This window comes from Lissotriton helveticus, chromosome 8 (genome assembly GCF_964261635.1).
Source record: "Lissotriton helveticus chromosome 8, aLisHel1.1, whole genome shotgun sequence".
Lineage (NCBI taxonomy): Eukaryota > Metazoa > Chordata > Amphibia > Caudata > Salamandridae > Lissotriton > Lissotriton helveticus.
The window spans coordinates 972,713,596-972,857,774 of record NC_136069.1 but is presented as its reverse complement, the minus strand read 5'-3'; positions in this window follow the sequence as shown (position 1 = coordinate 972,857,774).

Here is a 144,179-nt window from a genome sequence, read left to right as displayed (position 1 = left end):
CTGAGCATACCCAGCCCACAAGGGGTGAAAACTGCAAAAAACACAGTTGATGGACAGAATGTAGAACAATGTCATACATTCACCCCAGTACAAGAATCTGGGCCTAAATCCATAGTTTTTTTGCACTCCGCACCACCCTGGGTTAGACACTGGCTATATGCAAATCAGCTGTGACCCTGTGCCTCATGGAAACAGTCCAGTCCGAACTACCAAGCCATGTCTTTCCCAGACCGAAATCTAGCATCCAAGGACCGGTTTCTGGCTATCAGCCTTCATCAGCCTGGATAGCTTGACTCCAGTGGTGTGGAGAGCCTGGGACTCACGTCTGAGCATACCCAGCCCACTCGGGGTGAAAATTGCAAAAAACACAGATGATGGACAGAAAGTAAAACAATGTCATACATTCACCCCAGTACAAGGATCTGGGCCTAAATCCATCGTTTTTTTAAACTCCACACCACCCTGGGTTAGACACTGGCTATATGCAAATCAGCTCTGACCCTGTGCCTCATGGGAACAGTCCAGTTCGAACTATCAAGCCATGTCTTTCCCAGACCGGACTCAAGCATCCAAGGACCGGTTTCTGGCTATCAGCCTTCATCAGCCTGGATAGCTTGACTCCAGTGGTGTGGAGAGCCTGGGACTCACGTCTGAGCATACCCAGCCCACTCGGGGTGAAAATTGCAAAAAACACAGTTGATGGACAGAATGTAGAACAATGTCTTACATTCACCCCAGTACAAGGATCTGGGCCTAAATCCATCGTTTTTTCGAACTCCACACCACCCTGGGTTAGACACTGGCTATATGCAAATCAGCTCTGACCCTGTGCCTCATGGGAACAGTCCAGTCCGAACTATCAAGCCATGTCTTTCCCAGACCGGAATCAAGCATCCAAGGACCGGTTTCTGGCTATCAGCCTTCATCAGCCTGGATAGCTTGACTCCAGTGGTGTGGAGAGTCTGGGACTCACGTCTGAGCATACCCAGCCCACTCGGGGTGAAAATTTCAAAAAACACAGTTGATGGACAGAATGTAGAACAATGTCATACATTCACACCAGTACAAGGATCTACGCCTAAATCCATTGTTTGTTTACACTCCACACCACCCTGGGTTAGACACTGGCTATATGCAAACCAGCTCTGACCCTGTGCCTCATGGGAACAGTCCAGTCCGAACTACCAAGCCATGTCTTTCCCAGACCGGAATCAAGCATCCAAGGACCGGTTTCTGGCTATCAGCCTTCATCAGCCTGGATAGCTTGACTCCAGTGGTGTGGAGAGTCTGGGACTCACGTCTGAGCATACCCAGCCCACTCGGGGTGAAAATTGCAAAAAACACAGTTGATGGACAGATTGTAGAACAATGTCATACATTCACCCCAGTACAAGGATCTGGGCCTAAATCCATCGTTATTTTGCACTCCACACCACCCTGGGTTAGACACTGGCTATATGCAAATGAGCTCTGACCCTGTGCCTCATGGGAACATTCCAGTCCGAACTACCAAGCCATGTCTTTCCCAGACCGGAATCAAGCATCCAAGGACCGGTTTCTGGCTATCAGCCTTCATCAGCCTGGATAGCTTGACTCCAGTGGTGTGGAGAGCCTGGGACTCACGTCCGAGCATACCCAGCCCACTCGGGGTGAAAATTGCAAAAAACACATATGATGGACAGAATGTAGAACAATGTCATACATTCACCCCAGTACAAGAATCTGGGCCTAAATCCATCGTTTTTTTGCACTCCGCACCACCCTGGGTTAGACAATGGCTATATGCAAATCAGCTCTGACCCTGTGCCTCATGGGAACAGTCCAGTCCGAACTACCAAGCCATGTCTTTCCGAGACCGGAATCAAGCATCCAAGGACCGGTTTCTGGCTATCTGCCTTCATCAGTCTAGATAGCTTGACTCCAGTGGTGTGGAGAGCCTGGGACTCACGTCTGAGCATACCCAACCCACAAGGGGTGAAAACTGCAAAAAACACAGTTGATGGACAGAATGTAGAACAATGTCATACATTCACCCCAGTACAAGAATCTGGGCCTGAATCCATCGGTTTTTTGCACTCCGCACCACCCTGGGTTAGACACTGGCTATATGCAAATCAGCTCTGACCCTGTGCCTCATGGGAACAGTCCAGTCCGAACTACCAAGCCATGTCTTTCCCAGACCGGAATCAAGCATCCAAGGACCGGTTTCTGGCTATCTGCCTTCATCAGTCTAGATAGCTTGACTCCAGTGGTTTGGAGAGCCTGGGACTCACGTCTGAGCATACCCAGCCCACAAGGGGTGAAAACTGCAAAAAACACAGTTGATGGACAGAATGTAGAACAATGTCATACATTCACCCCAGTACAAGAATCTGGGCCTAAATCCATCGTTTTTTTGCACTCCGCACCACCCTGGGTTAGACACTGGCTATATGCAAATCAGCTCTGACCCTGTGCCTCATGGGAACAGTCCAGTCCGAACTACCAAGCCATGTCTTTCCCAGACCGGAATCAAGCGTCCAAGGACCGGTTTCTGGCTATCTGCCTTCATCAGTCTGGATAGCTTGACTCCAGTGGTGTGGAGAGCCAGGGACTCACGTCTGAGCATACCCAGCCCACTCGGGGTGAAAATTGCAAAAAACACAGTTGATGGACAGATTGTAGAACAATGTCATACATTCACCCCAGTACAAGGATCTGGGCCTAAATCCATCGTTATTTTGCACTCCACACCACCCTGGGTTAGACACTGGCTATATGCAAATCAGCTCTGACCCTCTGCCTCATGGGAACAGTCCAGTCCGAACTACCAAGCCATGTCTTTCCCAGACCGGAATCAAGCATCCAAGGACCGGTTTCTGGCTATCAGCCTTCATCAGCCTGGATAGCTTGACTCCAGTGGTGTGGAGAGCCTGGGACTCACGTCTGAGCATACCCAGCCCACTCGGGGTGAAAATTGCAAAAAACACAGATGATGGACAGAAAGTAGAACAATGTCATACATTCACCCCAGTACAAGGATCTAGGCCTAAATCCATCGTTTGTTTGCACTCCACACCACCCTGGGTTAGACACTGGCTATATGCAAATCAGCTCTGACCCTGTGCCTCATGGGAACAGTCCAGTCCGAACTACCAAGCCATGTCTTTCCCAGACCGGATCAAGCATCCAAAGACCGGTTTCTGGCTATCAGCCTTCATCAGCCTCGATAGCTTGACTCCAGTGGTGTGGAGAGCCTGGGACTCACGTCTGAGCATACCCAGCCCACTCGGGGTGAAAATTGCAAAAAACACAGTTGATGGACAGATTGTAGAACAATGTCATACATTCACCCCAGTACAATGATCTGGGCCTAAATCCATCATTATTTTGCACTCTACACCACCCTGGGTTAGACACTGGCTATATGCAAATGAGCTCTGACCCTGTGCCTCATGGGAACATTCCAGTCCGAACTACCAAGCCATGTCTTTCCCAGACCGGAATCAAGCATCCAAGGACCGGTTTCTGGCTATCAACCTTCATCAGTCTGGATAGCTTGACTCCAGTGGTGTGGAGAGCCTGGGACTCACGTCTGAGCATACCCAGCCCACTCGGGGTGGAAATTGCAAAAAACACAGTTGATGGACAGAATGTAGAACAATGTCATACATTCACCCCAGTACAAGGATCTGGGCCTAAATCCATCGTTTTTTTGCACTCCACACCACCCAGGGTTAGACACTGGCTATATGCAAATCAGCTCTGACCCTGTGCCTCATGGGAACAGTCCAGTCCGAACTATCAAGCCATGTCTTTCCCAGACCGGACTCAAGCATCCAAGGACCGGTTTCTGGCTATCAGCCTTCATCAGCCTGGATAGCTTGACTCCAGTGGTGTGGAGAGCCTGGGACTCACGTCTGAGCATACCCAGCCCACTCGGGGTGAAAATTGCAAAAAACACAGTTGATGGACAGAATGTAGAACAATGTCATACATTCACCCCAGTGCAAGAATCTGGGCCTAAATCCATCATTTTTTTGCACTCCGCACCACCCTGGGTTAGACACTGGCTATATGCAAATGAGCTCTGACCCTGTGCCTCATGGGAACAGTCCAGTCCGAACTACCAAGCCATGTCTTTCCCCGACCGGAATCAAGCATCCAAGGACCGGTTTCTGGCTATCTGCCTTCATCAGTCTAGATAGCTTGACTCCAGTGGTGTGGAGAGCCTGGGACTCACGTCTGAGCATACCCAGCCCACAAGGGGTGAAAACTGCAAAAAACACAGTTGGTGGACAGAATGTAGAACAATGTCATACATTCACCCCAGTACAAGAATCTGGGCCTAAATCCATCGTTTTTTTGCACTCCGCACCACCCTGGGTTAGACACTGGCTATATGCAAATCAGCTCTGACCCTTTGCCTCATGGGAACATTCCAGTCCGAACTACCAAGCCATGTCTTTCCCAGACCGGAATCAAGCATCCAAGGACCGGTTTCTGGCTATCAGCCTTCATCAGCCTGGATAGCTTGACTCCAGTGGTGTGGAGAGCCTGGGACTCACGTCCGAGCATACCCAGCCCACTCGGGGTGAAAATTGCAAAAAACACATATGATGGACAGAATGTAGAACAATGTCATACATTCACCCCAGTACAAGGATCTGGGCCTAAATCCATCGTTTTTTTGCACTCCACACCACCCAGGGTTAGACACTGGCTATATGCAAATCAGCTCTGACCCTGTGCCTCATGGGAACAGTCCAGTTCGAACTATCAAGCCATGTCTTTCCCAGACCGGACTCAAGCATCCAAGGACCGGTTTCTGGCTATCAGCCTTCATCAGCCTGGATAGCTTGACTCCAGTGGTGTGGAGAGCCTGGGACTCACGTCTGAGCATACCCAGCCCACTCGGGGTGAAAATTGCAAAAAACACAGTTGAGGGACAGAATGTAGAACAATGTCATACATTCACCCCAGTACAAGGATCTGGGCCTAAATCCATCGTTTTTTTGCACTCCACACCACCCAGGGTTAGACACTGGCTATATGCAAATCAGCTCTGACCCTGTGCCTCATGGAAACAGTCCAGTCCGAACTACCAAGCCATGTCTTTCCCAGACCGGAATCTAGCATCCAAGGACCGGTTTCTGGCTATCAGCCTTCATCAGCCTGGATAGCTTGACTCCAGTAAAGTAAAAGTCCACATTTGTAAAGCGCACAATCACCCGTTAGGGTCTCTAGGCGCTGGGGGCCGTCGGGAAGATTAAGCGAGCTATTGCCTAGAGTCACATGGTGCTGGGCTGACCTGCCGCCGGAGCCGGGGATCGAACCGTGGTCCCCAGATTCCAGCGTCAGTCGCCCTGGCCGCGGCGCCACACCTCTTCCTCCCACTATCAAGCCATGTCTTTCCCAGACCGGACTCAAGCATCCAAGGACCGGTTTCTGGCTATCAGCCTTCATCAGCCTGGATAGCTTGACTCCAGTGGTGTGGAGAGCCTGGGACTCACGTCTGAGCATACCCAGCCCACTCGGGGTGAAAATTGCAAAAAACACAGTTGATGGACAGAATGTAGAACAATGTCATACATTCACCCCAGTACAAGAATCTGGGCCTAAATCCATCGTTTTTTTGCACTCCGCACCACCCTGGGTTAGACACTGGCTATATGCAAATCAGCTCTGACCCTGTGCCTCATGGGAACAGTCCAGTCCGAACTACCAAGCCATGTCTTTCCCAGACCGGAATCAAGCATCCAAGGATCGGTTTCTGGCTATCTGTCTTCATCAGTCTAGATAGCTTGACTCCAGTGGTGTGAAGAGCCTGGGACTCACGTCTGAGCATACCCAGCCAACAAGGGGTGAAAACTGCAAAAAACACAGTTGATGGACAGAATGTAGAACAATGTCATACATTCACCCCAGTACAAGAATCTGGGCCTAAATCCATCGTTTTTTTGCACTCCGCACCACCCTGGGTTAGACACTGGCTATATGCAAATCAGCTCTGACCCTGTGCCTCATGGGAACAGTCCAGTCCGAACTACCAAGCCATGTCTTTCCCAGACCGGAATCAAGCATCCAAGGACCGGTTTCTGGCTATCTGTCTTCATCAGTCTAGATAGCTTGACTCCAGTGGTGTGAAGAGCCTGGGACTCACGTCTGAGCATACCCAGCCCACAAGGGGTGAAAACTGCAAAAAACACAGTTGATGGACAGAATGTAGAACAATGTCATACATTCACCCCAGTACAAGAATCTGGGCCTAAATCCATAGTTTTTTTGCACTCCGCACCACCCTGGGTTAGACACTGGCTATATGCAAATCAGCTGTGACCCTGTGCCTCATGGAAACAGTCCAGTCCGAACTACCAAGCCATGTCTTTCCCAGACCGAAATCTAGCATCCAAGGACCGGTTTCTGGCTATCAGCCTTCATCAGCCTGGATAGCTTGACTCCAGTGGTGTGGAGAGCCTGGGACTCACGTCTGAGCATACCCAGCCCACTCGGGGTGAAAATTGCAAAAAACACAGATGATGGACAGAAAGTAAAACAATGTCATACATTCACCCCAGTACAAGGATCTGGGCCTAAATCCATCGTTTTTTTAAACTCCACACCACCCTGGGTTAGACACTGGCTATATGCAAATCAGCTCTGACCCTGTGCCTCATGGGAACAGTCCAGTTCGAACTATCAAGCCATGTCTTTCCCAGACCGGACTCAAGCATCCAAGGACCGGTTTCTGGCTATCAGCCTTCATCAGCCTGGATAGCTTGACTCCAGTGGTGTGGAGAGCCTGGGACTCACGTCTGAGCATACCCAGCCCACTCGGGGTGAAAATTGCAAAAAACACAGTTGATGGACAGAATGTAGAACAATGTCTTACATTCACCCCAGTACAAGGATCTGGGCCTAAATCCATCGTTTTTTCGAACTCCACACCACCCTGGGTTAGACACTGGCTATATGCAAATCAGCTCTGACCCTGTGCCTCATGGGAACAGTCCAGTCCGAACTATCAAGCCATGTCTTTCCCAGACCGGAATCAAGCATCCAAGGACCGGTTTCTGGCTATCAGCCTTCATCAGCCTGGATAGCTTGACTCCAGTGGTGTGGAGAGTCTGGGACTCACGTCTGAGCATACCCAGCCCACTCGGGGTGAAAATTTCAAAAAACACAGTTGATGGACAGAATGTAGAACAATGTCATACATTCACACCAGTACAAGGATCTACGCCTAAATCCATTGTTTGTTTACACTCCACACCACCCTGGGTTAGACACTGGCTATATGCAAACCAGCTCTGACCCTGTGCCTCATGGGAACAGTCCAGTCCGAACTACCAAGCCATGTCTTTCCCAGACCGGAATCAAGCATCCAAGGACCGGTTTCTGGCTATCAGCCTTCATCAGCCTGGATAGCTTGACTCCAGTGGTGTGGAGAGTCTGGGACTCACGTCTGAGCATACCCAGCCCACTCGGGGTGAAAATTGCAAAAAACACAGTTGATGGACAGATTGTAGAACAATGTCATACATTCACCCCAGTACAAGGATCTGGGCCTAAATCCATCGTTATTTTGCACTCCACACCACCCTGGGTTAGACACTGGCTATATGCAAATGAGCTCTGACCCTGTGCCTCATGGGAACATTCCAGTCCGAACTACCAAGCCATGTCTTTCCCAGACCGGAATCAAGCATCCAAGGACCGGTTTCTGGCTATCAGCCTTCATCAGCCTGGATAGCTTGACTCCAGTGGTGTGGAGAGCCTGGGACTCACGTCCGAGCATACCCAGCCCACTCGGGGTGAAAATTGAAAAAAAACACAGTTGATGGACAGAATGTAGAACAATGTCATACATTCACCCCAGTACAAGGATCTGGGCCTAAATCCATCGTTTTTTTGCACTCCACACCACCCAGGGTTAGACACTGGCTATATGCAAATCAGCTCTGACCCTGTGCCTCATGGGAACAGTCCAGTTCGAACTATCAAGCCATGTCTTTCCCAGACCAGACTCAAGCATCCAAGGACCGGTTTCTGGCTATCAGCCTTCATCAGCCTGGATAGCTTGACTCCAGTGGTGTGGAGAGCCTGGGACTCACGTCTGAGCATACCCAGCCCACTCGGGGTGAAAATTGCAAAAAACACAGTTGATGGACAGAATGTAGAACAATGTCATACATTCACCCCAGTACAAGGATCTGGGCCTAAATCCATCGTTTTTTTGCACTCCACACCACCCAGGGTTAGACACTGGCTATATGCAAATCAGCTCTGACCCTGTGCCTCATGGAAACAGTCCAGTCCGAACTACCAAGCCATTTCTTTCCCAGACCGGAATCTAGCATCCAAGGACCGGTTTCTGGCTATCAGCCTTCATCAGCCTGGATAGCTTGACTCCAGTGGTGTGGAGAGCCTGGGACTCACGTCTGAGCATACCCAGCCCACTCGGGGTGAAAATTGCAAAAAACACAGATGATGGACAGAAAGTAAAACAATGTCATACATTCACCCCAGTACAAGGATCTGGGCCTAAATCCATCGTTTTTTCAAACTCCACACCACCCTGGGTTAGACACTGGCTATATGCAAATCAGCTCTGACCCTGTGCCTCATGGGAACAGTCCAGTTCGAACTATCAAGCCATGTCTTTCCCAGACCGGACTCAAGCATCCAAGGACCGGTTTCTGGCTATCAGCCTTCATCAGCCTGGATAGCTTGACTCCAGTGGTGTGGAGAGCCTGGGACTCACGTCTGAGCATACCCAGCCCACTCGGGGTGAAAATTGCAAAAAACACAGTTGATGGACAGAATGTAGAACAATGTCATACATTCACCCCAGTACAAGAATCTGGGCCTAAATCCATCGTTTTTTTGCTCTCCGCACCACCCTGGGTTAGACACTGGCTATATGCAAATCAGCTCTGACCCTGTGCCTCATGGGAACAGTCCAGTCCGAACTACCAAGCCATGTCTTTCCCAGACCGGAATCAAGCATCCAAGGACCGGTTTCTGGCTATCTGTCTTCATCAGTCTAGATAGCTTGACTCCAGTGGTGTGAAGAGCCTGGGACCCATGTCTGAGCATACCCAGCCCACAAGGGGTGAAAACTGCAAAAAACACAGTTGATGGACAGAATGTAGAACAATGTCATACATTCACCCCAGTACAAGAATCTGGGCCTAAATCCATCGTTTTTTTGCTCTCCGCACCACCCTGGGTTAGACACTGGCTATATGCAAATCAGCTCTGACCCTGTGCCTCATGGGAACAGTCCTGTCCGAACTACCAAGCCATGTCTTTCCCAGACCGGAATCAAGCGTCCAAGGACCGGTTTCTGGCTATCTGCCTTCATCAGTCTGGATAGCTTGACTCCAGTGGTGTGGAGAGCCTGGGACTCACGTCTGAGCATACCCAGCCCACTCGGGGTGAAAATTGCAAAAAACACAGTTGATGGACAGATTGTAGAACAATGTCATACATTCACCCCAGTACAAGGATCTGGGCCTAAATCCATCATTATTTTGCACTCCACACCACCCTGGGTTAGACACTGGCTATATGCAAATCAGCTCTGACCCTGTACCTCATGGGAACAGTCCAGTTCGAACTATCAAGCCATGTCTTTCCCAGACCGGAATCTAGCATTCAAGGACCGGTTTCTGGCTATCAGCCTTCATCAGCCTGGATAGCTTGACTCCAATGGTGTGGAGAGCCTGGGACTCACGTCTGAGCATACCAAGCCCACTCGGGGTGAAAATTGCAAAAAACACAGATGATGGACAGAAAGTAGAACAATGTCTTACATTCACCCGAGTACAAGGATCTGGGCCTAAATCCATCATTTTTTCGAACTCCACACCACCCTGGGTTAGACACTGGCTATATGCAAATCAGCTCTGACCCTGTGCCTCATGGGAACAGTCCAGTCCGAACTATCAAGCCATGTCTTTCCCAGACCGGAATCAAGCATCCAAGGACCGGTTTCTGGCTATCAGCCTTCATCAGCCTGGATAGCTTGACTCCAGTGGTGTGGAGAGTCTGGGACTCACGTCTGAGCATACCCCGCCCACTCGGGGTGAAAATTGCAAAAAACACAGTTGATGGACAGAATGTAGAACAATGTCATACATTCACACCAGTACAAGGATCTAGGCCTAAATCCATTGTTTGTTTGCACTTCACACCACCCTGGGTTAGACACTGGCTATATGCAAATCAGCTCTGACCCTGTGCCTCATGGGAACAGTCCAGTCCGAACTACCAAGCCATGTCTTTAGCAGACCGGAATCAAGCATCCAAGGACCGGTTTCTGGCTATCAGCCTTCATCAGCCTGGATAGCTTGACTCCAGTGGTGTGGAGAGCCTGGGACTCACGTCTGAGCATACCCAGCCCACTCGGGGTGAAAATTGCAAAAAACACAGTTGATGGACAGAATGTAGAACAATGTCATACATTCACCCCAGTAGAAGGATCTGGGCCTAAATCCATCGTTTTTTTGCACTCCACACCACCCTGGGTTAGACACTGGCTATATGCAAACCAGCTCTGACCCTTTGCCTCATGGGAACAGTCCAGTCCGAACTACCAAGCCATGTCTTTCCTAGACCGGAATCAAGCATCCAAGGACCGGTTTCTGGCTATCAGCCTTCATCAGCCTGGATAGCTTGACTCCAGTGGTGTGGAGAGTCTGGGACTCACGTCTGAGCATACCCAGCCCACTCGGGGTGAAAATTGCAAAAAACACAGTTGATGGACAGATTGTAGAACAATGTCATACATTCACCCCAGTACAAGGATCTGGGCCTAAATCCATCGTTATTTTGCACTCCACACCACCCTGGGTTAGACACTGGCTATATGCAAATGAGCTCTGACCCTGTGCCTCATGGGAACATTCCAGTCCGAACTACCAAGCCATGTCTTTCCCAGACCGGAATCAAGCATCCAAGGACCGGTTTCTGGCTATCAGCCTTCATCAGCCTGGATAGCTTGACTCCAGTGGTGTGGAGAGCCTGGGACTCACGTCCGAGCATACCCAGCCCACTCGGGGTGAAAATTGCAAAAAACACATATGATGGACAGAATGTAGAACAATGTCATACATTCACCCCAGTACAAGGATCTGGGCCTAAATCCATCGTTTTTTTGCACTCCACACCACCCAGGGTTAGACACTGGCTATATGCAAATCAGCTCTGACCCTGTGCCTCATGGGAACAGTCCAGTTCGAACTATCAAGCCATGTCTTTCCCAGACCGGACTCAAGCATCCAAGGACCGGTTTCTGGCTATCAGCCTTCATCAGCCTGGATAGCTTGACTCCAGTGGTGTGGAGAGCCTGGGACTCACGTCTGAGCATACCCAGCCCACTCGGGGTGAAAATTGCAAAAAACACAGTTGATGGACAGAATGTAGAACAATGTCATACATTCACCCCAGTACAAGGATCTGGGCCTAAATCCATCGTTTTTTTGCACTCCACACCACCCAGGGTTAGACACTGGCTATATGCAAATCAGCTCTGACCCTGTGCCTCATGGAAACAGTCCAGTCCGAACTACCAAGCCATGTCTTTCCCAGACCGGAATCTAGCATCCAAGGACCGGTTTCTGGCTATCAGCCTTCATCAGCCTGGATAGCTTGACTCCAGTGGTGTGGAGAGCCTGGGACTCACGTCTGAGCATACCCAGCCCACTCGGGGTGAAAATTGCAAAAAACACAGATGATGGACAGAAAGTAAAACAATGTCATACATTCACCCCAGTACAAGGATCTGGGCCTAAATCCATCGTTTTTTCAAACTCCACACCACCCTGGGTTAGACACTGGCTATATGCAAATCAGCTCTGACCCTGTGCCTCATGGGAACAGTCCAGTTCGAACTATCAAGCCATGTCTTTCCCAGACCGGACTCAAGCATCCAAGGACCGGTTTCTGGCTATCAGCCTTCATCAGCCTGGATAGCTTGACTCCAGTGGTGTGGAGAGCCTGGGACTCACGTCTGAGCATACCCAGCCCACTCGGGGTGAAAATTGCAAAAAACACAGTTGATGGACAGAATGTAGAACAATGTCATACATTCACCCCAGTACAAGAATCTGGGCCTAAATCCATCGTTTTTTTGCACTCCGCACCACCCTGGGTTAGACACTGGCTATATGCAAATCAGCTCTGACCCTGTGCCTCATGGGAACAGTCCAGTCCGAACTACCAAGCCATGTCTTTCCCAGACCGGAATCAAGCATCCAAGCACCGGTTTCTGGCTATCTGTCTTCATCAGTCTAGATAGCTTGACTCCAGTGGTGTGAAGAGCCTGGGACTCACGTCTGAGCATACCCAGCCCACAAGGGGTGAAAACTGCAAAAAACACAGTTGATGGACAGAATGTAGAACAATGTCATACATTCACCCCAGTACAAGAATCTGGGCCTAAATCCATCGTTTTTTTGCACTCCGCACCACCCTGGGTTAGACACTGGCTATATGCAAATCAGCTCTGACCCTGTGCCTCATGGGAAAAGTCCTGTCCGAACTACCAAGCCATGTCTTTCCCAGACCGGAATCAAGCGTCCAAGGACCGGTTTCTGGCTATCTGCCTTCATCAGTCTGGATAGCTTGACTCCAGTGGTGTGGAGAGCCTGGGACTCACGTCTGAGCATACCCAGCCCACTCGGGGTGAAAATTGCAAAAAACACAGTTGATGGACAGATTGTAGAACAATGTCATACATTCACCCCAGTACAAGGATCTGGGCCTAAATCCATCGTTATTTTGCACTCCACGCCACCCTGGGTTAGACACTGGCTATATGCAAATCAGCTCTGACCCTCTGCCTCATGGGAACAGTCCAGTCCGAACTACCAAGCCAAGTCTTTCCCAGACCGGACTCAAGCATCCAAGGACCGGTTTCTGGCTATCAGCCTTCATCAGCCTGGATAGCTTGACTCCAGTGGTGTGGAGAGCCTGGGACTCACGTCTGAGCATACCCAGCCCACTCGGGGTGAAAATTGCAAAAAACACAGATGATGGAAAGAAAGTAGAACAATGTCATACATTCACCCCAGTACAAGGATCTGGGCCTAAATCCATCGTTTTTTCGCACTCCACACCACCCTGGGTTAGACACTGGCTATATGCAAATCAGCTCTGACCCTTTGCCTCATGGGAACAGTCCAGTCCGAACTACCAAGCCATGTCTTTCCCAGACCGGAATCAAGCATCCAACTACCAGTTTCTGGCTATCAGCCTTCATCAGCCTGGATAGCTTGACTCCAGTGGTGTGGAGAGCCTGGGACTCACGTCTGAGCATACCCAGACCACTCGGGGTGAAAATTGCAAAAAACACGGTTGATGGACAGAATGTAGAACAATGTCATACATTCACCCCAGTACAAGGATCTAGGCCTAAATCCATTGTTTGTTTGCACTCCACACCACCCTGGGTTAGACACTGGCTATATGCAAATCAGCTCTGACCCTGTGCCTCATGGGAACAGTCCAGTCCGAAATACCAAGCCATGTCTTTCCCAGACCGGAATCAAGCATCCAAGGACCGGTTTCTGGCTATCAGCCTTCATCAGCCTGGATAGCTTGACTCCAGTGGTTTGGAGAGCCTGGTACTCACGTCTGAGCATACCCAGCCCACTCGGGGTGAAAATTGCAAAAAACACAGATGATGGACAGAAAGTAGAACAATGTCATACATTCACCCCAGTACAAGGATCTGGGCCTAAATCCATCGTTTTTTCGCACTCCACACCACCCTGGGTTATACACTGGCTATATGCAAATCAGCTCTGACCCTGTGCCTCATGGGAACAGTCCAGTCCGAACTACCAAGCCATGTCTTTCCCAGACCGGAATCAAGCATCCAAGGACCGGTTTCTGGCTATCAGCCTTCATCAGCCTGGATAGCTTGACTCCAGTGGTGTGGAGAGCCTGGGACTCACGTCTGAGCATACCCAGCCCACTCGGGGTGAAAATTGCAAAAAACACAGTTGATGGACAGATTGTAGAACAATGTTATACATTCACCCCAGTACAATGATCTGGGCCTAAATCCATCATTATTTTGCACTCCACACCACCCTGGGTTAGACACTGGCTATATGCAAATGAGCTCTGACCCTGTGCCTCATGGGAACATTCCAGTCCGAACTACCGAGCCATGTCTTTCCCAGACCGGAATCAAGCATCCAAGGACCGGTTTCTGGCTATCAGCCTTCATCAGTCTGGATAGCTTGACTCCAGTGGTGTGGAGAGCCTGGGACTCACGTCTGAGCATACCCAGCCCACTCGGGGTGAAAATTGCAAACAACACAGTTGATGGACAGAATGTAGAACAATGTCATACATTCACCCCAGTACAAGGATCTGGGCCTAAATCCATCGTTTTTTTGCACTCCACACCACCCAGGGTTAGACACTGGCTATATGCAAATCAGCTCTGACCCTGTGCCTCATGGGAACAGTCCAGTCCGAACTATCAAGCCATGTCTTTCCCAGACCGGACTCAAGCATCCAAGGACCGGTTTCTGGCTATCGGCCTTCATCAGCCTGGATAGCTTGACTCCAGTGGTGTGGAGAGCCTGGGACTCACGTCTGAGCATACCCAGCCCACTCGGGGTGAAAATTGCAAAAAACACAGTTGATGGACAGAATGTAGAACAATGTCATACATTCACCCCAGTACAAGAATCTGGGCCTAAATCCATTGTTTTTTTGCACTCCGCACCACCCTGGGTTAGACAATGGCTATATGCAAATCAGCTCTGACCCTGTGCCTCATGGGAACAGTCCAGTCCGAACTACCAAGCCATGTCTTTCCCCGACCGGAATCAAGCATCCAAGGACCGGTTTCTGGCTATCTGCCTTCATCAGTCTAGATAGCTTGACTCCAGTGGTGTGGAGAGCCTGGGACTCACGTCTGAGCATACCCAGCCCACAAGGGGTGAAAACTGCAAAAAACACAGTTGATGGACAGAATGTAGAACAATGTCATACATTCACCCCAGAACAAGAATCTGGGCCTAAATCCATCGTTTTTTTGCACTCCGCACCACCCTGGGTTATACACTGGCTATATGCAAATCAGCTCTGACCCTGTGCCTCATGGGAACAGTCCAGTCCGAACTACCAAGCCATGTCTTTCCCAGACCGGAATCAAGCGTCCAAGGACCGGTTTCTGGCTATCTGCCTTCATCAGTCTGGATAGCTTGACTCCAGTGGTGTGGAGAGCCTGGGACTCACGTCTGAGCATACCCAGCCCACTCAGGGTGAAAATTGCAAAAAACACAGTTGATGGACAGAATGTAGAACAAGGTCATACGTTCACCCCAGTACAAGGATCTGGGCCTTAATCCATCGTTTTTTTGCACTCCACACCACCCTGGGTTAGACACTGGCTATATGCAAATCAGCTCTGACCCTGTGCCTCATGGGAACAGTCCAGTCCGAACTACCAAGCCATGTCTTTCCCAGACCGGAATCAAGCATCCAAGGACCGGTTTCTGGCTATCAGCCTTCATCAGCCTGGATAGCTTGACTCCAGTGGTGTGGAGAGCCTGCGACTCACGTCTGAGCATACCCAGCCCACTCGGGGTGAAAATTGCAAAAAACACAGTTGATGGACAGATTGTAGAACAATGTCATACATTCACCCCAGTACAAGGATCTGGGCCTAAATCCATCGTTATTTTGCACTCCACACCACCCTGGGTTAGACACTGGCTAAATGCAAATCAGCTCTGACCCTCTGCCTCATGGGAACAGTCCAGTCCGAACTACCAAGCCATGTCTTTCCCAGACCGGAATCAAGCATCCAAGGACCGGTTTCTGGCTATCAGCCTTCATCAGCCTGGATAGCTTGACTCCAGTGGTGTGGAGAGCCTGGGACTCACGTCTGAGCATACCCAGCCCACTCGGGGTGAAAATTGCAAAAAACACAGATGATGGACAGAAAGTAGTACAATGTCATACATTCACCCCAGTACAAGGATCTGGGCCTAAATCCATTGTTTTTTCGCACTCCACACCACCCTGGGTTAGACACTGGCTATATGCAAATCAGCTCTGACCCTGTGCCTCATGGGAACAGTCCAGTCCAAACTATCAAGCCATGTCTTTCCCAAACCGGACTCAAGCATCCAAGGACCGGTTTCTGGCTATCAGCCTTCATCAGCCTGGATAGCTTGACTCCAGTGGTGTGGAGAGCCTGGGACTCACGTCTGAGCATACCCAGCCCACTCGGGGTGAAAATTGCAAAAAACACAGTTGATGGACAGAATGTAGAACAATGTCATACATTCACCCCAGTAGAAGGATCTGGGCCTAAATCCATCGTTTTTTTGCACTCCACACCACCCTGGGTTAGACACTGGCTATATGCAAACCAGCTCTGACCCTTTGCCTCATGGGAACAGTCCAGTCCGAACTACCAAGCCATGTCTTTCCCAGACCGGAATCAAGCATCCAAGGACCGGTTTCTGGCTATCAGCCTTCATCAGCCTGGATAGCTTGACTCCAGTGGTGTGGAGAGTCTGGGACTCACGTCTGAGCATACCCAGCCCACTCGGGGTGAAAATTGCAAAAAACACAGTTGATGGACAGAATGTAGAACAATGTCATACATTCACCCCAGTACAAGGATCTGGGCCTAAATCCATCGTTTTTTCGCACTCCACACCACCCTGGGTTAGACACTGGCTATATGCAAATCAGCTCTGACCCTTTGCCTCATGGGAACAGTCCAGTCCGAACTACCAAGCCATGTCTTTCCCAGACCGGAATCAAGCATCCAACTACCAGTTTCTGGCTATCAGCCTTCATCAGCCTGGATAGCTTGACTCCAGTGGTGTGGAGAGCCTGGGACTCACGTCCGAGCATACCCAGCCCACTCGGGGTGAAAATTGCAAAAAACACATATGATGGACAGAATGTAGAACAATGTCATACATTCACCCCAGTACAAGGATCTGGGCCTAAATCCATCGTTTTTTTGCACTCCACACCACCCAGGGTTAGACACTGGCTATATGCAAATCAGCTCTGACCCTGTGCCTCATGGGAACAGTCCAGTTCGAACTATCAAGCCATGTCTTTCCCAGACCGGACTCAAGCATCCAAGGACCGGTTTCTGGCTATCAGCCTTCATCAGCCTGGATAGCTTGACTCCAGTGGTGTGGAGAGTCTGGGACTCACGTCTGAGCATACCCAGCCCACTCGGGGTGAAAATTGCAAAAAACACAGTTGATGGACAGATTGTAGAACAATGTCATACATTCACCCCAGTACAAGGATCTGGGCCTAAATCCATCGTTATTTTGCACTCCACACCACCCTGGGTTAGACACTGGCTATATGCAAATGAGCTCTGACCCTGTGCCTCATGGGAACATTCCAGTCCGAACTACCAAGCCATGTCTTTCCCAGACCGGAATCAAGCATCCAAGGACCGGTTTCTGGCTATCAGCCTTCATCAGCCTGGATAGCTTGACTCCAGTGGTGTGGAGAGCCTGGGACTCACGTCCGAGCATACCCAGCCCACTCGGGGTGAAAATTGCAAAAAACACATATGATGGACAGAATGTAGAACAATGTCATACATTCACCCCAGTACAAGGATCTGGGCCTAAATCCATCGTTTTTTTGCACTCCACACCACCCAGGGTTAGACACTGGCTATATGCAAATCAGCTCTGACCCTGTGCCTCATGGGAACAGTCCAGTTCGAACTATCAAGCCATGTCTTTCCCAGACCGGACTCAAGCATCCAAGGACCGGTTTCTGGCTATCAGCCTTCATCAGCCTGGATAGCTTGACTCCAGTGGTGTGGAGAGCCTGGGACTCACGTCTGAGCATACCCAGCCCACTCGGGGTGAAAATTGCAAAAAACACAGTTGATGGACAGAATGTAGAACAATGTCATACATTCACCCCAGTACAAGGATCTGGGCCTAAATCCATCGTTTTTTTGCACTCCACACCACCCAGGGTTAGACACTGGCTATATGCAAATCAGCTCTGACCCTGTGCCTCATGGAAACAGTCCAGTCCGAACTACCAAGCCATGTCTTTCCCAGACCGGAATCTAGCATCCAAGGACCGGTTTCTGGCTATCAGCCTTCATCAGCCTGGATAGCTTGACTCCAGTGGTGTGGAGAGCCTGGGACTCACGTCTGAGCATACCCAGCCCACTCGGGGTGAAAATTGCAAAAAACACAGATGATGGACAGAAAGTAAAACAATGTCATACATTCACCCCAGTACAAGGATCTGGGCCTAAATCCATCGTTTTTTCAAACTTCACACCACCCTGGGTTAGACACTGGCTATATGCAAATCAGCTCTGACCCTGTGCCTCATGGGAACAGTCCAGTTCGAACTATCAAGCCATGTCTTTCCCAGACCGGACTCAAGCATCCAAGGACCGGTTTCTGGCTATCAGCCTTTATCAGCCTGGATAGCTTGACTCCAGTGGTGTGGAGAGCCTGGGACTCACGTCTGAGCATACCCAGCCCACTCGGGGTGAAAATTGCAAAAAACACAGTTGATGGACAGAATGTAGAACAATGTCATACATTCACCCCAGTACAAGAATCTGGGCCTAAATCCATCGTTTTTTTGCACTCCGCACCACCCTGGGTTAGACACTGGCTATATGCAAATCAGCTCTGACCCTGTGCCTCATGGGAACAGTCCAGTCCGAACTACCAAGCCATGTCTTTCCCAGACCGGAATCAAGCATCCAAGCACCGGTTTCTGGCTATCTGTCTTCATCAGTCTAGATAGCTTGACTCCAGTGGTGTGAAGAGCCTGGGACTCACGTCTGAGCATACCCAGCCCACAAGGGGTGAAAACTGCAAAAAACACAGTTGATGGACAGAATGTAGAACAATGTCATACATTCACCCCAGTACAAGAATCTGGGCCTAAATCCATCGTTTTTTTGCACTCCGCACCACCCTGGGTTAGACACTGGCTATATGCAAATCAGCTCTGACCCTGTGCCTCATGGGAACAGTCCTGTCCGAACTACCAAGCCATGTCTTTCCCAGACCGGAATCAAGCGTCCAAGGACCGGTTTCTGGCTATCTGCCTTCATCAGTCTGGATAGCTTGACTCCAGTGGTGTGGAGAGCCTGGGACTCACGTCTGAGCATACCCAGCCCACTCGGGGTGAAAATTGCAAAAAACACAGTTGATGGACAGATTGTAGAACAATGTCATACATTCACCCCAGTACAAGGATCTGGGCCTAAATCCATCGTTATTTTGCACTCCACACCACCCTGGGTTAGACACTGGCTATATGCAAATCAGCTCTGACCCTCTGCCTCATGGGAACAGTCCAGTCCGAACTACCAAGCCAAGTCTTTCCCAGACCGGACTCAAGCATCCAAGGACCGGTTTCTGGCTATCAGCCTTCATCAGCCTGGATAGCTTGACTCCAGTGGTGTGGAGAGCCTGGGACTCACGTCTGAGCATACCCAGCCCACTCGGGGTGAAAATTGCAAAAAACACAGATGATGGAAAGAAAGTAGAACAATGTCATACATTCACCCCAGTACAAGGATCTGGGCCTAAATCCATCGTTTTTTCGCACTCCACACCACCCTGGGTTAGACACTGGCTATATGCAAATCAGCTCTGACCCTTTGCCTCATGGGAACAGTCCAGTCCGAACTACCAAGCCATGTCTTTCCCAGACCGGAATCAAGCATCCAACTACCAGTTTCTGGCTATCAGCCTTCATCAGCCTGGATAGCTTGACTCCAGTGGTGTGGAGAGCCTGGGACTCACGTCTGAGCATACCCAGACCACTCGGGGTGAAAATTGCAAAAAACACGGTTGATGGACAGAATGTAGAACAATGTCATACATTCACCCCAGTACAAGGATCTAGGCCTAAATCCATCGTTTGTTTGCACTCCACACCACCCTGGGTTAGACACTGGCTATATGCAAATCAGCTCTGACCCTGTGCCTCATGGGAACAGTCCAGTCCGAAATACCAAGCCATGTCTTTCCCAGACCGGAATCAAGCATCCAAGGACCGGTTTCTGGCTATCAGCCTTCATCAGCCTGGATAGCTTGACTCCAGTGGTTTGGAGAGCCTGGTACTCACGTCTGAGCATACCCAGCCCACTCGGGGTGAAAATTGCAAAAAACACAGATGATGGACAGAAAGTAGAACAATGTCATACATTCACCCCAGTACAAGGATCTGGGCCTAAATCCATCGTTTTTTCGCACTCCACACCACCCTGGGTTAGACACTGGCTATATGCAAATCAGCTCTGACCCTGTGCCTCATGGGAACAGTCCAGTCCGAACTACCAAGCCATGTCTTTCCCAGACCGGAATCAAGCATCCAAGGACCGGTTTCTGGCTATCAGCCTTCATCAGCCTGGATAGCTTGACTCCAGTGGTGTGGAGAGCCTGGGACTCACGTCTGAGCATACCCAGCCCACTCGGGGTGAAAATTGCAAAAAACACAGTTGATGGACAGATTGTAGAACAATGTTATACATTCACCCCAGTACAATGATCTGGGCCTAAATCCATCATTATTTTGCACTCCACACCACCCTGGGTTAGACACTGGCTATATGCAAATGAGCTCTGACCCTGTGCCTCATGGGAACATTCCAGTCCGAACTACCGAGCCATGTCTTTCCCAGACCGGAATCAAGCATCCAAGGACCGGTTTCTGGCTATCAGCCTTCATCAGTCTGGATAGCTTGACTCCAGTGGTGTGGAGAGCCTGGGACTCACGTCTGAGCATACCCAGCCCACTCGGGGTGAAAATTGCAAACAACACAGTTGATGGACAGAATGTAGAACAATGTCATACATTCACCCCAGTACAAGAATCTGGGCCTAAATCCATTGTTTTTTTGCACTCCGCACCACCCTGGGTTAGACAATGGCTATATGCAAATCAGCTCTGACCCTGTGCCTCATGGGAACAGTCCAGTCCGAACTACCAAGCCATGTCTTTCCCCGACCGGAATCAAGCATCCAAGGACCGGTTTCTGGCTATCTGCCTTCATCAGTCTAGATAGCTTGACTCCAGTGGTGTGGAGAGCCTGGGACTCACGTCTGAGCATACCCAGCCCACAAGGGGTGAAAACTGCAAAAAACACAGTTGATGGACAGAATGTAGAACAATGTCATACATTCACCCCAGAACAAGAATCTGGGCCTAAATCCATCGTTTTTTTGCACTCCGCACCACCCTGGGTTATACACTGGCTATATGCAAATCAGCTCTGACCCTGTGCCTCATGGGAACAGTCCAGTCCGAACTACCAAGCCATGTCTTTCCCAGACCGGAATCAAGCGTCCAAGGACCGGTTTCTGGCTATCTGCCTTCATCAGTCTGGATAGCTTGACTCCAGTGGTGTGGAGAGCCTGGGACTCACGTCTGAGCATACCCAGCCCACTCAGGGTGAAAATTGCAAAAAACACAGTTGATGGACAGAATGTAGAACAAGGTCATACGTTCACCCCAGTACAAGGATCTGGGCCTTAATCCATCGTTTTTTTGCAGTCCACACCACCCTGGGTTAGACACTGGCTATATGCAAATCAGCTCTGACCCTGTGCCTCATGGGAACAGTCCAGTCCGAACTACCAAGCCATGTCTTTCCCAGACCGGAATCAAGCATCCAAGGACCGGTTTCTGGCTATCAGCCTTCATCAGCCTGGATAGCTTGACTCCAGTGGTGTGGAGAGCCTGCGACTCACGTCTGAGCATACCCAGCCCACTCGGGGTGAAAATTGCAAAAAACACAGTTGATGGACAGATTGTAGAACAATGTCATACATTCACCCCAGTACAAGGATCTGGGCCTAAATCCATCGTTATTTTGCACTCCACACCACCCTGGGTTAGACACTGGCTAAATGCAAATCAGCTCTGACCCTCTGCCTCATGGGAACAGTCCAGTCCGAACTACCAAGCCATGTCTTTCCCAGACCGGAATCAAGCATCCAAGGACCGGTTTCTGGCTATCAGCCTTCATCAGCCTGGATAGCTTGACTCCAGTGGTGTGGAGAGCCTGGGACTCACGTCTGAGCATACCCAGCCCACTCGGGGTGAAAATTGCAAAAAACACAGATGATGGACAGAAAGTAGTACAATGTCATACATTCACCCCAGTACAAGGATCTGGGCCTAAATCCATTGTTTTTTCGCACTCCACACCACCCTGGGTTAGACACTGGCTATATGCAAATCAGCTCTGACCCTGTGCCTCATGGGAACAGTCCAGTCCGAACTATCAAGCCATGTCTTTCCCAGACCGGACTCAAGCATCCAAGGACCGGTTTCTGGCTATCAGCCTTCATCAGCCTGGATAGCTTGACTCCAGTGGTGTGGAGAGCCTGGGACTCACGTCTGAGCATACCCAGCCCACTCGGGGTGAAAATTGCAAAAAACACAGTTGATGGACAGAATGTAGAACAATGTCATACATTCACCCCAGTACAAGAATCTGGGCCTAAATCCATCGTTTTTTTGCACTCCGCACCACCCTGGGTTAGACACTGGCTATATGCAAATCAGCTCTGACCCTGTGCCTCATGGGAACAGTCCAGTCCGAACTACCAAGCCATGTCTTTCCCCGACCGGAATCAAGCATCCAAGGACCGGTTTCTGGTTATCTGCCTTCATCAGTCTAGATAGCTTGACTCCAGTGGTGTGGAGAGCCTGGGACTCACGTCTGAGCATACCCAGCCCACAAGGGGTGAAAACTGCAAAAAACACAGTTGATGGACAGAATGTAGAACAATGTCATACATTCACCCCAGAACAAGAATCTGGGCCTAAATCCATCGTTTTTTTGCACTCCGCACCACCCTGGGTTAGACACTGGCTATATGCAAATCAGCTCTGACCCTGTGCCTCATGGGAACAGTCCAGTCCGAACTACCAAGCCATGTCTTTCCCAGACCGGAATCAAGCGTCCAAGGACCGGTTTCTGGCTATCTGCCTTCATCAGTCTGGGTAACTTGACTCCAGTGGTGTGGAGAGCCTGGGACTCACGTCTGAGCATACCCAGCCCACTCAGGGTGAAAATTGCAAAAAACACAGTTGATGGACAGAATGTAGAACAAGGTCATACGTTCACCCCAGTACAAGGATCTGGGCCTTAATCCATCGTTTTTTTGCACTCCACACCACCCTGGGTTAGACACTGGCTATATGCAAATCAGCTCTGACCCTGTGCCTCATGGGAACAGTCCAGTCCGAACTACCAAGCCATGTCTTTCCCAGACCGGAATCAAGCATCCAAGGACCGGTTTCTGGCTATCAGCCTTCATCAGCCTGGATAGCTTGACTCCAGTGGTGTGGAGAGCCTGGGACTCACGTCTGAGCATACCCAGCCCACTCGGGGTGAAAATTGCAAAAAACACAGTTGATGGACAGATTGTAGAACAATGTCATACATTCACCCCAGTACAAGGATCTGGGCCTAAATCCATCGTTATTTTACACTCCACACCACCCTGGGTTAGACACTGGCTATATGCAAATCAGCTCTGACCCTCTGCCTCATGGGAACAGTCCAGTCCGAACTACCAAGCCATGTCTTTCCCAGACCGGAATCAAGCATCCAAGGACCGGTTTCTGGCTATCAGCCTTCATCAGCCTGGATAGCTTGACTCCAGTGGTGTGGAGAGCCTGGGACTCACGTCTGAGCATACCCAGCCCACTCGGGGTGAAAATTGCAAAAAACACAGATGATGGACAGAAAGTAGTACAATGTCATACATTCACCCCAGTACAAGGATCTGGGCCTAAATCCATTGTTTTTTCGCACTCCACACCACCCTGGGTTAGACACTGGCTATATGCAAATCAGCTCTGACCCTTTGCCTCATGGGAACAGTCCAGTCCGAAGTACCAAGCCATGTCTTTCCCAGACCGGAATCAAGCATCCAACTACCAGTTTCAAGCTATCAGCCTTCATCAGCCTGGATAGCTTGACTCCAGTGGTGTGGAGAGCCTGGGACTCACGTCTGAGCATACCCAGCCCACTCGGGGTGAAAATTGCAAAAAACACGGTTGATGGACAGAATGTAGAACAATGTCATACATTCACCCCAGTACAAGGATCTAGGCCTAAATCCATCGTTTGTTTGCACTCCACACCACCCTGGGTTAGACACTGGCTATATGCAAAGCAGCTCTGACCCTGTGCCTCATGGGAACAGTCCAGTCCGAACTACCAAGCCATGTCTTTCCCAGACCGGAATCAAGCATCCAAGGACCGGTTTCTGGCTATCAGCCTTCATCAGCCTGGATAGCTTGACTCCAGTGGTGTGGAGAGCCTGGGACTCACGTCTGAGCATACCCAGCCCACAAGGGGTGAAAACTGCAAAAAACACAGTTGATGGACAGAATGTAGAACAATGTCATACATTCACCCCAGTACAAGAATCTGGGCCTAAATCCATCGTTTTTTTGCACTCCGCACCACCCTGGGTTAGACACTGGCTATATGCAAATCAGCTCTGACCCTGTGCCTCATGGGAACAGTCCAGTCCGAACTACCAAGCCATGTCTTTCCCAGACCGGAATCAAGCATCCAAGGACCGGTTTCTGGCTATCTGCCTTCATCAGTCTAGATAGCTTGACTCCAGTGGTGTGGAGAGCCTGGGACTCACGTCTGAGCATACCCAGCCCACAAGGGGTGAAAACTGCAAAAAACACAGTTGATGGACAGAATGTAGAACAATGTCATACATTCACCCCAGTACAAGAATCTGGGCCTGAATCCATCGGTTTTTTGCATTCCGCACCACCCTGGGTTAGACACTGGCTATATGCAAATCAGCTCTGACCCTGTGCCTCATGGGAACAGTCCAGTCCGAACTACCAAGCCATGTCTTTCCCAGACCGGAATCAAGCGTCCAAGGACCGGTTTCTGGCTATCTGCCTTCATCAGTCTGGATAACTTGACTCCAGTGGTGTGGAGAGCCTGGGACTCACGTCTGAGCATACCCAGCCCACTCAGGGTGAAAATTGCAAAAAACACAGTTGATGGACAGAATGTAGAACAAGGTCATACGTTCACCCCAGTACAAGGATCTGGGCCTTAATCCATCGTTTTTTTGCACTCCACACCACCCTGGGTTAGACACTGGCTATATGCAAATCAGCTCTGACCCTGTGCCTCATGGGAACAGTCCAGTCCGAACTACCAAGCCATGTCTTTCCCAGACCGGAATCAAGCATCCAAGGACCGGTTTCTGGCTATCAGCCTTCATCAGCCTGGATAGCTTGACTCCAGTGGTGTGGAGAGCCTGGGACTCACGTCTGAGCATACCCAGCCCACTCGGGGTGAAAATTGCAAAAAACACAGTTGATGGACAGATTGTAGAACAATGTCATACATTCACCCCAGTACAAGGATCTGGGCCTAAATCCATCGTTATTTTACACTCCACACCACCCTGGGTTAGACACTGGCTATATGCAAATCAGCTCTGACCCTCTGCCTCATGGGAACAGTCCAGTCCGAACTACCAAGCCATGTCTTTCCCAGACCGGAATCAAGCATCCAAGGACCGGTTTCTGGCTATCAGCCTTCATCAGCCTGGATAGCTTGACTCCAGTGGTGTGGAGAGCCTGGGACTCACGTCTGAGCATACCCAGCCCACTCGGGGTGAAAATTGCAAAAAACACAGATGATGGACAGAAAGTAGTACAATGTCATACATTCACCCCAGTACAAGGATCTGGGCCTAAATCCATTGTTTTTTCGCACTCCACACCACTCTGGGTTAGACACTGGCTATATGCAAATCAGCTCCGACCCTTTGCCTTATGGGAACAGTCCAGTCCGAACTACCAAGCCATGTCTTTCCCAGACCGGAATCAAGCATCCAACTACCAGTTTCAAGCTATCAGCCTTCATCAGCCTGGATAGCTTGACTCCAGTGGTGTGGAGAGCCTGGGACTCACGTCTGAGCATACCCAGCCCACTCGGGGTGAAAATTGCAAAAAACACGGTTGATGGACAGAATGTAGAACAATGTCATACATTCACCCCAGTACAAGGATCTAGGCCTAAATCCATCGTTTGTTTGCACTCCACACCACCCTGGGTTAGACACTGGCTATATGCAAAGCAGCTCTGACCCTGTGCCTCATGGGAACAGTCCAGTCCGAACTACCAAGCCATGTCTTTCCCAGACCGGAATCAAGCATCCAAGGACCGGTTTCTGGCTATCAGCCTTCATCAGCCTGGATAGCTTGACTCCAGTGGTGTGGAGAGCCTGGGACTCACGTCTGAGCATACCCAGCCCACAAGGGGTGAAAACTGCAAAAAACACAGTTGATGGACAGAATGTAGAACAATGTCATACATTCACCCCAGTACAAGAATCTGGGCCTAAATCCATCATTTTTTTGCACTCCGCACCACCATGGGTTAGACACTGGCTATATGCAAATCAGCTCTGACCCTGTGCCTCATGGGAACAGTCCAGTCCGAACTACCAAGCCATGTCTTTCCCAGACCGGAATCAAGCATCCAAGGACCGGTTTCTGGCTATCTGCCTTCATCAGTCTAGATAGCTTGACTCCAGTGGTGTGGAGAGCCTGGGACTCACGTCTGAGCATACCCAGCCCACAAGGGGTGAAAACTGCAAAAAACACAGTTGATGGACAGAATGTAGAACAATGTCATACATTCACCCCAGTACAAGAATCTGGGCCTGAATCCATCGGTTTTTTGCATTCCGCACCACCCTGGGTTAGACACTGTCTATATGCAAATCAGCTCTGACCCTGTGCCTCATGGGAACAGTCCAGTCCGAACTACCAAGCCATGTCTTTCCCAGACCGGAATCAAGCATCCAAGGACCGGTTTCTGGCTATCTGCCTTCATCAGTCTAGATAGCTTGACTCCAGTGGTTTGGAGAGCCTGGGACTCACGTCTGAGCATACCCCGCCCACAAGGGGTGAAAACTGCAAAAAACACAGTTGATGGACAGAATGTAGAACAATGTCATACATTCACCCCAGTACAAGAATCTGGGCCTAAATCCATCGTTTTTTTGCACTCCGCACCACCCTGGGTTAGACACTGGCTATATGCAAATCAGCTCTGACCCTGTGCCTCATGGGAACAGTCCAGTCCGAACTACCAAGCCATGTCTTTCCCAGACCGGAATCAAGCGTCCAAGGACCGGTTTCTGGCTATCTGCCTTCATCAGTCTGGATAGCTTGACTCCAGTGGTGTGGAGAGCCAGGGACTCACGTCTGAGCATACCCAGCCCACTCGGGGTGAAAATTGCAAAAAACACAGTTGATGGACAGATTGTAGAACAATGTCATACATTCACCCCAGTACAAGGATCTGGGCCTAAATCCATCGTTATTTTGCACTCCACACCACCCTGGGTTAGACACTGGCTATATGCAAATCAGCTCTGACCCTCTGCCTCATGGGAACAGTCCAGTCCGAACTACCAAGCCATGTCTTTCCCAGACCGGAATCAAGCATCCAAGGACCGGTTTCTGGCTATCAGCCTTCATCAGCCTGGATAGCTTGACTCCAGTGGTGTGGAGAGCCTGGGACTCACGTCTGAGCATACCCAGCCCACTCGGGGTGAAAATTGCAAAAAACACAGATGATGGACAGAAAGTAGAACAATGTCATACATTCACCCCAGTACAAGGATCTGGGCCTAAATCCATCGTTTTTTCGCACTCCACACCACCCTGGGTTAGACACTGGCTATATGCAAATCAGCTCTGACCCTTTGCCTCATGGGAACAGTCCAGTCCGAACTACCAAGCCATGTCTTTCCCAGACCGGAATCAAGCATCCAACTACCAGTTTCTGGCTATCAGCCTTCATCAGCCTGGATAGCTTGACTCCAGTGGTGTGGAGAGCCTGGGACTCACGTCTGAGCATACCCAGCCCACTCGGGGTGAAAATTGCAAAAAACACGGTTAATGGACAGAATGTAGAACAATGTCATACATTCACCCCAGTACAAGGATCTAGGCCTAAATCCATCGTTTGTTTGCACTCCACACCACCCTGGGTTAGACACTGGCTATATGCAAATCAGCTCTGACCCTGTGCCTCATGGGAACAGTCCAGTCCGAACTACCAAGCCATGTCTTTCCCAGACCGGAATCAAGCATCCAAGGACCGGTTTCTGGCTATCAGCCTTCATCAGCCTGGATAGCTTGACTACAGTGGTTTGGAGAGCCTGGTACTCATGTCTGAGCATACCCAGCCCACTCGGGGTGAAAATTGCAAAAAACACAGATGATGGACAGAAAGTAGAACAATGTCATACATTCACCCCAGTACAAGGATCTGGGCCTAAATCCATCATTTTTTCGCACTCCACACCACCCTGGGTTAGACACTGGCTATATGCAAATCAGCTCTGACCCTGTGCCTCATGGGAACAGTCCAGTCCGAACTACCAAGCCATGTCTTTCCCAGACCGGAATCAAGCATCCAAAGACCGGTTTCTGGCTATCAGCCTTCATCAGCCTCGATAGCTTGACTCCAGTGGTGTGGAGAGCCTGGGACTCACGTCTGAGCATACCCAGCCCACTCGGGGTGAAAATTGCAAAAAACACAGTTGATGGACAGATTGTAGAACAATGTCATACATTCACCCCAGTACAATGATCTGGGCCTAAATCCATCATTATTTTGCACTCCACACCACCCTGGGTTAGACACTGGCTATATGCAAATGAGCTCTGACCCTGTGCCTCATGGGAACATTCCAGTCCGAACTACCAAGCCATGTCTTTCCCAGACCGGAATCAAGCATCCAAGGACCGGTTTCTGGCTATCAGCCTTCATCAGTCTGGATAGCTTGACTCCAGTGGTGTGGAGAGCCTGGGACTCACGTCTGAGCATACCCAGCCCACTCGGGGTGGAAATTGCAAAAAACACAGTTGATGGACAGAATGTAGAACAATGTCATACATTCACCCCAGTACAAGGATCTGGGCCTAAATCCATCGTTTTTTTGCACTCCACACCACCCAGGGTTAGACACTGGCTATATGCAAATCAGCTCTGACCCTGTGCCTCATGGGAACAGTCCAGTCCGAACTATCAAGCCATGTCTTTCCCAGACCGGACTCAAGCATCCAAGGACCGGTTTCTGGCTATCAGCCTTCATCAGCCTGGATAGCTTGACTCCAGTGGTGTGGAGAGCCTGGGACTCACGTCTGAGCATACCCAGCCCACTCGGGGTGAAAATTGCAAAAAACACAGTTGATGGACAGAATGTAGAACAATGTCATACATTCACCCCAGTACAAGAATCTGGGCCTAAATCCATCGTTTTTTTGCACTCCGCACCACCCTGGGTTAGACACTGGCTATATGCAAATGAGCTCTGACCCTGTGCCTCATGGGAACAGTCCAGTCCGAACTACCAAGCCATGTCTTTCCCCGACCGGAATCAAGCATCCAAGGACCGGTTTCTGGCTATCTGCCTTCATCAGTCTAGATAGCTTGACTCCAGTGGTGTGGAGAGCCTGGGACTCACGTCTGAGCATACCCAGCCCACAAGGGGTGAAAACTGCAAAAAACACAGTTGATGGACAGAATGTAGAACAATGTCATACATTCACCCCAGTACAAGAATCTGGGCCTAAATCCATCGTTTTTTTGCACTCCGCACCACCCTGGGTTAGACACTGGCTATATGCAAATCAGCTCTGACCCTGTGCCTCATGGGAACAGTCCAGTCCGAACTACCAAGCCATGTCTTTCCCAGACCGGAATCAAGCGTCCAAGGACCGGTTTCTGGCTATCTGCCTTCATCAGTCTGGATAGCTTGACTCCAGTGGTGTGGAGAGCCTGGGACTCACGTCTGAGCATACCCAGCCCACTCAGGGTGAAAATTGCAAAAAACACAGTTGATGGACAGAATGTAGAACAAGGTCATACGTTCACCCCAGTACAAGGATCTGGGCCTAAATCCATCGTTATTTTGCACTCCACACCACCCTGGGTTAGACACTGGCTATATGCAAATCAGCTCTGACCCTCTGCCTCATGGGAACAGTCCAGTCCGAAGTACCAAGCCATGTCTTTCCCAGACCGGAATCAAGCATCCAAGGACCGGTTTCTGGCTATCAGCCTTCATCAGCCTGGATAGCTTGACTCCAGTGGTGTGGAGAGCCTGGGACTCACGTCTGAGCATACCCATCCCACTCGGGGTGAAAATTGCAAAAAACACAGATGATGGACAGAAAGTAGTACAATGTCATACATTCACCCCAGTACAAGGATCTGGGCCTAAATCCATTGTTTTTTCGCACTCCACACCACCCTGGGTTAGACACTGGCTATATGCAAATCAGCTCTGACCCTTTGCCTCATGGGAACAGTCCAGTCCGAACTACCAAGCCATGTCTTTCCCAGACCGGAATCAAGCATCCAACTACCAGTTTCTGGCTATCAGCCTTCATCAGCCTGGATAGCTTGACTCCAGTGGTGTGGAGAGCCTGGGACTCACGTCTGAGCATACCCAGCCCACTCGGGGTGAAAATTGCAAAAAACACGGTTGATGGACAGAATGTAGAACAATGTCATACATTCACCCCAGTACAAGGATCTAGGCCTAAATCCATCGTTTGTTTGCACTCCACACCACCCTGGGTTAGACACTGGCTATATGCAAATCAGCTCTGACTCTGTGCCTCATGGGAACAGTCCAGTCCGAACTACCAAGCCATGTCTTTCCCAGACCGGAATCAAGCATCCAAGGACCGGTTTCTGGCTATCAGCCTTCATCAGCCTGGATAGCTTGACTCCAGTGGTTTGGAGAGCCTGGTACTCACGTCTGAGCATACCCAGCCCACTCGGGGTGAAAATTGCAAAAAACACAGATGATGGACAGAAAGTAGAACAATGTCATACATTCACCCCAGTACAAGGATCTGGGCCTAAATCCATCGTTTTTTCGCACTCCACACCACCCTGGGTTAGACACTGGCTATATGCAAATCAGCTCTGACCCTGTGCCTCATGGGAACAGTCCAGTCCGAACTACCAAGCCATGTCTTTCCCAGACCGGAATCAAGCATCCAAGGACCGGTTTCTGGCTATCAGCCTTCATCAGCCTGGATAGCTTGACTCCAGTGGTTTGGAGAGCCTGGGACTCACGTCTGAGCATACCCAGCCCACTTGGGGTGAAAATTGCAAAAAACACAGATGATGGACAGAAAGTAGAACAATGTCATACATTCACCCCAGTACAAGGATCTGGGCCTAAATCCATCGTTTTTTCGCACTCCACACCACCCTGGGTTAGACACTGGCTATATGCAAATCAGCTCTGACCCTGTGCCTCATGGGAACAGTCCAGTCCGAACTACCAAGCCATGTCTTTCCCAGACCGGAATCAAGCATCCAAGGACCGGTTTCTGGCTATCAGCCTTCATCAGCCTGGATAGCTTGTCTCCAGTGGTGTGGAGAGCCTGGGACTCACGTCTGACCATACCCAGCCCACTCGGGGTGAAAATTGCAAAAATCACAGTTGATGGACAGAATGTAGAACAATGTCATACATTCACACCAGTACAAGGATCTAGGCCTAAATCCATTGTTTGTTTGCACTCCACACCACCCTGGGTTAGACACTGGCTATATGCAAATCAGCTCTGACCCTGTGCCTCATGGGAACAGTCCAGTTCGAACTACCAAGCCATGTCTTTCCCAGACCGGAATCAAGCATCTAAGGACCGGTTTCTGGCTATTAGCCTTCATCAGCCTGGATAGCTTGACTCCAGTGGTGTGGAGAGCCTGGGACTCACGTCTGAGCATACCCAGCCCACTTGGTGTGAAAAATGCAAAAGACACAGTGGTTGGACAGAAAGTAGAACAATGTCATACATTCACCCCAGTACAAGGATCTGGGCCTAAATCCATTGTTTTTTTTGCACTCCACAACACCCTGGGTTAGACACTGGCTATATGCAAATCAGCTCTGACCCGGTGCCTCATGGGAGCAGTCCAGTCCGAACTACCAAGCCATGTCTTTCCCAGACCGGAATCAAGCATCCAAGGACCGGTTTCTGGTTATCAGCCTTCATCAGCCTGGATAGCTTGACTCCAGTGGTGTGGAGAGCCTGGGACTCACGTCTGAGCATACCCAGCCCACTCGGGGTGAAAATTGCAAAAAACACAGTTGATGGACAGAATGCAGAACAATGTCATACATTCACCCCAGTACAAGGATCTAGGCCTAAATCCATCATTTGTTTGCACTCTACACCACCCTGGGTAAGACACTGGCTATATGCAAATCAGCTGTGACCCTGTGCCTCATGGGAACAGTCCAGTCCGAACTACCAAGCCATGTCTTTCCCAGACCGGAATCAAGCATCCAAGGACCGGTTTCTGGCTATCAGCCTTCATCAGCCTGGATAGCTTGACTCCAGTGGTGTGGAGAGCCTGGGACTCACGTCTGAGCATACCCAGCCCACTCGGGGTGAAAATTGCAAAAAACACAGTTGACGGATAGAATGTAGAACAATGTCATACATTCACCGCAGTACAAGAATCTGGGCCTAAATCTATCGTTTTTTTGCACTCCACACCACCCTGGGTTAGACACTGGCTATATGCAAATCAGCTCTGACCCTGTGCCTCATGGGAACAGTCCAGTCCGAACTACCAAGCCATGTCTTTCCCAGACCGGAATCAAGCATCCAAGGACCGGTTTCTTGCTATCAGCCTTCATCTGCCTGGATAGCTTGACTCCAGTGGTGTGGAGAGCCTGGGACTCACGTCTGAGCATACCCAGCCCACTCGGGGTGAAAATTGCAAAAAACACAGTGGTTGGACAGAATGTAGAACAATGTCATACATTCACCCCAGTACAAGGATTTGGGCCTAAATCCATTTTTTTTGCACTCCACACCACCCTGGGTTAGACACTGGCTATATGCAAATCAGCTCTGACCCTGTGCCTCATGGGAACAGTCCAGACCGAACTACCAAGCCATGTCTTTCCCAGACCGGAATCAAGCATCTAAGGACCGGTTTCTGGCTATTAGCCTTCATCAGCCTGGATAGCTTGACTCCAGTGGTGTGGAGAGCCTGGGACTCACGTCTGAGCATACCCAGCCCACTTGGGGTGAAAATTGCAAAAAACACAGTGGTTGGACAGAAAGTAGAACAATGTCATACATTCACCCCAGTACAAGGATCTGGGCCTAAATCCATTGTTTTTTTGCACTCCACAACACCCTGGGTTAGACACTGGCTATATGCAAATCAGCTCTGACCCGGTGCCTCATGGGAGCAGTCCAGTCCGAACTACCAAGCCATGTCTTTCCCAGACCGGAATCAAGCATCCAAGGACCGGTTTCTGGCTATCAGCCTTCATCTGCCTGGATAGCTTGACACAAGTGGTGTGGAGAGCCTGGGACTCACGTCTGAGCATACCCAGCCCACTCGGGGTGAAAATTGCAAAAAACACAGTTGATGGACAGAATGCAGAACAATGTCATACATTCACCCCAGTACAAGGATCTAGGCCTAAATCCATCGTTGATTTGCACTCCACACCACCCTGGGTAAGACACTGGCTATATGCAAATCAGCTGTGACCCTGTGCCTCATGGGAACAGTCCAGTCCGAACTACCAAGCCATGTCTTTCCCAGACCGGAATCAAGCATCCAAGGACCGGTTTCTGGCTATCAGCCTTCATCAGCCTGGATAGCTTGACTCCAGTGGTGTGGAGAGCCTGGGACTCACGTCTGAGCATACCCAGCCCACTCGGGGTGAAAATTGCAAAAAACACAGTTGATGGATAGAATGTAGAACAATGTCATACATTCACCGCAGTACAAGAATCTGGGCCTAAATCTATCGTTTTTTTGCACTCCACACCACCCTGGGTTAGACACTGGCTATATGCAAATCAGCTCTGACCCTGTGCCTCATGGGAACAGTCCAGTCCGAACTACCAAGCCATGTCTTTCCCAGACCGGAATCAAGCATCCAAGGACCGGTTTCTGGCTATCAGCCTTCATCTGCCTGGATAGCTTGACTCCAGTGGTGTGGAGAGCCTGGGACTCACGTCTGAGCATATACAGCCCACTCGGGGTGAAAATTGCAAAAAACACAGTGGTTGGACAGAATGTAGAACAATGTCATACATTCACCCCAGTACAAGGATTTGGGCCTAAATCCATTTTTTTTTGCACTCCACACCACCCTGGGTTAGACACTGGCTATATGCAAATCAGCTCTGACCCTGTGCCTCATGGAAACAGTCCAGACCGAACTACCAAGCCATGTCTTTACCAGACCGAAATCAAGCATCCAAGGACCGGTTTCTGGCTATCTGCCTTCATCAGTCTGGATATCTTGACTCCAGTGGTGTGGAGAGCCTGGGACTCACGTCTGAGCATACCCAGCCCACTCGGGGTGAAAATTGAAAAAAAAAACAGTTGATGGACAGAATGCAGAACAATGTCATACATTCACCCCAGTACAAGGATCTGGGCCTAAATCCATCGTTTTTTTGCACTCCACACCACCTTGGGTTAGACACTGGCTATATGCAAATCAGCTCTGACCCTGTGCCTCATTGGAACAGTCCAGTCCGAACTACCAGCCATGTCTTTCCCAGACCGGAATCAAGCATCCAAGCACCGGTTTCTGGCTATCAGCCTTCATCAGCCTGGATAGCTTGACTCCTGTGGTGTGGAGATCCTGGGACTCACATCTGAGCAAACCCAGCCCACTCGGGGTGAAAATTGCAAAAAACACAGTTGATGGACAGAATGTAGAACAATGTCATACATTCGCCCCAGTACAAGGATCTGGGCCTAAATCCATCGTTTTTTGCACTCCATACCACCCTCGGTTAGACACTGGCTATATGCAAATCAGCTCTGACCCTGTGCCTCATGGAAACAGTCCAGTCCGAACTACCAAGCCATGTCTTTCCCAGACCGGAATCAAGCATCCAAGGACCGGTTTCTGGCTATCAGCCTTCATCAGCCTGGATAGCTTGACTCCAGTGGTGTGGAGAGCCTGGGACTCACGTCTGAGCATACCCAGCCCACTCGGGGTGAAAATTGCAAAAAACACAGATGATGGACAGAAAGTAGTACAATGTCATACATTCACCCCAGTACAAGGATCTGGGCCTAAATCCATTGTTTTTTCGCACTCCACACCACCCTGGGTTAGACACTGGCTATATGCAAATCAGCTCTGACCCTTTGCCTCATGGGAACAGTCCAGTCCGAACTACCAAGCCATGTCTTTCCCAGACCGGAATCAAGCATCCAACTACCAGTTTCAGGCTATCAGCCTTCATCAGCCTGGATAGCTTGACTCCAGTGGTGTGGAGAGCCTGGGACTCACGTCTGAGCATACCCAGCCCACTCGGGGTGAAAATTGCAAAAAACACGGTTGATGGACAGAATGTAGAACAATGTCATACATTCACCCCAGTACAAGGATCTAGGCCTAAATCCATCGTTTGTTTGCACTCCACACCACCCTGGGTTAGACACTGGCTATATGCAAATCAGCTCTGACCCTGTGCCTCATGGGAACAGTCCAGTCCGAACTACCAAGCCATGTCTTTCCCAGACCGGAATCAAGCATCCAAGGACCGGTTTCTGGCTATCAGCCTTCATCAGCCTGGATAGCTTGACTCCAGTGGTGTGGAGAGCCTGGGACTCACGTCTGAGCATACCCAGCCCACAAGGGGTGAAAACTGCAAAAAACACAGTTGATGGACAGAATGTAGAACAATGTCATACATTCACCCCAGTACAAGAATCTGGGCCTAAATCCATCGTTTTTTTGCACTCCGCACCACCCTGGGTTAGACACTGGCTATATGCAAATCAGCTCTGACCCTGTGCCTCATGGGAACAGTCCAGTCCGAACTACCAAGCCATGTCTTTCCCAGACCGGAATCAAGCATCCAAGGACCGGTTTCTGGCTATCTGCCTTCATCAGTCTAGATAGCTTGACTCCAGTGGTGTGGAGAGCCTGGGACTCACGTCTGAGCATACCCAGCCCACAAGGGGTGAAAACTGCAAAAAACACAGTTGATGGACAGAATGTAGAACAATGTCATACATTCACCCCAGTACAAGAATCTGGGCCTGAATCCATCGGTTTTTTGCACTCCGCACCACCCTGGGTTAGACACTGGCTATATGCAAATCAGCTCTGACCCTGTGCCTCATGGGAACAGTCCAGTCCGAACTACCAAGCCATGTCTTTCCCAGACCGGAATCAAGCATCCAAGGACCGGTTTCTGGCTATCTGCCTTCATCAGTCTAGATAGCTTGACTCCAGTGGTTTGGAGAGCCTGGGACTCACGTCTGAGCATACCCAGCCCACAAGGGGTGAAAACTGCAAAAAACACAGTTGATGGACAGAATGTAGAACAATGTCATACATTCACCCCAGTACAAGAATCTGGGCCTAAATCCATCGTTTTTTTGCACTCCGCACCACCCTGGGTTAGACACTGGCTATATGCAAATCAGCTCTGACCCTGTGCCTCATGGGAACAGTCCAGTCCGAACTACCAAGCCATGTCTTTCCCAGACCGGAATCAAGCGTCCAAGGACCGGTTTCTGGCTATCTGCCTTCATCAGTCTGGATAGCTTGACTCCAGTGGTGTGGAGAGCCAGGGACTCACGTCTGAGCATACCCAGCCCACTCGGGGTGAAAATTGCAAAAAACACAGTTGATGGACAGATTGTAGAACAATGTCATACATTCACCCCAGTACAAGGATCTGGGCCTAAATCCATCGTTATTTTGCACTCCACACCACCCTGGGTTAGACACTGGCTATATGCAAATCAGCTCTGACCCTCTGCCTCATGGGAACAGTCCAGTCCGAACTACCAAGCCATGTCTTTCCCAGACCGGAATCAAGCATCCAAGGACCGGTTTCTGGCTATCAGCCTTCATCAGCCTGGATAGCTTGACTCCAGTGGTGTGGAGAGCCTGGGACTCACGTCTGAGCATACCCAGCCCACTCGGGGTGAAAATTGCAAAAAACACAAATGATGGACAGAAAGTAGAACAATGTCATACATTCACCCCAGTACAAGGATCTGGGCCTAAATCCATCGTTTTTTCGCACTCCACACCACCCTGGGTTAGACACTGGCTATATGCAAATCAGCTCTGACCCTTTGCCTCATGGGAACAGTCCAGTCCGAACTACCAAGCCATGTCTTTCCCAGACCGGAATCAAGCATCCAACTACCAGTTTCTGGCTATCAGCCTTCATCAGCCTGGATAGCTTGACTCCAGTGGTGTGGAGAGCCTGGGACTCACGTCTGAGCATACCCAGCCCACTCGGGGTGAAAATTGCAAAAAACACGGTTAATGGACAGAATGTAGAACAATGTCATACATTCACCCCAGTACAAGGATCTAGGCCTAAATCCATCGTTTGTTTGCACTCCACACCACCCTGGGTTAGACACTGGCTATATGCAAATCAGCTCTGACCCTGTGCCTCATGGGAACAGTCCAGTCCGAACTACCAAGCCATGTCTTTCCCAGACCGGAATCAAGCATCCAAGGACCGGTTTCTGGCTATCAGCCTTCATCAGCCTGGATAGCTTGACTCCAGTGGTTTGGAGAGCCTGGTACTCATGTCTGAGCATACCCAGCCCACTCGGGGTGAAAATTGCAAAAAACACAGATGATGGACAGAAAGTAGAACAATGTCATACATTCACCCCAGTACAAGGATCTGGGCCTAAATCCATCATTATTTTGCACTCCACACCACCCTGGGTTAGACACTGGCTATATGCAAATGAGCTCTGACCCTGTGCCTCATGGGAACATTCCAGTCCGAACTACCAAGCCATGTCTTTCCCAGACCGGAATCAAGCATCCAAGGACCGGTTTCTGGCTATCAGCCTTCATCAGTCTGGATAGCTTGACTCCAGTGGTGTGGAGAGCCTGGGACTCACGTCTGAGCATACCCAGCCCACTCGGGGTGGAAATTGCAAAAAACACAGTTGATGGACAGAATGTAGAACAATGTCATACATTCACCCCAGTACAAGGATCTGGGCCTAAATCCATCGTTTTTTTGCACTCCACACCACCCAGGGTTAGACACTGGCTATATGCAAATCAGCTCTGACCCTGTGCCTCATGGGAACAGTCCAGTCCGAACTATCAAGCCATGTCTTTCCCAGACCGGACTCAAGCATCCAAGGACCGGTTTCTGGCTATCAGCCTTCATCAGCCTGGATAGCTTGACTCCAGTGGTGTGGAGAGCCTGGGACTCACGTCTGAGCATACCCAGCCCACTCGGGGTGAAAATTGCAAAAAACACAGTTGATGGACAGAATGTAGAACAATGTCATACATTCACCCCAGTACAAGAATCTGGGCCTAAATCCATCGTTTTTTTGCACTCCGCACCACCCTGGGTTAGACACTGGCTATATGCAAATGAGCTCTGACCCTGTGCCTCATGGGAACAGTCCAGTCCGAACTACCAAGCCATGTCTTTCCCCGACCGGAATCAAGCATCCAAGGACCGGTTTCTGGCTATCTGCCTTCATCAGTCTAGATAGCTTGACTCCAGTGGTGTGGAGAGCCTGGGACTCACGTCTGAGCATACCCAGCCCACAAGGGGTGAAAACTGCAAAAAACACAGTTGATGGACAGAATGTAGAACAATGTCATACATTCACCCCAGTACAAGATTCTGGGCCTAAATCCATCGTTTTTTTGCACTCCGCACCACCCTGGGTTAGACACTGGCTATATGCAAATCAGCTCTGACCCTGTGCCTCATGGGAACAGTCCAGTCCGAACTACCAAGCCATGTCTTTCCCAGACCGGAATCAAGTGTCCAAGGACCGGTTTCTGGCTATCTGCCTTCATCAGTCTGGATAGCTTGACTCCAGTGGTGTGGAGAGCCTGGGACTCACGTCTGAGCATACCCAGCCCACTCAGGGTGAAAATTGCAAAAAACACAGTTGATGGACAGAATGTAGAACAAGGTCATACGTTCACCCCAGTACAAGGATCTGGGCCTAAATCCATCGTTATTTTGCACTCCACACCACCCTGGGTTAGACACTGGCTATATGCAAATCAGCTCTGACCCTCTGCCTCATGGGAACAGTCCAGTCCGAAGTACCAAGCCATGTCTTTCCCAGACCGGAATCAAGCATCCAAGGACCGGTTTCTGGCTATCAGCCTTCATCAGCCTGGATAGCTTGACTCCAGTGGTGTGGAGAGCCTGGGACTCACGTCTGAGCATACCCAGCCCACTCGGGGTGAAAATTGCAAAAAACACGGTTGATGGACAGAATGTAGAACAATGTCATACATTCACCCCAGTACAAGGATCTAGGCCTAAATCCATCGTTTGTTTGCACTCCACACCACCCTGGGTTAGACACTGGCTATATGCAAATCAGCTCTGACTCTGTGCCTCATGGGAACAGTCCAGTCCGAACTACCAAGCCATGTCTTTCCCAGACCGGAATCAAGCATCCAAGGACCGGTTTCTGGCTATCAGCCTTCATCAGCCTGGATAGCTTGACTCCAGTGGTTTGGAGAGCCTGGTACTCACGTCTGAGCATACCCAGCCCACTCGGGGTGAAAATTGCAAAAAACACAGATGATGGACAGAAAGTAGAACAATGTCATACATTCACCCCAGTACAAGGATCTGGGCCTAAATCCATCCTTTTTTCGCACTCCACACCACCCTGGGTTAGACACTGGCTATATGCAAATCAGCTCTGACCCTGTGCCTCATGGGAACAGTCCAGTCCGAACTACCAAGCCATGTCTTTCCCAGACCGGAATCAAGCATCCAAGGACCGGTTTCTGGCTATCAGCCTTCATCAGCCTGGATAGCTTGTCTCCAGTGGTGTGGAGAGCCTGGGACTCACGTCTGAGCATACCCAGCCCACTCGGGGTGAAAATTGCAAAAAACACAGTTGATGGACAGAATGTAGAACAATGTCATACATTCACACCAGTACAAGGATCTAGGCCTAAATCCATTGTTTGTTTGCACTCCACACCACCCTGGGTTAGACACTGGCTATATATGCAAATCAGCTCTGACCCTGTGCCTCATGGGAACAGTCCAGTTCGAACTACCAAGCCATGTCTTTCCCAGACCGGAATCAAGCATCTAAGGACCGGTTTCTGGCTATTAGCCTTCATCAGCCTGGATAGCTTGACTCCAGTGGTGTGGAGAGCCTGGGACTCACGTCTGAGCATACCCAGCCCACTTGGTGTGAAAAATGCAAAAAACACAGTGGTTGGACAGAAAGTAGAACAATGTCATACATTCACCCCAGTACAAGGATCTGGGCCTAAATCCATTGTTTTTTTTGCACTCCACAACACCCTGGGTTAGACACTGGCTATATGCAAATCAGCTCTGACCCGGTGCCTCATGGGAGCAGTCCAGTCCGAACTACCAAGCCATGTCTTTCCCAGACCGGAATCAAGCATCCAAGGACCGGTTTCTGGTTATCAGCCTTCATCAGCCTGGATAGCTTGACTCCAGTGGTGTGGAGAGCCTGGGACTCACGTCTGAGCATACCCAGCCCACTCGGGGTGAAAATTGCAAAAAACACAGTTGATGGACAGAATGCAGAACAATGTCATACATTCACCCCAGTACAAGGATCTAGGCCTACATCCATCATTTGTTTGCACTCTACACCACCCTGGGTAAGACACTGGCTATATGCAAATCAGCTGTGACCCTGTGCCTCATGGGAACAGTCCAGTCCGAACTACCAAGCCATGTCTTTCCCAGACCGGAATCAAGCATCCAAGGACCGGTTTCTGGCTATCAGCCTTCATCAGCCTGGATAGCTTGACTCCAGTGGTGTGGAGAGCCTGGGACTCACGTCTGAGCATACCCAGCCCACTCGGGGTGAAAATTGCAAAAAACACAGTTGACGGATAGAATGTAGAACAATGTCATACATTCACCGCAGTACAAGAATCTGGGCCTAAATCTATCGTTTTTTTGCACTCCACACCACCCTGGGTTAGACACTGGCTATATGCAAATCAGCTCTGACCCTGTGCCTCATGGGAACAGTCCAATCCGAACTACCAAGCCATGTCTTTCCCAGACCGGAATCAAGCATCCAAGGACCGGTTTCTTGCTATCAGCCTTCATCTGCCTGGATAGCTTGACTCCAGTGGTGTGGAGAGCCTGGGACTCACGTCTGAGCATACCCAGCCCACTCGGGGTGAAAATTGCAAAAAACACAGATGATGGACAGAAAGTAGTACAATGTCATACATTCACCCCAGTACAAGGATCTGGGCCTAAATCCATTGTTTTTTCGCACTCCACACCACCCTGGGTTAGACACTGGCTATATGCAAATCAGCTCTGACCCTTTGCCTCATGGGAACAGTCCAGTCCGAACTACCAAGCCATGTCTTTCCCAGACCGGAATCAAGCATCCAACTACCAGTTTCAGGCTATCAGCCTTCATCAGCCTGGATAGCTTGACTCCAGTGGTGTGGAGAGCCTGGGACTCACGTCTGAGCATACCCAGCCCACTCGGGGTGAAAATTGAAAAAAAAAACAGTTGATGGACAGAATGCAGAACAATGTCATACATTCACCCCAGTACAAGGATCTGGGCCTAAATCCATCGTTTTTTTGCACTCCACACCACCTTGGGTTAGACACTGGCTATATGCAAATCAGCTCTGACCCTGTGCCTCATTGGAACAGTCCAGTCCGAACTACCAGCCATGTCTTTCCCAGACCGGAATCAAGCATCCAAGCACCGGTTTCTGGCTATCAGCCTTCATCAGCCTGGATAGCTTGACTCCTGTGGTGTGGAGATCCTGGGACTCACATCTGAGCAAACCCAGCCCACTCGGGGTGAAAATTGCAAAAAACACAGTTGATGGACAGAATGTAGAACAATGTCATACATTCGCCCCAGTACAAGGATCTGGGCCTAAATCCATCGTTTTTTGCACTCCATACCACCCTCGGTTAGACACTGGCTATATGCAAATCAGCTCTGACCCTGTGCCTCATGGAAACAGTCCAGTCCGAACTACCAAGCCATGTCTTTCCCAGACCGAAATCAAGCATCCAAGGACCGGTTTCTGGCTATCTGCCTTCATCAGTCTGGATATCTTGACTCCAGTGGTGTGGAGAGCCTGGGACTCACGTCTGAGCATACCCAGCCCACTCGGGGTGAAAATTGAAAAAAAAAACAGTTGATGGACAGAATGCAGAACAATGTCATACATTCACCCCAGTACAAGGATCTGGGCCTAAATCCATCGTTTTTTTGCACTCCACACCACCTTGGGTTAGACACTGGCTATATGCAAATCAGCTCTGACCCTGTGCCTCATTGGAACAGTCCAGTCCGAACTACCAGCCATGTCTTTCCCAGACCGGAATCAAGCATCCAAGCACCGGTTTCTGGCTATCAGCCTTCATCAGCCTGGATAGCTTGACTCCTGTGGTGTGGAGATCCTGGGACTCACATCTGAGCAAACCCATCCCACTCGGGGTGAAAATTGCAAAAAACACAGTTGATGGACAGAATGTAGAACAATGTCATACATTCGCCCCAGTACAAGGATCTGGGCCTAAATCCATCGTTTTTTGCACTCCATACCACCCTCGGTTAGACACTGGCTATATGCAAATCAGCTCTGACCCTGTGCCTCATGGAAACAGTCCAGTCCGAACTACCAAGCCATGTCTTTCCCAGACCGGAATCAAGCATCCAAGGACCGGTTTCTGGCTATCAGCCTTCATCAGCCTGGATAGCTTGACTCCAGTGGTGTGGAGAGCCTGGGACTCACGTCTGAGCATACCCAGCCCACTCGGGGTGAAAATTGCAAAAAACACAGATGATGGACAGAAAGTAGTACAATGTCATACATTCACCCCAGTACAAGGATCTGGGCCTAAATCCATTGTTTTTTCGCACTCCACACCACCCTGGGTTAGACACTGGCTATATGCAAATCAGCTCTGACCCTTTGCCTCATGGGAACAGTCCAGTCCGAACTACCAAGCCATGTCTTTCCCAGACCGGAATCAAGCATCCAACTACCAGTTTCAGGCTATCAGCCTTAATCAGCCTGGATAGCTTGACTCCAGTGGTGTGGAGAGCCTGGGACTCACGTCTGAGCATACCCAGCCCACTCGGGGTGAAAATTGCAAAAAACACGGTTGATGGACAGAATGTAGAACAATGTCATACATTCACCCCAGTACAAGGATCTAGGCCTAAATCCATCGTTTGTTTGCACTCCACACCACCCTGGGTTAGACACTGGCTATATGCAAATCAGCTCTGACCCTGTGCCTCATGGGAACAGTCCAGTCCGAACTACCAAGCCATGTCTTTCCCAGACCGGAATCAAGCATCCAAGGACCGGTTTCTGGCTATCAGCCTTCATCAGCCTGGATAGCTTGACTCCAGTGGTGTGGAGAGCCTGGGACTCACGTCTGAGCATACCCAGCCCACAAGGGGTGAAAACTGCAAAAAACACAGTTGATGGACAGAATGTAGAACAATGTCATACATTCACCCCAGTACAAGAATCTGGGCCTAAATCCATCGTTTTTTTGCACTCCGCACCACCCTGGGTTAGACACTGGCTATATGCAAATCAGCTCTGACCCTGTGCCTCATGGGAACAGTCCAGTCCGAACTACCAAGCCATGTCTTTCCCAGACCGGAATCAAGCATCCAAGGACCGGTTTCTGGCTATCTGCCTTCATCAGTCTAGATAGCTTGACTCCAGTGGTGTGGAGAGCCTGGGACTCACGTCTGAGCATACCCAGCCCACAAGGGGTGAAAACTGCAAAAAACACAGTTGATGGACAGAATGTAGAACAATGTCATACATTCACCCCAGTACAAGAATCTGGGCCTGAATCCATCGGTTTTTTGCACTCCGCACCACCCTGGGTTAGACACTGGCTATATGCAAATCAGCTCTGACCCTGTGCCTCATGGGAACAGTCCAGTCCGAACTACCAAGCCATGTCTTTCCCAGACCGGAATCAAGCATCCAAGGACCGGTTTCTGGCTATCTGCCTTCATCAGTCTAGATAGCTTGACTCCAGTGGTTTGGAGAGCCTGGGACTCACGTCTGAGCATACCCAGCCCACAAGGGGTGAAAACTGCAAAAAACACAGTTGATGGACAGAATGTAGAACAATGTCATACATTCACCCCAGTACAAGAATCTGGGCCTAAATCCATCGTTTTTTTGCACTCCGCACCACCCTGGGTTAGACACTGGCTATATGCAAATCAGCTCTGACCCTGTGCCTCATGGGAACAGTCCAGTCCGAACTACCAAGCCATGTCTTTCCCAGACCGGAATCAAGCGTCCAAGGACCGGTTTCTGGCTATCTGCCTTCATCAGTCTGGATAGCTTGACTCCAGTGGTGTGGAGAGCCAGGGACTCACGTCTGAGCATACCCAGCCCACTCGGGGTGAAAATTGCAAAAAACACAGTTGATGGACAGATTGTAGAACAATGTCATACATTCACCCCAGTACAAGGATCTGGGCCTAAATCCATCGTTATTTTGCACTCCACACCACCCTGGGTTAGACACTGGCTATATGCAAATCAGCTCTGACCCTCTGCCTCATGGGAACAGTCCAGTCCGAACTACCAAGCCATGTCTTTCTCAGACCGGAATCAAGCATCCAAGGACCGGTTTCTGGCTATCAGCCTTCATCAGCCTGGATAGCTTGACTCCAGTGGTGTGGAGAGCCTGGGACTCACGTCTGAGCATACCCAGCCCACTCGGGGTGAAAATTGCAAAAAACACAGATGATGGACAGAAAGTAGAACAATGTCATACATTCACCCCAGTACAAGGATCTGGGCCTAAATCCATCGTTTTTTCGCACTCCACACCACCCTGGGTTAGACACTGGCTATATGCAAATCAGCTCTGACCCTTTGCCTCATGGGAACAGTCCAGTCCGAACTACCAAGCCATGTCTTTCCCAGACCGGAATCAAGCATCCAACTACCAGTTTCTGGCTATCAGCCTTCATCAGCCTGGATAGCTTGACTCCAGTGGTGTGGAGAGCCTGGGACTCACGTCTGAGCATACCCAGCCCACTCGGGGTGAAAATTGCAAAAAACACGGTTAATGGACAGAATGTAGAACAATGTCATACATTCACCCCAGTACAAGGATCTAGGCCTAAATCCATCGTTTGTTTGCACTCCACACCACCCTGGGTTAGACACTGGCTATATGCAAATCAGCTCTGACCCTGTGCCTCATGGGAACAGTCCAGTCCGAACTACCAAGCCATGTCTTTCCCAGACCGGAATCAAGCATCCAAGGACCGGTTTCTGGCTATCAGCCTTCATCAGCCTGGATAGCTTGACTCCAGTGGTTTGGAGAGCCTGGTACTCATGTCTGAGCATACCCAGCCCACTCGGGGTGAAAATTGCAAAAAACACAGTTGATGGACAGATTGTAGAACAATGTCATACATTCACCCCAGTACAAGGATCTGGGTCTAAATCCATCGTTATTTTGCACTCCACACCACCCTGGGTTAGACACTGGCTATATGCAAATCAGCTCTGACCCTCTGCCTCATGGGAACAGTCCAGTCCGAACTACCAAGCCATGTCTTTCTCAGACCGGAATCAAGCATCCAAGGACCGGTTTCTGGCTATCAGCCTTCATCAGCCTGGATAGCTTGACTCCAGTGGTGTGGAGAGCCTGGGACTCACGTCTGAGCATACCCAGCCCACTCGGGGTGAAAATTGCAAAAAACACAGATGATGGACAGAAAGTAGAACAATGTCATACATTCACCCCAGTACAAGGATCTGGGCCTAAATCCATCGTTTTTTCGCACTCCACACCACCCTGGGTTAGACACTGGCTATATGCAAATCAGCTCTGACCCTTTGCCTCATGGGAACAGTCCAGTCCGAACTACCAAGCCATGTCTTTCCCAGACCGGAATCAAGCATCCAACTACCAGTTTCTGGCTATCAGCCTTCATCAGCCTGGATAGCTTGACTCCAGTGGTGTGGAGAGCCTGGGACTCACGTCTGAGCATACCCAGCCCACTCGGGGTGAAAATTGCAAAAAACACGGTTAATGGACAGAATGTAGAACAATGTCATACATTCACCCCAGTACAAGGATCTAGGCCTAAATCCATCGTTTGTTTGCACTCCACACCACCCTGGGTTAGACACTGGCTATATGCAAATCAGCTCTGACCCTGTGCCTCATGGGAACAGTCCAGTCCGAACTACCAAGCCATGTCTTTCCCAGACCGGAATCAAGCATCCAAGGACCGGTTTCTGGCTATCAGCCTTCATCAGCCTGGATAGCTTGACTCCAGTGGTTTGGAGAGCCTGGTACTCATGTCTGAGCATACCCAGCCCACTCGGGGTGAAAATTGCAAAAAACACAGATGATGGACAGAAAGTAGAACAATGTCATACATTCACCCCAGTACAAGGATCTGGGCCTAAATCCATCATTATTTTGCACTCCACACCACCCTGGGTTAGACACTGGCTATATGCAAATGAGCTCTGACCCTGTGCCTAATGGGAACATTCCAGTCCGAACTACCAAGCCATGTCTTTCCCAGACCGGAATCAAGCATCCAAGGACCGGTTTCTGGCTATCAGCCTTCATCAGTCTGGATAGCTTGACTCCAGTGGTGTGGAGAGCCTGGGACTCACGTCTGAGCATACCCAGCCCACTCGGGGTGGAAATTGCAAAAAACACAGTTGATGGACAGAATGTAGAACAATGTCATACATTCACCCCAGTACAAGGATCTGGGCCTAAATCCATCGTTTTTTTGCACTCCACACCACCCAGGGTTAGACACTGGCTATATGCAAATCAGCTCTGACCCTGTGCCTCATGGGAACAGTCCAGTCCGAACTATCAAGCCATGTCTTTCCCAGACCGGACTCAAGCATCCAAGGACCGGTTTCTGGCTATCAGCCTTCATCAGCCTGGATAGCTTGACTCCAGTGGTGTGGAGAGCCTGGGACTCACGTCTGAGCATACCCAGCCCACTCGGGGTGAAAATTGCAAAAAACACAGTTGATGGACAGAATGTAGAACAATGTCATACATTCACCCCAGTACAAGAATCTGGGCCTAAATCCATCGTTTTTTTGCACTCCGCACCACCCTGGGTTAGACACTGGCTATATGCAAATGAGCTCTGACCCTGTGCCTCATGGGAACAGTCCAGTCCGAACTACCAAGCCATGTCTTTCCCCGACCGGAATCAAGCATCCAAGGACCGGTTTCTGGCTATCTGCCTTCATCAGTCTAGATAGCTTGACTCCAGTGGTGTGGAGAGCCTGGGACTCACGTCTGAGCATACCCAGCCCACAAGGGGTGAAAACTGCAAAAAACACAGTTGATGGACAGAATGTAGAACAATGTCATACATTCACCCCAGTACAAGAATCTGGGCCTAAATCCATCGTTTTTTTGCACTCCGCACCGCCCTGGGTTAGACACTGGCTATATGCAAATCAGCTCTGACCCTGTGCCTCATGGGAACAGTCCAGTCCGAACTACCAAGCCATGTCTTTCCCAGACCGGAATCAAGTGTCCAAGGACCGGTTTCTGGCTATCTGCCTTCATCAGTCTGGATAGCTTGACTCCAGTGGTGTGGAGAGCCTGGGACTCACGTCTGAGCATACCCAGCCCACTCAGGGTGAAAATTGCAAAAAACACAGTTGATGGACAGAATGTAGAACAAGGTCATACGTTCACCCCAGTACAAGGATCTGGGCCTAAATCCATCGTTATTTTGCACTCCACACCACCCTGGGTTAGACACTGGCTATATGCAAATCAGCTCTGACCCTCTGCCTCATGGGAACAGTCCAGTCCGAAGTACCAAGCCATGTCTTTCCCAGACCGGAATCAAGCATCCAAGGACCGGTTTCTGGCTATCAGCCTTCATCAGCCTGGATAGCTTGACTCCAGTGGTGTGGAGAGCCTGGGACTCACGTCTGAGCATACCCAGCCCACTCGGGGTGAAAATTGCAAAAAACACGGTTGATGGACAGAATGTAGAACAATGTCATACATTCACCCCAGTACAAGGATCTAGGCCTAAATCCATCGTTTGTTTGCACTCCACACCACCCTGGGTTAGACACTGGCTATATGCAAATCAGCTCTGACTCTGTGCCTCATGGGAACAGTCCAGTCCGAACTACCAAGCCATGTCTTTCCCAGACCTGAATCAAGCATCCAAGGACCGGTTTCTGGCTATCAGCCTTCATCAGCCTGGATAGCTTGACTCCAGTGGTTTGGAGAGCCTGGTACTCACGTCTGAGCATACCCAGCCCACTCGGGGTGAAAATTGCAAAAAACACAGATGATGGACAGAAAGTAGAACAATGTCATACATTCACCCCAGTACAAGGATCTGGGCCTAAATCCATCGTTTTTTCGCACTCCACACCACCCTGGGTTAGACACTGGCTATATGCAAATCAGCTCTGACCCTGTGCCTCATGGGAACAGTCCAGTCCGAACTACCAAGCCATGTCTTTCCCAGACCGGAATCAAGCATCCAAGGACCGGTTTCTGGCTATCAGCCTTCATCAGCCTGGATAGCTTGACTCCAGTGGTTTGGAGAGCCTGGGACTCACGTCTGAGCATACCCAGCCCACTCGGGGTGAAAATTGCAAAAAACACAGATGATGGACAGAAAGTAGAACAATGTCATACATTCACCCCAGTACAAGGATCTGGGCCTAAATCCATCGTTTTTTCGCACTCCACACCACCCTGGGTTAGACACTGGCTATATGCAAATCAGCTCTGACCCTGTGCCTCATGGGAACAGTCCAGTCCGAACTACCAAGCCATGTCTTTCCCAGACCGGAATCAAGCATCCAAGGACCGGTTTCTGGCTATCAGCCTTCATCAGCCTGGATAGCTTGTCTCCAGTGGTGTGGAGAGCCTGGGACTCACGTCTGAGCATACCCAGCCCACTCGGGGTGAAAATTGCAAAAAACACAGTTGATGGACAGAATGTAGAACAATGTCATACATTCACACCAGTACAAGGATCTAGGCCTAAATCCATTGTTTGTTTGCACTCCACACCACCCTGGGTTAGACACTGGCTATATGCAAATCAGCTCTGACCCTGTGCCTCATGGGAACAGTCCAGTTCGAACTACCAAGCCATGTCTTTCCCAGACCGGAATCAAGCATCTAAGGACCGGTTTCTGGCTATTAGCCTTCATCAGCCTGGATAGCTTGACTCCAGTGGTGTGGAGAGCCTGGGACTCACGTCTGAGCATACCCAGCCCACTTGGTGTGAAAAATGCAAAAAACACAGTGGTTGGACAGAAAGTAGAACAATGTCATACATTCACCCCAGTACAAGGATCTGGGCCTAAATCCATTGTTTTTTTTGCACTCCACAACACCCTGGGTTAGACACTGGCTATATGCAAATCAGCTCTGACCCGGTGCCTCATGGGAGCAGTCCAGTCCGAACTACCAAGCCATGTCTTTCCCAGACCGGAATCAAGCATCCAAGGACCGGTTTCTGGTTATCAGCCTTCATCAGCCTGGATAGCTTGACTCCAGTGGTGTGGAGAGCCTGGGACTCACGTCTGAGCATACCCAGCCCACTCGGGGTGAAAATTGCAAAAAACACAGTTGATGGACAGAATGCAGAACAATGTCATACATTCACCCAAGTACAAGGATCTAGGCCTAAATCCATCATTTGTTTGCACTCTACACCACCCTGGGTAAGACACTGGCTATATGCAAATCAGCTGTGACCCTGTGCCTCATGGGAACAGTCCAGTCCGAACTACCAAGCCATGTCTTTCCCAGACCGGAATCAAGCATCCAAGGACCGGTTTCTGGCTATCAGCCTTCATCAGCCTGGATAGCTTGACTCCAGTGGTGTGGAGAGCCTGGGACTCACGTCTGAGCATACCCAGCCCACTCGGGGTGAAAATTGCAAAAAACACAGTTGACGGATAGAATGTAGAACAATGTCATACATTCACCGCAGTACAAGAATCTGGGCCTAAATCTATCGGTTTTTTGCACTCCACACCACCCTGGGTTAGACACTGGCTATATGCAAATCAGCTCTGACCCTGTGCCTCATGGGAACAGTCCAGTCCGAACTACCAAGCCATGTCTTTCCCAGACCGGAATCAAGCATCCAAGGACCGGTTTCTTGCTATCAGCCTTCATCTGCCTGGATAGCTTGACTCCAGTGGTGTGGAGAGCCTGGGACTCACGTCTGAGCATACCCAGCCCACTCGGGGTGAAAATTGCAAAAAACACAGTGGTTGGACAGAATGTAGAACAATGTCATACATTCACCCCAGTACAAGGATTTGGGCCTAAATCCATTTTTTTTGCACTCCACACCACCCTGGGTTAGACACTGGCTATATGCAAATCAGCTCTGACCCTGTGCCTCATGGGAACAGTCCAGACCGAACTACCAAGCCATGTCTTTCCCAGACCGGAATCAAGCATCTAAGGACCGGTTTCTGGCTATTAGCCTTCATAAGCCTGGATAGCTTGACTCCAGTGGTGTGGAGAGCCTGGGACTCACGTCTGAGCATACCCAGCCCACTTGGGGTGAAAATTGCAAAAAACACAGTGGTTGGACAGAAAGTAGAACAATGTCATACATTCACCCCAGTACAAGGATCTGGGCCTAAATCCATTGTTTTTTTGCACTCCACAACACCCTGGGTTAGACACTGGCTATATGCAAATCAGCTCTGACCCGGTGCCTCATGGGAGCAGTCCAGTCCGAACTACCAAGCCATGTCTTTCCCAGACTGGAATCAAGCATCCAAGGACCGGTTTCTGGCTATCAGCCTTCATCAGCCTGGATAGCTTGACACAAGTGGTGTGGAGAGCCTGGGACTCACGTCTGAGCATACCCAGCCCACTCGGGGTGAAAATTGCAAAAAACACAGTTGATGGACAGAATGCAGAACAATGTCATACATTCACCCCAGTACAAGGATCTAGGCCTAAATCCATCGTTGATTTGCACTCCACACCACCCTGGGTAAGACACTGGCTATATGCAAATCAGCTGTGACCCTGTGCCTCATGGGAACAGTCCAGTCCGAACTACCAAGCCATGTCTTTCCCAGACCGGAATCAAGCATCCAAGGACCGGTTTCTGGCTATCAGCCTTCATCAGCCTGGATAGCTTGACTCCAGTGGTGTGGAGAGCCTGGGACTCACGTCTGAGCATACCCAGCCCACTCGGGGTGAAAATTGCAAAAAACACAGTTGATGGATAGAATGTAGAACAATGTCATACATTCACCGCAGTACAAGAATCTGGGCCTAAATCTATCGTTTTTTTGCACTCCACACCACCCTGGGTTAGACACTGGCTATATGCAAATCAGCTCTGACCCTGTGCCTCATGGGAACAGTCCAGTCCGAACTACCAAGCCATGTCTTTCCCAGACCGGAATCAAGCATCCAAGGACCGGTTTCTGGCTATCAGCCTTCATCTGCCTGAATAGCTTGACTCCAGTGGTGTGGAGAGCCTGGGACTCACGTCTGAGCATATACAGCCCACTCGGGGTGAAAATTGCAAAAAACACAGTGTTTGGACAGAATGTAGAACAATGTCATACATTTACCCCAGTACAAGGATCTGGGCCTAAATCCATCGTTTTTTTGCACTCCACACCACCCTGGGTTAGACACTGGCTATATGCAAACCAGCTCTGACCCTGTGCCTCATGGGAACAGTCCAGTCCGAACTACTAAGCCATGTGTTTCCCAGACCGGAATCAAGCATCCAAGGACCAGTTTCTGACTATCAGCCTTCATCAGCCTGGATAGTTTGACTCCAGTGGCGTGGAGAGCCTGGGACTCACGTCTGAGCAAACCCAGCCCACTCGGGGTGAAAATTGCAAAAAACACAGTTGATGGACAGAATGTAGAACAATGTCATACATTCGCCCCAGTACAAGGATCTGGGCCTAAATCCATCGTTTTTTGCACTCCACACCACCCTGGGTTAGACACTGGCTATATGCAAATCAGCTCTGACCCTGTGCCTCATGGGAACAGTCCAGTCCGAACTACCAAACCATGTCTTTCCCAGACCGGAATCAAGCATCCAAGGACCGGTTTCTGGCTATCAGCCTTTATCAGCCTGGATAGCTTGACTCCAGTGGTGTGGAGAGCCTGGGACTCACGTCTGAGCATACCCAGGTACCTCGGGGTGAAAATTGCAAAAAACACAGTTGATGGACAGAATGTAGAACAATGTCATACATTCACCCCAGTACAAGGATCTGGGCCTAAATCCGTCGTTTTTTTGCACTCCACACCACCCTGGGTTAGACACTGGCTATATGCAAATCAGCTCTGACCCTGTGCCTCTTGGGAACAGTCTAGTCCGAACTACCAAGCCATGTCTTTCCCAGTCCGGAATCAAGCATCCAAGGACCGGTTTCTAGCTATCAGCCTTCATCAGCCTGGATAGCTTGACTCCAGTGGTGTGGAGAGCCTGGGACTCACGTCTGAGCATACCCAGCCCACTCGGGGTGAAAATTGCAAAAAACACAGTTGATGGACAGAATGTAGAACGATGTCATACATTCACCCCAGTACAAGAATCTGGGCCTAAATCCATCTTTTTTTGCACTTCACACCACCCTGGGTTAGACACTGGCTATATGCAAATCAGCTCTGACCCTGTGCCTCTTGGGAACAGTCCAGTCCGAACTACCAAGCCATGTCTTTCCCAGACCGGAATCAAGCATCCAAGGACCGGTTTCTGGCTATCAGCCTTCATCAGCCTGGATAGCTTGACTCCAGTGGTGTGGGGAGCCTGGGACTCACGTCTGAGCATACCCAGCCCACTCAGGGTGAAAATTGCAAAAAACACAGTTGATGGACAGAATGTAGAACGATGTCATACATTCACCCCAGTACAAGAATCTGGGCCTAAATCCATCGTTTTTTTGCACTTCACACCACCCTGAGTTAGACACTGGCTATATGCAAATCAGCTCTGACCCTGTGCCTCATGGGAACAGTCCAGTCCGAACTACCAAGCCATGTCTTTCCCAGACCGAAATCAAGCATCCAAGGACCGGTTTCTGGCTATCAGCCTTCATCAGCCTGAAAAGCTTGACTCCAATGGTGTAGAGAGCCTGGGACTCACGTCTGAGCATACCCAGCCCACTCGGGGTGAAAATTGCAAAAAACACAGTGTTTGGACAGAATGTAGAACAATGTCATACATTTACCCCAGTACAAGGATCTGGGCCTAAATCCATCGTTTTTTTGCACTCCACACCACCCTGGGTTAGACACTGGCTATATGCAAATCAGCTCTGACCCTGTGCCTCATGGGAACAGTCCAGTCCGAACTACCAAGCCATGTCTTTCCCAGACCGTAATCAAGCATCCAAGGACCGGTTTCTGGCTATCAGCCTTTATCAGCCTGGATAGCTTGACTCCAGTGGTGTGGAGAGCCTGGGACTCATGTTTGAGCATACCCAGCCCACTCAGGGTGAAAATTGCAAAAAACACAGTGGTTGGACAGAATGTAGAACAATGTCATACATTCACCCCAGTACAAGGATCCGGGCCTATAATCCATCGTTTTTTTGCACTCCACACCACCCTGGGTTAGACACTGGCTATATGCAAATCAGCTCTGACCCTGTGCCTCATGGGAACAGTCCAGTCCTAACTACCGAGCCATGTCTTTCCCAGACCGGAATCATGCATCCAAGGACCGGTTTCTGGCTATCAGCCTTCATCAGCCTGGATAGCTTGACTCCAGTGGTGTGGAGAGCTTGGGACTCACGTCTGAGCATACCCAGCCCACTCGGGGTGAAAGTTGCAAAAAACACAGTTGATGAACAGAATGTAGAACAATGTCATACATTCACCCCAGTACAAGGATCTGGGCCTAAATCCATCGTTTTTTGCACTCCACACCACCCTGGGTTAGACACTGGCTATATGCAAATCATCTCTCACCCTGTGCCTCATTGGAACAGTCCAGTCCGAACTACCAAGCCATGTCTTTCCCAGACCGGAATCAAGCATCCAAGGACCGGTTTCTGGCTATCAGCCTTCATCAGCCTGGATAGCTTGACTTCAGTGGTGTGGAGAGCCTGGGACTCACGTCTGAGCAAACCCTGCCCACTCGGGGTGAAAATTGCAAAAAACACAGTTGATGGACAGAATGTAGAACAATGTCATACATTCGCCCCAGTACAAGGATCTGGGCCTAAATCCATCGTTTTTTTGCACTCCACACCACCCTGGGTTAGACACTGGCTATATGCAAACCAGCTCTGACCCTGTGCCTCATGGGAACAGTCCTGTCCGAACTACCAAGCCATGTCTTTCCCAGACCGGAATCAAGCATCCAAGGACCGGTTTCTGACTATCAGCCTTCATCAGCCTGGATAGTTTGACTCCAGTGGCGTGGAGAGCCTGGGACTCACGTCTGAGCATACCCAGCCCACTCGGGGTGAAAATTGCAAAAAACACAGTTGATGGACAGAATGTAGAACAATGTCATACATTCACCCCAGTACAAGGATTTGGGCCTAAATCCATCGTTTTTTTGCACTTCACACCACCCTGGGTTAGACACTGGCTATATGCAAATCAGCTCTGACCCTGTGCCTCATTGGAACAGTCCAGTCCGAACTACCAGCCATGTCTTTCCCAGACCGGAATCAAGCATCCAAGCACCGGTTTCTGGCTATCAGCCTTCATCAGCCTGGATAGCTTGACTCCTGTGGTGTGGAGATCCTGGGACTCACATCTGAGCAAACCCAGCCCACTCGGGGTGAAAATTGCAAAAAACACAGTTGATGGACAGAATGTAGAACAATGTCATACATTCGCCCCAGTACAAGGATCTGGGCCTAAATCCATCGTTTTTTGCACTCCATACCACCCTCGGTTAGACACTGGCTATATGCAAATCAGCTCTGACCCTATGCCTCATGGAAACAGTCCAGTCCGAACTACCAAACCATGTCTTTCCCAGACCGGAATCAAGCATCCAAGGACCGGTTTCTGGCTATCAGCCTTCATCAGCCTAGATAGCATGACTCCAGTGGTATGGAGAGCCTGGGACTCACGTCTGAGCATACCCAGCCCACTCGGGGTGAAAATTGCAAAAAACACAGTTGATGGACAGAATGCAGAACAATGTCATACATTCACCCCAGTACAAGGATCTAGGCCTAAATCCATTGTTTGTTTGCTCTCCACACCACCCTGGGTAAGACACTGGCTATATGCAAATCAGCTGTGACCCTGTGCCTCATGGGAATAGTCCAGTCCGAACTACCAAGCCATGTCTTTCCCAGACCGGAATCAAGCATCCAAGGACCGGTTTCTAGCTATCAGCCTTCATCAGCCTGGATAGCTTGACTCCAGTGGTGTGGAGAGCCTGGGACTCACGTCTGAGCATACCCAGCCCACTCGGGGTAAAAATTGCAAAAAACACAGTTGATGGATAGAATGTAGAACAATGTCATACATTCACCGCAGTACAAGAATCTGGGCCTAAATCTATCGTTTTTTTGCACTCCACACCACCCTGGGTTAGACACTGGCTATATGCAAATCAGCTCTGACCCTGTGCCTCATGGGAACAGTCCAGTCTGAACTACCAAGCCATGTCTTTCCCAGACCGGAATCAAGCATCCAAGGACCGGTTTCTGGCTATCAGCCTTCATCTGCCTGGATAGCTTGACTCCAGTGGTGTGGAGAGCCTGGGACTCACGTCTGAGCATACCCAGCCCACTCGGGGTGAAAATTGCAAAAAACACAGTGGTTGGACAGAATGTAGAACAATGTCATACATTCACCCCAGTACAAGGATTTGGGCCTAAATCCATTTCTTTTGCACTCCACACCACCCTGGGTTAGACACTGGCTATATGCAAATCAGCTCTGACCCTGTGCCTCATGGGAACAGTCCAGACCGAACTACCAAGCCATGTCTTTACCAGACCGAAATCAAGCATCCAAGGACCGGTTTCTGGCTATCTGCCTTCATCAGTCTGGATAGCTTGACTCCAGTGGTGTGGAGAGCCTGGGACTCACGTCTGAGCATACCCAGCCCACTCGGGGTGAAAATTGCAAAAAACACAGTTGATGGACAGAATGCAGAACAATGTCATACATTCACCCCAGTACAAGGATCTGGGCCTAAATCCATCGTTTTTTTGCACTCCACACCACCCTGGGTTAGACACTGGCTATATGCAAATCAGCTCTGACCCTGTGCCTCATTGGAACAGTCCAGTCCGAACTACCAAGCCATGTCTTTCCCAGACCGGAATCAAGCATCCAAGGACCGGTTTCTGACTATCAGCCTTCATCAGCCTGGATAGTTTGACTCCAGTGGCGTGGAGAGCCTGGGACTCACGTCTGAGCATACCCAGCCCACTCGGGGTGAAAATTGCAAAAAACACAGTTGATGGACAGAATGTAGAACAATGTCATACATTCACCCCAGTACAAGGATTTGGGCCTAAATCCATCGTTTTTTTGCACTTCACACCACCCTGGGTTAGACACTGGCTATATGCAAATCAGCTCTGACCCTGTGCCTCATTGGAACAGTCCAGTCCGAACTACCAGCCATGTCTTTCCCAGACCGGAATCAAGCATCCAAGCACCGGTTTCTGGCTATCAGCCTTCATCAGCCTGGATAGCTTGACTCCTGTGGTGTGGAGATCCTGGGACTCACATCTGAGCAAACCCAGCCCACTCGGGGTGAAAATTGCTAAAAACACAGTTGATGGACAGAATGTAGAACAATGTCATACATTCGCCCCAGTACAAGGATCTGGGCCTAAATCCATCGTTTTTTGCACTCCATACCACCCTCGGTTAGACACTGGCTATATGCAAATCAGCTCTGACCCTATGCCTCATGGAAACAGTCCAGTCCGAACTACCAAACCATGTCTTTCCCAGACCGGAATCAAGCATCCAAGGACCGGTTTCTGGCTATCAGCCTTCATCAGCCTAGATAGCATGACTCCAGTGGTATGGAGAGCCTGGGACTCACGTCTGAGCATACCCAGCCCACTCGGGGTGAAAATTGCAAAAAACACAGTTGATGGACAGAATGCAGAACAATGTCATACATTCACCCCAGTACAAGGATCTAGGCCTAAATCCATTGTTTGTTTGCTCTCCACACCACCCTGGGTAAGACACTGGCTATATGCAAATCAGCTGTGACCCTGTGCCTCATGGGAATAGTCCAGTCCGAACTACCAAGCCATGTCTTTCACAGACCGGAATCAAGCATCCAAGGACCGGTTTCTAGCTATCAGCCTTCATCAGCCTGGATAGCTTGACTCCAGTGGTGTGGAGAGCCTGGGACTCACGTCTGAGCATACCCAGCCCACTCGGGGTAAAAATTGCAAAAAACACAGTTGATGGATAGAATGTAGAACAATGTCATACATTCACCTCAGTACAAGAATCTGGGCCTAAATCTATCGTTTTTTTGCACTCCACACCACCCTGGGTTAGACACTGGCTATATGCAAATCAGCTCTGACCCTGTGCCTCATGGGAACAGTCCAGTCTGAACTACCAAGCCATGTCTTTCCCAGACCGGAATCAAGCATCCAAGGACCGGTTTCTGGCTATCAGCCTTCATCTGCCTGGATAGCTTGACTCCAGTGGTGTGGAGAGCCTGGGACTCACGTCTGAGCATACCCAGCCCACTCGGGGTGAAAATTGCAAAAAACACAGTGGTTGGACAGAATGTAGAACAATGTCATACATTCACCCCAGTACAAGGATTTGGGCCTAAATCCATTTCTTTTGCACTCCACACCACCCTGGGTTAGACACTGGCTATATGCAAATCAGCTCTGACCCTGTGCCTCATGGGAACAGTCCAGACCGAACTACCAAGCCATGTCTTTACCAGACCGAAATCAAGCATCCAAGGACCGGTTTCTGGCTATCTGCCTTCATCAGTCTGGATAGCTTGACTCCAGTGGTGTGGAGAGCCTGGGACTCACGTCTGAGCATACCCAGCCCACTCGGGGTGAAAATTGCAAAAAACACAGTTGATGGACAGAATGCAGAACAATGTCATACATTCACCCCAGTACAAGGATCTGGGCCTAACTCCATCGTTTTTTTGCACTCCACACCACCCTGGGTTAGACACTGGCTATATGCAAATCAGCTCTGACCCTGTGCCTCATTGGAACAGTCCAGTCCGAACTACCAAGCCATGTCTTTCCCAGACCGGAATCAAGCATCCAAGGACCGGTTCCTGGCTATCAGCCTTCATCAGCCTGGATAGCTTGACTCCAGTGGTGTGGAGAGCCTGGGACTCACGTCTGAGCATACCCAGCCCACTCGGGTGAAAAATGCAAAAAACACAGTTGATGGACAGAATGTAAAACAATGTCATACATTCACCCGAGTACAAGGATCTAGGCCTAAATCCATCGTTTGTTTGCACTCCACACCACCCTGGGTTAGACACTGGCTATATGCAAATCAGCTCTGACCCTGTGCCTCATGGGAACAGTCCAGTCCGAACTACCAAGCCATGTCTTTCCCAGACCGGAATCAAGCATCCAAGGACCGGTTTCTGGCTATCAACCTTCATCAGCCTGGATAGCTTGACTCCAATGGTGTGGAGAGCCTGGGACTCACGTCTGAGCATACCCAGCCCACTCGGGGTGAAAATTGCAAAAAACACAGTTGATGGACAGAATGTAGAACAATGTCATACATTCACCCCAGTACAAGGATCTGGGCCTAAATCCATCGTTTTTTTGCACTCCACACCACCCTGGGTTAGACACTGGCTATATGCAAATCAGCTCTGACCCTGTGCCTCATGGGAATAGTCCAGGCCGAACTACCAAGCCATGTCTTTCCCAGACCGGAATCAAGCATCCAAGGACCGGTTTCTGGCTATCAGCCTTCATCAGCCTGGATAGCTTGACTCCAGTGGTGTGGAGAGCCTGGGACTCACGTCTGAGCATACCCAGCCCACTCGGGGTGAAAATTGCAAAAAACACAGTGGTTGGACAGAATGTAGAACAATGTCATATATTCACCCCAGTACAAGGATTTGGGCCTAAATCCATTGTTTTTTTGCACCCCACACCACCCTGGGTTAGACACTGGCTATATGCAAATGAGCTCTGACCCTGTACCTCATGGGAACATTCCAGTCCGAACTACCAAGCCATGTCTTTCCCAGACCGGAATCAAGCATCCAAGGACCGGTTTCTGGCTATCAGCCTTCATCAGCCTGGATAGCTTGACTCCAGTGGTGTGGAGAGCCTGGGACTCACGTCTGAGCATACCCAGCCCACTCGGGGTGAAAATTGCAAAAAACACAGTTGATGGACAGAATGTAGAACAATGTCATACATTCACCCCAGTACAAGGATCTGGGCCTAAATCCATCGTTTTTTTGCACTCCACACCACCCAGGGTTAGACACTGGCTATATGCAAATCAGCTCTGACCCTGTGCCTCATGGAAACAGTCCAGTCCGAACTACCAAGCCATGTCTTTCCCAGACCGGAATCTAGCATCCAAGGACCGGTTTCTGGCTATCAGCCTTCATCAGCCTGGATAGCTTGACTCCAGTGGTGTGGAGAGCCTGGGACTCACGTCTGAGCATACCAAGCCCACTCGGGGTGAAAATTGCAAAAAACACAGATGATGGACAGAAAGTAGAACAATGTCATACATTCACCCCAGTACAAGGATCTGGGCCTAAATCCATCGTTTTTTCGACCTCCACACCACCCTGGGTTAGACACTGGCTATATGCAAATCAGCTCTGACCCTGTGCCTCATGGGAACAGTCCAGTCCGAACTATCAAGCCATGTCTTTCCCAGACCGGAATCAAGCATCCAAGGACCAGTGTCTGGCTATCAGCCTTCATCAGCCTGGATAGCTTGACTCCAGTGGTGTGGAGAGCCTGGTACTCACGTCTGAGCATACCCAGCCCACTCGGGGTGAAAATTGCAAAAAACACAGTTGATGGACAGAAAGTAGAACAATGTCATACATTCACCCCAGTACAAGGATCTGGGCCTAAATCCATCGTTTTTTCGACCTCCACACCACCCTGGGTTAGACACTGGCTATATGCAAATCAGCTCTGACCCTGTGCCTCATGGGAACAGTCCAGTCCGAACTATCAAGCCATGTCTTTCCCAGACCGGAATCAAGCATCCAAGGACCGGTTTCTGGCTATCAGCCTTCATCAGCCTGGATAGCTTGACTCCAGTGGTGTGGAGAGCCTGGTACTCACGTCTGAGCATACCCAGCCCACTCGGGGGTGAAAATTGCAAAAAACACAGTTGATGGATAGAATGTAGAACAATGTCATACATTCACCGCAGTACAAGAATCTGGGCCTAAATCTATCGTTTTTTTGCACTCCACACCACCCTGGGTTAGACACTGGCTATATGCAAATCAGCTCTGACCCCGTGCCTCATGGGAACAGTCCAGTCCGAACTACCAAGCCATGTCTTTCCCAGACCGGAATCAAGCATCCAAGGACCGGTTTCTGGCTATCAGCCTTCATCTGCCTGGATAGCTTGACTCCAGTGGTGTGGAGAGCCTGGGACTCACGTCTGAGCATACCCAGCCCACTCGGGGTGAAAATTGCAAAAAACACAGTGGTTGGACAGAATGTAGAACAATGTCATACATTCACCCCAGTACAAGGATTTGGGCCTAAATCCATTTTTTTTTGCACTCCACACCACCCTGGGTTAGACACTGGCTATATGCAAATCAGCTCTGACCCTGTGCCTCATGGGAACAGTCCAGACCGAACTACCAAGCCATGTCTTTACCAGACCGAAATCAAGCATCCAAGGACCGGTTTCTGGCTATCTGCCTTCATCAGTCTGGATATCTTGACTCCAGTGGTGTGGAGAGCCTGGGACTCACGTCTGAGCATACCCAGCCCACTCGGGGTGAAAATTGCAAAAAAAAACAGTTGATGGACAGAATGCAGAACAATGTCATACATTCACCCCAGTACAAGGATCTGGGCCTAAATCCATCGGTTTTTTGCACTCCACACCACCCTGGGTTAGACACTGGCTATATGCAAATCAGCTCTGACCCTGTGCCTCATTGGAACAGTCCAGTCCGAACTACCAAGCCATGTCTTTCCCAGACCGGAATCAAGCATCCAAGGACCGGTTTCTGGCTATCAGCCTTCATCATCCTGGATAGCTTGACTCCTGTGGTGTGGAGATCCTGGGACTCACGTCTAAGCAAACCCAGCCCACTCTGGGTGAAAATTGCAAAAAACACAGTTGATGGACAGAATGTAGAACAATGTCATACATTCGCCCCAGTACAAGGATCTGGGCCTAAATCCATCGTTTTTTGCACTCCATACCACCCTGGGTTAGACACTGGCTATATGCAAATCAGCTCTGACCCTGTGCCTCATGGGAACAGTCCAGTCCGAACTACCAAACCATGTCTTTCCCAGACCGGAATCAAGCATCCAAGGACCGGTTTCTGGCTATCAGCCTTCATCAGCCTAGATAGCATGACTCCAGTGGTGTGGAGAGCCTGGGACTCACGTCTGAGCATACCCAGCCCACTCGGGGTGAAAATTGCAAAAAACACAGTTGATGGACAGAATGCAGAACAATGTCATACATTCACCCCAGTACAAGGATCTAGGCCTAAATCCATCGTTTGTTTGCTCTCCACACCACCCTGGGTAAGACACTGGCTATATGCAAATCAGCTGTGACCCTGTGCCTCATGGGAATAGTCCAGTCCGAACTACCAAGCCATGTCTTTCCCAGACCGGAATCAAGCATCCAAGGACCGGTTTCTGGCTATCAGCCTTCATCAGCCTGGATAGCTTGACTCCAGTGGTGTGGAGAGCCTGGGACTCACGTCTGAGCATACCCAGCCCACTCGGGGTGAAAATTGCAAAAAACACAGTTGATGGATAGAATGTAGAACAATGTCATACATTCACCGCAGTACAAGAATCTGGGCCTAAATCTATCGTTTTTTTGCACTCCACACCACCCTGGGTTAGACACTGGCTATATGCAAATCAGCTCTGACCCTGTGCCTCATGGGAACAGTCCAGTCTGAACTACCAAGCCATGTCTTTCCCAGACCGGAATCAAGCATCCAAGGACCGGTTTCTGGCTATCAGCCTTCATCTGCCTGGATAGCTTGACTCCAGTGGTGTGGAGAGCCTGGGACTCACGTCTGAGCATACCCAGCCCACTCGGGGTGAAAATTGCAAAAAACACAGTGGTTGGACAGAATGTAGAACAATGTCATACATTCACCCCAGTACAAGGATTTGGGCCTAAATCCATTTCTTTTGCACTCCACACCACCCTGGGTTAGACACTGGCTATATGCAAATCAGCTCTGATCCTGTGCCTCATGGGAACAGTCCAGACCGAACTACCAAGCCATGTCTTTACCAGACCGAAATCAAGCATCCAAGGACCGGTTTCTGGCTATCTGCCTTCATCAGTCTGGATAGCTTGACTCCAGTGGTGTGGAGAGCCTGGGACTCACGTCTGAGCATACCCAGCCCACTCGGGGTGAAAATTGCAAAAAACACAGTTGATGGACAGAATGCAGAACAATGTCATACATTCACCCCAGTACAAGGATCTGGGCCTAAATCCATCGTTTTTTTGCACTCCACACCACCCTGGGTTAGACACTGGCTATATGCAAATCAGCTCTGACCCTGTGCCTCATGGGAACAGTCCAGTCCGAACTACCAAGCCATGTCTTTCCCAGACCGGAATCAAGCATCCAAGGACCGGTTTCTGGCTATCAACCTTCATCAGCCTGGATAGCTTGACTCCAATGGTGTGGAGAGCCTGGGACTCACGTCTGAGCATACCCAGCCCACTCGGGGTGAAAATTGCAAAAAACACAGTTGATGGACAGAATGTAGAACAATGTCATACATTCACCCCAGTACAAGGATCTGGGCCTAAATCCATCGTTTTTTTGCACTCCACACCACCCTGGGTTAGACACTGGCTATATGCAAATCAGCTCTGACCCTGTGCCTCATGGGAATAGTCCAGGCCGAACTACCAAGCCATGTCTTTCTCAGACCGGAATCAAGCATCCAAGGACCGGTTTCTGGCTATCAGCCTTCATCAGCCTGGATAGCTTGACTCCAGTGGTGTGGAGAGCCTGGGACTCACGTCTGAGCATACCAAGCCCACTCGGGGTGAAAATTGCAAAAAACACAGATGATGGACAGAAAGTAGAACAATGTCATACATTCACCCCAGTACAAGGATCTGGGCCTAAATCCATCGTTTTTTCGACCTCCACACCACCCTGGGTTAGACACTGGCTATATGCAAATCAGCTCTGACCCTGTGCCTCATGGGAACAGTCCAGTCCGAACTATCAAGCCATGTCTTTCCCAGACCGGAATCAAGCATCCAAGGACCAGTGTCTGGCTATCAGCCTTCATCAGCCTGGATAGCTTGACTCCAGTGGTGTGGAGAGCCTGGTACTCACGTCTGAGCATACCCAGCCCACTCGGGGTGAAAATTGCAAAAAACACAGTTGATGGACAGAAAGTAGAACAATGTCATACATTCACCCCAGTACAAGGATCTGGGCCTAAATCCATCGTTTTTTCGACCTCCACACCACCCTGGGTTAGACACTGGCTATATGCAAATCAGCTCTGACCCTGTGCCTCATGGGAACAGTCCAGTCCGAACTATCAAGCCATGTCTTTCCCAGACCGGAATCAAGCATCCAAGGACCGGTTTCTGGCTATCAGCCTTCATCAGCCTGGATAGCTTGACTCCAGTGGTGTGGAGAGCCTGGTACTCACGTCTGAGCATACCCAGCCCACTCGGGGTGAAAATTGCAAAAAACACAGTTGATGGATAGAATGTAGAACAATGTCATACATTCACCGCAGTACAAGAATCTGGGCCTAAATCTATCGTTTTTTTGCACTCCACACCACCCTGGGTTAGACACTGGCTATATGCAAATCAGCTCTGACCCTGTGCCTCATGGGAACAGTCCAGTCCGAACTACCAAGCCATGTCTTTCCCAGACCGGAATCAAGCATCCAAGGACCGGTTTCTGGCTATCAGCCTTCATCTGCCTGGATAGCTTGACTCCAGTGGTGTGGAGAGCCTGGGACTCACGTCTGAGCATACCCAGCCCACTCGGGGTGAAAATTGCAAAAAACACAGTGGTTGGACAGAATGTAGAACAATGTCATACATTCACCCCAGTACAAGGATTTGGGCCTAAATCCATTTTTTTTTGCACTCCACACCACCCTGGGTTAGACACTGGCTATATGCAAATCAGCTCTGACCCTGTGCCTCATGGGAACAGTCCAGACCGAACTACCAAGCCATGTCTTTACCAGACCGAAATCAAGCATCCAAGGACCGGTTTCTGGCTATCTGCCTTCATCAGTCTGGATATCTTGACTCCAGTGGTGTGGAGAGCCTGGGACTCACGTCTGAGCATACCCAGCCCACTCGGGGTGAAAATTGCAAAAAAAACCAGTTGATGGACAGAATGCAGAACAATGTCATACATTCACCCCAGTACAAGGATCTGGGCCTAAATCCATCGTTTTTTTGCACTCCACACCACCCTGGGTTAGACACTGGCTATATGCAAATCAGCTCTGACCCTGTGCCTCATTGGAACAGTCCAGTCCGAACTACCAAGCCATGTCTTTCCCAGACCGGAATCAAGCATCCAAGGACCGGTTTCTGGCTATCAGCCTTCATCATCCTGGATAGCTTGACTCCTGTGGTGTGGAGATCCTGGGACTCACGTCTGAGCAAACCCAGCCCACTCGGGGTGAAAATTGCAAAAAACACAGTTGATGGACAGAATGTAGAACAATGTCATACATTCGCCCCAGTACAAGGATCTGGGCCTAAATCCATCGTTTTTTGCACTCCATACCACCCTGGGTTAGACACTGGCTATATGCAAATCAGCTCTGACCCTGTGCCTCATGGGAACAGTCCAGTCCGCACTACCAAACCATGTCTTTCCCAGACCGGAATCAAGCATCCAAGGACCGGTTTCTGGCTATCAGCCTTCATCAGCCTAGATAGCATGACTCCAGTGGTGTGGAGAGCCTGGGACTCACGTCTGAGCATACCCAGCCCACTCGGGGTGAAAATTGCAAAAAACACAGTTGATGGACAGAATGCAGAACAATGTCATACATTCACCCCAGTACAAGGATCTAGGCCTAAATCCATCGTTTGTTTGCTCTCCACACCACCCTGGGTAAGACACTGGCTATATGCAAATCAGCTGTGACCCTGTGCCTCATGGGAATAGTCCAGTCCGAACTACCAAGCCATGTCTTTCCCAGACCGGAATCAAGCATCCAAGGACCGGTTTCTGGCTATCAGCCTTCATCAGCCTGGATAGCTTGACTCCAGTGGTGTGGAGAGCCTGGGACTCACGTCTGAGCATACCCAGCCCACTCGGGGTGAAAATTGCAAAAAACACAGTTGATGGATAGAATGTAGAACAATGTCATACATTCACCGCAGTACAAGAATCTGGGCCTAAATCTATCATTTTTTTGCACTCCACACCACCCTGGGTTAGACACTGGCTATATGCAAATCAGCTCTGACCCTGTGCCTCATGGGAACAGTCCAGTCTGAACTACCAAGCCATGTCTTTCCCAGACCGGAATCAAGCATCCAAGGACCGGTTTCTGGCTATCAGCCTTCATCTGCCTGGATAGCTTGACTCCAGTGGTGTGGAGAGCCTGGGACTCACGTCTGAGCATACCCAGCCCACTCGGGGTGAAAATTGCAAAAAACACAGTGGTTGGACAGAATGTAGAACAATGTCATACATTCACCCCAGTACAAGGATTTGGGCCTAAATCCATTTCTTTTGCACTCCACACCACCCTGGGTTAGACACTGGCTATATGCAAATCAGCTCTGACCCTGTGCCTCATGGGAACAGTCCAGACCGAACTACCAAGCCATGTCTTTACCAGACCGAAATCAAGCATCCAAGGACCGGTTTCTGGCTATCTGCCTTCATCAGTCTGGATAGCTTGACTCCAGTGGTGTGGAGAGCCTGGGACTCACGTCTGAGCATACCCAGCCCACTCGGGGTGAAAATTGCAAAAAACACAGTTGATGGACAGAATGCAGAACAATGTCATACATTCACCCCAGTACAAGGATCTGGGCCTAAATCCATCGTTTTTTTGCACTCCACACCACCCTGGGTTAGACACTGGCTATATGCAAATCAGCTCTGACCCTGTGCCTCATTGGAACAGTCTAGTCCGAACTACCAAGCCATGTCTTTCCCAGACCGGAATCAAGCATCCAAGGACCGGTTTCTGGCTATCAGCCTTCATCAGCCTGGATAGCTTGACTCCTGTGGTGTGGAGATCCTGGGACTCACGTCTGAGCAAACCCAGCCCACTCGGGGTGAAAATTGCAAAAAACACAGTTGATGGACAGAATGTAGAACAATGTCATACATTCGCCCCAGTACAAGGATCTGGGCCTAAATCCATCGTTTTTTGCACTCCACACCACCCTGGGTTAGACACTGGCTATATGCAAATCAGCTCTGACCCTGTGCCTCATGGGAACAGTCCAGTCCGAACTACCAAACCATGTCTTTCCCAGACCGGAATCAAGCATCCAAGGACCGGTTTCTGGCTATCAGCCTTCATCAGCCTGGATAGCTTGACTCCAGTGGTGTGGAGAGCCTGGGACTCACGTCTGAGCATACCCAGCCCACTCGGGTGAAAAATGCAAAAAACACAGTTGATGGACAGAATGTAAAACAATGTCATACATTCACCCGAGTACAAGGATCTAGGCCTAAATCCATCGTTTGTTTGCACTCCACACCACCCTGGGTTAGACACTGGCTATATGCAAATCAGCTCTGACCCTGTGCCTCATGGGAACAGTCCAGTCCGAACTACCAAGCCATGTCTTTCCCAGACCGGAATCAAGCATCCAAGGACCGGTTTCTGGCTATCAGCCTTCATCAGCCTGGATAGCTTGACTCCAATGGTGTGGAGAGCCTGGGACTCACGTCTGAGCATACCCAGCCCACTCGGGGTGAAAATTGCAAAAAACACAGTTGATGGACAGAATGTAGAACAATGTAATACATTCACCCCAGTACAAGTATCTGGGCCTAAATCCATCATTTTTTTGCACTCCACACCACCCTGGGTTAGACACTGGCTATATGCAAATCAGCTCTGACCCTGTGCCTCATGGGAACAGTCCAGGCCGAACTACCAAGCCATGTCTTTCCCAGACCGGAATCAAGCATCCAAGGACCGGTTTCTGGCTATCAGCCTTCATCAGCCTGGATAGCTTGACTCCAGTGGTGTGGAGAGCCTGGGACTCACATCTGAGCATGCCCAGTCCACTCGGGGTGAAAATTGCAAAAAACACAGTGGTTGGACAGAATGTAGAACAATGTCATATATTCACCCCAGTACAAGGATTTGGGCCTAAATCCATTGTTTTTTTGCACCCCACACCACCCTGGGTTAGACACTGGCTATATGCAAATGAGCTCTGACCCTGTACCTCATGGGAACATTCCAGTCCGAACTACCAAGCCATGTCTTTCCCAGACCGGAATCAAGCATCCAAGGACTGGTTTCTGGCTATCAGCCTTCATCAGCCTGGATAGCTTGACTCCAGTGGTGTGGAGAGCCTGGGACTCACGTCTGAGCATACCCAGCCCACTCGGGGTGAAAATTGCAAAAAACATAGTTGATGGACAGAATGTAGAACAATGTCATACATTCACCCCAGTACAAGGATCTGGGCCTAAATCCATCGTTTTTTTGCACTCCACACCACCCAGGGTTAGACACTGGCTATATGCAAATCAGCTCTGACCCTGTGCCTCATGGAAACAGTCCAGTCCGAACTACCAAGCCATGTCTTTCCCAGACCGGAATCTAGCATCCAAGGACCGGTTTCTGGCTATCAGCCTTCATCAGCCTGGATAGCTTGACTCCAGTGGTGTGGAGAGCCTGGGACTCACGTCTGAGCATACCAAGCCCACTCGGGGTGAAAATTGCAAAAAACACAGATGATGGACAGAAAGTAGAACAATGTCATACATTCACCCCAGTACAAGGATCTGGGCCTAAATCCATCATTTTTTCGACCTCCACACCACCCTGGGTTAGACACTGGCTATATGCAAATCAGCTCTGACCCTGTGCCTCATGGGAACAGTCCAGACCGAACTACCAAGCCATGTCTTTACCAGACCGAAATCAAGCATCCAAGGACCGGTTTCTGGCTATCAGCCTTCATCAGCCTGGATAGCTTGACTCCAGTGGTGTGGAGAGCCTGGGACTCACGTCTGAGCATACCCAGCCCACTCGGGGTGAAAATTGCAAAAAACACAGTTGATGGACAGAATGCAGAACAATGTCATACATTCACCCCAGTACAAGGATCTGGGCCTAAATCCATCGTTTTTTTGCACTCCACACCACCCTGGGTTAGACACTGGCTATATGCAAATCAGCTCTGACCCTGTGCCTCATGGGAACAGTCCAGGCCGAACTACCAAGCCATGTCTTTCCCAGACCGGAATCTAGCATCCAAGGACCGGTTTCTGGCTATCAGCCTTCATCAGCCTGGATAGCTTGACTCCAGTGGTGTGGAGAGCCTGGGACTCACGTCTGAGCATACCAAGCCCACTCGGGGTGAATATTGCAAAAAACACAGATGATGGACAGAAAGTAGAACAATGTCATACATTCACCCCAGTACAAGGATCTGGGCCTAAATCCATCGTTTTTTTCGACCTCCACACCACCCTGGGTTAGACACTGGATATATGCAAATCAGCTCTGACCCTGTGCCTCATGGGAACAGTCCAGTCCGAACTATCAAGCCATGTCTTTCCCAGACCGGAATCAAGCATCCAAGGACCGGTTTCTGGCTATCAGCCTTCATCAGCCTGGATAGCTTGACTCCAGTGGTGTGGAGAGCCTGGTACTCACGTCTGAGCATACCCAGCCCACTCGGGGTGAAAATTGCAAAAAACACAGTTGATGGACAGAAAGTAGAACAATGTCATACATTCACCCCAGTACAAGGATCTGGGCCTAAATCCATCGTTTTTTCGACCTCCACACCACCCTGGGTTAGACACTGGCTATATGCAAATCAGCTCTGACCCTGTGCCTCATGGGAACAGTCCAGTCCGAACTATCAAGCCATGTCTTTCCCAGACCGGAATCAAGCATCCAAGGACCGGTTTCTGGCTATCAGCCTTCATCAGCCTGGATAGCTTGACTCCAGTGGTGTGGAGAGCCTGGTACTCACGTCTGAGCATACCCAGCCCACTCGGGGTGAAAATTGCAAAAAACACAGTTGATGGATAGAATGTAGAACAATGTCATACATTCACCCCAGTACAAGGATTTGGGCCTAAATCCATTTTTTTTGCACTCCACACCACCCTGGGTTAGACACTGGCTATATGCAAATCAGCTCTGACCCTGTGCCTCATGGGAACAGTCCAGACCGAACTACCAAGCCATGTCTTTACCAGACCGAAATCAAGCATCTAAGGACCGGTTTCTGGCTATCTGCCTTCATCAGTCTGGATATCTTGACTCCAGTGGTGTGGAGAGCCTGGGACTCACGTCTGAGCATACCCAGCCCACTCGGGGTGAAAATTGCAAAAAAACATTCACCCCAGTACAAGGATCTGGGCCTAAATCCATCGTTATTTTGCACTCCACACCACCCTGGGTTAGACACTGGCTATATGCAAATGAGCTCTGACCCTGTGCCTCATGGGAACATTCCAGTCCGAACTACCAAGCCATGTCTTTCCCAGACCGGAATCAAGCATCCAAGGACCGGTTTCTGGCTATCAGCCTTCATCAGCCTGGATAGCTTGACTCCAGTGGTGTGGAGAGCCTGGGACTCACGTCTGAGCATACCCAGCCCACTCGGCGAGAAAATTGCAAAAAACACAGTTGATGGACCGATTGTAGAACAATCTCATACATTCACCCCAGTACAAGGATCTGGGCCTAAATCCATCGTTTTTTTGCACTCCACACCACCCAGGGTTAGACACTGGCTATATGCAAATCAGCTCTGACCCTGTGCCTCATGGGAACAGTCCAGTCCGAACTATCAAGCCATGTCTTTCCCAGACCGGACTCAAGCATCCAAGGACCGGTTTCTGGCTATCAGCCTTCATCAGCCTGGATAGCTTGACTCCAGTGGTGTGGAGAGCCTGGGACTCACGTCTGAGCATACCCAGCCCACTCGGGGTGAAAATTGCAAAAAACACAGTTGATGGACAGAATGTAGAACAATCTCATACATTCACCCCAGTACAAGGATCTGGGCCTAAATCCATCGTTTTTTTGCACTCCACACCACCCAGGATTAGACACTGGCTATATGCAAATCAGCTCTGACCCTGTGCCTCATGGGAACAGTCCAGTCCGAACTATCAAGCCATGTCTTTCCCAGACCGGACTCAAGCATCCAAGGACCGGTTTCTGGCTATCAGCCTTCATCAGCCTGGATAGCTTGACTCCAGTGGTGTGGAGAGCCTGGGACTCACGTCTGAGCATACCCAGCCCACTCGGGGTGAAAATTGCAAAAAACACCGTTGATGGACAGAATGTAGAACAATGTCATACATTCACCCCAGTACAAGAATCTAGGCCTAAATCCATCGTTTTTTTGCACTCCGCACCACCCTGGGTTAGACACTGGCTATATGAAAATCAGCTCTGACCCTGTGCCTCATGGGAACAGTCCAGTCCGAACTATCAAGCCATGTCTTTCCCAGACCGGACTCAAGCATCCAAGGACCGGTTTCTGGCTATCAGCCTTCATCAGCCTGGATAGCTTGACTCCAGTGGTGTGGAGAGCCTGGGACTCACGTCTGAGCATACCCAGCCCACTCGGGGTGAAAATTGCAAAAAACACAGTTGATGGACAGAATGTAGAACAATCTCATACATTCACCCCAGTACAAGGATCTGGGCCTAAATCCATCGTTTTTTTGCACTCCACACCACCCAGGATTAGACACTGGCTATATGCAAATCAGCTCTGACCCTGTGCCTCATGGGAACAGTCCAGTCCGAACTATCAAGCCATGTCTTTCCCAGACCGGACTCAAGCATCCAAGGACCGGTTTCTGGCTATCAGCCTTCATCAGCCTGGATAGCTTGACTCCAGTGGTGTGGAGAGCCTGGGACTCACCTCTGAGCATACCCAGCCCACTCGGGATGAAAATTGCAAAAAACACAGTTGATGGACAGAATGTAGAACAATGTCATACATTCACCCCAGTACAAGAATCTAGGCCTAAATCCATCGTTTTTTTGCACTCCGCACCACCCTGGGTTAGACACTGGCTATATGCAAATCAGCTCTGACCCTGTGCCTCATGGGAACAGTCCAGTCCGAACTACCAAGCCATGTCTTTCCCAGACCGGAATCAAGCATCCAAGGACCGGTTTCTGGCTATCTGCCTTCATCAGTCTAGATAGCTTGACTCCAGTGGTGTGGAGAGCCTGGGACTCACGTCTGAGCATACCCAGCCCACTCAGGGTGAAAATTGCAAAAAACACAGTTGATGGACAGAATGTAGAACAAGGTCATACGTTCACCCCAGTACAAGGATCTGGGCCTAAATCCATCGTTTTTTTGCACTCCACACCACCCTGGGTTAGACACTGGCTATATACAAATCAGCTCTGACCCTGTGCCTCATGGGAACAGTCCAGTCCGAACTACCAAGCCATGTCTTTCCCAGACCGGAATCAAGCATCCAAGGACCGGTTTCTGGCTATCAGCCTTCATCAGCCTGGATAGCTTGACTCCAGTGGTGTGGAGCCTGGGACTCACGTCTGAGCATACCCAGCCCACTCGGAGTGAAAATTGCAAAAAACACAGTTGATGGACAGATTGTAGAACAATGTCATACATTCACCCCAGTACAAGGATCTGGGCCTAAATCCATCGTTATTTTGCACTCCACACCACCCTGGGTTAGACACTGGCTATATGCAAATCAGCTCTGACCCTCTGCCTCATGGGAACAGTCCAGTCCGAACTACCAAGCCATGTCTTTCCCAGACTGGAATCAAGCATCCAAGGACCGGTTTCTGGCTATCAGCCTTCATCAGCCTGGATAGCTTGACTTCAGTGGTGTGGAGACCCTGGGACTCACGTCTGAGCATACCCAGCCCACTCGGGGTGAAAATTGCAAAAAACACAGATGATGGACAGAAAGTAGAACAATGTCATACATTCACCCCAGTACAAGGATCTGGGCCTAAATCCATAGTTTTTTTGCACTCCACACCACCCTGGGTTAGACACTGGCTATATGCAAATCAGCTCTGACCCTGTGCCTCATGGGAACAGTCCAGGCCGAACTACCAAGCCATGTCTTTCCCAGACCGGAATCAAGCATCCAAGGACCGGTTTCTGGCTATCAGCCTTCATCAGCCTGGATAGCTTGACTCCAGTGGTGTGGAGAGCCTGGGACTCACGTCTGAGCATACCCAGCCCACTCGGGGTGAAAATTGCAAAAAACACAGTGGTTGGACAGAATGTAGAACAATGTCATATATTCACCCCAGTACAAGGATTTGGGCCTAAATCCATTGTTTTTTTGCACCCCACACAATCCCTGGGTTAGACACTGGCTATATGCTAATGAGCTCTGACCCTGTACCTCATGGGAACATTCCAGTCCGAACTACCAAGCCATGTCTTTCCCAGACCGGAATCAAGCATCCAAGGACCGGTTTCTGGCTATCAGCCTTCATCAGCCTGGATAGCTTGACTCCAGTGGTGTGGAGAGCCTGGGACTCACGTCTGAGCATACCCAGCCCACTCGGGGTGAAAATTGCAAAAAACACAGTTGATGGACAGAATGTAGAACAATGTCATACATTCACCCCAGTACAAGGATCTGGGCCTAAATCCATCGTTTTTTTGCACTCCACACCACCCAGGGTTAGACACTGGCTATATGCAAATCAGCTCTGACCCTGTACCTCATGGGAACAGTCCAGTCCGAACTACCAAGCCATGTCTTTCCCAGACCGGAATCAAGCATCCAAGGACCGGTTTCTGGCTATCAGCCTTCATCAGCCTGAATAGCTTGACTCCAATGGTGTGGAGAGCCTGGGACTCACGTCTGAGCATACCCAGCCCACTCGGGGTGAAAATTGCAAAAAACACAGTTGATGGACAGAATGTAGAACAATGTCATACATTCACCCCAGTACAAGGATCTGGGCCTAAATCCATCGTTTTTTTGCACTCCACACCACCCTGGGTTAGACACTGGCTATATGCAAATCAGCTCTGACCCTGTGCCTCATGGGAGCAGTCCAGGCCGAACTACCAAGCCATGTCTTTCCCAGACCGGAATCAAGCATCCAAGGACCGGTTTCTGGCTATCAGCCTTCATCAGCCTGGATAGCTTGACTCCAGTGGTGTGGAGAGCCTGGGACTCACGTCTGAGCATACCCAGCCCACTCGGGGTGAAAATTGCAAAAAACACAGTGGTTGGACAGAATGTAGAACAATGTCATATATTCACCCCAGTACAAGGATTTGGGCCTAAATCCATTGTTTTTTTGCACCCCACACCACCCTGGGTTAGACACTGGCTATATGCAAATGAGCTCTGACCCTGTACCTCATGGGAACATTCCAGTCCGAACTACCAAGCCATGTCTTTCCCAGACCGGAATCAAGCATCCAAGGACCGGTTTCTGGCTATCAGCCTTCATCAGCCTGGATAGCTTGACTCCAGTGGTGTGGAGAGCCTGGGACTCACGTCTGAGCATACCCAGCCCACTCGGGGTGAAAATTGCAAAAAACACAGTTGATGGACAGAATGTAGAACAATGTCATACATTCACCCCAGTACAAGGATCTGGGTCTAAATCCATCGTTTTTTTGCACTCCACACCACCCAGGGTTAGACACTGGCTATATGCAAATCAGCTCTGACCCTGTGCCTCATGGAAACAGTCCAGTCCGAACTACCAAGCCATGTCTTTCCCAGACCGGAATCTAGCATCCAAGGACCGGTTTCTGGCTATCAGCCTTCATCAGCCTGGATAGCTTGACTCCAGTGGTGTGGAGAGCCTGGGACTCACGTCTGAGCATACCAAGCCCACTCGGGGTGAAAATTGCAAAAAACACAGATGATGGACAGAAAGTAGAACAATGTCATACATTCACCCCAGTACAAGGATCTGGGCCTAAATCCATCGTTTTTTCGAACTCCACACCACCCTGGGTTAGACACTGGCTATATGCAAATCAGCTCTGACCCTGTGCCTCATGGGAACAGTCCAGTCCGAACTATCAAGCCATGTCTTTCCCAGACCGGAATCAAGCATCCAAGGACCGGTTTCTGGCTATCAGCCTTCATCAGCCTGGATAGCTTGACTCCAGTGGTGTGGAGAGCCTGGTACTCACGTCTGAGCATACCCAGCCCACTCGGGGTGAAAATTGCAAAAAACACAGTTGATGGACAGAATGTAGAACAATGTCATACATTCACACCAGTACAAGGATTTGGGCCTAAATCCATTGTTTTTTGCACCCCACACCACCCTGGGTTAGACACTGGCTATATGCAAATGAGCTCTGACCCTGTACCTCATGGGAACATTCCAGTCCGAACTACCAAGCCATGTCTTTCCCAGACCGGAATCAAGCATCCAAGGACCGGTTTCTGGCTATCAGCCTTCATCAGCCTGGATAGCTTGACTCCAGTGGTGTGGAGAGCCTGGGACTCACGTCTGAGCATACCCAGCCCACTCGGGGTGAAAATTGCAAAAAACACAGTTGATGGACAGAATGTAGAACAATGTCATACATTCACCCCAGTACAAGAATCTAGGCCTAAATCCATCGTTTTTTTGCACTCCGCACCACCCTGGGTTAGACACTGGCTATATGCAAATCAGCTCTGACCCTGTGCCTCATGGGAACAGTCCAGTCCGAACTACCAAGCCATGTCTTTCCCAGACCGGAATCAAGCATCCAAGGACCGGTTTCTGGCTATCTGCCTTCATCAGTCTAGATAGCTTGACTCCAGTGGTGTGGAGAGCCTGGGACTCACGTCTGAGCATACCCAGCCCACTCAGGGGGAAAATTGCAAAAAACACAGTTGATGGACAGAATGTAGAACAAGGTCATACGTTCACCCCAGTACAAGGATCTGGGCCTAAATCCATCGATTTTTTGCACTCCACACAACCCTGGGTTAGACACTGGCTATATACAAATCAGCTCTGACCCTGTGCCTCATGGGAACAGTCCAGTCCGAACTACCAAGCCATGTCTTTCCCAGACCGGAATCAAGCATCCAAGGACCGGTTTCTGGCTATCAGCCTTCATCAGCCTGGATAGCTTGACTCCAGTGGTGTGGAGCCTGGGACTCACGTCTGAGCATACCCAGCCCACTCGGAGTGAAAATTGCAAAAAACACAGTTGATGGACAGATTGTAGAACAATGTCATACATTCACCCCAGTACAAGGATCTGGGCCTAAATCCATCGTTATTTTGCACTCCACACCACCCTGGGTTAGACACTGGCTATATGCAAATCAGCTCTGACCCTCTGCCTCATGGGAACAGTCCAGTCCGAACTACCAAGCCATGTCTTTCCCAGACTGGAATCAAGCATCCAAGGACCGGTTTCTGGCTATCAGCCTTCATCAGCCTGGATAGCTTGACTTCAGTGGTGTGGAGACCCTGGGACTCACGTCTGAGCATACCCAGCCCACTCGGGGTGAAAATTGCAAAAAACACAGATGATGGACAGAAAGTAGAACAATGTCATACATTCACCCCAGTACAAGGATCTGGGCCTAAATCCATAGTTTTTTTGCACTCCACACCACCCTGGGTTAGACACTGGCTATATGCAAATCAGCTCTGACCCTGTGCCTCATGGGAACAGTCCAGGCCGAACTACCAAGCCATGTCTTTCCCAGACCGGAATCAAGCATCCAAGGACCGGTTTCTGGCTATCAGCCTTCATCAGCCTGGATAGCTTGACTCCAGTGGTGTGGAGAGCCTGGGACTCACGTCTGAGCATACCCAGCCCACTCGGGGTGAAAATTGCAAAAAACACAGTGGTTGGACAGAATGTAGAACAATGTCATATATTCACCCCAGTACAAGGATTTGGGCCTAAATCCATTGTTTTTTTGCACCCCACACAATCCCTGGGTTAGACACTGGCTATATGCAAATGAGCTCTGACCCTGTACCTCATGGGAACATTCCAGTCCGAACTACCAAGCCATGTCTTTCCCAGACCGGAATCAAGCATCCAAGGACCGGTTTCTGGCTATCAGCCTTCATCAGCCTGGATAGCTTGACTCCAGTGGTGTGGAGAGCCTGGGACTCACGTCTGAGCATACCCAGCCCACTCGGGGTGAAAATTGCAAAAAACACAGTTGATGGACAGAATGTAGAACAATGTCATACATTCACCCCAGTACAAGGATCTGGGCCTAAATCCATCGTTTTTTTGCACTCCACACCACCCAGGGTTAGACACTGGCTATATGCAAATCAGCTCTGACCCTGTACCTCATGGGAACAGTCCAGTCCGAACTACCAAGCCATGTCTTTCCCAGACCGGAATCAAGCGTCCAAGGACCGGTTTCTGGCTATCAGCCTTCATCAGCCTGAATAGCTTGACTCCAATGGTGTGGAGAGCCTGGGACTCACGTCTGAGCATACCCAGCCCACTCGGGGTGAAAATTGCAAAAAACACAGTTGATGGACAGAATGTAGAACAATGTCATACATTCACCCCAGTACAAGGATCTGGGCCTAAATCCATCGTTTTTTTGCACTCCACACCACCCTGGGTTAGACACTGGCTATATGCAAATCAGCTCTGACCCTGTGCCTCATGGGAACAGTCCAGGCCGAACTACCAAGCCATGTCTTTCCCAGACCGGAATCAAGCATCCAAGGACCGGTTTCTGGCTATCAGCCTTCATCAGCCTGGATAGCTTGACTCCAGTGGTGTGGAGAGCCTGGGACTCACGTCTGAGCATACCCAGCCCACTCAGGGTGAAAATTGCAAAAAACACAGTGGTTGGACAGAATGTAGAACAATGTCATATATTCACCCCAGTACAAGGATTTGGGCCTAAATCCATTGTTTTTTTGCACCCCACACCACCCTGGGTTAGACACTGGCTATATGCAAATGAGCTCTGACCCTGTACCTCATGGGAACATTCCAGTCCGAACTACCAAGCCATGTCTTTCCCAGACCGGAATCAAGCATCCAAGGACCGGTTTCTGGCTATCAGCCTTCATCAGCCTGGATAGCTTGACTCCAGTGGTGTGGAGAGCCTGGGACTCACGTCTGAGCATACCCAGCCCACTCGGGGTGAAAATTGCAAAAAACACAGTTGATGGACAGAATGTAGAACAATGTCATACATTCACCCCAGTACAAGGATCTGGGTCTAAATCCATCGTTTTTTTGCACTCCACACCACCCAGGGTTAGACACTGGCTATATGCAAATCAGCTCTGACCCTGTGCCTCATGGAAACAGTCCAGTCCGAACTACCAAGCCATGTCTTTCCCAGACCGGAATCTAGCATCCAAGGACCGGTTTCTGGCTATCAGCCTTCATCAGCCTGGATAGCTTGACTCCAGTGGTGTGGAGAGCCTGGGACTCACGTCTGAGCATACCAAGCCCACTCGGGGTGAAAATTGCAAAAAACACAGATGATGGACAGAAAGTAGAACAATGTCATACATTCACCCCAGTACAAGGATCTGGGCCTAAATCCATCGTTTTTTCGAACTCCACACCACCCTGGGTTAGACACTGGCTATATGCAAATCAGCTCTGACCCTGTGCCTCATGGGAACAGTCCAGTCCGAACTATCAAGCCATGTCTTTCCCAGACCGGAATCAAGCATCCAAGGACCGGTTTCTGGCTATCAGCCTTCATCAGCCTGGATAGCTTGACTCCAGTGGTGTGGAGAGCCTGGTACTCACGTCTGAGCATACCCAGCCCACTCGGGGTGAAAATTGCAAAAAACACAGTTGATGGACAGAATGTAGAACAATGTCATACATTCACACCAGTACAAGGATCTAGGCCTAAATCCATTGTTTTTTTGCACCCCACACCACCCTGGGTTAGACACTGGCTATATGCAAATGAGCTCTGACCCTGTACCTCATGGGAACATTCCAGTCCGAACTACCAAGCCATGTCTTTCCCAGACCGGAATCAAGCATCCAAGGACCGGTTTCTGGCTATCAGCCTTCATCAGCCTGGATAGCTTGACTCCAGTGGTGTGGAGAGCCTGGGACTCACGTCTGAGCATACCCAGCCCACTCGGGGTGAAAATTGCAAAAAACACAGTTGATGGACAGAATGTAGAACAATGTCATACATTCACCCCAGTACAAGGATCTGGGTCTAAATCCATCGTTTTTTTGCACTCCACACCACCCAGGGTTAGACACTGGCTATATGCAAATCAGCTCTGACCCTGTGCCTCATGGAAACAGTCCAGTCCGAACTACCAAGCCATGTCTTTCCCAGACCGGAATCTAGCATCCAAGGACCGGTTTCTGGCTATCAGCCTTCATCAGCCTGGATAGCTTGACTCCAGTGGTGTGGAGAGCCTGGTACTCACGTCTGAGCATACCCAGCCCACTCGGGGTGAAAATTGCAAAAAACACAGTTGATGGACAGAATGTAGAACAATGTCATACATTCACACCAGTACAAGGATCTATGCCTAAATCCATTGTTTGTTTGCACTCCACACCACCCTGGGTTAGACACTGGCTATATGCAAATCAGCTCTGACCCTGTGCCTCATGGGAACAGTCCAGTCCGAACTACCAAGCCATGTCTTTCCCAGACCGGAATCAAGCATCCAAGGACCGGTTTCTGGCTATCAGCCTTCATCAGCCTGGATAGCTTGACTCCAGTGGTGTGGAGAGCCTGGGACTCACGTCTGAGCATACCCAGCCCACTCGGGGTGAAAATTGCAAAAAACACAGTGGTTGGACAGAATGTAGAACAATGTCATATATTCACCCCAGTACAAGGATTTGGGCCTAAATCCATTGTTTTTTTGCACCCCACACCACCCTGGGTTAGACACTGGCTATATGCAAATCAGCTCTGACCCTGTGCCTCATGGGAACAGTCCAGTCCGAACTATCAAGCCATGTCTTTCCCAGACCGGAATCAAGCATCCAAGGACCGGTTTCTGGCTATCAGCCTTCATCAGCCTGGATAGCTTGACTCCAGTGGTGTGGAGAGCCTGGGACTCACGTCTGAGCATACCCAGCCCACTCGGGGTGAAAATTGCAAAAAACACAGTTGATGGACAGAATGTAGAACAATGTCATACATTCACCCCAGTACAAGGATCTGGGCCTAAATCCATTGTTTTTTTGCACTCCACACCACCCTGGATTAGACACTGGCTATATGCAAACCAGCTCTGACCCTGTGCCTCATGGGAACAGTCCAGTCCGAACTACCAAGCCATGTCTTTCCCAGACCGGAATCAAGCATCCAAGGACCGGTTTCTGGCTATCAGCCTTCATCAGCCTGGATAGCTTGACTCCAGTGGTGTGGAGAGCCTGGGACTCACGTCTGAGCATACCCAGCCCACTCGGGGTGAAAATTGCAAAAAACACAGTTGATGGACAGATTGTAGAACAATGTCATACATTCACCCCAGTACAAGGATCTGGGCCTAAATCCATCGTTATTTTGCACTCCACACCACCCTGGGTTAGACACTGGCTATATGCAAATGAGCTCTGACCCTGTGCCTCATGGGAACATTTCAGTCCGAACTACCAAGCCATGTCTTTCCCAGACCGGAATCAAGCATCCAAGGACCGGTTTCTGGCTATCAGCCTTCATCAGCCTGGATAACTTGACTCCAGTGGTGTGGAGAGCCTGGGACTCACGTCTGAGCATACCCAGCCCACTCGGGGTGAAAATTGCAAAAAACACAGTTGATGGACAGAATGTAGAACAATGTCATACATTCACCCCAGTACAAGGATCTGTGCCTAAATCCATCGTTTTTTTGCACTCCACACCACCCAGGGTTAGACACTGGCTATATGCAAATCAGCTCTGACCCTGTCCCTCATGGGAACAGTCCAGTCCGAACTATCAAGCCATGTCTTTCCCAGACCGGAATCAAGCATCCAAGGACCGGTTTCTGGCTATCAGCCTTCATCAGCCTGGATAGCTTGACTCCAGGGGTGTGGAGAGCCTGGGACTCACGTCTGAGCATACCCAGCCCACTCGGGGTGAAAATTGCAAAAAACACAGTTGATGGACAGAATGTAGAACAATGTCATACATTCACCCCAGTACAAGGATCTGGGCCTAAATCCATCGTTATTTTGCACTCCACACCACCCTGGGTTAGACACTGGCTATATGCAAACCAGCTCTGACCCTGTGCCTCATGGGAACAGTCCAGTCCGAACTACCAAGCCATGTCTTTCCCAGACCGGAATCAAGCATCCAAGGACCGGTTTCTGGCTATCAGCCTTCATCAGCCTGGATAACTTGACTCCAGTGGTGTGGAGAGCCTGGGACTCACGTCTGAGCATACCCAGCCCACTCGGGGTGAAAATTGCAAAAAACACAGTTGATGGACAGAATGTAGAACAATGTCATACATTCACCCCAGTACAAGGATCTGTGTCTAAATCCATCGTTATTTTGCACTCCACACCACCCTGGGTTAGACACTGGCTATATGCAAATCAGCTCTGACCCTGTGCCTCATGGGAACAGTCCAGTCCGAACTACCAAGCCATGTCTTTCCCAGACCGGAATCAAGCATCCAAGGACCGGTTTCTGGCTATCAGCCTTCATCAGCCTGGATAGCTTGACTCCAGGGGTGTGGAGAGCCTGGGACTCACGTCTGAGCATACCCAGCCCACTCGGGGTGAAAATTGCAAAAAACACAGTTGATGGACAGAATGTAGAACAATGTCATACATTCACCCCAGTACAAGGATCTGGGCCTAAATCCATTGTTTTTTTGCACTCCACACCACCCTGGGTTAGACACTGGCTATATGCAAACCAGCTCTGACCCTGTGCCTCATGGGAACAGTCCAGTCCGAACTACCAAGCCATGTCTTTCCCAGACCGGAATCAAGCATCCAAGGACCGGTTTCTGGCTATCAGCCTTCATCAGCCTGGATAACTTGACTCCAGTGGTGTGGAGAGCCTGGGACTCACGTCTGAGCATACCCAGCCCACTCGGGGTGAAAATTGCAAAAAACACAGTTGATGGACAGAATGTAGAACAATGTCATACATTCACCCCAGTACAAGGATCTGTGCCTAAATCCATCATTTTTTTGCACTCCACACCACCCAGGGTTAGACACTGGCTATATGCAAATCAGCTCTGACCCTGTGCCTCATGGGAACAGTCCAGTCCGAACTATCAAGCCATGTCTTTCCCAGACCGGACTCAAGCATCCAAGGACCGGTTTCTGGCTATCAGCCTTCATCAGCCTGGATAGCTTGACTCCAGTGGTGTGGAGAGCCTGGGACTCACGTCTGAGCATACCCAGCCCACTCGGGGTGAAAATTGCAAAAAACACAGTTGATGGACAGAATGTAGAACAATGTCATACATTCACACCAGTACAAGGATCTAGGCCTAAATCCATTGTTTGTTTGCACTCCACACCACCCTGGGTTAGACACTGGCTATATGCAAATCAGCTCTGACCCTGTGCCTCATGGGAACAGTCCAGTCCGAACTACCAAGCCATGTCTTTCCCAGACTGGAATCAAGCATCCAAGGACCGGTTTCTGGCTATCAGCCTTCATCAGCCTGGATAGCTTGACTCCAGTGGTGTGGAGAGCCTGGGACTCACGTCTGAGCATACCCAGCCCACTCGGGGTGAAAATTGCAAAAAACACAGTTGATGGACAGATTGTAGAACAATGTCATACATTCACCCCAGTACAAGGATCTGGGCCTAAATCCATCGTTATTTTGCACTCCACACCACCCTGGGTTAGACACTGGCTATATGCAAATGAGCTCTGACCCTGTGCCTCATGGGAACATTCCAGTCCGAACTACCAAGCCATGTCTTTCCCAGACCGGAATCAAGCATCCAAGGACCGGTTTCTGGCTATCAGCCTTCATCAGCCTGGATAGCTTGACTCCAGTGGTGTGGAGAGCCTGGGACTCACGTCTGAGCATACCCAGCCCACTCGGCGAGAAAATTGCAAAAAACACAGTTGATGGACCGAATGTAGAACAATCTCATACATTCACCCCAGTACAAGGATCTGGGCCTAAATTCATCGTTTTTTTGCACTCCACACCACCCAGGGTTAGACACTGGCTATATGCAAATCAGCTCTGACCCTGTGCCTCATGGGAACAGTCCAGTCCGAACTATCAAGCCATGTCTTTCCCAGACCGGACTCAAGCATCCAAGGACCGGTTTCTGGCTATCAGCCTTCATCAGCCTGGATAGCTTGACTCCAGTGGTGTGGAGAGCCTGGGACTCACGTCTGAGCATACCCAGCCCACTCGGGGTGAAAATTGCAAAAAACACAGTTGATGGACAGAATGTAGAACAATGTCATACATTCACCCCAGTACAAGAATCTAGGCCTAAATCCATCGTTTTTTTGCACTCCGCACCACCCTGGGTTAGACACTGGCTATATGCAAATCAGCTCTGACCCTGTGCCTCATGGGAACAGTCCAGTCCGAACTACCAAGCCATGTCTTTCCCAGACCGGAATCAAGCATCCAAGGACCGGTTTCTGGCTATCTGCCTTCATCAGTCTAGATAGCTTGACTCCAGTGGTGTGGAGAGCCTGGGACTCACGTCTGAGCATACCCAGCCCACTCAGGGTGAAAATTGCAAAAAACACAGTTGATGGACAGAATGTAGAACAAGGTCATACGTTCACCCCAGTACAAGGATCTGGGCCTAAATCCATCGTTTTTTTGCACTCCACACCACCCTGGGTTAGACACTGGCTATATGCAAATCAGCTCTGACCCTGTGCCTCATGGGAACAGTCCAGTCCGAACTACCAAGCCATGTCTTTCCCAGACCGGAATCAAGCATCCAAGGACCGGTTTCTGGCTATCAGCCTTCATCAGCCTGGATAGCTTGACTCCAGTGGTGTGGAGCCTGGGACTCACGTCTGAGCATACCCAGCCCACTCGGAGTGAAAATTGCAAAAAACACAGTTGATGGACAGAATGTAGAACAATGTCATACATTCACCCCAGTACAAGAATCTAGGCCTAAATCCATCGTTTTTTTGTACTCCGCACCACCCTGGGTTAGACACTGGCTATATGCAAATCAGCTCTGACCCTCTGCCTCATGGCAACAGTCCAGTCCGAACTACCAAGCCATGTCTTTCCCAGACTGGAATCAAGCATCCAAGGACCGGTTTCTGGCTATCAGCCTTCATCAGCCTGGATAGCTTGACTCCAGTGGTGTGGAGAGCCTGGGACTCACGTCTGAGCATACCCAGCCCACTCGGGGTGAAAATTGCAAAAAACACAGTGGTTGGACAGAATGTAGAACAATGTCATATATTCACCCCAGTACAAGGATTTGGGCCTAAATCCATTGTTTTTTTGCACCCCACACCACCCTGGGTTAGACACTGGCTATATGCAAATGAGCTCTGACCCTGTACCTCATGGGAACATTCCAGTCCGAACTACCAAGCCATGTCTTTCCCAGACCGGAATCAAGCATCCAAGGACCGGTTTCTGGCTATCAGCCTTCATCAGCCTGGATAGCTTGACTCCAGTGGTGTGGAGAGCCTGGGACTCACGTCTGAGCATACCCAGCCCACTCGGGGTGAAAATTGCAAAAAACACAGTTGATGGACAGAATGTAGAACAATGTCATACATTCACCCCAGTACAAGGATCTGGGTCTAAATCCATCGTTTTTTTGCACTCCACACCACCCAGGGTTAGACACTGGCTATATGCAAATCAGCTCTGACCCTGTGCCTCATGGAAACAGTCCAGTCCGAACTACCAAGCCATGTCTTTCCCAGACCGGAATCTAGCATCCAAGGACCGGTTTCTGGCTATCAGCCTTCATCAGCCTGGATAGCTTGACTCCAGTGGTGTGGAGAGCCTGGGACTCACGTCTGAGCATACCAAGCCCACTCGGGGTGAAAATTGCAAAAAACACAGATGATGGACAGAAAGTAGAACAATGTCATACATTCACCCCAGTACAAGGATCTGGGCCTAAATCCATCGTTTTTTCGAACTCCACACCACCCTGGGTTAGACACTGGCTATATGCAAATCAGCTCTGACCCTGTGCCTCATGGGAACAGTCCAGTCCGAACTATCAAGCCATGTCTTTCCCAGACCGGAATCAAGCATCCAAGGACCGGTTTCTGGCTATCAGCCTTCATCAGCCTGGATAGCTTGACTCCAGTGGTGTGGAGAGCCTGGTACTCACGTCTGAGCATACCCAGCCCACTCGGGGTGAAAATTGCAAAAAACACAGTTGATGGACAGAATGTAGAACAATGTCATACATTCACACCAGTACAAGGATTTGGGCCTAAATCCATTGTTTTTTGCACCCCACACCACCCTGGGTTAGACACTGGCTATATGCAAATGAGCTCTGACCCTGTACCTCATGGGAACATTCCAGTCCGAACTACCAAGCCATGTCTTTCCCAGACCGGAATCAAGCATCCAAGGACCGGTTTCTGGCTATCAGCCTTCATCAGCCTGGATAGCTTGACTCCAGTGGTGTGGAGAGCCTGGGACTCACGTCTGAGCATACCCAGCCCACTCGGGGTGAAAATTGCAAAAAACACAGTTGATGGACAGAATGTAGAACAATGTCATACATTCACCCCAGTACAAGAATCTAGGCCTAAATCCATCGTTTTTTTGCACTCCGCACCACCCTGGGTTAGACACTGGCTATATGCAAATCAGCTCTGACCCTGTGCCTCATGGGAACAGTCCAGTCCGAACTACCAAGCCATGTCTTTCCCAGACCGGAATCAAGCATCCAAGGACCGGTTTCTGGCTATCTGCCTTCATCAGTCTAGATAGCTTGACTCCAGTGGTGTGGAGAGCCTGGGACTCACGTCTGAGCATACCCAGCCCACTCAGGGTGAAAATTGCAAAAAACACAGTTGATGGACAGAATGTAGAACAAGGTCATACGTTCACCCCAGTACAAGGATCTGGGCCTAAATCCATCGTTTTTTTGCACTCCACACAACCCTGGGTTAGACACTGGCTATATACAAATCAGCTCTGACCCTGTGCCTCATGGGAACAGTCCAGTCCGAACTACCAAGCCATGTCTTTCCCAGACCGGAATCAAGCATCCAAGGACCGGTTTCTGGCTATCAGCCTTCATCAGCCTGGATAGCTTGACTCCAGTGGTGTGGAGCCTGGGACTCACGTCTGAGCATACCCAGCCCACTCGGAGTGAAAATTGCAAAAAACACAGTTGATGGACAGATTGTAGAACAATGTCATACATTCACCCCAGTACAAGGATCTGGGCCTAAATCCATCGTTATTTTGCACTCCACACCACCCTGGGTTAGACACTGGCTATATGCAAATCAGCTCTGACCCTGTGCCTCATGGGAACATTTCAGTCCGAACTACCAAGCCATGTCTTTCCCAGACCGGAATCAAGCATCCAAGGACCGGTTTCTGGCTATCAGCCTTCATCAGCCTGGATAACTTGACTCCAGTGGTGTGGAGAGCCTGGGACTCACGTCTGAGCATACCCAGCCCACTCGGGGTGAAAATTGCAAAAAACACAGTTGATGGACAGAATGTAGAACAATGTCATACATTCACCCCAGTACAAGGATCTGTGCCTAAATCCATCGTTTTTTTGCACTCCACACCACCCAGGGTTAGACACTGGCTATATGCAAATCAGCTCTGACCCTGTCCCTCATGGGAACAGTCCAGTCCGAACTATCAAGCCATGTCTTTCCCAGACCGGAATCAAGCATCCAAGGACCGGTTTCTGGCTATCAGCCTTCATCAGCCTGGATAGCTTGACTCCAGGGGTGTGGAGAGCCTGGGACTCACGTCTGAGCATACCCAGCCCACTCGGGGTGAAAATTGCAAAAAACACAGTTGATGGACAGAATGTAGAACAATGTCATACATTCACCCCAGTACAAGGATCTGGGCCTAAATCCATCGTTATTTTGCACTCCACACCACCCTGGGTTAGACACTGGCTATATGCAAACCAGCTCTGACCCTGTGCCTCATGGGAACAGTCCAGTCCGAACTACCAAGCCATGTCTTTCCCAGACCGGAATCAAGCATCCAAGGACCGGTTTCTGGCTATCAGCCTTCATCAGCCTGGATAACTTGACTCCAGTGGTGTGGAGAGCCTGGGACTCACGTCTGAGCATACCCAGCCCACTCGGGGTGAAAATTGCAAAAAACACAGTTGATGGACAGAATGTAGAACAATGTCATACATTCACCCCAGTACAAGGATCTGTGTCTAAATCCATCGTTATTTTGCACTCCACACCACCCTGGGTTAGACACTGGCTATATGCAAATCAGCTCTGACCCTGTGCCTCATGGGAACAGTCCAGTCCGAACTACCAAGCCATGTCTTTCCCAGACCGGAATCAAGCATCCAAGGACCGGTTTCTGGCTATCAGCCTTCATCAGCCTGGATAGCTTGACTCCAGGGGTGTGGAGAGCCTGGGACTCACGTCTGAGCATACCCAGCCCACTCGGGGTGAAAATTGCAAAAAACACAGTTGATGGACAGAATGTAGAACAATGTCATACATTCACCCCAGTACAAGGATCTGGGCCTAAATCCATTGTTTTTTTGCACTCCACACCACCCTGGGTTAGACACTGGCTATATGCAAACCAGCTCTGACCCTGTGCCTCATGGGAACAGTCCAGTCCGAACTACCAAGCCATGTCTTTCCCAGACCGGAATCAAGCATCCAAGGACCGGTTTCTGGCTATCAGCCTTCATCAGCCTGGATAACTTGACTCCAGTGGTGTGGAGAGCCTGGGACTCACGTCTGAGCATACCCAGCCCACTCGGGGTGAAAATTGCAAAAAACACAGTTGATGGACAGAATGTAGAACAATGTCATACATTCACCCCAGTACAAGGATCTGTGCCTAAATCCATCATTTTTTTGCACTCCACACCACCCAGGGTTAGACACTGGCTATATGCAAATCAGCTCTGACCCTGTGCCTCATGGGAACAGTCCAGTCCGAACTATCAAGCCATGTCTTTCCCAGACCGGACTCAAGCATCCAAGGACCGGTTTCTGGCTATCAGCCTTCATCAGCCTGGATAGCTTGACTCCAGTGGTGTGGAGAGCCTGGGACTCACGTCTGAGCATACCCAGCCCACTCGGGGTGAAAATTGCAAAAAACACAGTTGATGGACAGAATGTAGAACAATGTCATACATTCACACCAGTACAAGGATCTAGGCCTAAATCCATTGTTTGTTTGCACTCCACACCACCCTGGGTTAGACACTGGCTATATGCAAATCAGCTCTGACCCTGTGCCTCATGGGAACAGTCCAGTCCGAACTACCAAGCCATGTCTTTCCCAGACTGGAATCAAGCATCCAAGGACCGGTTTCTGGCTATCAGCCTTCATCAGCCTGGATAGCTTGACTCCAGTGGTGTGGAGAGCCTGGGACTCACGTCTGAGCATACCCAGCCCACTCGGGGTGAAAATTGCAAAAAACACAGTTGATGGACAGATTGTAGAACAATGTCATACATTCACCCCAGTACAAGGATCTGGGCCTAAATCCATCGTTATTTTGCACTCCACACCACCCTGGGTTAGACACTGGCTATATGCAAATGAGCTCTGACCCTGTGCCTCATGGGAACATTCCAGTCCGAACTACCAAGCCATGTCTTTCCCAGACCGGAATCAAGCATCCAAGGACCGGTTTCTGGCTATCAGCCTTCATCAGCCTGGATAGCTTGACTCCAGTGGTGTGGAGAGCCTGGGACTCACGTCTGAGCATACCCAGCCCACTCGGCGAGAAAATTGCAAAAAACACAGTTGATGGACCGAATGCAGAACAATCTCATACATTCACCCCAGTACAAGGATCTGGGCCTAAATTCATCGTTTTTTTGCACTCCACACCACCCAGGGTTAGACACTGGCTATATGCAAATCAGCTCTGACCCTGTGCCTCATGGGAACAGTCCAGTCCGAACTATCAAGCCATGTCTTTCCCAGACCGGACTCAAGCATCCAAGGACCGGTTTCTGGCTATCAGCCTTCATCAGCCTGGATAGCTTGACTCCAGTGGTGTGGAGAGCCTGGGACTCACGTCTGAGCATACCCAGCCCACTCGGGGTGAAAATTGCAAAAAACACAGTTGATGGACAGAATGTAGAACAATGTCATACATTCACCCCAGTACAAGAATCTAGGCCTAAATCCATCGTTTTTTTGCACTCCGCACCACCCTGGGTTAGACACTGGCTATATGCAAATCAGCTCTGACCCTGTGCCTCATGGGAACAGTCCAGTCCGAACTACCAAGCCATGTCTTTCCCAGACCGGAATCAAGCATCCAAGGACCGGTTTCTGGCTATCTGCCTTCATCAGTCTAGATAGCTTGACTCCAGTGGTGTGGAGAGCCTGGGACTCACGTCTGAGCATACCCAGCCCACTCAGGGTGAAAATTGCAAAAAACACAGTTGATGGACAGAATGTAGAACAAGGTCATACGTTCACCCCAGTACAAGGATCTGGGCCTAAATCCATCGTTTTTTTGCACTCCACACCACCCTGGGTTAGACACTGGCTATATGCAAATCAGCTCTGACCCTGTGCCTCATGGGAACAGTCCAGTCCGAACTACCAAGCCATGTCTTTCCCAGACCGGAATCAAGCATCCAAGGACCGGTTTCTGGCTATCAGCCTTCATCAGCCTGGATAGCTTGACTCCAGTGGTGTGGAGCCTGGGACTCACGTCTGAGCATACCCAGCCCACTCGGAGTGAAAATTGCAAAAAACACAGTTGATGGACAGAATGTAGAACAATGTCATACATTCACCCCAGTACAAGAATCTAGGCCTAAATCCATCGTTTTTTTGCACTCCGCACCACCCTGGGTTAGACACTGGCTATATGCAAATCAGCTCTGACCCTCTGCCTCATGGCAACAGTCCAGTCCGAACTACCAAGCCATGTCTTTCCCAGACTGGAATCAAGCATCCAAGGACCGGTTTCTGGCTATCAGCCTTCATCAGCCTGGATAGCTTGACTCCAGTGGTGTGGAGAGCCTGGGACTCACGTCTGAGCATACCCAGCCCACTCGGGGTGAAAATTGCAAAAAACACAGTGGTTGGACAGAATGTAGAACAATGTCATATATTCACCCCAGTACAAGGATTTGGGCCTAAATCCATTGTTTTTTTGCACCCCACACCACCCTGGGTTAGACACTGGCTATATGCAAATGAGCTCTGACCCTGTACCTCATGGGAACATTCCAGTCCGAACTACCAAGCCATGTCTTTCCCAGACCGGAATCAAGCATCCAAGGACCGGTTTCTGGCTATCAGCCTTCATCAGCCTGGATAGCTTGACTCCAGTGGTGTGGAGAGCCTGGGACTCACGTCTGAGCATACCCAGCCCACTCGGGGTGAAAATTGCAAAAAACACAGTTGATGGACAGAATGTAGAACAATGTCATACATTCACCCCAGTACAAGGATCTGGGTCTAAATCCATCGTTTTTTTGCACTCCACACCACCCAGGGTTAGACACTGGCTATATGCAAATCAGCTCTGACCCTGTGCCTCATGGAAACAGTCCAGTCCGAACTACCAAGCCATGTCTTTCCCAGACCGGAATCTAGCATCCAAGGACCGGTTTCTGGCTATCAGCCTTCATCAGCCTGGATAGCTTGACTCCAGTGGTGTGGAGAGCCTGGGACTCACGTCTGAGCATACCAAGCCCACTCGGGGTGAAAATTGCAAAAAACACAGATGATGGACAGAAAGTAGAACAATGTCATACATTCACCCCAGTACAAGGATCTGGGCCTAAATCCATCGTTTTTTCGAACTCCACACCACCCTGGGTTAGACACTGGCTATATGCAAATCAGCTCTGACCCTGTGCCTCATGGGAACAGTCCAGTCCGAACTATCAAGCCATGTCTTTCCCAGACCGGAATCAAGCATCCAAGGACCGGTTTCTGGCTATCAGCCTTCATCAGCCTGGATAGCTTGACTCCAGTGGTGTGGAGAGCCTGGTACTCACGTCTGAGCATACCCAGCCCACTCGGGGTGAAAATTGCAAAAAACACAGTTGATGGACAGAATGTAGAACAATGTCATACATTCACACCAGTACAAGGATTTGGGCCTAAATCCATTGTTTTTTGCACCCCACACCACCCTGGGTTAGACACTGGCTATATGCAAATGAGCTCTGACCCTGTACCTCATGGGAACATTCCAGTCCGAACTACCAAGCCATGTCTTTCCCAGACCGGAATCAAGCATCCAAGGACCGGTTTCTGGCTATCAGCCTTCATCAGCCTGGATAGCTTGACTCCAGTGGTGTGGAGAGCCTGGGACTCACGTCTGAGCATACCCAGCCCACTCGGGGTGAAAATTGCAAAAAACACAGTTGATGGACAGAATGTAGAACAATGTCATACATTCACCCCAGTACAAGAATCTAGGCCTAAATCCATCGTTTTTTTGCACTCCGCACCACCCTGGGTTAGACACTGGCTATATGCAAATCAGCTCTGACCCTGTGCCTCATGGGAACAGTCCAGTCCGAACTACCAAGCCATGTCTTTCCCAGACCGGAATCAAGCATCCAAGGACCGGTTTCTGGCTATCTGCCTTCATCAGTCTAGATAGCTTGACTCCAGTGGTGTGGAGAGCCTGGGACTCACGTCTGAGCATACCCAGCCCACTCAGGGTGAAAATTGCAAAAAACACAGTTGATGGACAGAATGTAGAACAAGGTCATACGTTCACCCCAGTACAAGGATCTGGGCCTAAATCCATCGTTTTTTTGCACTCCACACAACCCTGGGTTAGACACTGGCTATATACAAATCAGCTCTGACCCTGTGCCTCATGGGAACAGTCCAGTCCGAACTACCAAGCCATGTTTTTCCCAGACCGGAATCAAGCATCCAAGGACCGGTTTCTGGCTATCAGCCTTCATCAGCCTGGATAGCTTGACTCCAGTGGTGTGGAGCTTGGGACTCACGTCTGAGCATACCCAGCCCACTCGGAGTGAAAATTGCAAAAAACACAGTTGATGGACAGATTGTAGAACAATGTCATACATTCACCCCAGTACAAGGATCTGGGCCTAAATCCATCGTTATTTTGCACTCCACACCACCCTGGGTTAGACACTGGCTATATGCAAATCAGCTCTGACCCTCTGCCTCATGGGAACAGTCCAGTCCGAACTACCAAGCCATGTCTTTCCCAGACTGGAATCAAGCATCCAAGGACCGGTTTCTGGCTATCAGCCTTCATCAGCCTGGATAGCTTGACTTCAGTGGTGTGGAGACCCTGGGACTCACGTCTGAGCATACCCAGCCCACTCGGGGTGAAAATTGCAAAAAACACAGATGATGGACAGAAAGTAGAACAATGTCATACATTCACCCCAGTACAAGGATCTGGGCCTAAATCCATAGTTTTTTTGCACTCCACACCACCCTGGGTTAGACACTGGCTATATGCAAATCAGCTCTGACCCTGTGCCTCATGGGAACAGTCCAGGCCGAACTACCAAGCCATGTCTTTCCCAGACCGGAATCAAGCATCCAAGGACCGGTTTCTGGCTATCAGCCTTCATCAGCCTGGATAGCTTGACTCCAGTGGTGTGGAGAGCCTGGGACTCACGTCTGAGCATACCCAGCCCACTCGGGGTGAAAATTGCAAAAAACACAGTGGTTGGACAGAATGTAGAACAATGTCATATATTCACCCCAGTACAAGGATTTGGGCCTAAATCCATTGTTTTTTTGCACCCCACACAATCCCTGGGTTAGACACTGGCTATATGCAAATGAGCTCTGACCCTGTACCTCATGGGAACATTCCAGTCCGAACTACCAAGCCATGTCTTTCCCAGACCGGAATCAAGCATCCAAGGACCGGTTTCTGGCTATCAGCCTTCATCAGCCTGGATAGCTTGACTCCAGTGGTGTGGAGAGCCTGGGACTCACGTCTGAGCATACCCAGCCCACTCGGGGTGAAAATTGCAAAAAACACAGTTGATGGACAGAATGTAGAACAATGTCATACATTCACCCCAGTACAAGGATCTGGGCCTAAATCCATCGTTTTTTTGCACTCCACACCACCCAGGGTTAGACACTGGCTATATGCAAATCAGCTCTGACCCTGTACCTCATGGGAACAGTCCAGTCCGAACTACCAAGCCATGTCTTTCCCAGACCGGAATCAAGCGTCCAAGGACCGGTTTCTGGCTATCAGCCTTCATCAGCCTGAATAGCTTGACTCCAATGGTGTGGAGAGCCTGGGACTCACGTCTGAGCATACCCAGCCCACTCGGGGTGAAAATTGCAAAAAACACAGTTGATGGACAGAATGTAGAACAATGTCATACATTCACCCCAGTACAAGGATCTGGGCCTAAATCCATCGTTTTTTTGCACTCCACACCACCCTGGGTTAGACACTGGCTATATGCAAATCAGCTCTGACCCTGTGCCTCATGGGAACAGTCCAGGCCGAACTACCAAGCCATGTCTTTCCCAGACCGGAATCAAGCATCCAAGGACCGGTTTCTGGCTATCAGCCTTCATCAGCCTGGATAGCTTGACTCCAGTGGTGTGGAGAGCCTGGGACTCACGTCTGACCATACCCAGCCCACTCAGGGTGAAAATTGCAAAAAACACAGTGGTTGGACAGAATGTAGAACAATGTCATATATTCACCCCAGTACAAGGATTTGGGCCTAAATCCATTGTTTTTTTGCACCCCACACCACCCTGGGTTAGACACTGGCTATATGCAAATGAGCTCTGACCCTGTACCTCATGGGAACATTCCAGTCCGAACTACCAAGCCATGTCTTTCCCAGACCGGAATCAAGCATCCAAGGACCGGTTTCTGGCTATCAGCCTTCATCAGCCTGGATAGCTTGACTCCAGTGGTGTGGAGAGCCTGGGACTCACGTCTGAGCATACCCAGCCCACTCGGGGTGAAAATTGCAAAAAACACAGTTGATGGACAGAATGTAGAACAATGTCATACATTCACCCCAGTACAAGGATCTGGGTCTAAATCCATCGTTTTTTTGCACTCCACACCACCCAGGGTTAGACACTGGCTATATGCAAATCAGCTCTGACCCTGTGCCTCATGGAAACAGTCCAGTCCGAACTACCAAGCCATGTCTTTCCCAGACCGGAATCTAGCATCCAAGGACCGGTTTCTGGCTATCAGCCTTCATCAGCCTGGATAGCTTGACTCCAGTGGTGTGGAGAGCCTGGGACTCACGTCTGAGCATACCAAGCCCACTCGGGGTGAAAATTGCAAAAAACACAGATGATGGACAGAAAGTACAACAATGTCATACATTCACCCCAGTACAAGGATCTGGGCCTAAATCCATCGTTTTTTCGAACTCCACACCACCCTGGGTTAGACACTGGCTATATGCAAATCAGCTCTGACCCTGTGCCTCATGGGAACAGTCCAGTCCGAACTATCAAGCCATGTCTTTCCCAGACCGGAATCAAGCATCCAAGGACCGGTTTCTGGCTATCAGCCTTCATCAGCCTGGATAGCTTGACTCCAGTGGTGTGGAGAGCCTGGTACTCACGTCTGAGCATACCCAGCCCACTCGGGGTGAAAATTGCAAAAAACACAGTTGATGGACAGAATGTAGAACAATGTCATACATTCACACCAGTACAAGGATCTAGGCCTAAATCCATTGTTTTTTTGCACCCCACACCACCCTGGGTTAGACACTGGCTATATGCAAATGAGCTCTGACCCTGTACCTCATGGGAACATTCCAGTCCGAACTACCAAGCCATGTCTTTCCCAGACCGGAATCAAGCATCCAAGGACCGGTTTCTGGCTATCAGCCTTCATCAGCCTGGATAGCTTGACTCCAGTGGTGTGGAGAGCCTGGGACTCACGTCTGAGCATACCCAGCCCACTCGGGGTGAAAATTGCAAAAAACACAGTTGATGGACAGAATGTAGAACAATGTCATACATTCACCCCAGTACAAGGATCTGGGTCTAAATCCATCGTTTTTTTGCACTCCACACCACCCAGGGTTAGACACTGGCTATATGCAAATCAGCTCTGACCCTGTGCCTCATGGAAACAGTCCAGTCCGAACTACCAAGCCATGTCTTTCCCAGACCGGAATCTAGCATCCAAGGACCGGTTTCTGGCTATCTGCCTTCATCAGCCTGGATAGCTTGACTCCAGTGGTGTGGAGAGCCTGGTACTCACGTCTGAGCATACCCAGCCCACTCGGGGTGAAAATTGCAAAAAACACAGTTGATGGACAGAATGTAGAACAATGTCATACATTCACACCAGTACAAGGATCTATGCCTAAATCCATTGTTTGTTTGCACTCCACACCACCCTGGGTTAGACACTGGCTATATGCAAATCAGCTCTGACCCTGTGCCTCATGGGAACAGTCCAGTCCGAACTACCAAGCCATGTCTTTCCCAGACCGGAATCAAGCATCCAAGGACCGGTTTCTGGCTATCAGCCTTCATCAGCCTGGATAGCTTGACTCCAGTGGTGTGGAGAGCCTGGGACTCACGTCTGAGCATACCCAGCCCACTCGGGGTGAAAATTGCAAAAAACACAGTGGTTGGACAGAATGTAGAACAATGTCATATATTCACCACAGTACAAGGATTTGGGCCTAAATCCATTGTTTTTTTGCACCCCACACCACCCTGGGTTAGACACTGGCTATATGCAAATCAGCTCTGACCCTGTGCCTCATGGGAACAGTCCAGTCCGAACTATCAAGCCATGTCTTTCCCAGACCGGAATCAAGCATCCAAGGACCGGTTTCTGGCTATCAGCCTTCATCAGCCTGGATAGCTTGACTCCAGTGGTGTGGAGAGCCTGGGACTCACGTCTGAGCATACCCAGCCCACTCGGGGTGAAAATTGCAAAAAACACAGTTGATGGACAGAATGTAGAACAATGTCATACATTCACCCCAGTACAAGGATCTGGGCCTAAATCCATTGTTTTTTTGCACTCCACACCACCCTGGATTAGACACTGGCTATATGCAAACCAGCTCTGACCCTGTGCCTCATGGGAACAGTCCAGTCCGAACTACCAAGCCATGTCTTTCCCAGACCGGAATCAAGCATCCAAGGACCGGTTTCTGGCTATCAGCCTTCATCAGCCTGGATAGCTTGACTCCAGTGGTGTGGAGAGCCTGGGACTCACGTCTGAGCATACCCAGCCCACTCGGGGTGAAAATTGCAAAAAACACAGTTGATGGACAGATTGTAGAACAATGTCATACATTCACCCCAGTACAAGGATCTGGGCCTAAATCCATCGTTATTTTGCACTCCACACCACCCTGGGTTAGACACTGGCTATATGCAAATGAGCTCTGACCCTGTGCCTCATGGGAACATTTCAGTCCGAACTACCAAGCCATGTCTTTCCCAGACCGGAATCAAGCATCCAAGGACCGGTTTCTGGCTATCAGCCTTCATCAGCCTGGATAACTTGACTCCAGTGGTGTGGAGAGCCTGGGACTCACGTCTGAGCATACCCAGCCCACTCGGGGTGAAAATTGCAAAAAACACAGTTGATGGACAGAATGTAGAACAATGTCATACATTCACCCCAGTACAAGGATCTGTGCCTAAATCCATCGTTTTTTTGCACTCCACACCACCCAGGGTTAGACACTGGCTATATGCAAATCAGCTCTGACCCTGTGCCTCATGGGAACAGTCCAGTCCGAACTATCAAGCCATGTCTTTCCCAGACCGGAATCAAGCATCCAAGGACCGGTTTCTGGCTATCAGCCTTCATCAGCCTGGATAGCTTGACTCCAGGGGTGTGGAGAGCCTGGGACTCACGTCTGAGCATACCCAGCCCACTCGGGGTGAAAATTGCAAAAAACACAGTTGATGGACAGAATGTAGAACAATGTCATACATTCACCCCAGTACAAGGATCTGGGCCTAAATCCATCGTTATTTTGCACTCCACACCACCCTGGGTTAGACACTGGCTATATGCAAACCAGCTCTGACCCTGTGCCTCATGGGAACAGTCCAGTCCGAACTACCAAGCCATGTCTTTCCCAGACCGGAATCAAGCATCCAAGGACCGGTTTCTGGCTATCAGCCTTCATCAGCCTGGATAACTTGACTCCAGTGGTGTGGAGAGCCTGGGACTCACGTCTGAGCATACCCAGCCCACTCGGGGTGAAAATTGCAAAAAACACAGTTGATGGACAGAATGTAGAACAATGTCATACATTCACCCCAGTACAAGGATCTGTGTCTAAATCCATCGTTATTTTGCACTCCACACCACCCTGGGTTAGACACTGGCTATATGCAAATCAGCTCTGACCCTGTGCCTCATGGGAACAGTCCAGTCCGAACTACCAAGCCATGTCTTTCCCAGACCGGAATCAAGCATCCAAGGACCGGTTTCTGGCTATCAGCCTTCATCAGCCTGGATAGCTTGACTCCAGGGGTGTGGAGAGCCTGGGACTCACGTCTGAGCATACCCAGCCCACTCGGGTGAAAATTGCAAAAAACACAGTTGATGGACAGAATGTAGAACAATGTCATACATTCACCCCAGTACAAGGATCTGGGCCTAAATCCATTGTTTTTTTGCACTCCACACCACCCTGGGTTAGACACTGGCTATATGCAAACCAGCTCTGACCCTGTGCCTCATGGGAACAGTCCAGTCCGAACTACCAAGCCATGTCTTTCCCAGACCGGAATCAAGCATCCAAGGACCGGTTTCTGGCTATCAGCCTTCATCAGCCTGGATAACTTGACTCCAGTGGTGTGGCGAGCCTGGGACTCACGTCTGAGCATACCCAGCCCACTCGGGGTGAAAATTGCAAAAAACACAGTTGATGGACAGAATGTAGAACAATGTCATACATTCACCCCAGTACAAGGATCTGTGCCTAAATCCATCATTTTTTTGCACTCCACACCACCCAGGGTTAGACACTGGCTATATGCAAATCAGCTCTGACCCTGTGCCTCATGGGAACAGTCCAGTCCGAACTATCAAGCCATGTCTTTCCCAGACCGGACTCAAGCATCCAAGGACCGGTTTCTGGCTATCAGCCTTCATCAGCCTGGATAGCTTGACTCCAGTGGTGTGGAGAGCCTGGGACTCACGTCTGAGCATACCCAGCCCACTCGGGGTGAAAATTGCAAAAAACACAGTTGATGGACAGAATGTAGAACAATGTCATACATTCACACCAGTACAAGGATCTAGGCCTAAATCCATTGTTTGTTTGCACTCCACACCACCCTGGGTTAGACACTGGCTATATGCAAATCAGCTCTGACCCTGTGCCTCATGGGAACAGTCCAGTCCGAACTACCAAGCCATGTCTTTCCCAGACTGGAATCAAGCATCCAAGGACCGGTTTCTGGCTATCAGCCTTCATCAGCCTGGATAGCTTGACTCCAGTGGTGTGGAGAGCCTGGGACTCACGTCTGAGCATACCCAGCCCACTCGGGGTGAAAATTGCAAAAAACACAGTTGATGGACAGATTGTAGAACAATGTCATACATTCACCCCAGTACAAGGATCTGGGCCTAAATCCATCGTTATTTTGCACTCCACACCACCCTGGGTTAGACACTGGCTATATGCAAATGAGCTCTGACCCTGTGCCTCATGGGAACATTCCAGTCCGAACTACCAAGCCATGTCTTTCCCAGACCGGAATCAAGCATCCAAGGACCGGTTTCTGGCTATCAGCCTTCATCAGCCTGGATAGCTTGACTCCAGTGGTGTGGAGAGCCTGGGACTCACGTCTGAGCATACCCAGCCCACTCGGCGAGAAAATTGCAAAAAACACAGTTGATGGACCGAATGTAGAACAATCTCATACATTCACCCCAGTACAAGGATCTGGGCCTAAATTCATCGTTTTTTTGCACTCCACACCACCCAGGGTTAGACACTGGCTATATGCAAATCAGCTCTGACCCTGTGCCTCATGGGAACAGTCCAGTCCGAACTATCAAGCCATGTCTTTCCCAGACCGGACTCAAGCATCCAAGGACCGGTTTCTGGCTATCAGCCTTCATCAGCCTGGATAGCTTGGCTCCAGTGGTGTGGAGAGCCTGGGACTCACGTCTGAGCATACCCAGCCCACTCGGGGTGAAAATTGCAAAAAACACAGTTGATGGACAGAATGTAGAACAATGTCATACATTCACCCCAGTACAAGAATCTAGGCCTAAATCCATCGTTTTTTTGCACTCCGCACCACCCTGGGTTAGACACTGGCTATATGCAAATCAGCTCTGACCCTGTGCCTCATGGGAACAGTCCAGTCCGAACTACCAAGCCATGTCTTTCCCAGACCGGAATCAAGCATCCAAGGACCGGTTTCTGGCTATCTGCCTTCATCAGTCTAGATAGCTTGACTCCAGTGGTGTGGAGAGCCTGGGACTCACGTCTGAGCATACCCAGCCCACTCAGGGTGAAAATTGCAAAAAACACAGTTGATGGACAGAATGTAGAACAAGGTCATACGTTCACCCCAGTACAAGGATCTGGGCCTAAATCCATCGTTTTTTTGCACTCCACACCACCCTGGGTTAGACACTGGCTATATGCAAATCAGCTCTGACCCTGTGCCTCATGGGAACAGTCCAGTCCGAACTACCAAGCCATGTCTTTCCCAGACCGGAATCAAGCATCCAAGGACCGGTTTCTGGCTATCAGCCTTCATCAGCCTGGATAGCTTGACTCCAGTGGTGTGGAGCCTGGGACTCACGTCTGAGCATACCCAGCCCACTCGGAGTGAAAATTGCAAAAAACACAGTTGATGGACAGAATGTAGAACAATGTCATACATTCACCCCAGTACAAGAATCTAGGCCTAAATCCATCGTTTTTTTGCACTCCGCACCACCCTGGGTTAGACACTGGCTATATGCAAATCAGCTCTGACCCTCTGCCTCATGGCAACAGTCCAGTCCGAACTACCAAGCCATGTCTTTCCCAGACTGGAATCAAGCATCCAAGGACCGGTTTCTGGCTATCAGCCTTCATCAGCCTGGATAGCTTGACTCCAGTGGTGGGGAGACCCTGGGACTCACGTCTGAGCATACCCAGCCCACTCGGGGTGAAAATTGCAAAAAACACAGTTGATGGACAGAATGTAGAACAATGTCATACATTCACCCCAGTACAAGAATCTAGGCCTAAATCCATCGTTTTTTTGCACTCCGCACCACCCTGGGTTAGACACTGGCTATATGCAAATCAGCTCTGACCCTGTGCCTCATGGGAACAGTCCAGTCCGAACTACCAAGCCATGTCTTTCCCAGACCGGAATCAAGCATCCAAGGACCGGTTTCTGGCTATCTGCCTTCATCAGTCTAGATAGCTTGACTCCAGTGGTGTGGAGAGCCTGGGACTCACGTCTGAGCATACCCAGCCCACTCAGGGTGAAAATTGCAAAAAACACAGTTGATGGACAGAATGTAGAACAAGGTCATACGTTCACCCCAGTACAAGGATCTGGGCCTAAATCCATCGTTATTTTGCACTCCACACCACCCTGGGTTAGACACTGGCTATATGCAAATCAGCTCTGACCCTCTGCCTCATGGGAACAGTCCAGTCCGAACTACCAAGCCATGTCTTTCCCAGACTGGAATCAAGCATCCAAGGACCGGTTTCTGGCTATCAGCCTTCATCAGCCTGGATAGCTTGACTCCAGTGGTGGGGAGACCCTGGGACTCACGTCTGAGCATACCCAGCCCACTCGGGGTGAAAATTGCAAAAAACACAGATGATGGACAGAAAGTAGAACAATGTCATACATTCACCCCAGTACAAGGATCTGGGCCTAAATCCATCGTTTTTTCGCACTCCACACCACCCTGGGTTAGACACTGGCTATATGCAAATCAGCTCTGACCCTTTGCCTCATGGGAACAGTCCAGTCCGAACTACCAAGCCATGTCTTTCCCAGACCGGAATCAAGCATCCAACTACCGGTTTCTGGCTATCAGCCTTCATCAGCCTGGATAGCTTGACTCCAGTGGTGTGGAGAGCCTGGGACTCACGTCTGAGCATACCCAGCCCACTCGGGGTGAAAATTGCAAAAAACACGGTTGATGGACAGAATGTAGAACAATGTCATACATTCACCCCAGTACAAGGATCTAGGCCTAAATCCATCGTTTGTTTGCACTCCACACCACCCTGGGTTAGACACTGGCTATATGCAAATCAGCTCGGACCCTGTGCCTCATGGGAACAGTCCACTTGACTCCAGTGGTTTGGAGAGCCTGGGACTCACGTCTGAGCATACCCAGCCCACTCGGGGTGAAAATTGCAAAAAACACAGTGGTTGGACAGAATGTAGAACAATGTCATATATTCATCCCAGTACAAGGATTTGGGCCTAAATCCATTGTTTTTTTGCACCCCACACCACCCTGGGTTAGACACTGGCTATATGCAAATGAGCTCTGACCCTGTGCCTCATGGGAACATTCCAGTCCGAACTACCAAGCCATGTCTTTCCCAGACCGGAATCAAGCATCCAAGGACCGGTTTCTGGCTATCAGCCTTCATCAGCCTGGATAGCTTGACTCCAGTGGTTTGGAGAGCCTGGGACTCACGTCTGAGCATACCCAGCCCACTCGGGGTGAAAATTGCAAAAAACACAGTTGACTGACAGAATGTAGAACAATGTCATACATTCACCCCAGTACAAGGATCTGGGCCTAAATCCATCGTTTTTTTGCACTGCACACCACCCTGGGATAGACACTGGCTATATGCAAATCAGCTCTGACCCTGTGCCTCATGGGAACAGTCCAGGCCGAACTACCAAGCCATGTCTTTCCCAGACCGGAATCAAGCATCCAAGGACCGGTTTCTGGCTATCAGCCTTCATCAGCCTGGATAGCTTGACTCCAGTGGTGTGGAGAGCCTGGGACTCACGTCTGAGCATACCCAGCCCACTCGGGGTGAAAATTTCAAAAAACACAGTGGTTGGACAGAATGTAGAACAATGTCATATATTCACCCCAGTACAAGGATTTGGGCCTAAATCCATTGTTTTTTTGCACCCCACACCACCCTGGGTTAGACACTGGCTATATGCAAATGAGCTCTGACCCTGTACCTCATGGGAACATTCCAGTCCGAACTACCAAGCCATGTCTTTCCCAGACCGGAATCAAGCATCCAAGGACCGGTTTCTGGCTATCAGCCTTCATCAGCCTGGATAGCTTGACTCCAGTGGTGTGGAGAGCCTGGGACTCACGTCTGAGCATACCCAGCCCACTCGGGGTGAAAATTGCAAAAAACACAGTTGATGGACAGAATGTAGAACAATGTCATACATTCACCCCAGTACAAGGATCTGGGCCTAAATCCATCGTTTTTTTGCACTCCACACCACCCAGGGTTAGACACTGGCTATATGCAAATCAGCTCTGACCCTGTGCCTCATGGAAACAGTCCAGTCCGAACTACCAAGCCATGTCTTTCCCAGACCGGAATCTAGCATCCAAGGACCGGTTTCTGGCTATCAGCCTTCATCAGCCTGGATAGCTTGACTCCAGTGGTGTGGAGAGCCTGGGACTCACGTCTGAGCATACCAAGCCCACTCTGGGTGAAAATTGCAAAAAACACAGATGATGGACAGAAAGTAGAACAATGTCATACATTCACCCCAGTACAAGGATCTGGGCCTAAATCCATCGTTTTTTCGAACTCCACACCACCCTGGGTTAGACACTGGCTATATGCAAATCAGCTCTGACCCTGTGCCTCATGGGAACAGTCCAGTCCGAACTATCAAGCCATGTCTTTCCCAGACCGGAATCAAGCATCCAAGGACCGGTTTCTGGCTATCAGCCTTCATCAGCCTGGATAGCTTGACTCCAGTGGTGTGGAGAGCCTGGTACTCACGTCTGAGCATACCCAGCCCACTCGGGGTGAAAATTGCAAAAAACACAGTTGATGGACAGAATGTAGAACAATGTCATACATTCACACCAGTACAAGGATCTAGGCCTAAATCCATTGTTTGTTTGCACTCCACATCACCCTGGGTTAGACACTGGCTATATGCAAATCAGCTCTGACCCTGTGCCTCATGGGAACAGTCCAGTCCGAACTACCAAGCCATGTCTTTCCCAGACCGGAATCAAGCATCCAAGGACCGGTTTCTGGCTATCAGCCTTCATCAGCCTGGATAGCTTGACTCCAGTGGTGTGGAGAGCCTGGGACTCACGTCTGAGCATACCCAGCCCACTCGGGGTGAAAATTGCAAAAAACACAGTTGATGGACAGAATGTAGAACAATGTCATACATTCACCCCAGTACAAGGATCTGGGCCTAAATCCATTGTTTTTTTGCACTCCACACCACCCTGGGTTAGACACTGGCTATATGCAAACCAGCTCTGACCCTGTGCCTCATGGGAACAGTCCAGTCCGAACTACCAAGCCATGTCTTTCCCAGACCGGAATCAAGCATCCAAGGACCGGTTTCTGGCTATCAGCCTTCATCAGCCTGGATAGCTTGACTCCAGTGGTGTGGAGAGCCTGGGACTCACGTCTGAGCATACCCAGCCCACTCGGGGTGAAAATTGCAAAAAACACAGTTGATGGACAGATTGTAGAACAATGTCATACATTCACCCCAGTACAAGGATCTGGGCCTAAATCCATCCTTATTTTGCACTCCACACCACCCTGGGTTAGACACTGGCTATATGCAAATGAGCTCTGACCCTGTGCCTCATGGGAACATTCCAGTCCGAACTACCAAGCCATGTCTTTCCCAGACCGGAATCAAGCATCCAAGGACCGGTTTCTGGCTATCAGCCTTCATCAGCCTGGATAACTTGACTCCAGTGGTGTGGAGAGCCTGGGACTCACGTCTGAGCATACCCAGCCCACTCGGGGTGAAAATTGCAAAAAACACAGTTGATGGACAGAATGTAGAACAATGTCATACATTCACCCCAGTACAAGGATCTGTGCCTAAATCCATCATTTTTTTGCACTCCACACCACCCAGGGTTAGACACTGGCTATATGCAAATCAGCTCTGACCCTGTGCCTCATGGGAACAGTCCAGTCCGAACTATCAAGCCATGTCTTTCCCAGACCGGACTCAAGCATCCAAGGACCGGTTTCTGGCTATCAGCCTTCATCAGCCTGGATAGCTTGACTCCAGTGGTGTGGAGAGCCTGGGACTCATGTCTGAGCATGCCCAGCCCACTCGGGGTGAAAATTGCAAAAAACACAGTTGATGGACAAAATGTAGAACAATGTCATACATTCACCCCAGTACAAGGATCTGGGCCTAAATCCATCGTTATTTTGCACTCCACACCACCCTGGGTTAGACACTGGCTATATGCAAACCAGCTCTGACCCTGTGCCTCATGGGAACAGTCCAGTCCGAACTACCAAGCCATGTCTTTCCCAGACCGGAATCAAGCATCCAAGGACCGGTTTCTGGCTATCAGCCTTCATCAGCCTGGATAACTTGACTCCAGTGGTGTGGAGAGCCTGGGACTCACGTCTGAGCATACCCAGCCCACTCGGGGTGAAAATTGCAAAAAACACAGTTGATGGACAGAATGTAGAACAATGTCATACATTCACCCCAGTACAAGGATCTGTGTCTAAATCCATCGTTATTTTGCACTCCACACCACCCTGGGTTAGACACTGGCTATATGCAAATCAGCTCTGACCCTGTGCCTCATGGGAACAGTCCAGTCCGAACTACCAAGCCATGTCTTTCCCAGACCGGAATCAAGCATCCAAGGACCGGTTTCTGGCTATCAGCCTTCATCAGCCTGGATAGCTTGACTCCAGGGGTGTGGAGAGCCTGGGACTCACGTCTGAGCATACCCAGCCCACTCGGGGTGAAAATTGCAAAAAACACAGTTGATGGACAGAATGTAGAACAATGTCATACATTCACCCCAGTACAAGGATCTGGGCCTAAATCCATTGTTTTTTTGCACTCCACACCACCCTGGGTTAGACACTGGCTATATGCAAACCAGCTCTGACCCTGTGCCTCATGGGAACAGTCCAGTCCGAACTACCAAGCCATGTCTTTCCCAGACCGGAATCAAGCATCCAAGGACCGGTTTCTGGCTATCAGCCTTCATCAGCCTGGATAACTTGACTCCAGTGGTGTGGAGAGCCTGGGACTCACGTCTGAGCATACCCAGCCCACTCGGGGTGAAAATTGCAAAAAACACAGTTGATGGACAGAATGTAGAACAATGTCATACATTCACCCCAGTACAAGGATCTGTGCCTAAATCCATCATTTTTTTGCACTCCACACCACCCAGGGTTAGACACTGGCTATATGCAAATCAGCTCTGACCCTGTGCCTCATGGGAACAGTCCAGTCCGAACTATCAAGCCATGTCTTTCCCAGACCGGACTCAAGCATCCAAGGACCGGTTTCTGGCTATCAGCCTTCATCAGCCTGGATAGCTTGACTCCAGTGGTGTGGAGAGCCTGGGACTCACGTCTGAGCATACCCAGCCCACTCGGGGTGAAAATTGCAAAAAACACAGTTGATGGACAGAATGTAGAACAATGTCATACATTCACACCAGTACAAGGATCTAGGCCTAAATCCATTGTTTGTTTGCACTCCACACCACCCTGGGTTAGACACTGGCTATATGCAAATCAGCTCTGACCCTGTGCCTCATGGGAACAGTCCAGTCCGAACTACCAAGCCATGTCTTTCCCAGACTGGAATCAAGCATCCAAGGACCGGTTTCTGGCTATCAGCCTTCATCAGCCTGGATAGCTTGACTCCAGTGGTGTGGAGAGCCTGGGACTCACGTCTGAGCATACCCAGCCCACTCGGGGTGAAAATTGCAAAAAACACAGTTGATGGACAGATTGTAGAACAATGTCATACATTCACCCCAGTACAAGGATCTGGGCCTAAATCCATCGTTATTTTGCACTCCACACCACCCTGGGTTAGACACTGGCTATATGCAAATGAGCTCTGACCCTGTGCCTCATGGGAACATTCCAGTCCGAACTACCAAGCCATGTCTTTCCCAGACCGGAATCAAGCATCCAAGGACCGGTTTCTGGCTATCAGCCTTCATCAGCCTGGATAGCTTGACTCCAGTGGTGTGGAGAGCCTGGGACTCACGTCTGAGCATACCCAGCCCACTCGGCGAGAAAATTGCAAAAAACACAGTTGATGGACCGAATGTAGAACAATCTCATACATTCACCCCAGTACAAGGATCTGGGCCTAAATTCATCGTTTTTTTGCACTCCACACCACCCAGGGTTAGACACTGGCTATATGCAAATCAGCTCTGACCCTGTGCCTCATGGGAACAGTCCAGTCCGAACTATCAAGCCATGTCTTTCCCAGACCGGACTCAAGCATCCAAGGACCGGTTTCTGGCTATCAGCCTTCATCAGCCTGGATAGCTTGGCTCCAGTGGTGTGGAGAGCCTGGGACTCACGTCTGAGCATACCCAGCCCACTCGGGGTGAAAATTGCAAAAAACACAGTTGATGGACAGAATGTAGAACAATGTCATACATTCACCCCAGTACAAGAATCTAGGCCTAAATCCATCGTTTTTTTGCACTCCGCACCACCCTGGGTTAGACACTGGCTATATGCAAATCAGCTCTGACCCTGTGCCTCATGGGAACAGTCCAGTCCGAACTACCAAGCCATGTCTTTCCCAGACCGGAATCAAGCATCCAAGGACCGGTTTCTGGCTATCTGCCTTCATCAGTCTAGATAGCTTGACTCCAGTGGTGTGGAGAGCCTGGGACTCACGTCTGAGCATACCCAGCCCACTCAGGGTGAAAATTGCAAAAAACACAGTTGATGGACAGAATGTAGAACAAGGTCATACGTTCACCCCAGTACAAGGATCTGGGCCTAAATCCATCGTTTTTTTGCACTCCACACCACCCTGGGTTAGACACTGGCTATATGCAAATCAGCTCTGACCCTGTGCCTCATGGGAACAGTCCAGTCCGAACTACCAAGCCATGTCTTTCCCAGACCGGAATCAAGCATCCAAGGACCGGTTTCTGGCTATCAGCCTTCATCAGCCTGGATAGCTTGACTCCAGTGGTGTGGAGCCTGGGACTCACGTCTGAGCATACCCAGCCCACTCGGAGTGAAAATTGCAAAAAACACAGTTGATGGACAGAATGTAGAACAATGTCATACATTCACCCCAGTACAAGAATCTAGGCCTAAATCCATCGTTTTTTTGCACTCCGCACCACCCTGGGTTAGACACTGGCTATATGCAAATCAGCTCTGACCCTCTGCCTCATGGCAACAGTCCAGTCCGAACTACCAAGCCATGTCTTTCCCAGACTGGAATCAAGCATCCAAGGACCGGTTTCTGGCTATCAGCCTTCATCAGCCTGGATAGCTTGACTCCAGTGGTGGGGAGACCCTGGGACTCACGTCTGAGCATACCCAGCCCACTCGGGGTGAAAATTGCAAAAAACACAGTTGATGGACAGAATGTAGAACAATGTCATACATTCACCCCAGTACAAGAATCTAGGCCTAAATCCATCGTTTTTTTGCACTCCGCACCACCCTGGGTTAGACACTGGCTATATGCAAATCAGCTCTGACCCTGTGCCTCATGGGAACAGTCCAGTCCGAACTACCAAGCCATGTCTTTCCCAGACCGGAATCAAGCATCCAAGGACCGGTTTCTGGCTATCTGCCTTCATCAGTCTAGATAGCTTGACTCCAGTGGTGTGGAGAGCCTGGGACTCACGTCTGAGCATACCCAGCCCACTCAGGGTGAAAATTGCAAAAAACACAGTTGATGGACAGAATGTAGAACAAGGTCATACGTTCACCCCAGTACAAGGATCTGGGCCTAAATCCATCGTTATTTTGCACTCCACACCACCCTGGGTTAGACACTGGCTATATGCAAATCAGCTCTGACCCTCTGCCTCATGGGAACAGTCCAGTCCGAACTACCAAGCCATGTCTTTCCCAGACTGGAATCAAGCATCCAAGGACCGGTTTCTGGCTATCAGCCTTCATCAGCCTGGATAGCTTGACTCCAGTGGTGGGGAGACCCTGGGACTCACGTCTGAGCATACCCAGCCCACTCGGGGTGAAAATTGCAAAAAACACAGATGATGGACAGAAAGTAGAACAATGTCATACATTCACCCCAGTACAAGGATCTGGGCCTAAATCCATCGTTTTTTCGCACTCCACACCACCCTGGGTTAGACACTGGCTATATGCAAATCAGCTCTGACCCTTTGCCTCATGGGAACAGTCCAGTCCGAACTACCAAGCCATGTCTTTCCCAGACCGGAATCAAGCATCCAACTACCGGTTTCTGGCTATCAGCCTTCATCAGCCTGGATAGCTTGACTCCAGTGGTGTGGAGAGCCTGGGACTCACGTCTGAGCATACCCAGCCCACTCGGGGTGAAAATTGCAAAAAACACGGTTGATGGACAGAATGTAGAACAATGTCATACATTCACCCCAGTACAAGGATCTAGGCCTAAATCCATCGTTTGTTTGCACTCCACACCACCCTGGGTTAGACACTGGCTATATGCAAATCAGCTCGGACCCTGTGCCTCATGGGAACAGTCCACTTGACTCCAGTGGTTTGGAGAGCCTGGGACTCACGTCTGAGCATACCCAGCCCACTCGGGGTGAAAATTGCAAAAAACACAGTGGTTGGACAGAATGTAGAACAATGTCATATATTCATCCCAGTACAAGGATTTGGGCCTAAATCCATTGTTTTTTTGCACCCCACACCACCCTGGGTTAGACACTGGCTATATGCAAATGAGCTCTGACCCTGTGCCTCATGGGAACATTCCAGTCCGAACTACCAAGCCATGTCTTTCCCAGACCGGAATCAAGCATCCAAGGACCGGTTTCTGGCTATCAGCCTTCATCAGCCTGGATAGCTTGACTCCAGTGGTTTGGAGAGCCTGGGACTCACGTCTGAGCATACCCAGCCCACTCGGGGTGAAAATTGCAAAAAACACAGTTGACTGACAGAATGTAGAACAATGTCATACATTCACCCCAGTACAAGGATCTGGGCCTAAATCCATCGTTTTTTTGCACTGCACACCACCCTGGGATAGACACTGGCTATATGCAAATCAGCTCTGACCCTGTGCCTCATGGGAACAGTCCAGGCCGAACTACCAAGCCATGTCTTTCCCAGACCGGAATCAAGCATCCAAGGACCGGTTTCTGGCTATCAGCCTTCATCAGCCTGGATAGCTTGACTCCAGTGGTGTGGAGAGCCTGGGACTCACGTCTGAGCATACCCAGCCCACTCGGGGTGAAAATTTCAAAAAACACAGTGGTTGGACAGAATGTAGAACAATGTCATATATTCACCCCAGTACAAGGATTTGGGCCTAAATCCATTGTTTTTTTGCACCCCACACCACCCTGGGTTAGACACTGGCTATATGCAAATGAGCTCTGACCCTGTACCTCATGGGAACATTCCAGTCCGAACTACCAAGCCATGTCTTTCCCAGACCGGAATCAAGCATCCAAGGACCGGTTTCTGGCTATCAGCCTTCATCAGCCTGGATAGCTTGACTCCAGTGGTGTGGAGAGCCTGGGACTCACGTCTGAGCATACCCAGCCCACTCGGGGTGAAAATTGCAAAAAACACAGTTGATGGACAGAATGTAGAACAATGTCATACATTCACCCCAGTACAAGGATCTGGGCCTAAATCCATCGTTTTTTTGCACTCCACACCACCCAGGGTTAGACACTGGCTATATGCAAATCAGCTCTGACCCTGTGCCTCATGGAAACAGTCCAGTCCGAACTACCAAGCCATGTCTTTCCCAGACCGGAATCTAGCATCCAAGGACCGGTTTCTGGCTATCAGCCTTCATCAGCCTGGATAGCTTGACTCCAGTGGTGTGGAGAGCCTGGGACTCACGTCTGAGCATACCAAGCCCACTCAGGGTGAAAATTGCAAAAAACACAGATGATGGACAGAAAGTAGAACAATGTCATACATTCACCCCAGTACAAGGATCTGGGCCTAAATCCATCGTTTTTTCGAACTCCACACCACCCTGGGTTAGACACTGGCTATATGCAAATCAGCTCTGACCCTGTGCCTCATGGGAACAGTCCAGTCCGAACTATCAAGCCATGTCTTTCCCAGACCGGAATCAAGCATCCAAGGACCGGTTTCTGGCTATCAGCCTTCATCAGCCTGGATAGCTTGACTCCAGTGGTGTGGAGAGCCTGGTACTCACGTCTGAGCATACCCAGCCCACTCGGGGTGAAAATTGCAAAAAACACAGTTGATGGACAGAATGTAGAACAATGTCATACATTCACACCAGTACAAGGATCTAGGCCTAAATCCATTGTTTGTTTGCACTCCACATCACCCTGGGTTAGACACTGGCTATATGCAAATCAGCTCTGACCCTGTGCCTCATGGGAACAGTCCAGTCCGAACTACCAAGCCATGTCTTTCCCAGACCGGAATCAAGCATCCAAGGACCGGTTTCTGGCTATCAGCCTTCATCAGCCTGGATAGCTTGACTCCAGTGGTGTGGAGAGCCTGGGACTCACGTCTGAGCATACCCAGCCCACTCGGGGTGAAAATTGCAAAAAACACAGTTGATGGACAGAATGTAGAACAATGTCATACATTCACCCCAGTACAAGGATCTGGGCCTAAATCCATTGTTTTTTTGCACTCCACACCACCCTGGGTTAGACACTGGCTATATGCAAACCAGCTCTGACCCTGTGCCTCATGGGAACAGTCCAGTCCGAACTACCAAGCCATGTCTTTCCCAGACCGGAATCAAGCATCCAAGGACCGGTTTCTGGCTATCAGCCTTCATCAGCCTGGATAGCTTGACTCCAGTGGTGTGGAGAGCCTGGGACTCACGTCTGAGCATACCCAGCCCACTCGGGGTGAAAATTGCAAAAAACACAGTTGATGGACAGATTGTAGAACAATGTCATACATTCACCCCAGTACAAGGATCTGGGCCTAAATCCATCCTTATTTTGCACTCCACACCACCCTGGGTTAGACACTGGCTATATGCAAATGAGCTCTGACCCTGTGCCTCATGGGAACATTCCAGTCCGAACTACCAAGCCATGTCTTTCCCAGACCGGAATCAAGCATCCAAGGACCGGTTTCTGGCTATCAGCCTTCATCAGCCTGGATAACTTGACTCCAGTGGTGTGGAGAGCCTGGGACTCACGTCTGAGCATACCCAGCCCACTCGGGGTGAAAATTGCAAAAAACACAGTTGATGGACAGAATGTAGAACAATGTCATACATTCACCCCAGTACAAGGATCTGTGCCTAAATCCATCATTTTTTTGCACTCCACACCACCCAGGGTTAGACACTGGCTATATGCAAATCAGCTCTGACCCTGTGCCTCATGGGAACAGTCCAGTCCGAACTATCAAGCCATGTCTTTCCCAGACCGGACTCAAGCATCCAAGGACCGGTTTCTGGCTATCAGCCTTCATCAGCCTGGATAGCTTGACTCCAGTGGTGTGGAGAGCCTGGGACTCATGTCTGAGCATGCCCAGCCCACTCGGGGTGAAAATTGCAAAAAACACAGTTGATGGACAAAATGTAGAACAATGTCATACATTCACCCCAGTACAAGGATCTGGGCCTAAATCCATCTTTTTTTGCACTCCACACCACCCTGGGTTAGACACTGGCTATATGCAAATCAGCTCTGACCCTGTGCCTCATGGGAACAGTCCAGTCCGAACTACCAAGCCATGTCTTTCCCAGACCGGAATCAAGCATCCAAGGACCGGTTTCTGGCTATCAGCCTTCATCAGCCTGGATAGCTTGACTCCAGTGGTGTGGAGAGCCTGGGACTCACGTCTGAGCATACCCAGCCCACTCGGGGTGAAAATTGCAAAAAACACAGTTGATGGACAGATTGTAAAACAATGTCATACATTCACCCCAGTACAAGGATCTGGGCCTAAATCCATCGTTATTTTGCACTCCACACCACCCTGGGTTAGACACTGGCTATATGCAAATGAGCTCTGACCCTGTGCCTCATGGGAACATTCCAGTCCGAACTACCAAGCCATGTCTTTCCCAGACCGGAATCAAGCATCCAAGGACCGGTTTCTGGTTATCAGCCTTCATCAGCCTGGATAGCTTGACTCCAGTGGTGTGGAGAGCCTGGGACTCACGTCTGAGCATACCCAGCCCACTCTGGGAGAAAATTGCAAAAAACACAGTTGATGGACCGAATGTAGAACAATCTCATACATTCACCCCAGTACAAGGATCTGGGCCTAAATCCATCTTTTTTTGCACTCCACACCACCCAGGGTTAGACACTGGCTATATGCAAATCAGCTCTGACCCTGTGCCTCATGGGAACAGTCCAGTCCGAACTATCAAGCCATGTCTTTCCCAGACCGGACTCAAGCATCCAAGGACCGGTTTCTGGCTATCAGCCTTCATCAGCCTGGATAGCTTGACTCCAGTGGTGTGGAGAGCCTGGGACTCACGTCTGAGCATACCCAGCCCACTCGGGTGAATATTGCAAAAAACACAGTTGATGGACAGAATGTAGAACAATGTCATACATTCACCCCAGTACAAGAATCTGGGCCTAAATCCATCGTTTTTTTGCACTCAGCACCACCCTGGGTTAGACACTGGCTATATGCAAATCAGCTCTGACCCTGTGCCTCATGGGAACAGTCCAGTCCGAACTACCAAGCCATGTCTTTCCCAGACCGGAATCAAGCATCCAAGGACCGGTTTCTGGCTATCTGCCTTCATCAGTCTAGATAGCTTGACTCCAGTGGTGTGGAGAGCCTGGGACTCACGTCTGAGCATACCCAGCCCACTCAGGGTGAAAATTGCAAAAAACACAGTTGATGGACAGAATGTAGAACAAGGTCATACGTTCACCCCAGTACAAGGATCTGGGCCTAAATCCATCGTTTTTTTGCACTCCACACCACCCTGGGTTAGACACTGGCTATATGCAAATCAGCTCTGACCCTGTGCCTCATGGGAACAGTCCAGTCCGAACTACCAAGCCATGTCTTTCCCAGACCGGAATCAAGCATCCAAGGACCGGTTTCTGGCTATCAGCCTTCATCAGCCTGGATAGCTTGACTCCAGTGGTGTGGAGAGCCTGGGACTCACGTCTGAGCATACCCAGCCCACTCGGAGTGAAAATTGCAAAAAACACAGTTGATGGACAGATTGTAGAACAATGTCATACATTCACCCCAGTACAAGGATCTGGGCCTAAATCCATCGTTATTTTGCACTCCACACCACCCTGGGTTAGACACTGGCTATATGCAAATCAGCTCTGACCCTATGCCTCATGGGAACAGTCCAGTCCGAACTACCAAGTCATGTCTTTCCCAGACTGGAATCAAGCATCCAAGGACCGGTTTCTGGCTATCAGCCTTCATCAGCCTGGATAGCTTGACTCCAGTGGTGTGGAGAGCCTGGGACTCACGTCTGAGCATACCCAGCCCACTCGGGGTGAAAATTGCAAAAAACACAGATGATGGACAGAAAGTAGAACAATGTCATACATTCACCCCCAGTACAAGGATCTGGGCCTAAATCCATCGTTTTTTCGCACTCCACACCACCCTGGGTTAGACACTGGCTATATGCAAATCAGCTCTGACCCTTTGCCTCATGGGAACAGTCCAGTCCGAACTACCAAGCCATGTCTTTCCCAGACCGGAATCAAGCATCCAACTACCGGTTTCTGGCTATCAGCCTTCATCATCCTGAATAGCTTGACTCCAGTGGTGTGGAGAGCCTGGGACTCACGTCTGAGCATACCCAGCCCACTCGGGGTGAAAATTGCAAAAAACACGGTTGATGGACGGAATGTAGAACAATGTCATACATTCACCCCAGTACAAGGATCTAGGCCTAAATCCATCGTTTGTTTGCACTCCACACCACCCTGGGTTAGACACTGGCTATATGCAAATCAGCTCTGACCCTGTGCCTCATGGGAACAGTCCACTTGACTCCAGTGGTTTGGAGAGCCTGGGACTCACGTCTGAGCATACCCAGCCCACTCGGGGTGAAAATTGCAAAAAACACAGTGGTTGGACAGAATGTAGAACAATGTCATATATTCACCCCAGTACAAGGATTTGGGCCTAAATCCATTGTTTTTATGCACCCCACACCACCCTGGGTTAGACACTGGCTATATGCAAATGAGCTCTGACCCTGTGACTCATGGGAACATTCCAGTCCGAACTACCAAGCCATGTCTTTCCCAGACCGGAATCAAGCATCCAAGGACCGGTTTCTGGCTATCAGCCTTCATCAGCCTGGATAGCTTGACTCCAGTGGTGTGGAGAGCCTGGGACTCACGTCTGAGCATACCCAGCCCACTCGGGGTGAAAATTGCAAAAAACACAGTTGATGGACAGAATGTAGAACAATGTCATACATTCACCCCAGTACAAGGATCTGGGCCTAAATCCATCGTTTTTTTGCACTCCACACCACCCAGGGTTAGACACTGGCTATATGCAAATCAGCTCTGACCCTGTGCCTCATGGAAACAGTCCAGTCCGAACTACCAAGCCATGTCTTTCCCAGACCGGAATCTAGCATCCAAGGACCGGTTTCTGGCTATCAGCCTTCATCAGCCTGGATAGCTTGACTCTAGTGGTGTGGAGAGCCTGGGACTCACGTCTGAGCATACCCAGCCCACTCGGGGTGAAAATTGCAAAAAACACAGATGATGGACAGAAAGTAGAACAATGTCATACATTCACCCCAGTACAAGGATCTAGGCCTAAATCCATCGTTTTTTCGAACTCCACACCACCCTGGGTTAGACACTGGCTATATGCAAATCAGCTCTGACCCTGTGCCTCATGGGAACAGTCCAGTCCGAACTATCAAGCCATGTCTTTCCCAGACCGGAATCAAGCATCCAAGGACCGGTTTCTGGCTATCAGCCTTCATCAGCCTGGATAGCTTGACTCCAGTGGTGTGGAGAGCCTGGGACTCACGTCTGAGCATACCCAGCCCACTCGGGGTGAAAATTGCAAAAAACACAGTTGATGGACAGAATGTAGAACAATGTCATACATTCACACCAGTACAAGGATCTAGGCCTAAATCCATTGTTTGTTTGCACTCCACACCACCCAGGGTTAGACACTGGCTATATGCAAATCAGCTCTGACCCTGTGCCTCATGGGAACAGTCCAGTCCGAACTACCAAGCCATGTCTTTCCCAGACCGGAATCAAGCATCCAAGGACCGGTGTCTGGCAATCAGCCTTCATCAGCCTGGATAGCTTGACTCCAGTGGTGTGGAGAGCCTGGGACTCACGTCTGAGCATACCCAGCCCACTCGGGGTGAAAATTGCAAAAAACACAGTTGATGGACAGAATGTAGAACAATGTCATACATTCACCCCGGTACAAGAATCTGGGCCTAAATCCATCGTTTTTTTGACTCCACACCACCCTGGGTTAGACACTGGCTATATGCAAATCAGCTCTGACCTTGTGCCTCATGGGAACAGTCCAGTCCGAACTACCAAGCCATGTCTTTCCCAGACCGGAATCAAGCATCCAAGGACCGGTTTCTGGCTATCTGCCTTCATCAGTCTGGATAGCTTGACTCCAGTGGTGTGGAGAGCCTAGGACTCACGTCTGAGCATACCCAGCCCACTCGGGGTGAAAATTGCAAAAAACACAGTTGATGGACAGAATGTAGAACAATGTCATACATTCACCCCAGTACAAGGATCTGGGCCTAAATCCATCTTTTTTTTGCACTCCACACCACCCTGGGTTAGACACTGGCTATATGCAAACCAGCTCTGACCCTGTGCCTCATGGGAACAGTCCAGTCCGAACTACCAAGCCATGTCTTTCCCAGACCGGAATCAAGCATCATAGGACCGGTTTCTGGCTATCAGCCTTCATCAGCCTGGATAGCTTGACTCCAGTGGTGTGGAGAGCCTGGGACTCACGTCTGAGCATACCCAGCCCACTCGGGGTGAAAATTGCAAAAAACACAGTTGATGGACAGATTGTAGAACAATGTCATACATTCACCCCAGTACAAGGATCTGGGCCTAAATCCATCGTTATTTTGCACTCCACACCACCCTGGGTTAGACACTGGCTATATGCAAATGAGCTCTGACCCTGTGCCTCATGGGAACATTCCAGTCCGAACTACCAAGCCATGTCTTTCCCAGACCGGAATCAAGCATCCAAGGACCGGTTTCTGGCTATCAGCCTTCATCAGCCTGGATAGCTTGACTCTAGTGGTGTGGAGAGCCTGGGACTCACGTCTGAGCATACCCAGCCCACTCGGGGTGAAAATTGCAAAAAACACAGTTGATGGACAGAATGTAGAACAATGTCATACAGTCACCCCAGTACAAGGATCTGGGCCTAAATCCATCGTTTTTTTGCACTCCACATCACCCAGGGTTAGACACTGGCTATATGCAAATCAGCTCTGACCCTGTGCCTCATGGAAACAGTCCAGTCCGAACTACCAAGCCATGTCTTTCCCAGACCGGAATCTTGCATCCAAGGACCGGTTTCTGGCTATCAGCCTTCATCAGCCTGGATAGCTTGACTCCAGTGGTGTGGAGAGCCTGGGACTCACGTCTGAGCATACCCAGCCCACTCGGGGTGAAAATTGCAAAAAACACAGTTGATGGACAGAATGTAGAACAATGTCATACATTCACCCCAGTACAAGGATCTGGGCCTAAATCCATCGTTTTTTTGCACTCCACACCACCCAGGGTTAGACACTGGCTATATGCAAATCAGCTCTGACCCTGTGCCTCATGGAAACAGTCCAGTCCGAACTACCAAGCCATGTCTTTCCCAGACCGGAATCAAGCATCCAAGGACCGGTTTCTGGCTATCTGCCTTCATCAGTCTGGATAGCTTGACTCCAGTGGTGTGGAGAGCCTAGGACTCACGTCTGAGCATACCCAGCCCACTCGGGGTGAAAATTGCAAAAAACACAGTTGATGGACAGAATGTAGAACAATGTCATACATTCACCCCAGTACAAGGATCTGGGCCTAAATCCATCGTTTTTTTGCACTCCACACCACCCTGGGTTAGACACTGGCTATATGCAAACCAGCTCTGACCCTGTGCCTCATGGGAACAGTCCAGTCCGAACTACCAAGCCATGTCTTTCCCAGACCGGAATCAAGCATCCAAGGACCGGTTTCTGGCTATCAGCCTTCATCAGCCTGGATATCTTGACTCTAGTGGTGTGGAGAGCCTGGGACTCACGTCTGAGCATACCCAGCCCACTCGGGGTGAAAATTGCAAAAAACACAGTTGATGGACAGAATGTAGAACAATGTCATACATTCACCCCAGTACAAGGATCTGGGCCTAAATCCATCGTTTTTTTGCACTCCACACCACCCAGGGTTAGACACTGGCCATATGCAAATCAGCTCTGACCCTGTGCCTCCTGGAAACAGTCCAGTCCGAACTACCAAGCCATGTCTTTCCCAGACCGGAATCTAGCATCCAAGGACCGGTTTCTGGCTATCAGCCTTCATCAGCCTGGATAGCTTGACTCCAGTGGTGTGGAGAGCCTGGGACTCACGTCTGAGCATACCCAGCCCACTCGGGGTGAAAATTGCAAAAAACACAGTTGATGGACAGAATGTAGAACAATGTCATACATTCACCCCAGTACAAGGATCTAGGCCTAAATCCATTGTTTGTTTGCACTCCACACCACCCTGGGTTAGACACTGGCTATATGCAAATCAGCTCTGACCCTGTGCCTCATGGGAACAGTCCAGTCCGAACTACCAAGCCATGTCTTTCCCAGACCGGCATCAAGCATCCAAGGACCGGTTTCTGGCTATCAGCCTTCATCAGCCTGGATAGCTTGACTCCAGTGGTCTGGAGAGCCTGGGACTCACGTCTGAGCATACCCAGCCCACTCGGGGTGAAAATTGCAAAAAACACAGTTGATGGACAGAATGTAGAACAATGTCATACATTCACCCCAGTACAAGAATCTGGGCCTAAATCCATCGTTTTTTTGCACTCCGCACCACCCTGGGTTATATGCAAATCAGCTCTGACCCTGTGCCTCATGGGAACAGTCCAGTCCGAACTACCAAGCCATGTCTTTCCCAGACCGGAATCAAGCATCCAAGGACCGGTTTCTGGCTATCTGCCTTCATCAGTCTAGATAGCTTGACTCCAGTGGTGTGGAGAGCCTGGGACTCACGTCTGAGCATACCCAGCCCACTCAGGGTGAAAATTGCAAAAAACACAGTTGATGGACAGAATGTAGAACAAAGTCATACGTTCACCCCAGTACAAGGATCTGGGCCTAAATCCATCGTTTTTTTGCACTCCACACCACCCTGGGTTAGACACTGGCTATATGCAAATCAGCTCTGACCCTGTGCCTCATGGGAACAGTCCAGTCCGAACTACCAAGCCATGTCTTTCCCAGACCGGAATCAAGCATCCAAGGACCGGTTTCTGGCTATCAGCCTTCATCAGCCTGGATAGCTTGACTCCAGTGGTGTGGAGAGCCTGGGACTCACGTCTGAGTATACCCAGCCCACTCGGGGTGAAAATTGCAAAAAACACAGTTGATGGACAGATTGTAGAACAATGTCATACATTCACTCCAGTACAAGGATCTGGGCCTAAATCCATCGTTATTTTGCACTCCACACAACCCTGGGTTAGACACTGGCTATATGCAAATCAGCTCTGACCCTTTGCCTCATGGGAACAGTCCAGTCCGAACTACCAAGCCATGTCTTTCCCAGACCGGAATCAAGCATCCAAGGACCGGTTTCTGGCTATCAGCCTTCATCAGCCTGGATAGCTTGACTCCAGTGGTGTGGAGAGCCTGGGATTCACGTCTGAGCATACCCAGCCCACTCGGGGTGAAAATTGCAAAAAACACAGTTGATGGACAGAATGTAGAACAATGTCATACATTCACCCCGGTACAAGAATCTGGGCCTAAATCCATCGTTTTTTTTGCACTCCACACCACCCTGGGTTAGACACTGGCTATATGCAAATCAGCTCTGACCCTGTGCCTCATGGGAACAGTCCAGTCCGAACTACCAAGCCATGTCTTTCCCAGACCGGAATCAAGCATCCAAGGACCGGTTTCTGGCTATCTGCCTTCATCCGTCTGGATAGCTTGACTCCAGTGGTGTAGAGAGCCTAGGACTCACGTCTGAGCATACCCAGCCCACTCGGGGTGAAAATTGCAAAAAACACAGTTGATGGACAGAATGTAGAACAATGTCATACATTCACCCCAGTACAAGGATCTGGGCCTAAATCCATCGTTTTTTTGCACTCCACACCACCCTGGGTTAGACACTGGCTATATGCAAACCAACTCTGACCCTGTGCCTCACGGGAACAGTCCAGTCCGAACTACCAAGCCATGTCTTTCCCAGACCGGAATCAAGCATCCAAGGACCGGTTTCTGGCTATCAGCCTTCATCAGCCTGGATAGCTTGACTCCAGTGGTGTGGAGAGCCTGGGACTCACGTCTGAGCATACCCAGCCCACTCGGGGTGAAAATTGCAAAAAACACAGTTGATGGACAGATTGTAGAACAATGTCATACATTCACCCCAGTACAAGGATCTGGGCCTAAATCCATCGTTATTTTGCACTCCACACCACCCTGGGTTAGACACTGGCTATATGCAAATGAGCTCTGACCCTGTGCCTCATGGGAACATTCCAGTCCGAACTACCAAGCCATGTCTTTCCCAGACCGGAATCAAGCATCCAAGGACCGGTTTCTGGCTATCAGCCTTCATCAGCCTGGATAGCTTGACTCTAGTGGTGTGGAGAGCCTGGGACTCACGTCTGAGCATACCCAGCCCACTCGGGGTGAAAATTGCAAAAAACACAGTTGATGGACAGAATGTAGAACAATGTCATACATTCACCCCAGTACAAGGATCTGGGCCTAAATCCATCGTTTTTTTGCACTCCACACCACCCAGGGTTAGACACTGGCTATATGCAAATCAGCTCTGACCCTGTGCCTCATGGAAACAGTCCAGTCCGAACTACCAAGCCATGTCTTTCCGAGACCGGAATCTAGCATCCAAGGACCGGTTTCTGGCTATCAGCCTTCATCAGCCTGGATAGCTTGACTCCAGTGGTGTGGAGAGCCTGGGACTCACGTCTGAGCATACCCAGCCCACTCGGGGTGAAAATTGCAAAAAACACAGTTGATGGACAGAATGTAGAACAATGTCATACATTCACCCCAGTACAAGGATCTGGGCCTAAATCCATCGTTTTTTTGCACTCCACACCACCCTGGGTTAGACACTGGCTATATGCAAACCAACTCTGACCCTGTGCCTCACGGGAACAGTCCAGTCCGAACTACCAAGCCATGTCTTTCCCAGACCGGAATCAAGCATCCAAGGACCGGTTTCTGGCTATCAGCCTTCATCAGCCTGGATAGCTTGACTCCAGTGGTGTGGAGAGCCTGGGACTCACGTCTGAGCATACCCAGCCCACTCGGGGTGAAAATTGCAAAAAACACAGTTGATGGACAGATTGTAGAACAATGTCATACATTCACCCCAGTACAAGGATCTGGGCCTAAATCCATCGTTATTTTGCACTCCACACAACCCTGGGTTAGACACTGGCTATATGCAAATCAGCTCTGACCCTTTGCCTCATGGGAACAGTCCAGTCCGAACTACCAAGCCATGTCTTTCCCAGACCGGAATCAAGCATCCAACTACCGGTTTCTGGCTATCAGCCTTCATCAGCCTGGATAGGTTGACTCCAGTGGTGTGGAGAGCCTGGGACTCACGTCTGAGCATACCCAGCCCACTCGGGGTGAAAATTGCAAAAAACACAGTTGATGGACAGAATGTAGAACAATGTCATACATTCACACCAGTACAAGGATCTAGGCCTAAATCCATTGTTTGTTTGCACTCCACACCACCCAGGGTTAGACACTGGCTATATGCAAATCCGCTCTGACCCTGTGCCTCATGGGAACAGTCCAGTCCGAACTACCAAGCCATGTCTTTCCCAGACCGGAATCAAGCATCCAAGGACCGGTTTCTGGCTATCAGCCTTCATCAGCCTGGATAGCTTGACTCCAGTGGTGTGGAGAGCCTGGGATTCACGTCTGAGCATACCCAGCCCACTCGGGGTGAAAATTGCAAAAAACACAGTTGATGGACAGAATGTAGAACAATGTCATACATTCACCCCGGTACAAGAATCTGGGCCTAAATCCATCGTTTTTTTTGCACTCCACACCACCCTGGGTTAGACACTGGCTATATGCAAATCAGCTCTGACCCTGTGCCTCATGGGAACAGTCCAGTCCGAACTACCAAGCCATGTCTTTCCCAGACCGGAATCAAGCATCCAAGGACCGGTTTCTGGCTATCTGCCTTCATCAGCCTGGATAACTTGACTCCAGTGGTGTGGAGAGCCTGGGACTCACGTCTGAGCATACCCAGCCCACTCGGGGTGAAAATTGCAAAAAACACAGTTGATGGACAGAATGTAGAACAATGTCATACATTCACCCCAGTACAAGGATCTGGGCCTAAATCCATCGTTTTTTTGCACTCCACACCACCCTGGGTTAGACACTGGCTATATGCAAACCAACTCTGACCCTGTGCCTCACGGGAACAGTCCAGTCCGAACTACCAAGCCATGTCTTTCCCAGACCGGAATCAAGCATCCAAGGACCGGTTTCTGGCTATCAGCCTTCATCAGCCTGGATAGCTTGACTCCAGTGGTGTGGAGAGCCTGGGACTCACGTCTGAGCATACCCAGCCCACTCAGGGTGAAAATTGCAAAAAACACAGTTGATGGACAGATTGTAGAACAATGTCATACATTCACCCCAGTACAAGGATCTGGGCCTAAATCCATCGTTATTTTGCACTCCACACCACCCTGGGTTAGACACTGGCTATATGCAAATGAGCTCTGACCCTGTGCCTCATGGGAACATTCCAGTCCGAACTACCAAGCCATGTCTTTCCCAGACCGGAATCAAGCATCCAAGGACCGGTTTCTGGCTATCAGCCTTCATCAGCCTGGATAGCTTGACTCTAGTGGTGTGGAGAGCCTGGGACTCACGTCTGAGCATACCCAGCCCACTCGGGGTGAAAATTGCAAAAAACACAGTTGATGGACAGAATGTAGAACAATGTCATACATTCACCCCAGTACAAGGATCTGGGCCTAAATCCATCGTTTTTTTGCACTCCACACCACCCAGGGTTAGACACTGGCTATATGCAAATCAGCTCTGACCCTGTGCCTCATGGAAACAGTCCAGTCCGAACTACCAAGCCATGTCTTTCCGAGACCGGAATCTAGCATCCAAGGACCGGTTTCTGGCTATCAGCCTTCATCAGCCTGGATAGCTTGACTACAGTGGTGTGGAGAGCCTGGGACTCACGTCTGAGCATACCCAGCCCACTCGGGGTGAAAATTGCAAAAAACACAGATGATGGACAGAAAGTAGAACAATGTCATACATTCACCCCAGTACAAGGATCTGGGCCTAAATCCATCGTTTTTTCGAACTCCACACCACCCTGGGTTAGACACTGGCTATAATTCAAATCAGCTCTGACCCTGTGCCTCATGGGAACAGTCCAGTCCGAACTATCAAGCGATGTCTTTCCCAGACCGGATTCAAGCATCCAAGGACCGGTTTCTGGCTATCAGCCTTCATCAGCCTGAATAGCTTGACTCCAGTCGTGTGGAGAGCCTGGGACTCACGTCTGAGCATACCCAGCCCACTCGGGGTGAAAATTGCAAAAAACACAGTTGATGGACAGAATGTAGAACAATGTCATACATTCACCCCTGTACAAGGATCTAGGCCTAAATCCATTGTTTGTTTGCACTCTACACCACCCTGGGTTAGACACTGGCTATATGCAAATCAGCTCTGACCCTGTGCCTCATGGGAACAGTCCAGTCCGAACTACCAAGCCATGTCTTTCCCAGACCAGAATCAAGCATCCAAGGACCGGTTTCTGGCTATTAGCCTTCATCAGCCTGGATAGCTTGACTCTAGTGGTGTGGAGAGCCTGGGACTCACGTCTGAGCATACCCAGCCCACGCGGGGTGAAAATTGCAAAAAACACAGTTGATGGACAGAATGTAGAACAATGTCATACATTCACCCCAGTACAAGGATCTGGGCCTAAATCCATCGTTTTTTTGCACTCCACACCACCCAGGGTTAGACACTGGCTATATGCAAATCAGCTCTGACCCTGTGCCTCATGGAAACAGTCCAGTCCGAACTACCAAGCCATGTCTTTCCCAGACCGGAATCAAGCATCCAAGGACCGGTTTCTGGCTATCAGCCTTCATCGGCCTGGATAGCTTGACTCTAGTGGTGTGGAGAGCCTGGGACTCACGTCTGAGCATACCCAGCCCACTCGGGGTGAAAATTGCAAAAAACACAGTTGATGGACAGAATGTAGAACAATGTCATACATTCACCCCAGTACAAGGATCTGGGCAGAAATCCATCGTTATTTTGCACTCCACACCACCCTGGGTTAGACACTGGCTATATGCAAATGAGCTCTGACCCTGTGCCTCATGGGAACATTCCAGTCCGAACTACCAAGCCATGTCTTTCCCAGACCGGAATCTAGCATCCAAGGACCGGTTTCTGGCTATCAGCCTTCATCAGCCTGGATAGCTTGACTACAGTGGTGTGGAGAGCCTGGGACTCACGTCTGAACATACCCAGCCCACTCGGGGTGAAAATTGCAAAAAACACAGATGATGGACAGAAAGTAGAACAATGTCATACATTCACCCCAGTACAAGGATCTGGGCCTAAATCCATCGTTTTTTCGAACTCCACACCACCCTGGGTTAGACACTGGCTATAATTCAAATCAGCTCTGACCCTGTGCCTCATGGGAACAGTCCAGTCCGAACTATCAAGCCATGTCTTTCCCAGACCGGACTCAAGCATCCAAGGACCGGTTTCTGGCTATCAGCCTTCATCAGCCTGGATATCTTGACTCTAGTGGTGTGGAGAGCCTGGGACTCACGTCTGAGCATACCCAGCCCACTCGGGGTGAAAATTGCAAAAAACACAGTTGATGGACAGAATGTAGAACAATGTCATACATTCACCCCAGTACAAGGATCTGGGCCTAAATCCATCGTTTTTTTGCACTCCACACCACCCAGGGTTAGACACTGGCCATATGCAAATCAGCTCTGACCCTGTGCCTCATGGAAACAGTCCAGTTCGAACTACCAAGCCATGTCTTTCCCAGACCGGAATCTAGCATCCAAGGACCGGTTTCTGGCTATCAGCCTTCATCAGCCTGGATAGCTTGACTCCAGTGGTGTGGAGAGCCTGGGACTCACGTCTGAGCATACCCAGCCCACTCGGGGTGAAAATTGCAAAAAACACAGTTGATGGACAGAATGTAGAACAATGTCATACATTCACCCCAGTACAAGGATCTAGGCCTAAATCCATTGTTTGTTTGCACTCCACACCACCCTGGGTTAGACACTGGCTATATGCAAATCAGCTCTGACCCTGTGCCTCATGGGAACAGTCCAGTCCGAACTACCAAGCCATGTCTTTCCCAGACCGGCATCAAGCATCCAAGGACCGGTTTCTGGCTATCAGCCTTCATCAGCCTGGATAGCTTGACTCCAGTGGTCTGGAGAGCCTGGGACTCACGTCTGAGCATACCCAGCCCACTCGGGGTGAAAATTGCAAAAAACACAGTTGATGGACAGAATGTAGAACAATGTCATACATTCACCCCAGTACAAGAATCTGGGCCTAAATCCATCGTTTTTTTGCACTCCGCACCACCCTGGGTTATATGCAAATCAGCTCTGACCCTGTGCCTCATGGGAACAGTCCAGTCCGAACTACCAAGCCATGTCTTTCCCAGACCGGAATCAAGCATCCAAGGACCGGTTTCTGGCTATCTGCCTTCATCAGTCTGGATAGCTTGACTCCAGTGGTGTGGAGAGCCTGGGACTCACGTCTGAGCATACCCAGCCCACTCAGGGTGAAAATTGCAAAAAACACAGTTGATGGACAGAATGTAGAACAAAGTCATACGTTCACCCCAGTACAAGGATCTGGGCCTAAATCCATCTTTTGTTTGCACTCCACACCACCCTGGGTTAGACACTGGCTATATGCAAATCAGCTCTGACCCTGTGCCTCATGGGAACAGTCCAGTCCGAACTACCAAGCCATGTCTTTCCCAGACCGGAATCAAGCATCCAAGGACCGGTTTCTGGCTATCAGCCTTCATCAGCCTGGATAGCTTGACTCCAGTGGTGTGGAGAGCCTGGGACTCACGTCTGAGCATACCCAGCCCACTCGGGGTGAAAATTGCAAAAAACACAGTTGATGGACAGATTGTAGAACAATGTCATACATTCACCCCAGTACAAGGATCTGGGCCTAAATCCATCGTCATTTTGCACTCCACACCACCCTGGGTTAGACACTGGCTATATGCAAATCAGCTCTGACCCTTTGCCTCATGGGAACAGTCCAGTCCGAACTACCAAGCCATGTCTTTCCCAGACCGGAATCAAGCATCCAAGGACCGGTTTCTGGCTATCAGCCTTCATCAGCCTGGATAGCTTGACTCCAGTGGTGTGGAGAGCCTGGGACTCACGTCTGAGCATACCCAGCCCACTCGGGGTGAAAATTGCAAAAAACACAGATGATGGACAGAAAGTAGAACAATGTCATACATTCAACCCAGTACAAGGATCTGGGCCTAAATCCATCGTTTTTTCGCACTCCACACCACCCTGGGTTAGACACTGGCTATATGCAAATCAGCTCTGACCCTTTGCCTCATGGGAACAGTCCAGTCCGAACTACCAAGCCATGTCTTTCCCAGACCGGAATCAAGCATCCAACTACCGGTTTCTGGCTATCAGCCTTCATCAGCCTGGATAGGTTGACTCCAGTGGTGTGGAGAGCCTGGGACTCACGTCTGAGCATACCCAGTCCACTCGGGGTGAAAATTGCAAAAAACACGGTTGATGGACAGAATGTAGAACAATGTCATACATTCACCCCAGTACAAGGATCTAGGCCTAAATCCATCGTTTGTTTGCACTCCACACCACCCTGGGTTAGACACTGGCTATATGCAAATCAGCTCTGACCCTTTGCCTCATGGGTACAGTCCAGTCCGAACTACCAAGCCATGTCTTTCCCAGACCGGAATCAAGCATCCAAGGACCGGTTTCTGGCTATCAGCCTTCATCAGCCTGGATAGCTTGACTCCAGTGGTTTGGAGAGCCTGGGACTCACGTCTGAGCATACCCAGCCCACTCGGGGTGAAAATTGCAAAAAACACAGATGATGGACAGAAAGTAGAACAATGTCATACATTCACCCCAGTACAAGGATCTGGGCGTAAATCCATCGTTTTTTTGCACTCCACACCACCCAGGGTTAGACACTGGCTATATGCAAATCAGCTCTGACCCTGTGCCTCATGGGAACAGTCCAGTCCGAACTACCAAGCCATGTCTTTCCCAGACCGGCATCAAGCATCCAAGGACCGGTTTCTGGCTATCAGTCTTCATCAGCCTGGATAGCTTGACTCCAGTGGTCTGGAGAGCCTGGGACTCACGTCTGAGCATACCCAGCCCACTCGGGGTGAAAATTGCAAAAAACACAGTTGATGGACAGAATGTAGAACAATGTCATACATTCACCCCAGTACAAGAATCTGGGCCTAAATCCATCGTTTTTTTGCACTCCGCACCACCCTGGGTTATATGCAAATCAGCTCTGACCCTGTGCCTCATGGGAACAGTCCAGTCCGAACTACCAAGCCATGTCTTTCCCAGACCGGAATCAAGCATCCAAGGACCGGTTTCTGGCTATCTGCCTTCATCAGTCTGGATAGCTTGACTCCAGTGGTGTGGAGAGCCTGGGACTCACGTCTGAGCATATCCAGCCCACTCAGGGTGAAAATTGCAAAAAACACAGTTGATGGACAGAATGTAGAACAAAGTCATACGTTCACCCCAGTACAAGGATCTGGGCCTAAATCCATCTTTTGTTTGCACTCCACACCACCCTGGGTTAGACACTGGCTATATGCAAATCAGCTCTGACCCTGTGCCTCATGGGAACAGTCCAGTCCGAACTACCAAGCCATGTCTTTCCCAGACCGGAATCAAGCATCCAAGGACCGGTTTCTGGCTATCAGCCTTCATCAGCCTGGATAGCTTGACTCCAGTGGTGTGGAGAGCCTGGGACTCACGTCTGAGCATACCCAGCCCACTCGGGGTGAAAATTGCAAAAAACACAGTTGATGGACAGATTGTAGAACAATGTCATACATTCACCCCAGTACAAGGATCTGGGCCTAAATCCATCGTCATTTTGCACTCCACACCACCCTGGGTTAGACACTGGCTATATGCAAATCAGCTCTGACCCTTTGCCTCATGGGAACAGTCCAGTCCGAACTACCAAGCCATGTCTTTCCCAGACCGGAATCAAGCATCCAAGGACCGGTTTCTGGCTATCAGCCTTCATCAGCCTGGATAGCTTGACTCCAGTGGTGTGGAGAGCCTGGGACTCACGTCTGAGCATACCCAGCCCACTCGGGGTGAAAATTGCAAAAAACACAGATGATGGACAGAAAGTAGAACAATGTCACACATTCAACCCAGTACAAGGATCTGGGCCTAAATCCATCGTTTTTTCGCACTCCACACCACCCTGGGTTAGACACTGGCTATATGCAAATCAGCTCTGACCCTTTGCCTCATGGGAACAGTCCAGTCCGAACTACCAAGCCATGTCTTTCCCAGACCGGAATCAAGCATCCAACTACCGGTTTCTGGCTATCAGCCTTCATCAGCCTGGATAGGTTGACTCCAGTGGTGTGGAGAGCCTGGGACTCACGTCTGAGCATACCCAGTCCACTCGGGGTGAAAATTGCAAAAAACACGGTTGATGGACAGAATGTAGAACAATGTCATACATTCACCCCAGTACAAGGATCTAGGCCTAAATCCATTGTTTGTTTGCACTCCACACCACCCTGGGTTAGACACTGGCTATATGCAAATCAGCTCTGACCCTGTGCCTCATGGGAACAGTCCAGTCCGAACTACCAAGCCATGTCTTTCCCAGACCGGCATCAAGCATCCAAGGACCGGTTTCTGGCTATCAGCCTTCATCAGCCTGGATAGCTTGACTCCAGTGGTCTGGAGAGCCTGGGACTCACGTCTGAGCATACCCAGCCCACTCGGGGTGAAAATTGCAAAAAACACAGTTGATGGACAGAATGTAGAACAATGTCATACATTCACCCCAGTACAAGAATCTGGGCCTAAATCCATCGTTTTTTTGCACTCCGCACCACCCTGGGTTATATGCAAATCAGCTCTGACCCTGTGCCTCATGGGAACAGTCCAGTCCGAACTACCAAGCCATGTCTTTCCCAGACCGGAATCAAGCATCCAAGGACCGGTTTCTGGCTATCTGCCTTCATCAGTCTGGATAGCTTGACTCCAGTGGTGTGGAGAGCCTGGGACTCACGTCTGAGCATACCCAGCCCACTCAGGGTGAAAATTGCAAAAAACACAGTTGATGGACAGAATGTAGAACAAAGTCATACGTTCACCCCAGTACAAGGATCTGGGCCTAAATCCATCTTTTGTTTGCACTCCACACCACCCTGGGTTAGACACTGGCTATATGCAAATCAGCTCTGACCCTGTGCCTCATGGGAACAGTCCAGTCCGAACTACCAAGCCATGTCTTTCCCAGACCGGAATCAAGCATCCAAGGACCGGTTTCTGGCTATCAGCCTTCATCAGCCTGGATAGCTTGACTCCAGTGGTGTGGAGAGCCTGGGACTCACGTCTGAGCATACCCAGCCCACTCGGGGTGAAAATTGCAAAAAACACAGTTGATGGACAGATTGTAGAACAATGTCATACATTCACCCCAGTACAAGGATCTGGGCCTAAATCCATCGTCATTTTGCACTCCACACCACCCTGGGTTAGACACTGGCTATATGCAAATCAGCTCTGACCCTTTGCCTCATGGGAACAGTCCAGTCCGAACTACCAAGCCATGTCTTTCCCAGACCGGAATCAAGCATCCAAGGACCGGTTTCTGGCTATCAGCCTTCATCAGCCTGGATAGCTTGACTCCAGTGGTGTGGAGAGCCTGGGACTCACGTCTGAGCATACCCAGCCCACTCGGGGTGAAAATTGCAAAAAACACAGATGATGGACAGAAAGTAGAACAATGTCATACATTCAACCCAGTACAAGGATCTGGGCCTAAATCCATCGTTTTTTCGCACTCCACACCACCCTGGGTTAGACACTGGCTATATGCAAATCAGCTCTGACCCTTTGCCTCATGGGAACAGTCCAGTCCGAACTACCAAGCCATGTCTTTCCCAGACCGGAATCAAGCATCCAACTACCGGTTTCTGGCTATCAGCCTTCATCAGCCTGGATAGGTTGACTCCAGTGGTGTGGAGAGCCTGGGACTCACGTCTGAGCATACCCAGTCCACTCGGGGTGAAAATTGCAAAAAACACGGTTGATGGACAGAATGTAGAACAATGTCATACATTCACCCCAGTACAAGGATCTAGGCCTAAATCCATCGTTTGTTTGCACTCCACACCACCCTGGGTTAGACACTGGCTATATGCAAATCAGCTCTGACCCTTTGCCTCATGGGTACAGTCCAGTCCGAACTACCAAGCCATGTCTTTCCCAGACCGGAATCAAGCATCCAAGGACCGGTTTCTGGCTATCAGCCTTCATCAGCCTGGATAGCTTGACTCCAGTGGTTTGGAGAGCCTGGGACTCACGTCTGAGCATACCCAGCCCACTCGGGGTGAAAATTGCAAAAAACACAGATGATGGACAGAAAGTAGAACAATGTCATACATTCACCCCAGTACAAGGATCTGGGCGTAAATCCATCGTTTTTTTGCACTCCACACCACCCAGGGTTAGACACTGGCTATATGCAAATCAGCTCTGACCCTGTGCCTCATGGGAACAGTCCAGTCCGAACTACCAAGCCATGTCTTTCCCAGACCGGCATCAAGCATCCAAGGACCGGTTTCTGGCTATCAGTCTTCATCAGCCTGGATAGCTTGACTCCAGTGGTCTGGAGAGCCTGGGACTCACGTCTGAGCATACCCAGCCCACTCGGGGTGAAAATTGCAAAAAACACAGTTGATGGACAGAATGTAGAACAATGTCATACATTCACCCCAGTACAAGAATCTGGGCCTAAATCCATCGTTTTTTTGCACTCCGCACCACCCTGGGTTATATGCAAATCAGCTCTGACCCTGTGCCTCATGGGAACAGTCCAGTCCGAACTACCAAGCCATGTCTTTCCCAGACCGGAATCAAGCATCCAAGGACCGGTTTCTGGCTATCTGCCTTCATCAGTCTGGATAGCTTGACTCCAGTGGTGTGGAGAGCCTGGGACTCACGTCTGAGCATATCCAGCCCACTCAGGGTGAAAATTGCAAAAAACACAGTTGATGGACAGAATGTAGAACAAAGTCATACGTTCACCCCAGTACAAGGATCTGGGCCTAAATCCATCTTTTGTTTGCACTCCACACCACCCTGGGTTAGACACCGGCTATATGCAAATCAGCTCTGACCCTGTGCCTCATGGGAACAGTCCAGTCCGAACTACCAAGCCATGTCTTTCCCAGACCGGAATCAAGCATCCAAGGACCGGTTTCTGGCTATCAGCCTTCATCAGCCTGGATAGCTTGACTCCAGTGGTGTGGAGAGCCTGGGACTCACGTCTGAGCATACCCAGCCCACTCGGGGTGAAAATTGCAAAAAACACAGTTGATGGACAGATTGTAGAACAATGTCATACATTCACCCCAGTACAAGGATCTGGGCCTAAATCCATCGTCATTTTGCACTCCACACCACCCTGGGTTAGACACTGGCTATATGCAAATCAGCTCTGACCCTTTGCCTCATGGGAACAGTCCAGTCCGAACTACCAAGCCATGTCTTTCCCAGACCGGAATCAAGCATCCAAGGACCGGTTTCTGGCTATCAGCCTTCATCAGCCTGGATAGCTTGACTCCAGTGGTGTGGAGAGCCTGGGACTCACGTCTGAGCATACCCAGCCCACTCGGGGTGAAAATTGCAAAAAACACAGATGATGGACAGAAAGTAGAACAATGTCACACATTCAACCCAGTACAAGGATCTGGGCCTAAATCCATCGTTTTTTCGCACTCCACACCACCCTGGGTTAGACACTGGCTATATGCAAATCAGCTCTGACCCTTTGCCTCATGGGAACAGTCCAGTCCGAACTACCAAGCCATGTCTTTCCCAGACCGGAATCAAGCATCCAACTACCGGTTTCTGGCTATCAGCCTTCATCAGCCTGGATAGGTTGACTCCAGTGGTGTGGAGAGCCTGGGACTCACGTCTGAGCATACCCAGTCCACTCGGGGTGAAAATTGCAAAAAACACGGTTGATGGACAGAATGTAGAACAATGTCATACATTCACCCCAGTACAAGGATCTAGGCCTAAATCCATCGTTTGTTTGCACTCCACACCACCCTGGGTTAGACACTGGCTATATGCAAATCAGCTCTGACCCTTTGCCTCATGGGAACAGTCCAGTCCGAACTACCAAGCCATGTCTTTCCCAGACCGGAATCAAGCATCCAAGGACCGGTTTCTGGCTATCAGCCTTCATCAGCCTGGATAGCTTGACTCCAGTGGTTTGGAGAGCCTGGGACTCATGTCTGAGCATACCCAGCCCACTCGGGGTGAAAATTGCAAAAAACACAGATGATGGACAGAAAGTAGAACAATGTCATACATTCACCCCAGTACAAGGATCTGGGCGTAAATCCATCGTTTTTTTGCACTCCACACCACCCAGGGTTAGACACTGGCTATATGCAAATCAGCTCTGACCCTGTGCCTCATGGAAACAGTCCAATCCGAACTACCAAGCCATGTCTTTCCCAGACCGGAATCTAGCATCCAAGGACCGGTTTCTGGCTATCAGCCTTCATCAGCCTGGATAGCTTGACTCCAGTGGTGTGGAGAGCCTGGGACTCACGTCTGAGCATACCCAGCCCACTCGGGGTGAAAATTGCAAAAAACACAGATGATGGACAGAAAGTAGAACAATGTCATACATTCTCCCCAGTACAAGGATCTGGGCCTAAATCCATCATTTTTTCGAACTCCACACCACCCTGGGTTAGACACTGGCTATATGCAAATCAGCTCTGACCCTGTGCCTCATGGGAACAGTCCAGTCCGAACTATCAAGCCATGTCTTTCCCAGACCGGAATCAAGCATCCAAGGACCGGTTTCTGGCTATCAGCCTTCATCAGCCTGGATAGCTTGACTCCAGTGGTGTGGAGAGCCTGGGACTCACGTCTGAGCATACCCAGCCCACTCGGGGTGAAAATTGCAAAAAACACAGTTGATGGACAGAATGTAGAACAATGTCATACATTCACACCAGTACAAGGATCTAGGCCTAAATCCATTGTTTGTTTGCACTCCACACCACCCAGGGTTAGACACTGGCTATATGCAAATCAGCTCTGACCCTGTGCCTCATGGGAACAGTCCAGTCCGAACTACCAAGCCATGTCTTTCCCAGACCGGAATCAAGCATCCAAGGACCGGTTTCTGGCTATCAGCCTTCATCAGCCTGGATAGCTTGACTCCAGTGGTGTGGAGAGCCTGGGATTCACGTCTGAGCATACCCAGCCCACTCGGGGTGAAAATTGCAAAAAACACAGTTGATGGACAGAATGTAGAACAATGTCATACATTCACCCCGGTACAAGAATCTGGGCCTAAATCCATCGTTTTTTTTGCACTCCACACCACCCTGGGTTAGACACTGGCTATATGCAAATCAGCTCTGACCCTGTGCCTCATGGGAACAGTCCAGTCCGAACTACCAAGCCATGTCTTTCCCAGACCGGAATCAAGCATCCAAGGACCGGTTTCTGGCTATCTGCCTTCATCCGTCTGGATAGCTTGACTCCAGTGGTGTGGAGAGCCTAGGACTCACGTCTGAGCATACCCAGCCCACTCGGGGTGAAAATTGCAAAAAACACAGTTGATGGACAGAATGTAGAACAATGTCATACATTCACCCCAGTACAAGGATCTGGGCCTAAATCCATCGTTTTTTTGCACTGCACACCACCCTGGGTTAGACACTGGCTATATGCAAACCAACTCTGACCCTGTGCCTCATGGGAACAGTCCAGTCCGAACTACCAAGCCATGTCTTTCCCAGACCGGAATCAAGCATCCAAGGACCGGTTTCTGGCTATCAGCCTTCATCAGCCTGGATAGCTTGACTCCAGTGGTGTGGAGAGCCTGGGACTCACGTCTGAGCATACCCAGCCCACTCGGGGTGAAAATTGCAAAAAACACAGTTGATGGACATATTGTAGAACAATGTCATACATTCACCCCAGTACAAGGATCTGGGCCTAAATCCATCGTTATTTTGCACTCCACACCTCCCTGGGTTAGACACTGGCTATATGCAAATGAGCTCTGACCCTGTGCCTCATGGGAACATTCCAGTCCGAACTACCAAGCCATGTCTTTCCCAGACCGGAATCAAGCATCCAAGGACCGGTTTCTGGCTATCAGCCTTCATCAGCCTGGATAGCTTGACTCTAGTGGTGTGGAGAGCCTGGGACTCACGTCTGAGCATACCCAGCCCACTCGGGGTGAAAATTGCAAAAAACACAGTTGATGGACAGAATGTAGAACAATGTCATACATTCACCCCAGTACAAGGATCTGGGCCTAAATCCATCGTTATTTTGCACTCCACACCACCCTGGGTTAGACACTGGCTATATGCAAATGAGCTCTGACCCTGTGCCTCATGGGAACAGTCCAGTCCGAACTACCAAGCCATGTCTTTCCCAGACCGGAATCAAGCATCCAAGGACCGGTTTCTGGCTATCTGCCTTCATCCGTCTGGATAGCTTGACTCCAGTGGTGTGGAGAGCCTAGGACTCACGTCTGAGCATACCCAGCCCACTCGGGGTGAAAATTGCAAAAAACACAGTTGATGGACAGAATGTAGAACAATGTCATACATTCACCCCAGTACAAGGATCTGGGCCTAAATCCATCGTTTTTTTGCACTGCACACCACCCTGGGTTAGACACTGGCTATATGCAAACCAACTCTGACCCTGTGCCTCATGGGAACAGTCCAGTCCGAACTACCAAGCCATGTCTTTCCCAGACCGGAATCAAGCATCCAAGGACCGGTTTCTGGCTATCAGCCTTCATCAGCCTGGATAGCTTGACTCCAGTGGTGTGGAGAGCCTGGGACTCACGTCTGAGCATACCCAGCCCACTCGGGGTGAAAATTGCAAAAAACACAGTTGATGGACATATTGTAGAACAATGTCATACATTCACCCCAGTACAAGGATCTGGGCCTAAATCCATCGTTATTTTGCACTCCACACCTCCCTGGGTTAGACACTGGCTATATGCAAATGAGCTCTGACCCTGTGCCTCATGGGAACATTCCAGTCCGAACTACCAAGCCATGTCTTTCCCAGACCGGAATCAAGCATCCAAGGACCGGTTTCTGGCTATCAGCCTTCATCAGCCTGGATAGCTTGACTCTAGTGGTGTGGAGAGCCTGGGACTCACGTCTGAGCATACCCAGCCCACTCGGGGTGAAAATTGCAAAAAACACAGTTGATGGACAGAATGTAGAACAATGTCATACATTCACCCCAGTACAAGGATCTGGGCCTAAATCCATCGTTATTTTGCACTCCACACCACCCTGGGTTAGACACTGGCTATATGCAAATGAGCTCTGACCCTGTGCCTCATGGGAACATTCCAGTCCGAACTACCAAGCCATGTCTTTCCCAGACCGGAATCAAGCATCCAAGGACCGGTTTCTGGCTATCAGCCTTCATCAGCCTGGATAGCTTGACTCCAGTGGTGTGGAGAGCCTGGGACTCACGTCTGAGCATACCCAGCCCACTCGGGGTGAAAATTGCAAAAAACACAGATGATGGACAGAAAGTAGAACAATGTCATACATTCACCCCAGTACAAGGATCTGGGCCTAAATCCATCGTTTTTTCGAACTCCACACCACCCTGGGTTAGACACTGGCTATAATTCAAATCAGCTCTGACCCTGTGCCTCATGGGAACAGTCCAGTCCGAACTATCAAGCCATGTCTTTCCCAGACCGGACTCAAGCATCCAAGGACCGGTTTCTGGCTATCAGCCTTCATCAGCCTGGATATCTTGACTCTAGTGGTGTGGAGAGCCTGGGACTCACGTCTGAGCATACCCAGCCCACTCGGGGTGAAAATTGCAAAAAACACAGTTGATGGACAGAATGTAGAACAATGTCATACATTCACCCCAGTACAAGGATCTGGGCCTAAATCCATCGTTATTTTGCACTCCACACCACCCTGGGTTAGACACTGGCTATATGCAAATGAGCTCTGACCCTGTGCCTCATGGGAACATTCCAGTCCGAACTACCAAGCCATGTCTTTCCCAGACCGGAATCAAGCATCCAAGGACCGGTTTCTGGCTATCAGCCTTCATCAGCCTGGATAGCTTGACTCTAGTTGTGTGGAGAGCCTGGGACTCACGTCTGAGCATACCCAGCCCACTCGGGGTGAAAATTGCAAAAAACACAGATGATGGACAGAAAGTAGAACAATGTCATACATTCACCCCAGTACAAGGATCTGGGCCTAAATCCATCGTTTTTTCGAACTCCACACCACCCTGGGTTAGACACTGGCTATAATTCAAATCAGCTCTGACCCTGTGCCTCATGGGAACAGTCCAGTCCGAACTATCAAGCCATGTCTTTCCCAGACCGGAATCTAGCATCCAAGGACCGGTTTCTGGCTATCAGCCTTCATCAGCCTGGATAGCTTGACTCCAGTGGTGTGGAGAGCCTGGGACTCACGTCTGAGCATACCCAGCCCACTCGGGGTGAAAATTGCAAAAAACACAGTTGATGGACAGAATGTAGAACAATGTCATACATTCACCCCAGTACAAGGATCTAGGCCTAAATCCATTGTTTGTTTGCACTCCACACCACCCTGGGTTAGACACTGGCTATATGCAAATCAGCTCTGACCCTGTGCCTCATGGGAACAGTCCAGTCCGAACTACCAAGCCATGTCTTTCCCAGACCGGCATCAAGCATCCAAGGACCGGTTTCTGGCTATCAGCCTTCATCAGCCTGGATAGCTTGACTCCAGTGGTCTGGAGAGCCTGGGACTCACGTCTGAGCATACCCAGCCCACTCGGGGTGAAAATTGCAAAAAACACAGTTGATGGACAGAATGTAGAACAATGTCATACATTCACCCCAGTACAAGAATCTGGGCCTAAATCCATCGTTTTTTTGCACTCCGCACCACCCTGGGTTATATGCAAATCAGCTCTGACCCTGTGCCTCATGGGAACAGTCCAGTCCGAACTACCAAGCCATGTCTTTCCCAGACCGGAATCAAGCATCCAAGGACCGGTTTCTGGCTATCTGCCTTCATCAGTCTAGATAGCTTGACTCCAGTGGTGTGGAGAGCCTGGGACTCACGTCTGAGCATACCCAGCCCACTCAGGGTGAAAATTGCAAAAAACACAGTTGATGGACAGAATGTAGAACAAAGTCATACGTTCACCCCAGTACAAGGATCTGGGCCTAAATCCATCTTTTGTTTGCACTCCACACCACCCTGGGTTAGACACTGGCTATATGCAAATCAGCTCTGACCCTGTGTCTCATGGGAACAGTCCAGTCCGAACTACCAAGCCATGTCTTTCCCAGACCGGAATCAAGCATCCAAGGACCGGTTTCTGGCTATCAGCCTTCATCAGCCTGGATAGCTTGACTCCAGTGGTGTGGAGAGCCTGGGACTCACGTCTGAGCATACCCAGCCCACTCGGGGTGAAAATTGCAAAAAACACAGTTGATGGACAGATTGTAGAACAATGTCATACATTCACCCCAGTACAAGGATCTGGGCCTAAATCCATCGTTATTTTGCACTCCACACCACCCTGGGTTAGACACTGGCTATATGCAAATCAGCTCTGACCCTTTGCCTCATGGGAACAGTCCAGTCCGAACTACCAAGCCATGTCTTTCCCAGACCGGAATCAAGCATCCAAGGACCGGTTTCTGGCTATCAGCCTTCATCAGCCTGGATAGCTTGACTCCAGTGGTGTGGAGAGCCTGGGACTCACGTCTGAGCATACCCAGCCCACTCGGGGTGAAAAGTGCAAAAAACACAGATGATGGACAGAAAGTAGAACAATGTCATACATTCACCCCAGTACAAGGATCTGGGCCTAAATCCATCGTTTTTTCGCACTCCACACCACACTGGGTTAGACACTGGCTATATGCAAATCAGCTCTGACCCTTTGCCTCATGGGAACAGTCCAGTCCGAACTACCAAGCCATGTCTTTCCCAGACCGGAATCAAGCATCCAACTACCGGTTTCTGGCTATCAGCCTTCATCAGCCTGGATAGGTTGACTCCAGTGGTGTGGAGAGCCTGGGACTCACGTCTGAGCATACCCAGTCCACTCGGGGTGAAAATTGCAAAAAACACGGTTGATGGACAGAATGTAGAACAATGTCATACATTCACCCCAGTACAAGGATCTAGGCCTAAATCCATCGTTTGTTTGCACTCCACACCACCCTGGGTTAGACACTGGCTATATGCAAATCAGCTCTGACCCTTTGCCTCATGGGAACAGTCCAGTCCTAACTACCAAGCCATGTCTTTCCCAGACCGGAATCAAGCATCCAAGGACCGGTTTCTGGCTATCAGCCTTCATCAGCCTGGATAGCTTGACTCCAGTGGTTTGGAGAGCCTGGGACTCACGTCTGAGCATACCCAGCCCACTCGGGGTGAAAATTGCAAAAAACACAGATGATGGACAGAAAGTAGAACAATGTCATACATTCACCCCAGTACAAGGATCTGGGCGTAAATCCATCGTTTTTTTGCACTCCACACCACCCAGGGTTAGACACTGGCTATATGCAAATCAGCTCTGACCCTGTGCCTCATGGAAACAGTCCAGTCCGAACTACCAAGCCATGTCTTTCCCAGACCGGAATCTAGCATCCAAGGACCGGTTTCTGGCTATCAGCCTTCATCAGCCTGGATAGCTTGACTCCAGTGGTGTGGAGAGCCTGGGACTCACGTCTGAGCATACCCAGCCACCTCGGGGTGAAAATTGCAAAAAACACAGATGATGGACAGAAAGTAGAACAATGTCATACATTCTCCCCAGTACAAGGATCTGGGCCTAAATCCATCGTTTTTTCGAACTCCACACCACACTGGGTTAGACACTGGCTATATGCAAATCAGCTCTGACCCTGTGCCTCATGGGAACAGTCCAGTCCGAACTATCAAGCCATGTCTTTCCCAGACCGGAATCAAGCATCCAAGGACCGGTTTCTGGCTATCAGCCTTCATCAGCCTGGATAGCTTGACTCCAGTGGTGTGGAGAGCCTGGGACTCACGTCTGAGCATACCCAGCCCACTCGGGGTGAAAATTGCAAAAAACACAGTTGATGGACAGAATGTAGAACAATGTCATACATTCACCCCAGTACAAGGATCTGGGCCTAAATCCATCGTTTTTTTGCACTCCACACCACCCAGGGTTAGACACTGGCTATATGCAAATCAGCTCTGACCCTGTGCCTCATGGAAACAGTCCAGTCCGAACTACCAAGCCATGTCTTTCCCAGACCGGCATCAAGCATCCAAGGACCGGTTTCTGGCTATCAGCCTTCATCAGCCTGGATAGCTTGACTCCAGTGGTCTGGAGAGCCTGTGACTCACGTCTGAGCATACCCAGCCCACTCGGGGTGAAAATTGCATAAAACACAGTTGATGGCGTAATGTAGAACAATGTCATACATTCACCCCAGTACAAGAATCTGGGCCTAAATCCATCGTTTTTTTGCACTCCGCACCACCCTGGGTTATATGCAAATCAGCTCTGACCCTGTGCCTCATGGGAACAGTCCAGTCCGAACTACCAAGCCATGTCTTTCCCAGACCGGAATCAAGCATCCAAGGACCGGTTTCTGGCTATCTGCCTTCATCAGTCTAGATAGCTTGACTCCAGTGGTGTGGAGAGCCTGGGACTCACGTCTGAGCATACCCAGCCCACTCAGGGTGAAAATTGCAAAAAGACACAGTTGATGGACAGAATGTAGAACAAAGTCATACGTTCACCCCAGTACAAGGATCTGGGCCTAAATCCATCTTTTGTTTGCACTCCACACCACCCTGGGTTAGACACTGGCTATATGCAAATCAGCTCTGACCCTGTGTCTCATGGGAACAGTCCAGTCCGAACTACCAAGCCATGTCTTTCCCAGACCGGAATCAAGCATCCAAGGACCGGTTTCTTTCTATCAGCCTTCATCAGCCTGGATAGCTTGACTCCAGTGGTGTGGAGAGCCTGGGACTCACGTCTGAGCATACCCAGCCCACTCGGGGTGAAAATTGCAAAAAACACAGTTGATGGACAGAATGTAGAACAATGTCATACATTCACCCCAGTACAAGGATCTGGGCCTAAATCCATCGTTTTTTCGCACTCCACACCACCCTGGGTTAGACACTGGCTATATGCAAATCAGCTCTGACCCTTTGCCTCATGGGAACAGTCCAGTCCGAACTACCAAGCCATGTCTTTCCCAGACCGGAATCAAGCATCCAACTACCGGTTTCTGGCTATCAGCCTTCATCAGCCTGGATAGGTTGACTCCAGTGGTGTGGAGAGCCTGGGACTCACGTCTGAGCATACCCAGCCCACTCGGGGTGAAAATTGCAAAAAACACAGATGATGGACAGAAAGTAGAACAATGTCATACATTCACCCCAGTACAAGGATCTGGGCGTAAATCCATCGTTTTTTTGCACTCCACACCACCCAGGGTTAGACACTGGCTATATGCAAATCAGCTCTGACCCTGTGCCTCATGGAAACAGTCCAGTCCGAACTACCAAGCCATGTCTTTCCCAGACCGGAATCTAGCATCCAAGGACCGGTTTCTGGCTATCAGCCTTCATCAGCCTGGATAGCTTGACTCCAGTGGTGTGGAGAGCCTGGGACTCACGTCTGAGCATACCCAGCCCACTCGGGGTGAAAATTGCAAAAAACACAGATGATGGACAGAAAGTAGAACAATGTCATACATTCTCCCCAGTACAAGGATCTGGGCCTAAATCCATCGTTTTTTCGAACTCCACACCACCCTGGGTTAGACACTGGCTATATGCAAATCAGCTCTGACCCTGTGCCTCATGGGAACAGTCCAGTCCGAACTATCAAGCCATGTCTTTCCCAGACCGGAATCAAGCATCCAAGGACCGGTTTCTGGCTATCAGCCTTCATCAGCCTGGATAGCTTGACTCCAGTGGTGTGGAGAGCCTGGGACTCACGTCTGAGCATACCCAGCCCACTCGGGGTGAAAATTGCAAAAAACACAGTTGATGGACAGAATGTAGAACAATGTCATACATTCACCCCAGTACAAGGATCTGGGCCTAAATCCATCGTTTTTTTGCACTCCACACCACCCAGGGTTAGACACTGGCTATATGCAAATCAGCTCTGACCCTGTGCCTCATGGAAACAGTCCAGTCCGAACTACCAAGCCATGTCTTTCCCAGACCGGAATCAAGCATCCAAGGACCGGTTTCTGGCTATCAGCCTTCATCAGCCTGGATAGCTTGACTCTAGTGGTGTGGAGAGCCTGGGACTCACGTCTGAGCATACCCAGCCCACTCGGGGTGAAAATTGCAAAAAACACAGTTGATGGACAGAATGTAGAACAATGTCATACATTCACCCCAGTACAAGGATCTGGGCCTAAATCCATCGTTATTTTGCACTCCACACCACCCTGGGTTAGACACTGGCTATATGCAAATGAGCTCTGACCCTGTGCCTCATGGGAACATTCCAGTCCGAACTACCAAGCCATGTCTTTCCCAGACCGGAATCAAGCATCCAAGGACCGGTTTCTGGCTATCAGCCTTCATCAGCCTGGATAGCTTGACTCTAGTGGTGTGGAGAGCCTGGGACTCACGTCTGAGCATACCCAGCCCACTCGGGGTGAAAATTGCAAAAAACACAGTTGATGGACAGAATGTAGAACAATGTCATACATTCACCCCAGTACAAGGATCTGGGCCTAAATCCATCGTTTTTTTGCACTCCACACCACCCAGGGTTAGACACTGGCTATATGCAAATCAGCTCTGACCCTGTGCCTCATGGAAACAGTCCAGTCCGAACTACCAAGCCATGTCTTTCCCAGACCGGAATCTAGCATCCAAGGACCGGTTTCTGGCTATCAGCCTTCATCAGCCTGGATAGCTTGACTACAGTGGTGTGGAGAGCCTGGGACTCACGTCTGAGCATACCCAGCCCAGTCGGGGTGAAAATTGCAAAAAACACAGATGATGGACAGAAAGTAGAACAATGTCATACATTCACCCCAGTACAAGGATCTGGGCCTAAATCCATCGTTTTTTTGAACTCCACACCACCCTGGGTTAGACACTGGCTATATGCAAATCAGCTCTGACCCTGTGCCTCATGGGAACAGTCCAGTCCGAACTACCAAGCCATGTCTTTCCCAGACCGGAATCAAGCATCCAAGGACCGGTTTCTGGCTATCAGCCTTCATCAGCCTGGATAGCTTGACTCCAGTGGTGTGGAGAGCCTGGGACTCACGTCTGAGCATACCCAGCCCACTCGGGGTGAAAATTGCAAAAAACACAGATGATGGACAGAAAGTAGAACAATGTCATACATTCACCCCAGTACAAGGATCTGGGCCTAAATCCATCGTTTTTTCGCACTCCACACCACCCTGGGTTAGACACTGGCTATATGCAAATCAGCTCTGACCCTTTGCCTCATGGGAACAGTCCAGTCCGAACTACCAAGCCATGTCTTTCCCAGACCGGAATCAAGCATCCAACTACTGGTTTCTGGCTATCAGCCTTCATCAGCCTGGATAGCTTGACTCCAGTGGTGTGGAGAGCCTGGGACTCACGTCTGAGCATACCCAGTCCACTCGGGGTGAAAATTGCAAAAAACACGGTTGATGGACAGAATGTAGAACAATGTCATACATTCACCCCAGTACAAGGATCTAGGCCTAAATCCATCGTTTGTTTGCACTCCACACCACCCTGAATTAGACACTGGCTATATGCAAATCAGCTCTGACCCTGTGCCTCATGGGAACAGTCCAGTCCGAACTACCAAGCCATGTCTTTCCCAGACCGGAATCAAGCATCCAAGGACCGGTTTCTGGCTATCAGCCTTCATCAGCCTGGATAGCTTGACTCCAGTGGTTTGGAGAGCCTGGGACTCACGTCTGAGCATACCCAGCCCACTCGGGGTGAAAATTGCAAAAAACACAGATGATGGACAGAAAGTAGAACAATGTCATACATTCACCCCAGTACAAGGATCTGGGCGTAAATCCATTGTTTTTTCGCACTCCACACCACCCTGGGTTAGACACTGGCTATATGCAAATCAGCTCTGACCCTGTGCCTCATGGGAACAGTCCAGTCCGAACTATCAAGCCATGTCTTTCCCAGACCGGAATCAAGCATCCAAGGACCGGTTTCTGGCTATCAGCCTTCATCAGCCTGGATAGCTTGACTCCAGTGGTGTGGAGAGCCTGGGACTCACGTCTGAGCATACCCAGCCCACTCGGGGTGAAAATTGCAAAAAACACAGTTGATAGACAGAATGTAGAACAATGTCATACATTCACACCAGTACAAGGATCTAGGCCTAAATCCATTGTTTGTTTGCACTCCACACCACCCTGGGTTAGACACTGGCTATATGCAAATCAGCTCTGACCCTGTGCCTCATGGGAACAGTCCAGTCCGAACTACCAAGCCATGTCTTTCTCAGACCGGAATCAAGCATCCAAGGACCGGTTTCTGGCTATCTGCCTTCATCAGTCTGGATAGCTTGACTCCAGTGGTTTGGGGAGCCTGGGACTCATGTCTGAGCATACCCAGCCCACTCGGGGTGAAAATTGCAAAAAACACAGTTGATGGACAGAATGTAGAACAATGTCATACATTCACCCCAGTACAAGGATCTAGGCTTAAATCCATAGTTTGTTTGCACTCCACACCACCCTGGGTTAGACACTGGCTATATGCAAATCAGCTCTGACCCTGTGCCTCATGGGAACAGTCCAGTCCGAACTACCAAGCCATGTCTTTCCCAGACAGGAATCAAGCATCCAAGGACCGGTTTCTGGCTATCTGCCTTCATCAGTCTGGATAGCTTGACTCCAGTGGTGTGGAGAGCCTGGGACTCATGTCTGAGCATACCCAGCCCACTCGGGGTGAAAATTGCAAAAAACACAGTTGATGGACAGAATGTAGAACAATGTCATACATTCACCCCAGTACAAGGATCTGGGCCTAAATCCATCGTTATTTTGCACTCCACACCACCCTGGGTTAGACACTGGCTATATGCAAATCAGCTCTGACCCTCTGCCTCATGGGAACAGTCCAGTCCGAACTACCAAGGCATGTCTTTCCCAGACCGGAATCATGCATCCAAGGACCGGTTTCGGGCTATCAGCCTTCATCAGCCTGGATAGCTTGACTCCAGTGGTGTGGAGAGCCTGGGACTCACGTCTGAACATACCCAGCCCACTCGGGGTGAAAATTGCAAAAAACACAGATGATGGACAGAAAGTAGAACAATGTCATACATTCACCCCAGTACAAGGATCTGGGCCTAAATCCATCGTTTTTTCGCACTCCACACCACCCTGGGTTAGACACTGGCTATATGCAAATCAGCTCTGACCCTGTGCCTCATGGGAACAGTCCAGTCCGAACTACCAAGCCATGTCTTTCCCAGACCGGAATCAAGCATCCAAGGACCGGTTTCTGGCTATCAGCCTTCATCAGCCTGGATAGCTTGACTCCAGTGGTGTGGAGAGCCTGGTACTCACGTCTGAGCATACCCAGCCCACTCGGGGTGAAAATTGCAAAAAACACAGTTGATGGACAGAATGTAGAACAATGTCATACATTCACCCCAGTACAAGAATCTGGTCCTAAATCCATCGTTTTAATGCATTCCACACCACCCTGGGTTAGACACTGGCAATATTAAAATCAGCTCTGACCCTGTGCCTCTTGGGAACAGTCCAGTCCGAACTACCAAGCCATTTCTTTCCCAGACCGAAATCAAGTATCCAAGGACCGGTTTTTGGCTATCAGCCTTCCTCAGCCTGGATAGCTTGACTCCAGTGGTGTGGAGAGCCTGGGACTCA